This window comes from Pseudophryne corroboree, chromosome 8, assembly GCF_028390025.1.
Source record: "Pseudophryne corroboree isolate aPseCor3 chromosome 8, aPseCor3.hap2, whole genome shotgun sequence".
Taxonomy (NCBI): Eukaryota; Metazoa; Chordata; class Amphibia; order Anura; family Myobatrachidae; genus Pseudophryne; species Pseudophryne corroboree.
Window position 1 is genome coordinate 7,305,689 of NC_086451.1, and position 144,179 is coordinate 7,449,867.

At 48.9% G+C, this 144,179-nt stretch overlaps 1 protein-coding gene across 2 annotated transcripts; it reads right to left on the reverse strand.

Annotated features, from left to right (window-relative positions):
• Positions 1–3,671: 3,671 nt before the first annotated feature.
• Positions 3,672–86,207, reverse strand: CAMSAP1 (calmodulin regulated spectrin associated protein 1). 2 transcript variants are annotated; one of them, XM_063935856.1, is made up of 19 exons: positions 85,879–86,207; positions 74,091–74,253; positions 65,925–66,187; positions 61,226–61,387; positions 61,070–61,150; positions 34,703–34,735; positions 33,059–33,200; positions 32,823–32,962; positions 32,635–32,731; positions 20,515–20,683; positions 20,152–20,243; positions 19,664–19,748; positions 16,546–18,907; positions 7,788–7,924; positions 7,131–7,345; positions 6,825–6,927; positions 6,601–6,716; positions 5,791–5,909; positions 3,672–5,695 (listed from the first exon to the last, which is right to left on the reverse strand). In XM_063935856.1, exons 2-19 carry the CDS (start codon positions 74,251–74,253, stop codon positions 5,393–5,395), a joined length of 4,782 nt encoding a protein of 1,593 aa, XP_063791926.1. In that variant the 5' UTR covers positions 85,879–86,207; the 3' UTR covers positions 3,672–5,392. The 2 variants fall into 2 exon arrangements, with proteins under 2 accessions (XP_063791926.1, XP_063791927.1); XM_063935857.1 differs by lacking the exon at positions 34,703–34,735.
• Between the last annotated feature and the right edge of the window lie 57,972 nt (positions 86,208–144,179).

Consider the following 144,179-nt stretch of genomic DNA (forward strand, 5'->3'; position numbering starts at 1 on the left):
CCTTGATGTCCAGGGAGACCATGTAATCCCCCTCGTCCAGGCTCGCAATAACCGCCCTGAGCGATTCCATCTTGAACTTGAACCTTTTGATATAAGTGTTCAAGGATTTTAAATTTAAGATGGGTCTCACCGAACTGTCCGGTTTCAGGTACCACAAACATTGTGGAATAGTAACCCTTCCCTTGCTGAAGGAGGGGTACCTTGACAATCACTTGCTGTGAATACAGTTTTTGGATAGCCACCAACACTGCCTCCCTGGAAGAGGGGAGTTGGTGGTAAGGCAGATTTTAGAAAACGGCGGGGGGGGGGGGGGGGGGGGGGGGAACGTCTCGAATTCCAGCCTGTACCCCTGAGATACTACTTGAAGGGCCCAGGGATCCACCTGTGAGAGAGCCCACTGTGTGCTGAAAATTCTGAGACGGGCCCCCACCGTACCCGGATCCGCCTGTGAAGCCCCAGCGTCATGCTGTGGACTTACCGGACGCGGGGGAGGACTTTTGCTCTTGGGAATTGGCTGTATGCTGCAGCTTTTTCCCTCTACCTTTGCCTCTCGGCAGAAAGGATGCGCCTCGCGCCCTCTTGTGTTTATGGGGCCGAAAGGACTGTACTTGATAATACGGTGCCTTCTTTTGCTGTGGGGTAGCCTGTGGCAAAAAATGTTGATTTCCCAGCCGTAGCTGTGGAAACGAGGTCTGAAAGACCATCCCCAAACAGTTCCACCCCCTTATAAGGCAAAACTTCCATGTGCCTTTTTGAATCGGCATCACCTGACCACTGCCGAGTCCATAACCCCCTTCTGGCGGCAATGGACATTGCGCTTATTTTTGATGCCAGCCGGCAAATATCTCTCTGTGCATCACGCATGTATAAGACAGCGTCTTTTATATGCTCAATCGTCAGCAAAATATTGTCCCTATCCAGGGTATCAATATTATCCGACAGGGAATCTGACCACGCAGCAGCAGCACTGCACATCCATGCTGATACAATCGCTGGTCGCAATATAATGCCCGTGTGTGTATATATAGCTTTTAGGGTAGCCTCCTGCTTTCTATCAGCAGGATCCTTTAGGGCGGCCGTATCCGGAGACGGTAGTGCCACCTGTTTTGATAAACGTGTAAGCGCTTTATCTACCCTAGGGGACGTTTCCCAACGTGACCTATCCTCTGGCGGCAAAGGGTACGCTGCCAATAACCGTTTAGAAATTATCAATTTCTTATTGGGGGAAGTCCAGGCTTCCTCACACACCTCATTTAATTCCTCAGATGCAGGAAAAACTACTGGTAGTTTTTTTCTCACCGAACATAATACCCTTTTTTGTGGTACCTGGGGTACTATCAGAAATGTGTAATACATTTTTCATTGCCTCAATCATGTAACGGGTGGACCTATTGGAGGGTACACTAGTCTCATCGTCGTCGACACTGGAGTCGGTATCCGTGTCGACATCTGTGTCTGCCATCTGAGGTAGCGGGCGTTTTAAAGCCCCTGATGACATTTGAGACGCTGGAACAGTCACAAGCTGAGTAGCCGGCTGTCCTATGTCGTCAAACCTTTTATGTAAGGAGCTGACACTGTCACGTAATTCCTTCCATAAGTCCATCCACACAGGTGTCAACCCCTCAGGGGGTGACAACACATTTACAGGCATTTGCTCTGCCTCCACATCATTTTCCTCATCATACATGTCGACACAGCGGGTACCGACACACAGCACACACACAGGGAATGCTCTGACAGAGGACAGGACCCCACAAAGCCCTTTGGGGAGACAGAGGGAGAGTATGCCAGCACACACCAGAGCGCTATATACCACAGGGATATCACCTATAAAGAGTGTTTTCCCTTATAGCTGCATATATATATTATACTGCGCCTAAATTTGTGCCCCCCCTCTCTTTTTTACCCTTTCTGTAGTGCAGGACTGCAGGGGGAGAGCCAGGGAGCGATCCTTCCAGCGGAGCTGTGAGGGAAAATGGCGCCAGTGTGCTGAGGGAGATGGCTCCGCTCCTTTTTCGGCGGGCTTTCTCCCGCTTTTTGTGTTATTCTGGCAGGGGTGATATACACCTATATAGCCTCTGGGGCTATATATGGTGTCAGTTTTGCCAGCCAAGGTGTTAATATTGCTGCTCAGGGCGCCCCCCCCCAGCGCCCTGCACCCATCAGTGACCGAAGTGTGTGGTGTGCATGAGGAGCAATGGCGCACAGCTGCAGTGCTGTGCGCTACCTTGGAGAAGACAGAAGTCTTCAGCCGCCGATTTTCCGGACCTTCTTGCTTCTGGCTCTGTAAGGGGGACGGCGGCGCGGCTCCGGGAACGGACGACGAGGTCGGATCCTGTGTGCGATCCCTCTGGAGCTAATGGTGTCCAGTAGCCTAAGAAGCCCAAGCTACCACCACTTAGGTAGGTTCGCTTCTTCTCCCCTTAGTCCCTCGCTGCAGTGAGCCTGTTGCCAGCAGGTCTCACTGTAAAATAAAAAACCTAAACTATACTTTCTTTCTAGGAGCTCAGGAGAGCCCCTAGTGTGCATCCAGCTCGGCCGGGCACAGAAATCTAACTGAGGCTTGGAGGAGGGTCATAGGGGGAGGAGCCAGTGCACACCAGATAGACCTAAATCTTTCTTTAGATGTGCCCAGTCTCCTGCGGAGCCGTCTATTCCCCATGGTCCTTACGGAGTCCCCAGCATCCACTAGGACGTCAGAGAAACACTCGGTCTCAATTACTGAATCGGTCAGACTTGCTGGACAAGGCCCTGCATCGCGCATTCTCCATAATCTCCCCAGATTTCCTAGGGTTTATCCTCATCACCCTTATGTGGGCGGGCATATACAAATTCAGTGTGGTGCAGAAGAAAACAAACCGCTCATTGTATAGCACCAATATCGGGACCTTCCACGGGGAGGGAAGCTGTTTTCGGGCACGTGGAGAAGTCCGGGGAGCGATAGTTACATGTAGGGAGGACAAAAAGGTTGGGCTGCACTCTGCTTGTTCCAGTATTTCTGTCAGACTGCTGGAGATCTTACACCTTAAATTATGATGGGACCCAGGAAGGTGGGAGGTAGGACATCAAATTTTACCGACTTCCGCTGCCCTACATGACCAGGGCCCTAGGTACCTGACGCAGCTTTTGATTCCATACTTCCCCACTCTCTTACTGCCACCTGTAGATGAAGAACTACTAGCAGTACTTAGAATCTCCTGCAAATTAATTTGGGGGTGGGGCTTTCCGCCATGCGGCTCCGACTCTAAGGAACTCGCTTCCCCGCACAGTGCGAGAGACCCCAACTATAGAACCCCACAAGCACAGACTCAAGACTGTCCTGTTACCTCGGCATTCCCTTAATTATTCCTTTAGTATCTCCATGCTCTCGGTATTTTATGAAAAGCTTTTCTGTACTTCATTGTTCCTGTACTGAATGGTGTTCAATTTTGAGTGCAATTGGAGAAAGAGCGCTATACAAATAAAATTATTATTATTATAATAATACCCCCACAGTGAAAGAAAAATACAAACCTTCACTCAAAAGACACAGACATAGAACAGATGTGACGGGTTAACCCACAAGATTACATTAATGGGAGTAAGAGAGAGAGAGAGAAAAAACACACAAATATGAAGACATACAATGTAGACAGAAATATATTAAAAAAAAAAAAAATGGAAAAACTAGATACATTATTTCATTTTATTTAATTTCAGTGCTTTCATAAAATAAATATGGAATTAAATATCCACAGTGAGGGGTGGGGAACACAAGGCATGGGAAAAGCATGATAACAAAATGTATTCTGCACTGTATACTTATAAAGCTTCCGGTTATATACATAAACATCAACAAGTATATACAGAACTGCAGCAATCGCTAGTCACGCGGAAGGAGGAGCCAGTCAGCGGAGCCAACCTGCTCTCTGCCCGGACAGTACAATATAATATAACCATTTAGCATCCTAGCAGGCCGCTTCAGCCGTTGGCTTGCAGCGCTTGTGGAACTACATGTCCCAGCACACCCTACCAGCCACAAGCCGCTGAAGCCTGCTTTATAGTAATAGTGTCTTTCCTCAGTACCAGCGTAATTCAAGTAATACAACCCAAAAACGTAATACTCTCAAAAAAATATATTAAATATTTCTGGTGTGAGCTTTAATTTAAAGTGTAACGTAACAATGGAATTCACATCATGTTTAGTGAAATTGTACAGAAAAAAAAGAGACTGTCCAAAGTGCATTAAATAAAAATAATGTAACGTAGCATTTAGTGTTTGCTCGGATGTAAAGACGCAACTCATCCTGATTGTAAGCATGAAAAACGATCAGTTTAAAATTTCAACGCAAAATTCCATTATTTGACCGAGAACCAGATTTCCTTCTGAAAGAGAGAAAGCAAAATAATTCCTTTCTGATTTACAATATAAGTAGTCATCCCCCCCTCCCCACAAAAAGCTAAGCTGATCAGCACACACTCTCTCTTCTACAGTGTGCTTCTTGTCGAGAACACGGCAACAAATAAGAATACATTAGAACATCATAAAACCATTAAAAAGGACAGATTTGTTTCTCTCTCTTCTTTTTAGTGCACCACCATACTGTACACAGGTCGGAGTACCGTGCTCAGACTGAAACGCGTCTAATTCTATACCGTAGTTTGCAGGGTGTCAATGTCAGATGAAATACTTCTGAAAGCCGTATACCACAGTACCGTTGGGGTGAATAAAAAAATAGGAAGATTAAATAAAAGTGGCGTTCAGGTCAATAGTCCTGGTTTTTAAGCAGTATATCCTTCTGATGTGCAGATTACCAGGCAGCCGTTTGTTGTAGTGAATGCGATCCCAAAGAATCAGTCAGACTTGTTCCGGGGACAATCCCCCCCCCCCCCCCCCAACAGCAGCTACAAGGCCAGCGGTAAATACAAGAGAATTGCGGTTGTCCTAAGAGTTCCTATAGGTTGTGTCCCCAATCCCTGGCTGCTGGGTGTTAGTTTGGGAGACTCGCGGGTTTATTACACATTTAGGAGCACTTCAAGTAAAAGGAAATCCACTTGGTAGAAGTTTGCAGCATGCAGCGTATCCCCTTCTGTAGGGGGATTGAAGTCAGATTTAATTTCACGGCAGACATCACTCATTCACTTTTGGGGGGAGATGGAGAAAACAGAAAAACAAAAGGAAAAAAATGAGCACTTCCACTGAGCAAACGGTTGTGGTGCGTGAGTAGTAGGGATCTACGACAGCTATCATTATTACTTCCTATTGTCCGTGTAAAACGCTCATTAAAATTCCCTTTGGACGAAGGAAAACAAAAAACAAAATTAAACATTCAAAGTGCTGCACTGTGTGTGTCCACGGGGGAAAAGGCGCGCTCTCTAACCCTGGCGGAATAATCGGTGGCATCGCCGAGCGTCACTTGCACATTGGGGTCTTCTTTGGCAATGCAGGTCGCTTGGCTTGCCACAAGTGGTTATGGATGGTCACGGCGTCAACGCTGACCGACATGGTTTTGGCAGGGATCACGGTAAACTGCTTCCGGTCTGAGCTGTACTTGTAAAGTTTGTCAATCATTTTCTTGGTGATGCTTTTAGGGCCGGTTCCGGTCAGTTTGATGATCTCTTCAGATTCCGGGTAATAGGAATAAAGTGCACGAAACTGGCAGCCGGCGTCCCGGAAGAGGATGATGTAATGGTTGGAGTCGCTCCTTTCTAGCTCCTGTAATTAATGACATAAGACAGGAGATATTATCGCCACTTAGCCGTCTCACACACATACAGATACATATCTGTACAATGATCCATTCCACTTACGTCCAAGGTAGAATTCTTCACCGATTCATTCACCTTCCCAGCGAGGCAGCAGTGGGATATAGCGTTGTGTATTATTGGTTTATTGGACTTGCTGCTGGGCTCCTTGTAAAGTTTGGGACCTGCAAGAAAGTCAGTGACAACACTGTAACACAGCGTGTGTACACACATGGCAGATCACCAACATCTCCTGTACTATACCAAGGGCTTACTGGTCTTGTTTCTTTCATATATTCCTATTTGAAATAAATATCTGTATTTTTTTTGTGGTTAGACAATTTTTTGAGGTCTCTAATGCCTACAGTAGAGAGCAACTATCCTGGCTTAGAAAAAAACCTCAGGGGTGCCCCCATTTGACGCAGGGAGGCACCGGCAGGCAGACTGATAAGCAGGGAGGCACAGGCAGGCAGACAGGGAGGCACAGGCAGACAAACAAGCAGGGAGGCACAGGCAGACAAACAAGCAGGGAGGCACAGGCAGACAAACAAGCAGGGAGGCACAGGCAGACAAACAAGCAGGGAGGGGCAGACAAACAAGCAGGGAGGCGCAGACAAACAAGCAGGGAGGCACAGACAGACAAACAAGCAGGGAGGCACAGACAGACAAACAAGCAGGGAGGCACAGACAGACAAACAAGCAGGGAGGCACAGACAGACAAACAAGCAGGTAGGCACAGGCAGACAAACAAGCTGGGAGGCACAGACAGACAAACAAGCAGGGAGGCAGACAGGGAGGCACAGAGAAGCAAGCAGACAAAACAAATCCCTACCACCAGCATTATATTTTTCTCCAGAAAGCGGAGGATGAACACACCTGAATATTCCGCCACGGATGCGATGGACGATGCAGTGGACGCATTCTCCCAATCTCGGTCGGCATTTCTGCTCTGGTGCCTGCTCGCCACAGACAACGTTTCCACTGAGTTGGCCCTGTCATAGTAGGAGGGTAACAGAAGTCACTTACACTGGCTCAGGGGACCAGAGACGCGCAGCCACCTCAGTATACAGCAACAGAGCGGAGAGAACAGAAGGCAGTACCTGTGTGAGGGTGTTCCTCCAGAATGGACGCTCTCAGCCTCCGTAGTTGCACCGGAGGCCAAAGACAGGCTTGAACCAGACTGTGCACTGCTCAGGTTATCAGCTGCAGGGAGGAGAGAGTAACCCGGATGTAAGACACACAGCGCCAATAACCTCTGCCAGTATACAATCATAATGGATAAGCAGAACAACAAGACATAATAAATCAATCTGAGAAATACCGATACAACAGATCTGCTGGCTAATAATGGAATATTACAATTCCCCATCTACAACATACTTGGAGCACGGGATATGAGAACATACGTGTAGAGGAGTATTTAGTGCCTGAGTCGCTGTACGATTCCTCTCGATGGACGGATTTTGGCCGAGATTTCTTGGGTTTGGGTTTGGGCTTGGGCCGCCCTACTCCCTGCTCTTCTAAGATCTCTTGTTGCTTCCTTCTGAGATATTCCTGTTTAATGAGCTCCCGTCTGGCCTTTTCCTCGTCCTTCCGTATCCGGTCCTCCTCGGCTTTCCGTCTAAACAAGAAACCGCGGACATAAGATGAACAGAAACCAGGATTGGGGCCTGTATATCAGCCAGATGAAGCAGATGGTCTGTGTCTCCACAGTGTAAATGTGACCTGTGCATTTCACACAACGCACCCACGGAGCCAGGGCCAGAACCCCGGCTGATGGAAGGTAGGAAGCTACCGGCAAGGTTCTTAATGAACATTACAGCAACTTAATAGAAGTAATCTGGGAGCAGCAAATCGCATGAATATCTAAATCAACCAATCGTGAGCCAAGGATAACACCACCTCCCGAACACCATACTGTACTGTGCTTGGAGCTGCTTAGGTAAATTATATATAATCAGGGAACTTTACAGCGAGTGGTTTATTTTTTTGCAAGCCGATAATGGCGCAGTCATATTATAGTCTTATAGATATAAGGTATATGGTTTAGACGCCGTAGTTACCGAGCTTCGTCTCTCTTCATTTCAACCTCGGCCTCCAGCTGCTGCTTCCGGAGTCGGGCTTCCTCCGCTTTCTTCTGTTGCTTCAGCAGGAAGGCGGCGCGTTTCTTAGCCAGCTCATCCTCCGCTTTCTGTTCATCCTGGAAGCGATTCAGCAGACAGCGGGGGAACAATTAGGAAAAAGGTTGCATAAAGAAGTTTTGCTCCACATTGAAAATAAAAAAATAAGATTTTAAACCTGCCTCTCCTAGTCCGTAGAGGATGCTGGGGACTCCGTAAGGACCGTGGGGGTATAGACGGGCTCCGTAGGAGACATGGGCACTTAAAGACCTTTAATGGGTGTGAACTGGCTCCTCCCTCTATGCCCCTCCTCCAGACTCCAGCTATAGGAACTGTGCCCAGAGGAGACGGACATTTCGAGGAAATGGATTTTGTTAATCAAGGGTGAGACACATAACAGCTCACACCACAAACACACCGTATAACATGGTATATAAGTAAACCAGTTAACAGTATGAACAACAGAAAACAGCAACAGCCTGATTTTAACAGTAACACAACCTGTGTGTAATCTTATCAATAACTATATACAAGTCTTGCAGAATGTTGTCCGCACTGGGACGGGCGCCCAGCATCCTCTACGGACTAGGAGAAAAAGATTTACCGGTAGGTTTAAAATCTTATTTTCTCTTAGTCCTAGAGGATGCTGGGGACTCCGTAAGGACCATGGGGTTTATACCAAAGCTCCAGACCGGGCGGGAGAGTGCGGATGACTCTGCAGCACCGATTGAGCAAACCTGAGGTCCTCATCAGCCAGGGTATCAAACTTATAGAATTTTGCAAAAGTGTTTGAACCCGACCAAGTAGCCGCTCGGCAAAGCTGTAACGCTGAGACACCACGGGCAGCCGCCCAAGAAGAACCCACCTTCCTAGTGGAATGGGCCTTTACCGATGTTGGTAACGGCAATCCAGTCGTAGAATGAGCCTGCTGAATCGTGTTACAGATCCAGCGTGCAATAGTCTGCTTGGAAGCAGGCGCGCCAATCTTGTTGGCCGCATACAGGACAAACAGTGCCTCTATTTTCCTAATACGAGCCGTTCTGGCTACATAGATTTTTAAAGCCCTGACCACATCAAGGGACTTGGAATCCTCCAAGACATCCGTAGCCACCGGCACCACAATAGGTTGGTTCATGTGAAACGACGAAACCACCTTGGGTAGAAATTGAGGACGAGTTCTCAATTCCGCTTTATCTACATGGAAACTCAGATAGGGGCTCTTGTGAGACAAAGCCGCCAATTCTGACACCCGCGTTGCCGAAGCCAAGGCCAATAACATGACCACTTTCCAAGTGAGAAAATTCAAGTCAACAGTTTGAAGAGGTTCAAACCAATGTGATTTAAGGAACTGTAACACCACGTTATGGTCCCACGGTGCCACTGGGGGCACAACAGGAGGTTGGATGTGCAGCACTCCCTTCACAAAAGTCTGGACTTCTGGAAGAGAAGCCAATTCCTTCTGAAAGAATATTGATAAGGCCGAAATCTGCACCTTAATGGAGCCTAACTTCAGGCCCATATCCACTCCTGTCTGCAGAAAATGGAGAAAACGACCCAGCTGGAAATCCTCCGTAGGAGCATTCTTGGATTCAAACCAAGACACATACTTCCTCCATATACGGTGATAGTGCTTCGCCGTTACCTCCTTCCTAGCTTTAAGTAGAGTAGGGATGACTTCCCCTGGAATACCTTTCCTAGCTAGGATCTGGTGTTCAACCGCCATGCCGTCAAACGTAATCGCGGTAAGTCCTGGAACACAAAGGGCCCCTGTTGAGAGGAAGAGGCCAAGGATCTTCCGTGAGCATTTCCTGAAGATCTGGATACCAGGCCCTTCGAGGCCAATCTGGAACAATGAGTATCTTCTGAACTTTTGTTCTGCTTATGATTCTCAATATTTTTTAAATGAGTGGAAACGGAGGGAACACATACACCGCCTGATACACTCATGGTGTTACCAGCGCGTCCACCGCTATCGCCTGAGGGTCCCTTGACCTCGAACAATACGTCCGAAGTTTCTTGTTGAGGCGTGACGCCATCATGTCTATTTGAGGGAGTCCCCAGCAACTTGTCACTTCTGCAAAGACCTCTTGATGAAGTCCCCACTAACCTGGATGGAGATCGTGTCTGCTGAGGAAGTCTGCTTCCTAGTTGTCCACTCCCGGAATGAATACTGCTGACAGGGCGCTCACGTGATTTTCCACCCAGCGAAGAATCCTGGTGGCCTCTACCATTGCTGCTCTGCTCCTTGTTCCGCACTGTTGGTTTACATGCGCCACGGCTGTGACGTTGTCCGACTGGATCAGAACCGGTAGGCTGCGAAGAAGGTGCTCCGCCTGCCTCAGGCCGTTGTATATGGCCCTTAATTCCAGCACATTTATGTGCAGACAAGCCTCCTGGCTTGACCATAGTCCCTGAAAGTTTATTCCGTGTGACCGCTCCCCATCCTCGGAGGCTCGCGTCCGTGGTCACAAGAACCCAATCCTGAATCCCGAACCTGCGACCCTCTAGAACAGTGATTTTCAACCTTTCTCGACTCGTGGCACGCCTAACAAGACTTTAAAATTCTCAAGGCACGCTATCAGTTACCCTTGGGGGGGGAAAACAACATATGTCCCCACAGATATCAAATACATTGGCCTCAACATTTATCAAACACACTGGCCGCCACAATAAATCCACACTGCCCCCCGCCACACACACACAGTAATTGCACACACGCTGCCCCCTCACAGCCCCCACAGTAATGGCACACACTGCCCCCTCCTCCTCTGTAATAGTATAGTACTCACAGACCACACTGTAATGTCAGCCCAAAGTCCTGTATATCTGAGCTGTAGTAGGATTATGATGAGCACGGCAGTGTAGGGCAGTCCGCTCCCTGCAGCATACACCAGCACCAAGCGCGGGCGGGAATGAGACATAGCATAAGTGACCTTTCAGCACGCCACCATAAGTCACAGACTGGGCAGCAGGAGAGCTGACTGTGCTGCCCGTGCACGACGGCAGGAGAAGGATCCATGTATCACTGGCGGGCGACGGTGGAGCACTGTCGGCGGGCAACGGAGCACTGTGCAGGGCATCTCTGGTGGCCGGTGAGCTGTGTGAGCGGCAGGCTGCGGCACACCTGACAACCGCTGGCGGCACACTAGTGTGCCGCGGCACAGCGGTTGAAAAATGCTGCTCTAGAAGGTGAGCCCCCTGGAGCCACCACAGCAGAGAGATCCTGGCCCTGGGGGACAGGCATATCAACCGATGCATTTGGAGATGGGACCCTGACCACTTGTTCAGTAGGTCCCACTGAAAAGCTCTTGCATAAAACCTGCCAAACGGAATGGCCTCGTAGGCCGCCACCATCTTTCCCAACACTCGAGTGCATTGATGAATCGATACTCTTTTTGGTTTTAGCAGATCCTTGACCATGTTCTGGAGTTCCTGAGCTTTTTCCACTGGGAGAAAAACCCTCTGTCTTTCTGTATCCAGAATCATGCCCAAGAACGACAGCCGAGTTGTGGGAACCAACTGCGACTTTTGCAAATTTAGAAGCCAGCCGTGTTGTTATAGCACCCTCAGAGAGAGCTCCACATTTTTCAGTAATTGTTCTCTTGATCTTGCTTTTATCAGGAGATCGTCCAAGTACGGGATAATTGTGACCCCCTGCTTGCGCAGGAGCACCATCATTTCTGCCATTACCTTGGTGAAAATCCTTGGGGCCGTGGAAAGCCCAAACGGCAACGTCTGAAATTGGTAATGACAATCCTGCACAGCGAATCTCAGGAATGCCTGATGAGGAGGGTATATGGGGACATGAAGGTATGCATCCCTTATGTCCATGGAACCCCCCCCCCCCCTCCCTGTCTAGACTGGAGATCACCGCTCGGAGAGATTCCATCTTGAATTTGAATCTCCTCAAATACAGGTTTAGGGCTTTTAGGTTTAGAATCGGTCTGACCGAGCCGTACGGCTTAGGGACCACGAATAGAGTTGAATAAAACCCCTTCCCCTGTTGTAACCAGGGAACCATGATAATCACTTGCTGTTGACACAGCTTTTGTATTGCCGCTGCAACTATTGTTCTCTCTGGGAGAGAAGCTGGTAAGGCAGATTTGAAAAATCGGTGTGGAGGCACATCTTCGAACTCCAGTTTGTACCCCTGGGTTAATTTCCTAGCACCCAAGGATCCAGGTCCGACTGAACTCAGACCTGGCTGAAGAGCCGAAGACGTGCCCCCACCGGTGCGGACTCCCGCAGGGGAGCCCCAGCGTCATGCGGTGGATTTGGCAGAAGCCGGAGAGGACTTTTGCTCCTGGGAACTAGCCGTAGCTGGTGTTCTTTTCCCTCTTCCTCTACCTCTGGCGAGGAAAGACGATCCACGCCCCTTTCTGAATTTATGAGACCGAAAGGACTGCATCTGTTACTGAGGTGTTTTCTTTTGCTGTGGGGGAACAAAAGGCAAAAAAGAAGACTTACCCGCGGTAGCTGTGGAAACCAGGTCCGCGAGGCCCTCTCCAAACAACACTTCACCTTTGTAAGGCAGAGCCTCCATAAGTCTCTTGGAGTCAGCATCACCAGTCCATTGACGGGTCCACAGCGATCTCCTAGCTGAAATTGCCATTGCATTGGCCCTTGATCCCAAGAGGCCAATATCCCTCGCAGCCTCCCTTAGGTATAACGCTGCGTCTTTTATGTGACCCAAAGTTAACAGAACAGTATCCCTGTCGAGGGTGTCCACGTCAGATGACAAGTTATCTGCCCAAGCTGCAATAGCGCTACTCACCCATGCCGACGCAACTGTCGGTCTGAGGAGGGCTCCCGTTGTCGCATAAATTGATTTTAAAGTGGTTTCCTGCTTGCGGTCCGCAGGATCCTTTAGTGTCGCCGTGTCCGGGGATGGTAGGGCCACTTTTTTGGATAACCGCGTCAAGGCTTTATCCACCGAGGGAGAGGATTCCCACCGTAACCTGTCCTGTGAGGGGAAAGGATACGCCATAATAATTCTCTTGGGAACCTGCAGCTTCTTGTCTGGAGTTTCCCAAGCCTTTTCAAATAGAGAGTTCAGTTCATGAGATGGGGGAAACGTTACCTCATGTTTCTTCTTTTTAAACATACAGACCCTTGTGTCAGGGACAGAAGGGTCCTCTGTGATATGTAATACATCCCTTATTGCTACAATCATGTACTGAATACTCTTGGCCACCCGTGGGTGTAATCTCGCCTCATCATAGTCGACACTGGAGTCGGAATCAGTGTCTGTATCAGTGTCTGCTATCTGGGTAAAGGGACGTTTCTGGGACCCTGATGGGTTCTGAGACACAGCAATATCCATGGATTGACTCCATGCTTGGTTCTAAGACTCAGCTTTGTCCAATCTTTTATGCAATAAAGCCACACTTGCATTCAAAACATTCCACGTCTACCTAGTCAGCAGTTAGCGGTGCCGACGCAGTCACTATCACATTTTGCTCCTCTTCCTCCCTCGAATAGCCTTCCGCCTCAGACATGTCAACATACACGTACTGACACCCCCACACACACTGAATTACAGGGGACAGATCCACAAGGAGGTCCTTTGGAGAGACAGAGAGGAAGTTTGCCAGCTCACACACAACGTCGCCACAGTCTGAAATATAACAAAACCCCAGACCTGTATAGCGCGTTTTATATATAATGTATATATATATATATATATATATATATATATCAAATCAGCACCAAATATTGTGCCACCCCCCCCCCCCCCCCCCTTGTTTTGCACCCTGTTACTTGTATATAACAGGGCAGGGTCCGGGAGGAGCATCTCTGCAGAAAAGCTGTGGAGAAAATGGCGCTGGCTAGAGCTGAGGGACTAAGCCCCGCCCCCTTGACGGCGGGCTTCGGTCCCACTAACATTTATACTGGCGGGGGTTTTAAATATCCTGTAATGCAGTGTATATAGCTTGCCAGTCGTTTTTATAAGGTAATCTTTGCTGGCCAGGGCGCCCCCCCTGCGCCCTGCACCCTTGCAGTGCCTCATGTGTGTGTGGGAGCAATGGCGTGCAGCGCGACCGCTGCGCGGTACCTTCCGAAGCTCTGATGTCTTATGCCGCCTGTGAAGTCTTCTTTCTTCCTATACTCACCCGGCTTCTATCTTCCGGCTCTGTGAGGAGGACGGCGGCGCGGCTCCGGGAACGAACAGCTAGATGACACCAGTGTTCAGACCCTCTGGAGCTAATGGTGTCCAGTAGCCTAAGAAGCAGAGCCTATCAGTCCAGGAAAATGGGTCTACTTCTCTCCCCTCAGTCCCACGAAGCAGGGAGTCTGTTGCCAGCAGTTCTCCCTGAACATAAAAAACCTAACAAAGTCTATTTTCTAGAGAAACTCAGTAGAGCTCCCCTAGTGTGTGACCAGTCTCCTCTGGGCACAGAATCTAGCTGAAGTCTGGAGGAGGGGCATAGAGGGAGGAGCCAGTTCACGCCCATTAAAGGTCTTAAAGTGCCCATGTCTCCTGCGGAGCCCGTCAATACCCCCATGGTCCTTACGGAGTCCCCAGCATCCTCTAGGACGTAAGAGAAATTACTGTTTGTGTAAATGGTTACTACATTAATACTAGCAAAGGCTGCTGTCGTAAGGGAGCCTCTGTCGTGTTTACATCACTGCCAAGTACTTATTACATTTCCCGAATCAGCAACGTCTCACTGACGCACTATTCTACCATTTTTTGGATATGCCCTTTGAGGAGAATGTGATGCAAACTAACTAAAAAAACAACAGCAGTAAAACACACATTATTAAGTTATTTCACGTATTTTTCTCTCTTTATGGGATATTCAATTTGCCCCGAAGAGACATCGAGAGTAGAAACCCCCGATGTCTCTTCGGCCGCTGCGGTCCAGCTATTTGATTAGCTCGGCCGGTAACAAGTGCATTTACACCCGTAAACACACAGGTCCCGGCAGCATGCCCAAGACAGGTACATCCCAGCCGTATGGATGGACATGGGACAGCTGAAAGTGGGTCAGTATAGCATTATATATACCCATTAGCGCAACTGCCAGCCAGATGACTGAGGGGGAACCCAAATATGCAAAAACAAACCCTTTAGGGAAGTGCTGCGTAATTATCTAACACTGTTTAGTGAAGTCCTGAAGGCCGCACACAAATTACTCTGTATGTACTAGAACTATGAATAGAAGTGCGTTTGTTGGGGTCACCTCACATCCAGACCTCATGAAGTGCGGGAAGTTACATATAGAGAATCTCCTCCTATCTGGCATTCCTGACAAACACCTCTCTCCTCTCCAATCTATCCTCAATGCTGCTGCCCGGCTCATCTTCCTCACCAAACGCACTACGTCCACCTCTCCTCTCTTACTAGACCTTCACTGGCTTCCCTTCCCCTTCAGAACCCATTTCAAGCTTCTCACACTCACTTACAAAGCCCTCACCCTCTCCTCTCCCATCTACATCTCTGACCTTATCTCCCTTTACACTCCCACCCGTCCTCTTCGCTCTGCTAATGCACGCCGACTCTCCTGCCTACGGATTACTTCCTCCCACTCCTACCTCCAAGATTTTTCACGCGCTGCACCACTTCTCTGGAATTCTCTACCTCTGCCCCTCAGACTCTCCACCTCTCTACAAAACTTCAGACGGGCTCTCAAGACCCACTTCTTCACCAAACCCAACCAGATCTCATCCTAACCCTCTGTTCTACGCTCTCTATGTACCCCATCTGTGTCACCCCTGTCTGTCTACCCCTCCCCTTTGGAATGTAAGCTCTCACGAGCAGGGCCCTCTTCCCTCATGTGCTTATACTTTTCTTACTTTAATAATCTTCAACTGCACCACATCCAGCAGTCTTCTGCCACCTGATACTTATTCCAGTGTCATCTGCTGATGTAACTATGTTTATTTACCCTGTACTTGTCCGATATTGTCGTCAACTGTAAGTTGCTATTTTCCTGTTTGATTATTTGTTTATGTACTCTGTAATTGGGCGCTGCGGAACCCTTGTGGCGCCATATAAATAAAGGATAATAATAATAATCACTGCGCAGGAGGGAAATAGGCTCACGGAACATTAGCACCAACTGTACTACCCGGTCTGTAAACAGCCAACGCCAATCTGGTGTAATGACCAAAAAGGGTCTCTGTGACGTGTAGTGGGATGCGTACGTATAAGATGATTCTGGGAGGGCACAGATCGCATGTAATAGGGGCGTTCCCAGGCGCTACGGATTATTAGTATACCTTCACGGCGCATTGCAAAGTACATGCTGTGTCGCATACAGGTTGTGAGTACAGAGAGGCACCGGACCAGACACAACTGGCTTGCCCACTGTAGCTTCAGGAAGTGGACAAGCGCTGCCAGGAAGAGAACTACACTTGTTACTCAGTGACTGAGGCTTTTCTAGGAGCCACGTAGTAATGTGTGTGTAGGTTTCTGAGGACCACATTGTGGGGACGCTGCACAGCTAGTCATCATCAGTGCCAAGGGCCTGGTCGGTTTCTGTATAGCTGCTGGACCAGACAGAACCATTCCTAGGGCAGATAAACCATAGTCATATGGTCACTTTAGATTAAGCCAGTTTTAAGAAGCAGTTGTCAGTCTGTAATATAAATGCAATTCTTTATCTCAAACAGATTAATGCAGTCTTAGTAGCGCATGAAGAACTACTGACAACGAATTACTTGCTGAGCTGAGTAATTAATAAGAGTTACTTGCCTTAAAGAAAAAGCCAAGACCAGACTTCTGATCTTCGCCTATAATGTCCGTAGATTTCTCCGCATGGTCAACTTCTTCATCGGGATCTTTCAGCTCAGACAGATCCACCTCAATAAGACTAGTTTTGCTCTTAAGCTGCTCATCCACTGGGACGTTTTCCTTCCCCGTCTCCGAGGACCCCACGCCAGCCGCACGCAAACTGTTCAACGCATCTCTGTGCATCTGCTCAGAAATAATATTGGCATCCTTAGAGGTGGACAGAACAAACGTCCTCTGGTTATTCTCCTCGTGCAGTCGGAAACCGCCTGCAGATTTATCCTGACCAAGGCCATCTCCTTGCTCTGCGCCGTTATCTACGACAAGATCTTCGGTGGGGACGGTAGGCGATTTCAGAGCATGAACCGTTTTTAAATGGGGTAAAGTTTCTATACTTTGGGCCGGTGTAATAATACGAGAGGTTTTATCTTTAGAGGATTTATGATCGAAAGTCCGCGACGATCGGGAGTTTCGGCCCTGACCGAATCGTTGGGTTTTGCGAGGCCCTGTTGCAACGCTTGTTGGGGACAAAGGTTCCACGAAATGAATGGGAGGCTTTAACTTATGGTCTTGTTGAGTGTTATTCTTAAGGGCTGGCACCGCAGAGGCTGGGGTCTTCATCAGCATCTCTTGCTGTTGGGAGATTTTCAGTATAGCCTGCTGTAAGGTGCTGATGGTTTCATTCAGCTTCTCAATGGACAGGTCACACTCGCTGGCATCTATCTCAGAGTCGATGTCCTCAGGACTACCATCGGCGATGACGCCGCAGACACCGCCTTCTTCTAAATCCAGCCCTTTTGGTTTCTGATCAAAAAAGTCTTGAAACTTAGGTTCTTTGGACACCTCGCTTGCCAGGTCCGATTTCTCAAGGTACTGCTCTGCCTTGAAGTTCATGGTGACGGGATCGCACGCCTCCGCGCTCTGCTTGGCATAGTCCTTGGGGCAATGTTCTGGCTTCAGTGGATGAGAAGTTCCTTCATGTTTGCCTTTCTTCACAACATTCAAGAAGGCCTCTTTCCCCAGCTTTAAGCGCTGCCGGGCAGACAGCGACTCCATCTTCTTCTTCTGCGCCTCGATGGCCCTCCTCTTCTCCTCTAGCTGCATGTGCAGTTGCACAAGTTCAGACGCCAGGACGTTCGTGTGGTCTTTGTTTTGCCTCCCGGGGCTCTGCTCTCTCCGCTGCTTCCAGGTGGTCAGGGGAGGGAGGCAGCACTCGGAGCCGTCCGGCGTGGTCTTCTGTGAACTGCTCGTACTAGACTTTGTTTCGTAGCTGTTCAGTCTCTGAAACTTCCTCTCGGCAAAGCTAGTCATCCGCACGTTTCCACTGGCCATAGAGACGCTGCTCACCTGGGAGATGGTACTCAGACAGGGGCTGGAGCGCCCACTTCCATCGTCTTTGTCATCATGCTCCTTCACTTTCATGTCTTCCTGCAGCTTGGCAGACTCTTCTTCCCCTATGTATTTACACAAAGGTCGGGAAGGCAGGTGTTCCGGTTCGCACTCTTCCAGATCTAGGTTATCAGAATCAGAATCGTTTCGTAATACTGTCCACGTGCTTTCCGGATCGGGGAGCGTGTCCACTATATAATGTAGCGGTATTTCTTCATCTGCACAATCCGCTTTAGAGTCATGGAGAAAAAAGCCGCCGCCTGGCTGCTCGGACGGGTCGATGCTGCTAGTTGCAAGGGGCCTGAACGTGCTACCGCCGGTTTCCGTGGCCTGTAGAGCATCTACTCTAGGACAGTCTGTGGCAGATAATTCTGTACTGCTAACAGGGGTGAAAGTTCTATTTAAATCATGCGTCGTGTGATTAGTGGTGACTTTCTTCCTAGGAAACGACTGGGTCCCCTCATTGTGACGTCTAGAAGCAAACCCTCTGGGCTTGCCGTCCCCATACTCGTCTCTCTTGTGAACAATTTGCTTTTCTTTTGCCGGTTTGAGAACAGCCGGCATTAGGGGCTCCAGGTAGAAACTCTCCGGCTTGCTCTCCACATCACCTTCTGGTGGTCTTCTTGGCGACCTTGCTGTGACCTGCTGACTGGAGGCCCGGGAGGAGATGCTCTGTAACTCCAGGTCTCCTTGGCTTGAGGTCTCATCTGATCTTATAAATGCAACAAGCTCTTCCTCATCATCGTCCATATCTACATTTCCCATCAGGTTCCTGACGGGCGCAGATGGCGTCGGTAGGTGGTGTTTCGGCGTTGCATTGATGATGTTGGAAGCTAGGCTGTCCTTACTGATTGACCTCGCAAGGCTGATGCTATCACCAGATGCTGCATCGATGTCATCTGAACAGTGGAGGGCAAACGGCGGCTGGGACAGGGGTCTGTATGGAAATGAGAAACAGACTGTGGTGACCATCAACGGCAAAAGAAACCTTTCTGCAAATACATTATATAGTAAAACAACAGACATAAGATGGATCATAGGCACAGCAACCACGAAAAGCTAATTGACTGTTCCTAATACAGGATTATGGGGTCTATGTACTAAGCCTTGGATGTAGGTAAAGTGGACGGAGATAATGTACCAGTCAACCAGCTCCTGTCATTTTTCAAACCCATGACATGGCAGTTATTAGCTGATTGGGTGGTACTTTATCTCCGTCCACTTTACCTCCATTCTGTACAGGTGCAGAGCATATCCAGTCCTCCCACCATCTGAGTTGTACACAAACCATTGTGTTAGAATATTGTGAATCAGGTCCTATGTGCCCACCTCAATGAGTCAACCCAGGTACTGAACTATTATGAGAGGTTTAATAAAGAAAGCAAAGGACTCTGGGACAGAAGGAAAAAGCCATAGTAATGCCATTATAGAAGGTAGGAGAAGCCCGGCAACTACGATACTAAACATGTAACGGTTTCTCAAGATAGAAAGTAAATGGCCCTTTAATTCATCTTTAGTCCAATCACTTGCTGAGAGTATAACTATTAAATCACTTTACTATTTCCGTATTTATCTCCTAAATGTGCTTCAGACTTTTCATGTGTCTTATAGCCTTTGCTGTGTGATACAGGGCTACACTACATTCCCAGCCCATTCGCCTAAGACAGTAATAAATATTGGAGAGGTTACCAACCTCGGCCGTTTCTCTGCCCAGGCCATCACAGACGATCGAGGAGAGGCGTCAGACCGCGTCAAGGAATTGGAACGATCTCGGTGATCTATAAGTGAATATGGGGACATAGTAACCCGGTGAGGCAGAAACAAAATGACAGGCTTTATATATCAGAATATGCACACATCATAAATGACCTGATGAAAGGATATATATGGGGACCATCAGTGGGTTCCTAAATAGTTATATCCGCACCGTAAGGTGCTATATAAAAACAGCAATCACTGTGACCAGTCAAGATTATTATGGGTTTAGGGTTTATTCAATATCATATTATGTGTCGTGTGTCACTTCCAAACGTAGCCAGACGCAGGTCTCCTGACACACTTATGTGATCAGATGTGCAGACCTTGCCGTGCAGCAAAGTAACCCTTTATTGGTATTGTTTACAAAAGAAGAATAAAATGAGTTTACAGATTCACCAGATTACTCATCAATGAGATACTTACTAGGGCTGTCTTCCGACTGAACCGTCTTCTGCTGCTTTTGTCTTAAGGGCAGTAGCGAATGGGACGGACCGAACGCTGCGCCTCCTTTCCCGCTAAACAGTGGTAAACACAACATGTAAATCTGAGACAAAGCTTAGTGACACAGGAAAGTACATTGTGGTGACATATTATTACTAGAAAAGTATTTTTATGAAATAAGCCCAATTTTCTGATTCATCGGTGGTCACACAAAGCAGGAAGGGGAATCGCCCTACATCGTATCCCAACATATAGCGGAACAAGAGGACCATAGCCAGACCCTACAGCTGCAACATATTCCTCTCGCAGCTTGTATTACACAAAACAGAAAAGAGGAACACTGACTTCTCTGCATCCTCAGGCTGTACGTAGCTTCTGCTGCTGGCTTCACATATAGTTTGAGCTGCCGAAGGGGAATCAGATGTGCTGGCTGGACTGGCCATGAAACTCCGCTTTGTCGCATTGGATATAGGAATCTGGGGTCTGCTGCTTTTATGCGGCAATACCGCTTTAGCTAAGGAAAGTAAATAAAAAAAAAATAAGATTTTACTCATCGGTAAATCTATTTCTCGTAGTCCGTAGAGGATGCTGGGGACTCCGTAAGGACCATGGAATAGACGGGCTCCGGAGGAGACATGGGCACTAAAAAGAACTTTAGATATGGGTGTGCACTGGCTCCTCCCTCTATGCCCCTCCTCCAGACCTCAGTTAGAGAATTGTGCCCAGAGGAGACAGACAGTATGAGGAAAGGATTTTGTTAATCCAAGGGCAAGATTCATACCAGCCACACCAATCACACCGTATAACATGGAATATACGAACCAGTCAACAGTATGAAACAAACAGCATCAGTCAAAGACTGATCAAAACTGTAACATAACCCTTATGTAAGCAATAACTATATACAAGTCATGCAGAATGTTGTCCGCACTGGGACGGGCGCCCAGCATCCTCTACGACTGGCCTGGCCAACCTGTGGCTCTCCAGCTGTTGTGAAACTACACATCCCAGCATGCCCTGCCAAAGTTTTAGCAGTCCCTAATAGCAAAAGTGTGGCAGGGCATGATGGGACTTGTAGTTTCACAACAGCTGGAGAGCCACAGGTTGGCCAGGCCTGCTCTACGGACTAGTAGAAAAAGATTTACCGGTAGGTTTAAAATCTTATTTTCGCTTACATCCTAGAGGATGCTGGGGACTCCGTAAGGACCATGGGGATTATACCAAAGCTCCAAAACGGGCGGGAGAGTGCGGATGACTCTACAGCACCGATTGAGCAAACATGAGGTCCTCATCAGCCAGGGTATCAAACTTGTAGAACTTTACAAAGGTGTTTGAACCCGACCAAGTCGCCGCTCAGCAAAGCTGTAATGCCGAGACGCCTCGGGCAGCCAACCAAGAAGAGCCCACCTTCCTAGTGGAATGGGCCTTTACCGAATTTGGTAACGGCAATCCCGCCGTAGAATGAGCCTGCTGAATCGTGTTACAGATCCAGCGAGCAATAGTTTGCTTAGAAGCAGGAGAGCCTTGTTGGCTGCATACAGGACAAACAGTGCCTCTGTTTTCCTAACCCGAGCCGTTCTGGCTACATAAATTTTCAATGCACTGACCACATCAAGTGACTCGGAATCCTCCAAGTCCCGCGTAGCCACAGGCACCACAATAGGTTGGTTCATATGAAAAGAAGAAACCACCTTAGGCAAAAATTGAGGACGAGTCCGCAACTCCGCTCTATCCACATGGAAAATCAGATAGGGGCTTTTGTGAGATAAAGCCGCCAACTCAGACACTCGCCTTGCCGATGACAAGGCCAACAACATGACCACTTTCCAAGTGAGATATTTCAATTCCACCGTTTGAAGAGGCTCAAACCAGTGAGACTTGAGGAACCGTAACACCACGTTAAGGTCCCATGGTGCCACTGGAGGCACAAAAGGAAGCTGAATATGCAGCACTCCCTTCACAAAAGTCTGAACTTCTGGGAGAGAAGCCAATTCCTTCTGAAAGAAAATGGATAGGGCCGAAATCTGAACCTTAATGGAGCCTAATTTTAGGCCCAAATTCACTCCAGTCTGTAGGAAGTGAAGGAAACGGCCCAGATGGAATTCTTCCGGAGGAGCATTCCTGGACTCACACCAAGACACATACTTCCTCCATATACGGTGATAATGCTTTGCTGTCACGTCCTTCCTAGCCTTTATCAGCGTAGGAATGACCTCATCCGGAATGCCCTTATCCGCTAGGATCCGGCGTTCAACTGCCATGCCGTCAAACGCAGCCGCGGTAAGTCCTGGAACAGACAGGGCCCCTGTTGCAACAGGTCCTCTCTGAGAGGAAGAGGCCACGGATCTTCTGTGAGCATTTCCTGCAGATGCGGATACCAGGCCCTTCGAGGCCAATCTGGAACAATGAGAATTGTCTGCACTCCTCTTCGTCTTATGATTCTCAATATCTTGGAGATGAAAGGAAGAGGAGGAAACACATAGACCGACTGGAACACCCACGGTGTCACCAGGGCGTCCACTGCTACCGCCTGAGGGTCCCTTGACCTGGCGCAATACCTCGGAAGTTTCTTGTTGAGGCGTGACGCCATCATGTCTATCTGAGGCAGTCCCCACTGACTTGCAATCTCCGCAAAGAGTTCCTGATGAAGTCCCCACTCTCCTGGATGTAGATCGTGTCTGCTGAGAAAGTCTGCTTCCCAGTTGTCCACTCCCGGAATGAAGACTGCTGTCAGAGCGCCCAGCTTAGAATCCTGGTGGATTCTGCCATTGCCACTCTGCTCTTTGTTCCGCCTTGGCGGTTTACATGAGCCACTGCGGTGATGTTGTCTGACTGAATCAGAACCGGTAGGTCGCGAAGCAAATTCTCCGCTTGTCGTAGGCCGTTGTATATGGCCCTTAATTCCAGTACGTTGATGTGTAGACACGCCTCCTGGCTTGACCATAGACCCTGGAAGTTTCTTCCCTGTGTAACTGCTTCCCATCCTCTGAGGCTTGCGTCCGTGGTTACCAGAACCCAGTCCTGAATGCCGAACCTGCGACCCTCTAGAAGGTGAGCACTCTGCAGCCACCACAGGAGAGACACCCTGGCCCTGGTGGACAAGCTGATCCTCTGATGAATCTGTAGATGTGACCCGGACCAGTTGTCCAGAAGGTCCCACTGAAAAGTCCTTGCATGGAACCTGCCGAATGGAATGGCCTCGTAAGACGACACCATCTTTCCCAGAACTCGAGTGCAGTGATGCACCGACACCCTTTTTGGCTTCAAGAGGTCCCTGACCAAGTTCAGGAGTTCCTGGGCCTTTTCCATCGGGAGAAAAACCCTTTTCTGGTCTGTATCCAGAATCATGCCTAAGAAAGTCAAACGGGTCGTTGGAACCAACTGTGACTTCGGGAGATTGAGAATCCAGCCGTGCTGCTGCAACACCCTCAGGGAGAGTGATACGCTGTTCAGCAACTGCTCTCTTGATCTCGCTTTTATTAGGAGATCGTCTAAGTACGGGATAATTGTGACTCCCTGCTTGCGTAGGAGCACCATCATTTCCGCCATTACCTTGGTGAAAATCCTCGGGGCCGTGGAAAGCCCAAACTGCAACGTCTGAAATTGGTAATGACAATCCTGTACAGCGAATCTCAGGAACGCCTGATGAGGCGGATATATGGGGACATGAAGGTATGCATCCTTTATGTCCAGGGACACCATATAATCCCCCCCTTCCAGGATGGCGATGACCGCTCTGAGCGATTCCATATTGAACCTTTTCAAGTATAGGTTTAAGGATTTTAAATTCAGAATGGGTCTGACCGAACCGTCCGGTTTCGGGACCACAAACAGGGTTGAGTAATACCCCATCCCCTGCTGAAGCAGGGGAACCTTGACCACCACTTGTTGAAGACACAATTTTTGAATTGCTGCTAAAACTACCTCCCTCTCTAGGGAAGAAGCCGGCAGGGCGATTTGAAAAACCGGCGTGGAGGCACCTCTTCGAATTCCAGCTTGTAACCCTGGGAAACAATGTCTATTGCCCAGGGGTCCACCTGTGGTTGAACCCAGACGTGGCTGAAAAGTCGAAGACGTGCCCCCACTGGGGAGGACTCCCTCAGCGGAGCCCCAGCGTCATGCGGTGGATTTTGTAGAAGCCGGGGAGGACTTCTGCTCCTGGGAACTAGCTGTAGTTGGCAGCTTTTTCCCCCTGCCCTTACCTCTGGCAAGAAAGGAAGATCCCCGTACTCTCTTGGATTTATGCGATCGAAAGGACTGCATCTGATAATGTGGCGTTTTCTTAGGCTCTGAGGAAACATAAGGCAAAAAAGCTGATTTACCTGCAGTAGCTGTGGAAACCAGGTCCGTGAGACCTTCCCCAAATAAGTCCTCACCCTTGTAAGGCAAAACCTCCATATGCCTCTTCGAGTCGGCATCACCCGTCCATTGTCGGGTCCATAGGGCTCGCCTAGCAGAAATCGACATAGCGTTGGCCCTGGAACCCAGTAGGCCAATGACTCTCTGAGCATCTCTCATATACAGAACAGCATCCTTAATATGACCTGAGGTCAACAAAATGGTTTCCTTATCCAGCGTATCAATATCAGCAGATAAGGCATCTGTCCATGCTGCTACAGCGCTACAAACCCAAGCCGACGCTATCGCCGGTCTGAGTAATGTACCAGTATGTGTGTAAATTGACTTCAAGGTAGTCTCCTGCCTGCGATCAGCAGGATCCTTGAGGGCTGCGGTATCTTGAGATGGCAGCGCTACCTTTTTGGATAAGCGTGTCAACGCTTTGTCCACCCTTGGGGAGCATTCCCACCGTATCCTGTCCTCAGCCGGGAAAGGATACGCCATAAGAATCCTTTTGGGAATCTGCAGTTTCTTGTCAGGAGTTTCCCAAGCCCCTTCAAACAACTCATTTAGCTCATGTGAAGGGGGGAAAGTAACCTGAGGCTTCTTTTCTTTAAACATGTGGACCCTCGTATCAGGAACCGAGGGGTCATCTGTTATATGCAACACATCTTTTATTGCAATAATCATATAATGAATACTTTTTGCCAATTTTGGCTGCAATATGGCATCATCATAGTCGACACTGGAGTCAGAATCCGTGTCGGTATCAGTGTCTACTACTTGGGATAGTGGGCGCTTCTGAGACCCAGAAGGTCCCTGCGTCATAGTGAAAGGCAGGGCTTGACTCCCTGTACTTCCCTGGACTCCGCTTTGTCCAACCTCTTGTGTAATAAATTCACATTTGCATTTAAAACATTCCACATATCCAACCAGTCAGGTGTCGGCGTTGCCGACAGAGACACCACACTCATTTGCTCCACCTCCTCCCTAGAAGAGCCTTCCGCTTCAGACATGCCGACACACGCGTACCGACACCGCACACACTCAGGGAATTCTCTATCTGGAGACAGTTCCCCCACAAGGCCCTTTGGAGAGACAGAGAGAGAGTATGCCAGCACACACCCAGCGCCAATGACCCTGGAAAAAATACCCAGATAGCGCTTTTATTATATATATATATTCACTGCGCCAATTAAAACCCTCTGTCACCGTGTTCAGCAGGGGAGAGTCCGGGGAGCCAGCTTCTCAGCGGTATGCTGTGGAGAAAATGGCGCTGGTGAGTGCTGAGGGATCAAGCTCCGCCCCCTCATCGGCGGGCTTCGGTCCCGCTCGATTCCTTTTAAAAACTGGAGGGGGATCTCCAATATACAGTGCAGAGCCTATATATATATATATATACTTTTTTTGCCAGTCCCAGAGGTTTAAATTGCTGCCCAGGGTGCCCCCCCCCCCCCCTGCGCCCTGCACCCATCAGTGCCTGTCATGTGTGTTATGTGTGGGAGCAATGGCGCGCAGCGTTACCTCAAGAAGATCTGAAGTCTTCTGCCGCCTCTGAAGTCTTCTATCTTCTCATACTCACCCGGCTTCTATCTTCTGGCTCTGTGAGGAGGACGGCGGCGCGGCTCCGGGACGAACTGTGAGGGGAGACCTGCGTTCCGACTCCCTCTGGAGCTAATGGTGTCCAGTAGCCTAAGAAGCAGAGCCTAGCATTTAAGTAGGTCTGCTTCTCTCCCCTCAGTCCCACGATGCAGGGAGCCTGTTGCCAGCAGGCTCCCTGAAAATAAAAAACCTAACAAATATCTTTCTTTCAGAGAACTCAGTAGAGCTCCCTGTAATGCACCCAGTCTCCTCTGGGCACAGTATCAAACTGAGGTCTGGAGGAGGGGCATAGAGGGAGGAGCCAGTGCACACCCATATCTAAAGTTCTTTTTAGTGCCCATGTCTCCTGCGGAGCCCGTCTATCCCATGGTCCTTACGGAGTCACAGCATCCTCTAGGACGTAAGAGAAATACAGCCAAACTGTGCAAGATATACAATTCATGCAAAATCAATCACTTCTATAGATTGGTCACTTGATAAGTTTTAAACAAACAATTGTTTCTACTCTCCGCTGTAAGATAAGCAGAAATGTGCAGAGCAATCTACGTGGCTGCAGATGAGAAATCTATGTCAATGGCTCTAAAACTCAGTCCTCAGAACCCCTCACAGGTCACCTTTTCCAGGTCACCCGGCAGTTGCTCTGTGTATCACCAACTTACACATTTTAAAAAACTACAGGTGACCTGGAAAACATGAACTGTGTGGGGTCCTGAGGACAAAGTTTGAGAACCTGTGGTCAATACTGTACTGCCCTCTAGTGGCAAAGGCTATATATATATATATATATATATATATATATATATATATATATATAATAAGATTTTACTTACCGATAAATCTATTTCTCGTAGTCCGTAGTGGATGCTGGGACTCCGTAAGGACCATGGGGAATAGCGGCTCCGCAGGAGACAGGGCACAAAATAAAAGCTTGAGATATCAGGTGGTGTGCACTGGCTCCTCCCCCTATGACCCTCCTCCAAGCCAGTTAGGATACTGTGCCCGGACGAGCGTACATAATAAGGAAGGATATTGAATCCCGGGTAAGACTCATACCAGCCACACCAATCACACCGTACAACTCGTGATCTGAACCCAGTTAACAGTATGATAAATTTAAAGGAGCCTCTGAAAAGATGGCTCAACAATAATAACCCGAATTTTTTGTAACAATAACTATATACAAGTATTGCAGACAATCCGCACTAGGGATGGGCGCCCAGCATCCACTACGGACTACGAGAAATAGATTTATCGGTAAGTAAAATCTTATTATATATATATATATATATATATATATATATATATATATATATAGCCTTTGCCACTAGAGGGCAGTACAGTATTGACCACAGGTTCTCAAACTTTGTCCTCAGGACCCCACACAGTTCATGTTTTCCAGGTCACCTGTAGTTGGGTGCATACAGGATAAACAGCGAGTCAGTTTTCCTGACTCCAGCCGTCCTGGAAACATATATTTTCAAGGCCCTGACAACGTCCAGCAACTTAGAGTCCTCTAAGTCCCTAGTAGCCGCAGGTACCACAATAGGTTGGTTCATGTGAAATGCAGAAACCACCTTAGGTAGAAATTCCGCCCTGTCAGAATGAAAATTTAGGTAAGGGCTTTTACATGATAAAGCCGCCAATTCTGACACACGCCTAGCTGAAGCCAAGGCCAACAGCATCGACACCTTCCACGTGAGATATTTTAAATCTACCGTAGACAATGGTTCAAACCAGTGTGATTTTAGAAATCTCAACACAACATTGAGATCCCAAGGTACCACTGGAGGCACAAAAGGAGGCTGTATGTGCAGCACCCCTTTCACAAATGTCTGAACTTCAGGTACTGAAGCCAGTTCTTTCTGGAAGAATATCGACAGGGCCGAAATTTGAACCTTAATGGACCCTAATTTTAGGCCCATAGACAGTCCTGTTTGCAGGAAATGCAAGAAACGACCCAGTTGAAATTCCTGTGTAGGGGCCTTCTTGGCCTCACACCACGCAACATATTTACGCCAAATGCGGTGATAATGTTTTGCGGTTACTTCCTTTCTGGCTTTTACCAGAGTAGGGATGACTTCTTCTGGAATGCCCTTGTCCTTCAGGATCCGGCGTTCAACCGCCATGCCGTCAAACGCAGCCGCGGTAAGTCTTGGAACAGACAAGGCCCCTGCAGTAGCAGGTCCTGTCTTAGAGGTAGAGGCCACGGTTCGTCCGTGAGCATCTCTTGAAGTTCCGGGTACCAAGACCTTCTTGGCCAATCCGGAACCACGAGTATAGTTCTTACTCCTCTCCTTCTTATGATTCTCAATACTTTCGGTATGAGGGGCAGAGGAGGGAATACATACACTGACTGGTACACCCACGGCGTTACCAGAGCGTCCACTGCTATTGCCTGAGGGTCCCTTGACCTGGCGCAATATCTGTCCAGTTTTTTGTTTAGACGTGACGCCATCATGTCCACCTTTGGTCTTTCCCAACGGTTTACAATTTGGTGGAAGACTTCTGGGTGAAGTCCCCACTCTCCCGGGTGAAGGTCGTGTCTGCTGAGGAAGTCTGCTTCCCAGTTGTCCACTCCCGGAATGAACACTGCTGACAGTGCTATCACATGATTTTCCGCCCAGCGAAGAATCCTTGCAGTTTCTGCCATTGCCCTCCTGCTTCTCGTGCCGCCCTGTCTGTTTATGTGGGCGACTGACGTGATGTTGTCCGACTGGATCAACACCGCCTGACCCTGAAGCAGAGGTTTTGCTTGAATTAAGGCATTGTAAATGGCCCTTAGTTCTAGAATGTTTATATGAAGAGATGTTTCCATGCTTGACCACAAGCCCTGGAAATTCCTTCCCTGTGTGACTGCTCCCCAGCCTCTCAGGCTGGCATCCGTGGTTACCAGGATCCAATCCTGAATGCCAAATCTGCGGCCCTCTAGTAGATGAGCCCTCTGAAGCCACCACAGGAGAGACACCCTTGTCCTTGGCGACAGGGTTATCCGTTGATGCATCTGAAGATGCGATCCGGACCATTTTCCCAGTAGATCCCACTGAAAAGTTCTTGCATGGAATCTTCCGAATGGAATCGCTTCGTAAGAAGCCACCATTTTTCCCAGGACCCTTGTGCACTGATGCACTGAGACCTGTCCTGGTTTTAGGAGGTTCCTGACTAGCTCGGATAACTCCCTGGCCTTCTCCTCCGGGAGAAACACCTTCTTCTGGACTGTGTCCAGAATCATTCCTAAGAACAGTAGACGTGTCGTTGGAATCAGCTGCGATTTTGGAATATTTAGAATCCATCCGTGCTGACTTAGCACTACCTGAGATAGTGCCACTCCGACTTCTAACTGTTCCTTGGTTCTTGCCCTTATCAGGAGATCGTCCAAGAAAGGGATAATTAAGATGCCTTTTCTTCGTAGAAGAATCATCATTTCGGCCATTACCTTGGTAAAGACCCGAGGCGCCGTGGACAATCCAAACGGCAGCGTCTGAAACTGATAATGACAGTTTTGTACTACAAACCTGAGGTACCCTTGGTGAGAAGGATATATTGGGACGTGGAGATAAGCATCCTTGATGTCCAGCGACACCATATAGTCCCCCTCTTCCAGGTTCGCTATCACCGCTCTGAGTGACTCCATCTTGAATTTGAACCTTTTTATGTAAGTGTTCAAAGATTTTAGATTTAATATTGGTCTCACCGAGCCGTCCGGCTTCGGTACCACAAATAGTGTGGAATAATACCCCTTCCCCTGTTGTAAGAGGGGTACCTTGATTATCACCTGCTGGGAGTACAGCTTGTGAATGGCTTCCAGAACTGCCTCCCTGTCGGAGGGAGACTTTGGTAAAGCAGACTTCAGGAACCGATGAGGAGGAAACGCCTCGAATTCCAGTTTGTACCCCTGTGATACTACCTGTAGAATCCAGGGATCCACTTGCGAGTGAGCCCACTGCGCGTTGAAATTCTTGAGACGGGCCCCCACCGTGTCTGAGTCTGCTTGTAAAGCCCCAGCGTCATGCTGAAGACTTGGCAGAAGCAGGGGAGGGCTTCTGCTCCTGGGAAGCGGCTGCATGGTGCTGCCTTTTTCCTCTTCCTCTGCCCTTGGGCAGAAAAGAGTGACCTTTTGCTCGCTTGTACTTATGGGAACGAAAGGACTGAGTTTGAAAAGACTGTGTCTTTTTCTGTTGATGTGAAGTAACCTGGGGTAAAAAGGTGGATTTTCCAGCCGTTGCCGTGGCCACCAGGTCTGTTAGACCAGCCCCAAATAACTCCTCCCCCTTATACGGCAATACTTCCATGTGCCGTTTGGAATCTGCGTCCCCTGACCACTGTCTGGTCCATAATGCTCTTCTGGCAGAGATGGACATTGCGCTTACTCTTGATGCCAGGGTACAAATATCCCTCTGCGCATCACGCATATATAGCAATGCATCCTTTAAATGTTCTATAGTTAACAGAATATTGTCCCTATCCAGGGTATCAATATTCTCAGTCAGGGAATCCGCCCATGCGACTCCAGCACTGCACAACCAGGCTGATGCGATTGCTGGTCGCAGTATAACACCAGTATGTGTGTATATACTTTTCAGGATATTTTCCAGCCTCCTATCAGCTGGTTCTTTGAGGGTGGCCGTATCAGGGGACGGTAACGCTACTTGTTTAGATAAACGTGTGAGCGCCTTATCTACCCTAGGGGGTGTTTCCCACCGTGCCCTAACCTCTGGCGGGAAAGGGTATAGTGCTAATAACTTATTAGAAATTAGCTGTTTTTTATCGGGGGAAACCCACGCTTTATCACACACCTCATTTATTTCCTCAGACTCAGGAAAAACTATTGGCAGTTTTTTCACACCCCACATAATACCCGCCTTTGAGGTATTTGTAGTGTCAGAAAGGTTCAATGCCTCTTTCATTGCCGTGATCATGTAACGTGTGGCCCTACTGGACATTACGTTTGTCTCGTCACCGTCGACACTAGATTCAGTATCTGTATCTGGATCCGTGTCGACCCACTGAGGTAGCGGCCGTTTTAGGGCCCCTGAGGGTGTCTGAGACGCCTGAACAGGCACTAATTGATTTGCCGGCTTTCTCATGTCGTCAACAGTTTTTTGTAAATTGCTGACATTATCACTTAATTGCTTAAACACAATCATCCAGTCAGGTGTCGACTCCCTAGGGGGTGACATCACTAACACAGGCAACTGCTCCGCCTCCACCTCATTTTCCTCCTCATACATGTCGACACACGCGTACCGACACACAGCACACACACCAGGAATGCTCTGATAGAGGACAGGACCCTACTTAGCCCTTTGGAGAGACAGAGGGAGAGTCTGCCAGCACACACCCAGCGCTATATATATACAGGGATAACCTTATATAAGTGTTAATCCCTTATAGCTGCTGTTAATCTAGTTATTTGCTGCCAAAATGCCCCCCCTTCTCTTTTTTACCCTGAATCAGATGCAGTACTGCAGGGGAGAATCAGGGAGCCGTCCTTCCAGCGGAGCTGTGAGGGAATAATGGCGCCAGTGTGCTGAGGAGATAGGCCCCGCCCCTTCACGACGTCCTTAACTCCCGCTTTTTTGTGTAAAATGGCAGGGGAAAAAATACATCCATATAGCCCTGGAGCTATATGTGATGTATTCCTTTTGCCAGCTAAGGTATATGTGTGTTATATTGCGTCTCAGGGCGCTCCCCCCCAGCGCCCTGCACCCTCAGTGACCGGAGTGTGAAGTGTGCTGAGAGCAATGGCGCACAGCTGCGGTGCTGTGCGCTACCTTAGTCTTGAAGACAGGATGTCTTCTGCCGCCGCTTTCACCGGACCTTCGTCTCTTCTGGCTCTGTAAGGGGGACGGCGGCGCGGCTCCGGTGACCCATCCAGGCTGAACCTGTGATCGTCCCTCTGGAGCTAACGTCCAGTAGCCTAAGAAGCCCAATCCACTCTGCACTCAGGTGAGTTCGCTTCTTCTCCCCTTAGTCCCACGATGCAGTGAGCCTGTTGCCAGCAGGACTCACTGAAAATAAAAAAAAACCTAACTAAACTTTTATTCTAAGCAGCTCTGGAGAGCTACCTAGTTTGCACCCTTCTCGGCCGGGCACAAAAATCTAACTGGCTTGGAGGAGGGTCATAGGGGGAGGAGCCAGTGCACACCACCTGATATCTCAAGCTTTTATTTTGTGCCCTGTCTCCTGCGGAGCCGCTATTCCCCATGGTCCTTACGGAGTCCCAGCATCCACTTAGGACGTTAGAGAAATATATATATAGGCGGGCGGAATGCCCAATCTCCCACCTAAAGTGATGGGAGATCGGGGCTCAGTATTCATATTATTATTATTTTTTTATTGATCATTATTGATCTGAAACGTGTCCCCCCGCGGCTAATTGCGCACGGAGCAACAACTGAATTGCTCCGTCAGGTGCCATCTAGTGGCAGCTGCGGGGAAAACAACGGAATCCCTCCCAGCCCTGGACTGTGCGCCTTGAGGACGGCGTCTGAGAAGCGCTGATGTAGCCGATGATATCAGACGTACCTTCTTTTGATTCTTGCACGTCTCTGGGTTGAACAAAGTCAGGTTTTACGTTCTCAAACCACCAGAAAAGCTCTGCGATGAAAACCATGATATTGGGCTGAAGACAAAAAGAAGGGAAACAGAATATAAAGCGACTGTCGGCTGGGTAACACCGCTGAAGAACGCTCACCCTTGTCCTAGCGTCCTACCTTCAGTACTAATGGGGAATACAGCATATCTTCTAGGGTCAGGTAAAAGCATCTGTTTAAGTATTCGCTGGAGAATTCCTTCAGAAGCTGGATGTTATACAGGCTGTCGCCCATTGACGGGACTTCCTTTAGACAGATGTCTGTGGGAGAAAGACGTAACCAGCTCGTTAGGGGAGGGGACGATTGTTTTACTAAACAGAGAACACACATTTCAGACAACGCTCTTTCCTGCATACCATCCAACTTCATCTGCTCCGGGCAGTAGTAGTGTATGACGGTCAGGAGGGCCGCACCATCGCTAATATCCTTCATCAGGTCTTCAAGTAATGGAAAGTAAGGAAGCTGCCTATTGGAGGGGTGATCGCGTCGGTAGCGTACCTAGAACAGGAAAACGTCACGCGTCGTTTATCATCATCGTGCAGAGGATTTACAGACACCAAACCCTAAGAGGAATAGTCAAAACTTCACACTATTACACGACTAAGCTAACAGCTCTAGAAGCGGGAGGACGGTGCGGCTCGCTGCTCGAGGGGGAAGAGTAAAAATATCCACACTGCAAGAACGCTACGGTAATAACCACTCTCTAACACAACAAAGGGGCATAAACCAGTCACTATACAGGATCTCACAGAACGGAGAGGTAACATCCGGCTGAAACGTGTTGCGGTGATCGTTAAATACATCCCTTCCGCTGACCTTTATAAGGAGTACATTGGAGGAATAGAACGTGATGGTAATCGCATGGAAAAGGTTGTGCTCCAAATACCATTATTACAGGTGGAGCCACGCTCATCTGGGCTTCTCTGCTGCACCTAGGTGCACCAAGGTTTATTAGCATAAGCCTTTCATCTATTGTTCTCAGCTGCAGTACAATACAGAGAGAACAATACAGCAGGGGATTACGTCCGACTGCCCTGGCTCAATTATTCCTATTAAAGACAAAGATCTGTATATCTCAGGTCTGTCAGAATCTTTGTGACGTTACCAAATATCTCCCAAATAAGGCGGTTACCGCCAAGTATCCGAGCGTCCTGAGAGAACATCACTCCTGCCCGCGGCTTGTATTGCTGGGGCACATAGCGGTCACGGAGGTTTGTAAGAGGTGTTCCCATATATTCAGGAAGCTCTGACCAGATGTTGCAAGGCGTGACTATAGGAGACTATTATAACCATATAAAGGCCAACTGCAAAGATATTACTTTAACATACCCACAACATGTTTCAAAGAATGTTTCCTGATAGTTTTCTTATTACACAAATAACAGATGTTAGAGGATTATAGTAATAAGTGATAGGATATGGAATTAGGCACAAATGGCGATTATGTCACAGGAACGGAGCTAGCACGGATGGCGTAGGGAGGAGGGAGACGCTGAAAATGTCTACGCAGGCCAAACATTTTCAGGTTACATGAGAAGGAGACCCCGCTTGTCCTTCCCCCGTGGCCGGAGAGCTATGCTTTGGTGACCCCAGACTCCGCAGCTCTACCCGCCCCCACAAGCCAGGTCTGCTACGGACAGGAAGGTTGTATATACAGATACCGTACCACTCGTGCATACTCAGCGGGCTCCAGCATGCAGTGGGCTAGGGCATGCATTAGATCAGGCTTAGAGAGACAGATGGAGCAGAGATACACAGAGAAACCATGGTTAGATGGGACACAATGAGAAGCACAGACAAGAGCACACAGCAATGGATTTCTCTTCTCTTTGTGTGGATATTAAGTACATCTAGAATTACGCATTACGTGAGATGGCGGGAGAGAGAGTGAGTTCTGTCTCCCGCTATCTGGCGGCAGATGTATGAGGAAGCTGACTGCGCTACGATGAGTGTGTGCCATGGGCGGATGGATGAATGTTACAGAGAGGGACTTCACTTACAGGTACTAACTTCCAATACCATTTTGAGGGAGACTTTAGGAAGCAAGGGAGAGAGATTAGGCAGGAGAAAGGAGAAGGGTTTCAGTTCCGTACAGATATACAACAGTGCATTCAATATAACCTTCATTACCACTTCCAGAGTCCTTCATCTGGGTACACACTGCACAATGGGGGTCATTCCGACCTGATCGCACGCTAGGTTTTTTTCGCTGCGATCAGGTCATAACTGCGCATGCGTGTGCACCGCAATGCGCAGGCGCGTCGTACGCATACAAAGCAGATTGTTGCTGAGCGATGGTTTTAACCAAGAATCCATTCGCACAGCTGATTGCAAGGAGAGTGACAGGAAGAGGGCGCTTGTGGGTGTCAACTGACCATTTTCAAGGAGTGTTTGGGAAAACGCAGGCGTGTCAAAGCGTTTGCAGGACGGGTGTCTGACATCAATTCCAGAACAGGCTGAAGTGATCGCAGCGGCTGAGTAAGTTCTGGGCTACTCAGAAACTGCACAAATTTTTTTTGTAGTACTCGGCTGCACATGCGATCGCACACTTGCACAGCTAAAATACACTCCCCTATAGGTGGCGACTATCTGATCGCAGCGCTGCAAAAAGTAGCTAGCGAGCGATCAGGTCTGAATGAGGCCCAATGTGTGACCCAGCCAGTACTACGATGTGATACATTGTACACACTGCACAATGTGTGACCCAGCAAGTACTACGATGTGATACATTGTATACATTGGGGGTAATTCCAAATTGATCGCAGCAGGATTTTTGTTAGCAATTGGGCAAAACCATGTGCACTGCAGGGGAGGCAGATGTAACATGTGCAGAGAGAGTTAGATTTGGGTGGGGTGTGTTCAATCTGCAATCTAATTTGCTGTGTAAAAATAAAGCAGCCAGTATTTACCCTGCACAGAAACAAAATAACCCACCCAAATCTAACTCTCTCGACACATGTTACATCTGCCTCCCCTGCAGTGCACATGGTTTTGCCCAATTGCTATTAAAAATCCTGATGTGATCAACTTGGAATTACCCCCATTGACCGATGTGTGACCCAGCCGATACTATGATGTGATACAATGTGCGCACCGCACAAACTGCACAATGTGTGACCCAGCCAATACTGCGAGGCGGTACACTGCGCACCGTACACACTGCACAATCCAGTGCACGAGGGAGCGATGTATCATTACAGCATGCATGTAACAGCACATCGCTCGTTCATTTCATCGTCCCATCTGACGTGCGCAATTCGATGTACACATTACGCGCTGCATGCTATATACCGTCCCAAACTGCGTCAGAACAATATATTGCACAATGGGCCTGATTCATGTTTGTAAGCAAAGCAAAAAAAGGAAGCAACTGGACAAAACCATGTTGCACTGCAGGAGGGGCAGATGTAATGTGCAAAGAGATTTCAATTTGGGTGGTGTGTATTTTTCTGTGCATGGTAAATACTAACTGCTTTTGCATGTAGCCCACAAATGTAAGACAGCTTTGTTTTTACTCTGCAATTTAGATTTCAGTTTGAAGACACCGCAATTAAATCTGATCTCTCTGCACATGTTACATCTGCCCCCCACTGTAGTGCACATGGTTTTACCCAGTTACTTGCTTTTATGCTTTGCTTACAAACATGAATCAAGCCAAAAATTTAATATAGTGTGTAACCACCAAAACAAACCACTTTCTACAAAGATGATAAAGCACTGCCAGAGCACTCTATTACAGGTACCCCGAGCACTCTCTGTATAGACACCTACACGGGGAATACGCACTGTCAGAGCACTCTATTATAGGTAGCGCGCTCCCTCTCTGTACAGACACTTATATGGAGGAAACGCACTGTCAGAGCACTCTATTACAGGTACCCCGAGCACTCTCTGTATAGACACCTACCCGGGAAAACGCACTGCCAGAGCACTCTATTATAGGTACCGCGCTCCCTCTCTGTACAGACACCTACACGGGGATACACACTGTCAGAGCACTCTATTATAGGTATCTCACACTCTCTCTGTACAGACCTACACGGGGATACACACTGTCAGAGCACTCTATTATAGGTATCTCACACTCTCTCTGTACAGACCTACACGGAGGAGACGCACTGTCAGAGCACTCTATTATAGGTACTGCGCTCCCTCTCTGTACAGACACCTACACAGGGAATATGCACTGTCAGAGCACTCTATTATAGGTACCCCGCTCCCTCTCTGTACAGACACCTACACGGGGGACACGCACTATCAGAGCACTCTATTATAGGTACCGCGCTCCCTCTCTGTACAGACACCTACACGGAGGATACACACTGTCAGAGCACTCTATTATAGGTACCGCGCTCCCTCTCTGTACAGACACCTACATGGAGGATACGCACTGTCAGAGCACTCTATTATAGGTACCCGGCGCCCTCTCCGTACAGACACCTACACTGGGGATACGCACTGTCAGAAAACTCTATTATAGGTATCCCGCGCCCTCTCTGTATAGACACCTACACGGAGGACACGCACTGTCAGAGCACTCTATTATAGGTACCGCGCTCCCTCTCTGTACAGACACCTACACGGGGAATACGCACTGTCAGAGCACTCTATTACAGGTACCCCGAGCACACTCTGTACAGACACCTACACTGGGGATACACACTGTCAGAAAACTCTATTATAGGTATCTCACACTCTCTCTGTACAGACACCTACACGGAGGAGACGCACTGTCAAGAGCACTATTATAGGTAACGCGCTCCCTCTCTGTACAGACACCTACACGGGGGATACACACTGTCAGAGCACTCTATTATAGGTATCTCACACTCTCTCTGTACAGACACCTACACGGAGGAGACGCAATGTCAGAGCACTCTATTATAGGTACCGCGCTCCCTCTCTGTATAGACACCTACATGGAGCATACGTACTGTCAGAGCACTCTATAATAGGTATCTCACACCCTCTCTGTACAGACACCTACATGGAGGAAATGCACTGTCAGAGCACTCTATTATAGGTACCGCGCTCCCTCTCTGTACAGACACCTACATGGAGGACACGCACTGTCAGAACACTATTATAGGTATCTCACACCCTCTCTGTATAGACACCTACACGGAGGAAACGCACTGTCAGAGCACTCTATTACAGGTACCCCGCGCCCTCTCTGTACAGACACCTACACGGGGGAGACGCACTGTCAGAGCACTCTATTATAGGTAGCCCGCTCCCTCTCTATACAGACACCTACACGGGGGACACGCACTATCAGAGCACTCTATTATAGGTACCGCGCTCCCTCTCTGTACAGACACCTACACGGAGGATACACACTGTCAGAGCACTCTATTATAGGTACCCCGCGCCCTCTCTGTACAGACACCTACACGGGGATACACGCACTGTCAGAGCACTCTGTTATAGGTACCGCGCTCCCTCTCTGTACAGACACCTACATGGAGGATACGCAATGTCAGAGCACTCTATTATAGGTATATCATACCCTCTCTGTATAGACACCTACATGGAGGATACGTACTGTCAGAGCACTCTATTACAGGTACCGCACTCCCTCTCTGTACAGACACCTACACAGGGGATACTCGCTGTCAGAGCACTCTATTATAGGTACCCCGCTCCCTCTCTGTACAGACACCTACATGGAGGAAATGCACTGTCAGAGCACTCCATTATAGGTATCTCACACTCTCTCTGTACAGACACCTACATGGAGAATACGCACTGTCAGAGCACTCTATTATAGGTATCTCATACTCTTTCTGTACAGACACCTACACGGAGGGTACAGACACCTACACGGAGGGTACGCACTGTCAGAGCACTCTATTACAGGTACCTCACTCCCTCTCTGTATAGACACCTACACGGAGGACACGCACTGTCAGAGCACTCTATTACAGGTACCTCACTCCCTCTCTGTAGAGACACCTACACGGGGAAGACGCACTGTCAGAGCACTCTATTACAGGTACCGCTCTCCCTCTCTGTACAGACACCTACACGGAGGACACGCACTGTCAGAGCACTCTATTATAGGTACCGCGCTCCCTCTCTGTACAGACACCTACACGGGGAACACGCACTGTCAGAGCACTCTATTACAGGTACCCCGAGCACTCTCTGTACAGACACCTACACTGGGGATACGCACTGTCAGAAAACTCTATTATAGGTATCTCACACTCTCTCTGTACAGACACCTACACGGAGGAGACGCAATGTCAGAGCACTCTATTATAGGTACTGCGCTCCCTCTCTGTATAGATACCTACATGGAGCATACGTACTGTCAGAGCACTCTATAATAGGTATCTCACACCCTCTCTGTACAGACACCTACATGGAGGAAATGCACTGTCAGAGCACTCTATTATAGGTACCGCGCTCCCTCTCTGTACAGACACCTACATGGAGGACACGCACTGTCAGAACACTATTATAGGTATCTCACACCCTCTCTGTATAGACACCTACACGGAGGAAACGTACTGTCAGAGCACTCTATTACAGGTACCCCGCGCACTCTCTGTACAGACACCTACACGGGGGAGACGCACTGTCAGAGCAATCTATTACAGGTACCGCTCTCCCTCTCTGTACAGACACCTACACGGAGGATACGCACTGTCAGAGCACTCTATTATAGGTAGCCCGCTCCCTCTCTATACAGACACCTACACGGGACACACGCACTATCAGAGCACTCTATTATAGGTACCGCGCTCCCTCTCTGTACAGACACCTACACGGAGGATACACACTGTCAGAGCACTCTATTATAGGTACCCCGCGCCCTCTCTGTACAGACACCTACACGGGGATACACGCACTGTCAGAGCACTGTTATAGGTACAGCGCTCCCTCTCTGTACAGACACCTACATGGAGGAGACGCAATGTCAGAGCACTCTATTATAGGTATATCATACCCTCTCTGTATAGACACCTACATGGAGGATACGTACTGTCAGAGCACTCTATTACAGGTACCGCACTCCCTCTCTGTACAGACACCTACACAGGGGATACTCGCTGTCAGAGCACTCTATTATAGGTACCCCGCTCCCTCTCTGTACAGACACCTACATGGAGGAAACGCACTGTCAGAGCACTCCATTATAGGTATCTCACACTCTCTCTGTACAGACACCTACATGGAGAATACGCACTGTCAGAGCACTCTATTATAGGTATCTCATACTCTTTCTGTACAGACACCTACACGGAGGGTACAGACACCTACACGGAGGGCACGCACTGTCAGAGCACTCTATTACAGGTACCTCACTCCCTCTCTGTACAGACACCTACACGGAGGACACGCACTGTCAGAGCACTCTATTACAGGTACCTCACTCCCTCTCTGTAGAGACACCTACACGGGGAAGACGCACTGTCAGAGCACTCTATTACAGGTACCGCTCTCCCTCTCTGTACAGACACCTACACGGAGGATAAGCACTGTCAGAGCACTCTATTATAGGTACCGCGCTCCCTCTCTGTACAGACACCTACACGGGGAACACGCACTGTCAGAGCACTCTATTATAGGTATCTCACACCCTCTGTATAGACACCTACATGGAGGATACGCACTGTCAGAGCACTCTATTATAGGTACAGCGATCCCTCTCTGTACAGACACCTACACGGAGGATACGCACTGTCAGAGCACTCTATTATAGGTACCCCGCTCTATCTCTGTACAGACACCTACACGGAGGATACGCACTGTCAGAGCACTCTATTATAGGTACCCCGCTCCCTCTCTGTACAGGCACCTACACGGAGGATACGCACTGTCAGAGCACTCTATTATAGGTATCTCACAATCTCTCTGTATAGACACCTACACGGGGGACACGCACTGTCAGAGCACTCTATTACAGGTACCCCGAGCACTCTCTGTACAGACGCCTACACGGGGAATACGCACTGTCAGAGCACTCTATTACAGGTATCTCACTCCCTCTCTGTAGAGACACCTACATGGGGAATACGCACTGTCAGAGCATTCTATTACAGGTACCGCTCTCCCTCTCTGTACACACACCTACATGGAGGATACGCACTGTCAGAGCACTCTATTATAAGTATCTCACACCCTCTCTGTATAGACACCTACATGGAGGACACGCACTGTCAGAGCACTCTATTATAGGTACCCCGCTCCCTCTCTGTACAGACACCTACACGGAGGATACACAGTCAGAGCACTCTATTATAGGTATCTCACAATCTCTCTGTATAGACACCTACATGGAGGAAACGCACTGTCAGAGCACTCTATTACAGGTACCGCTCTCCCTCTCTATACAGACACCTACACGGGGGACACGCACTGTCAGAGCACTCTATTATAGGTACCCCGCTCTCTCTGTACAGACACCTACACGGAGGATACGCACTGTCAGAGCACTCTATTATAGGTAGCCCGCTCCATCTCTATACAGACACCTACACGGGGGACACGCACTATCAGAGCACTCTATTATAGGTACAGCGCTCCCTATCTGTACAGACACATACACGGAGGATACACACTGTCAGAGCACTCTATTATAGGTACCCCGCGCCCTCTCTGTACAGACACCTACACGGGGATACACGCACTGTCAGAGCACTCTGTTATAGGTACCGCGCTCCCTCTCTGTACAGACACCTACATGGAGGATACGCAATGTCAGAGAACTCTATTATAGGTACCCCGCGCCCTCTCTGTACAGACACCTACATGGGGATACACGCACTGTCAGAGCACTGTTATAGGTACAGCGCTCCCTCTCTGTACAGACACCTACATGGAGGATACGCAATGTCAGAGCACTCTATTATAGGTATCTCACACTCTCTCTGTACAGACACCTACATGGAGAATACGCACTGTCAGAGCACTCTATTATAGGTATCTCATACTCTTTCAGTACAGACACCTACACGGAGGGTACAGACACCTACACGGAGGGTACGCACTGTCAGAGCACTCTATTACAGGTACCTCACTCCCTCTCTGTATAGACACCTACACGGAGGACACGCACTGTCAGAGCACTCTATTACAGGTACCTCACTCCCTCTCTGTAGAGACACCTACACGGGGAAGACGCACTGTCAGAGCACTCTATTATAGGTACCGCGCTCCCTCTCTGTACAGGCACCTACACGGAGGATACGCACTGTCAGAGCACTCTATTATAGGTATCTCACAATCTCTCTGTATAGACACCTACATGGAGGAAACGCACTGTCAGAGCACTCTATTACAGGTACCTCACTCCCTCTCTGTAGAGACACCTACACGGGGAAGACGCACTGTCAGAGCACTCTATTACAGGTACCGCTCTCCCTCTCTGTACAGACACCTACACGGGGGACACGCACTGTCAGAGCACTCTATTATAGGTATCTCATGCCCTCTCTGTATAGACACCTACATGGAGGATACGCACTGTCAGAGCACTCTATTACAGGTACCTCACTCCCTCTCTGTAGAGACACCTACATGGAGGACACGCACTGTCAGAGCACTCTATTATAGGTATCTCACGCCCTCTCTGTATAGACACCTACATGGAGGATACGCACTGTCAGAGCACTCTATTACAGGTACCTCACTCCCTCTCTGTACAGGCAGCTTAGAGCATACTGTAGTCTACAACGGCAATGTCTGGATCATACAAAGCGTAACAGCGAAATTAGTAAAATGTTAACACTTGTTAATAGAGTAGGACTGCTGGTGAGACTTGCCATTTGCAGGAGCATATTAAAGAGTGCACAGTCCAATGCTTACAGAGGAGACTGAAGAGACACAGACTGACACACCGCAATGTGCTAAATAGACTGGAAAACTCCGCTAAATACCCAGCATAATACTGGGAGCAGCCGGGGTATTCCGCACAATAATGGGAGCAGCCAGCCGGGGTATTCCACACAATACTGGGAGCAGCCAGCCGGGGTATTCCGCACAATACTGGGAGCAGCCAGCCGGGGTATTCCGCACAATACTGGGAGCAGCCAGCCGGGTTATTCCACACAATACTGGGAGCAGCCAGCCGGGGTATTCCACACAATACTGGGAGCAGCCGGGGTATTCCACACAATACTGGGAGCAGCCAGCCGGGGTATTCCGCACAATACTGGGAGCAGCCGGGGTATTCCACACAATACTGGGAGCAGCCAGCAGGGGTATTCCACACAATACTGGGAGCAGCCGGGATATTCTGCACAATACTGGGAGCAGCCAGCCGGGATATTCCACACAATACTGGGAGCAGCCAGCCGGGGTATTCCGCACAATACTGGGAGCAGCCAGCCGGGGTATTCCACACAATACTGGGAGCAGCCAGCCGGGGTATTCCGCACAATACTGGGAGCAGCCAGCCGGGGTATTCCACACAATACTGGGAGCAGCCAGCCGGGGTATTCCGCACAATACTGGGAGCAGCCGGGGTATTCCACACAATACTGGGAGCAGCCAGCCGGGGTATTCCACACAATACTGGGAGAAGCCGGGGTATTCCACACAATACTGGGAGCAGCCAGCCGGGGTATTCCACACAATACTGGGAGCAGCCAGCCGGGGTATTCCGCACAATACTGGGAGCAGCCGGGGTATTCCGCACAATACTGGGAGCAGCCAGCCGGGGTATTCCACACAATACTGGGAGCAGCCAGCCGGGGTATTCCGCACAATACTGGGAGCAGCCGGGGTATTCCACACAATACTGGGAGCAGCCAGCCGGGGTATTCCACACAATACTGGGAGAAGCCGGGGTATTCCACACAATACTGGGAGCAGCCAGCCGGGGTATTCCACACAATACTGGGAGCAGCCAGCCGGGGTATTCCACACAATACTGGGAGCAGCCGGGATATTCTGCACAATACTGGGAGCAGCCAGCCGGGATATTCCACACAATACTGGGAGCAGCAAGCCGGGGTATTCCGCACAATACTGGGAGCAGCCAGCCGGGGTATTCCACACAATACTGGGAGCAGCCGGGATATTCTGCACAATACTGGGAGCAGCCAGCAGGGGTATTCCGCACAATACTGGGAGCAGCCAGCCGGGGTATTCCACACAATACTGGGAGCAGCCAGCCGGGGTATTCCACACAATACTGGGAGCAGCCGGGGTATTCCACACAATACTGGGAGCAGCCAGCCGGGGTATTCCGCACAATACTGGGAGCAGCCAGCCGGGGTATTCCACACAATACTGGGAGCAGCCGGGATATTCTGCACAATACTGGGAGCAGCCAGCAGGGGTATTCCGCACAATACTGGGAGCAGCCAGCCGGGGTATTCCACACAATACTGGGAGCAGCCAGCCGGGGTATTCCAGACAATACTGGGAGCAGCCGGGGTATTCCACACAATACTGGGAGCAGCCAGCCGGGGTATTCCACACAATACTGGGAGCAGCCAGCCGGGGTATTCCGCACAATACTGGGAGCAGCCAGCCGGGGTATTCCACACAATACTGGGAGCAGCCAGCCGGGGTATTCAGCACAATACTGGGAACAGCCAGCCGGGGTATTCCACACAATACTGGGAGCAGCCAGCCGGGGTATTCCACACAATACAGGGAGAAGCCGGGGTATTCCACACAATACTGGGAGCAGCCAGCCGGGGTATTCCGCACAATACTGGGAGCAGCCGGGGTATTCCACACAATACTGGGAGCAGCCAGCCGGGGTATTCCACACAATACTGGGAGCAGCCGGGATATTCTGCACAATACTGGGAGCAGCCAGCCGGGATATTCCACACAATACTGGGAGCAGCCAGCCGGGGTATTCCGCACAATACTGGGAGCAGCCAGCCGGGGTATTCCACACAATACTGGGAGCAGCCGGGGTATTCCACACAATACTGGGAGCAGCCGGGATATTCTGCACAATACTGGGAGCAGCCAGCCGGGGTATTCCGCACAATACTGGGAGCAGCCAGCCGGGGTATTCCACACAATACTGGGAGCAGCCGGGGTATTCCACACAATACTGGGAGCAGCCAGCCGGGGTATTCCACACAATACTGGGAGCAGCCAGCCGGGGTATTCCGCACAATACTGGGAGCAGCCAGCCGGGGTATTCCACACAATACTGGGAGCAGCCAGCCGGGGTATTCCACACAATACTGGGAGCAGCTGGGATATTCTGCACAATACTGGGAGCAGCCAGCCGGGGTATTCCACACAATACTGGGAGCAGCCAGCCGGGGTATTCCACACAATACTGGGAGCAGCCAGCCGGGGTATTCCGCACAATACTGGGAGCAGCCAGCCGGGGTATTCCACACAATACTGGGAGCAGCCAGCCGGGGTATTCCACACAATACTGGGAGCAGCCAGCCGGGGTATTCCACACAATACTGGGAGAAGCCAGCCGGGGTATTCCGCACAATACTGGGAGCAGCCGGGATATTCTGCACAATACTGGGAGCAGCCAGCCGGGATATTCCACACAATACTGGGAGCAGCCAGCCGGGGTATTCCGCACAATACTGGGAGCAGCCAGCCGGGGTATTCCACACAATACTGGGAGCAGCCGGGGTATTCCACACAATACTGGGAGCAGCCGGGATATTCTGCACAATACTGGGAGCAGCCAGCCGGGGTATTCCGCACAATACTGGGAGCAGCCAGCCGGGGTATTCCACACAATACTGGGAGCAGCCAGCCGGGGTATTCCACACAATACTGGGAGCAGCCGGGGTATTCCACACAATACTGGGAGCAGCCAGCCGGGGTATTCCACACAATACTGGGAGCAGCCAGCCGGGGTATTCCACACAATACTGGGAGCAGCCGGGATATTCTGCACAATACTGGGAGCAGCCAGCCGGGGTATTCCACACAATACTGGGAGCAGCCAGCCGGGGTATTCCGCACAATACTGGGAGCAGCCGGGGTATTCCACACAATACTGGGAGCAGCCGGGGTATTCCACACAATACTGGGAGCAGCCAGCCGGGGTATTCCACACAATACTGGGAGCAGCCGGGATATTCTGCACAATACTGGGAGCAGCCAGCCGGGATATTCCACACAATACTGGGAGCAGCCAGCCGGGGTATTCCGCACAATACTGGGAGCAGCCAGCCGGGGTATTCCACACAATACTGGGAGCAGCCAGCCGGGGTATTCCACACAATACTGGGAGCAGCCAGCCGGGGTATTCCACACAATACTGGGAGCAGCCAGCCGGGGTATTCCGCACAATACTGGGAGCAGCCAGCCGGGGTATTCCACACAATACTGGGAGCAGCCAGCCGGGGTATTCCACACAATACTGGGAGAAGCCGGGGTATTCCACACAATACTGGGAGCAGCCAGCCGGGGTATTCCACACAATACTGGGAGCAGCCAGCCGGGGTATTCCACACAATACTGGGAGCAGCCAGCCGGGGTATTCCGCACAATACTGGGAGCAGCCGGGGTATTCCGCACAATACTGGGAGCAGCCAGCCGGGGTATTCCACACAATACTGGGAGCAGCTGGGATATTCTGCACAATACTGGGAGCAGCCAGCCGGGATATTCCACACAATACTGGGAGCAGCCAGCCGGGGTATTCCGCACAATACTGGGAGCAGCCAGCCGGGGTATTCCACACAATACTGGGAGCAGCCGGGGTATTCCACACAATACTGGGAGCAGCCGGGTTATTCCACACAATACTGGGAGCAGCCGGGATATTCCACACAATACTGGGAGCAGCCAGCCGGGGTATTCCACACAATACTGGGAGCAGCCAGCCGGGGTATTCCACACAATACTGGGAGCAGCCGGGATATTCTGCACAATACTGGGAGCAGCCAGCCGGGGTATTCCGCACAATACTGGGAGCAGCCAGCCGGGGTATTCCGCACAATACTGGGAGCAGCCAGCCGGGGTATTCCGCACAATACTGGGAGCAGCCAGCCGGGGTATTCCGCACAATACTGGGAGCAGCCAGCCGGGGTATTCCACACAATACTGGGAGCAGCCAGCCGGGGTATTCCGCACAATACTGGGAGCAGCCGGGGTATTCCACACAATACTGGGAGCAGCCAGCCGGGGTATTCCACACAATACTGGGAGCAGCCAGCCGGGGTATTCCACACAATACTGGGAGCAGCCAGCCGGGGTATTCCACACAATACTGGGAGAAGCCGGGGTATTCCACACAATACTGGGAGCAGCCAGCCGGGGTATTCCGCACAATACTGGGAGCAGCCGGGGTATTCCACACAATACTGGGAGCAGCCAGCCGGGGTATTCCACACAATACTGGGAGCAGCCGGGATATTCCGCACAATACTGGGAGCAGCCAGCCGGGATATTCCACACAATACTGGGAGCAGCCAGCCGGGGTATTCCGCACAATACTGGGAGCAGCCAGACGGGGTATTCCGCACAATACTGGGAGCAGCCAGACGGGGTATTCCACACAATACTGGGAGCAGCCAGCCGGGGTATTCCGCACAATACTGGGAGCAGCCAGCCGGGGTATTCCGCACAATACTGGGAGCAGCCAGCCGGGGTATTCCGCACAATACTGGGAGCAGCCAGCCGGGGTATTCCACACAATACTTGGAGCAGCCAGCCGGGGTATTCCGCACAATACTGGGAGCAGCCGGGATATTCTGCACAATACTGGGAGCAGCCAGCCGGGATATTCCACACAATACTGGGAGCAGCCAGCCGGGGTATTCCGCACAATACTGGGAGCAGCCAGACGGGGTATTCCACACAATACTGGGAGCAGCCAGCCGGGGTATTCCGCACAATACTGGGAGCAGCCAGCCGGGGTATTCCGCACAATACTGGGAGCAGCCAGCCGGGGTATTCCGCACAATACTGGGAGCAGCCAGCCGGGGTATTCCACACAATACTTGGAGCAGCCAGCCGGGGTATTCCGCACAATACTGGGAGCAGCCGGGGTATTCCACACAATACTGGGAGCAGCCAGCCGGGGTATTCCACACAATACTGGGAGCAGCCGGGATATTCTGCACAATACTGGGAGCAGCCAGCCGGGATATTCCACACAATACTGGGAGCAGCCAGCCGGGGTATTCCGCACAATACTGGGAGCAGCAAGCCGGGGTATTCCACACAATACTGGGAGCAGCCAGCCGGGGTATTCCGCACAATACTGGGAGCAGCCGGGGTATTCCACACAATACTGGGAGCAGCCAGCCGGGGTATTCCGCACAATACTGGGAGCAGCCAGCCGGGGTATTCCGCACAATACTGGGAGCAGCCGGGGTATTCCACACAATACTGGGAGCAGCCAGCCGGGGTATTCCACACAATACTGGGAGCAGCCAGCCGGGGTATTCCACACAATACTGGGAGCAGCCAGCCGGGGTATTCCACACAATACTGGGAGCAGCCAGCCGGGGTATTCCACACAATACTGGGAGAAGCCGGGGTATTCCACACAATACTGGGAGCAGCCAGCCGGGGTATTCCGCACAATACTGGGAGCAGCCGGGGTATTCCACACAATACTGGGAGCAGCCAGCCGGGGTATTCCACACAATACTGGGAGCAGCCAGCCGGGGTATTCCACACAATACTGGGAGCAGCCAGCCGGGGTATTCCACACAATACTGGGAGCAGCCAGCCGGGGTATTCCACACAATACTGGGAGAAGCCGGGGTATTCCACACAATACTGGGAGCAGCCAGCCGGGGTATTCCGCACAATACTGGGAGCAGCCGGGGTATTCCACACAATACTGGGAGCAGCTAGCCGGGGTATTCCACACAATACTGGGAGCAGCCGGGATATTCTGCACAATACTGGGAGCAGCCAGCCGGGATATTCCACACAATACTGGGAGCAGCCAGCCGGGGTATTCCGCACAATACTGGGAGCAGCCAGCCGGGGTATTCCACACAATACTGGGAGCAGCCAGCCGGGGTATTCCGCACAATACTGGGAGCAGCCGGGGTATTCCACACAATACTGGGAGCAGCCAGCCGGGGTATTCCGCACAATACTGGGAGCAGCCAGCCGGGGTATTCCGCACAATACTGGGAGCAGCCGGGGTATTCCACACAATACTGGGAGCAGCCAGCCGGGGTATTCCACACAATACTGGGAGCAGCCAGCCAGGGTATTCCACACAATACTGGGAGCAGCCAGCCGGGGTATTCCACACAATACTGGGAGAAGCCGGGGTATTCCACACAATACTGGGAGAAGCCGGGGTATTCCACACAATACTGGGAGCAGCCAGCCGGGGTATTCCGCACAATACTGGGAGCAGCCGGGGTATTCCACACAATACTGGGAGCAGCCAGCCGGGGTATTCCACACAATACTGGGAGCAGCCGGGATATTCTGCACAATACTGGGAGCAGCCAGCCGGGATATTCCACACAATACTGGGAGCAGCCAGCCGGGGTATTCCGCACAATACTGAGAGCAGCCAGCCGGGGTATTCCACACAATACTGGGAGCAGCCAGCCGGGGTATTCCGCACAATACTGGGAGCAGCCGGAGTATTCCACACAATACTGGGAGCAGCCAGCCGGGGTATTCCGCACAATACTGGGAGCAGCCGGGGTATTCCACACAATACTGGGAGCAGCCAGCCGGGGTATTCCACACAATACTGGGAGCAGCCGGGATATTCTGCACAATACTGGGAGCAGCCAGCCGGGGTATTCCACACAATACTGGGAGCAGCCAGCCGGGGTATTCCGCACAATACTGGGAGCAGCCAGCAGGGGTATTCTGCACAATACTGGGAGCAGCCGGGGTATTCCGCACAATACTGGGAGCAGCCAGCCGGGGTATTCCGCACAATACTGGGAGCAGCCAGCCCGGGTATTCCACACAATACTGGGAGCAGCCGGGGAATTCCGCACAATACTGGGAGCAGCCGGGGTATTCCGCACAATACTGGGAGCAGCCGGGGTATTCCGCACAATACTGGGAGCAGCCAGCCGGGGTATTCCGCACAATACTGGGAGCAGCAAGCCGGGGTATTCCGCACAATACTGGGAGCAGCCAGCCGGGGTATTCCGCACAATACTGGGAGCAGCCAGCCAGGGTATTCCGCACAATACTGGGAGCAGCCAGCCAGGGTATTCCGCACAATACTGGGAGCAGCCAGCCAGGGTATTCCGCACAATACTGGGAGCAGCCAGCCGGGGTATTCCGCACAATACTGGGAGCAGCCGGGGTATTCCGCACAATACTGGGAGCAGCCAGCCGGGGTATTCCGCACAATACTGGGAGCAGCCGGGGTATTCCACACAATACTGGGAGCAGCCAGCCGGGGTATTCCGCACAATACTGGGAGCAGCCAGCCGGGGTATTCCGCACAATACTGGGAGCAGCCGGGGTATTCCACACAATACTGGGAGCAGCCAGCCGGGGTATTCCACACAATACTGGGAGCAGCCAGCCGGGGTATTCCACACAATACTGGGAGCAGCCAGCCGGGGTATTCCACACAATACTGGGAGAAGCCGGGGTATTCCACACAATACTGGGAGCAGCCAGCCGGGGTATTCCGCACAATACTGGGAGCAGCCGGGGTATTCCACACAATACTGGGAGCAGCCAGCCGGGGAATTCCACACAATACTGGGAGCAGCCAGCCGGGGTATTCCGCACAATACTGGGAGCAGCCAGCCGGGGTATTCCACACAATACTGGGAGCAGCCAGCCGGGGTATTCCACACAATACTGGGAGAAGCCGGGGTATTCCACACAATACTGGGAGCAGCCAGCCGGGGTATTCCGCACAATACTGGGAGCAGCCGGGGTATTCCACACAATACTGGGAGCAGCCAGCCGGGGTATTCCACACAATACTGGGAGCAGCGGGATATTCTGCACAATACTGGGAGCAGCCAGCCGGGATATTCCACACAATACTGGGAGCAGCCAGCCGGGGTATTCCGCACAATACTGGGAGCAGCCAGCCGGGGTATTCCGCACAATACTGGGAGCAGCCAGCCGGGGTATTCCACACAATACTGGGAGCAGCCAGCCGGGGTATTCCACACAATACTGGGAGCAGCCGGGGTATTCCACACAATACTGGGAGCAGCCAGCCGGGGTATTCCACACAATACTGGGAGCAGCCAGCCGGGGTATTCCACACAATACTGGGAGCAGCCAGCCGGGGTATTCCACACAATACTGGGAGCAGCCAGCCGGGGTATTCCACACAATACTGGGAGCAGCCAGCCGGGGTATTCCGCACAATACTGGGTACAGCCAGCCGGGGTATTCCACACAATACTGGGAGCAGCCAGCCGGGGTATTCCACACAATACTGGGAGCAGCCAGCCGGGGTATTCCGCACAATACTGGGAGCAGCCAGCCGGGGTATTCCACACAATACTGGGAGCAGCCAGCCGGGGTATTCCACACAATACTGGGAGAAGCCGGGGTATTCCACACAATACTGGGAGCAGCCAGCCGGGGTATTCCACACAATACTGGGAGCAGCCAGCCGGGGTATTCCGCACAATACTGGGAGCAGCCGGGGTATTCCGCACAATACTGGGAGCAGCCAGCCGGGGTATTCCACACAATACTGGGAGCAGCCGGGATATTCTGCACAATACTGGGAGCAGCCAGCCGGGATATTCCACACAATACTGGGAGCAGCCAGCCGGGGTATTCCGCACAATACTGGGAGCAGCCAGCCGGTGTATTCCACACAATACTGGGAGCAGCCGGGGTATTCCACACAATACTGGGAGCAGCCGGGATATTCTGCACAATACTGGGAGCAGCCAGCCGGGGTATTCCACACAATACTGGGAGCAGCCAGCCGGGGTATTCCGCACAATACTGGGAGCAGCCGGGGTATTCCACACAATACTGGGAGCAGCCGGGGTATTCCACACAATACTGGGAGCAGCCAGCCGGGGTATTCCACACAATACTGGGAGCAGCCGGGATATTCTGCACAATACTGGGAGCAGCCAGCCGGGATATTCCACACAATACTGGGAGCAGCCAGCCGGGGTATTCCGCACAATACTGGGAGCAGCCAGCCGGGGTATTCCACACAATACTGGGAGCAGCCAGCCGGGGTATTCCACACAATACTGGGAGCAGCCAGCCGGGGTATTCCACACAATACTGGGAGCAGCCAGCCGGGGTATTCCGCACAATACTGGGAGCAGCCAGCCGGGGTATTCCACACAATACTGGGAGCAGCCAGCCGGGGTATTCCACACAATACTGGGAGAAGCCGGGGTATTCCACACAATACTGGGAGCAGCCAGCCGGGGTATTCCACACAATACTGGGAGCAGCCAGCCGGGGTATTCCACACAATACTGGGAGCAGCCAGCCGGGGTATTCCGCACAATACTGGGAGCAGCCGGGGTATTCCGCACAATACTGGGAGCAGCCAGCCGGGGTATTCCACACAATACAGGGAGCAGCTGGGATATTCTGCACAATACTGGGAGCAGCCAGCCGGGATATTCCACACAATACTGGGAGCAGCCAGCCGGGGTATTCCGCACAATACTGGGAGCAGCCAGCCGGGGTATTCCACACAATACTGGGAGCAGCCGGGGTATTCCACACAATACTGGGAGCAGCCGGGGTATTCCACACAATACTGGGAGCAGCCGGGTTATTCCACACAATACTGGGAGCAGCCGGGATATTCCACACAATACTGGGAGCAGCCAGCCGGGGTATTCCACACAATACTGGGAGCAGCCAGCCGGGGTATTCCACACAATACTGGGAGCAGCCGGGATATTCTGCACAATACTGGGAGCAGCCAGCCGGGGTATTCCGCACAATACTGGGAGCAGCCAGCCGGGGTATTCCGCACAATACTGGGAGCAGCCAGCCGGGGTATTCCACACAATACTGGGAGCAGCCAGCCGGGGTATTCCACACAATACTGGGAGCAGCCAGCCGGGGTATTCCACACAATACTGGGAGCAGCCAGCCGGGGTATTCCACACAATACTGGGAGCAGCCAGCCGGGGTATTCCACACAATACTGGGAGCAGCCAGCCGGGGTATTCCACACAATACTGGGAGCAGCCAGCCGGGGTATTCCACACAATACTGGGAGAAGCCGGGGTATTCCACACAATACTGGGAGCAGCCAGCCGGGGTATTCCGCACAATACTGGGAGCAGCCGGGGTATTCCACACAATACTGGGAGCAGCCAGCCGGGGTATTCCGCACAATACTGGGAGCAGCCGGGATATTCTGCACAATACTGGGAGCAGCCAGCCGGGATATTCCACACAATACTGGGAGCAGCCAGCCGGGGTATTCCGCACAATACTGGGAGCAGCCAGACGGGGTATTCCACACAATACTGGGAGCAGCCAGCCGGGGTATTCCGCACAATACTGGGAGCAGCCAGCCGGGGTATTCCGCACAATACTGGGAGCAGCCAGCCGGGGTATTCCGCACAATACTGGGAGCAGCCAGCCGGGGTATTCCGCACAATACTGGGAGCAGCCGGGGTATTCCACACAATACTGGGAGCAGCCAGCCGGGGTATTCCACACAATACTGGGAGCAGCCGGGATATTCTGCACAATACTGGGAGCAGCCAGCCGGGATATTCCACACAATACTGGGAGCAGCCAGCCGGGGTATTCCGCACAATACTGGGAGCAGCAAGCCGGGGTATTCCACACAATACTGGGAGCAGCCAGCCGGGGTATTCCGCACAATACTGGGAGCAGCCGGGGTATTCCACACAATACTGGGAGCAGCCAGCCGGGGTATTCCGCACAATACTGGGAGCAGCCAGCCGGGGTATTCCACACAATACTGGGAGCAGCCGGGGTATTCCACACAATACTGGGAGCAGCCAGCCGGGGTATTCCACACAATACTGGGAGCAGCCAGCCGGGGTATTCCACACAATACTGGGAGCAGCCAGCCGGGGTATTCCACACAATACTGGGAGCAGCCAGCCGGGGTATTCCACACAATACTGGGAGAAGCCGGGGTATTCCACACAATACTGGGAGCAGCCAGCCGGGGTATTCCGCACAATACTGGGAGCAGCCGGGGTATTCCACACAATACTGGGAGCAGCCAGCCGGGGTATTCCACACAATACTGGGAGCAGCCAGCCGGGGTATTCCACACAATACTGGGAGCAGCCAGCCGGGGTATTCCACACAATACTGGGAGCAGCCAGCCGGGGTATTCCACACAATACTGGGAGCAGCCAGCCGGGGTATTCCACACAATACTGGGAGAAGCCGGGGTATTCCACACAATACTGGGAGCAGCCAGCCGGGGTATTCCGCACAATACTGGGAGCAGCCGGGGTATTCCACACAATACTGGGAGCAGCTAGCCGGGGTATTCCACACAATACTGGGAGCAGCCGGGATATTCTGCACAATACTGGGAGCAGCCAGCCGGGATATTCCACACAATACTGGGAGCAGCCAGCCGGGGTATTCCGCACAATACTGGGAGCAGCCAGCCGGGGTATTCCACACAATACTGGGAGCAGCCAGCCGGGGTATTCCGCACAATACTGGGAGCAGCCGGGGTATTCCACACAATACTGGGAGCAGCCAGCCGGGGTATTCCGCACAATACTGGGAGCAGCCAGCCGGGGTATTCCGCACAATACTGGGAGCAGCCGGGGTATTCCACACAATACTGGGAGCAGCCAGCCGGGGTATTCCACACAATACTGGGAGCAGCCAGCCAGGGTATTCCACACAATACTGGGAGCAGCCAGCCGGGGTATTCCACACAATACTGGGAGAAGCCGGGGTATTCCACACAATACTGGGAGAAGCCGGGGTATTCCACACAATACTGGGAGCAGCCAGCCGGGGTATTCCGCACAATACTGGGAGCAGCCGGGGTATTCCACACAATACTGGGAGCAGCCAGCCGGGGTATTCCACACAATACTGGGAGCAGCCGGGATATTCTGCACAATACTGGGAGCAGCCAGCCGGGATATTCCACACAATACTGGGAGCAGCCAGCCGGGGTATTCCGCACAATACTGAGAGCAGCCAGCCGGGGTATTCCACACAATACTGGGAGCAGCCAGCCGGGGTATTCCGCACAATACTGGGAGCAGCCGGAGTATTCCACACAATACTGGGAGCAGCCAGCCGGGGTATTCCGCACAATACTGGGAGCAGCCGGGGTATTCCACACAATACTGGGAGCAGCCAGCCGGGGTATTCCACACAATACTGGGAGCAGCCGGGATATTCTGCACAATACTGGGAGCAGCCAGCCGGGGTATTCCACACAATACTGGGAGCAGCCAGCCGGGGTATTCCGCACAATACTGGGAGCAGCCAGCAGGGGTATTCTGCACAATACTGGGAGCAGCCGGGGTATTCCGCACAATACTGGGAGCAGCCAGCCGGGGTATTCCGCACAATACTGGGAGCAGCCAGCCCGGGTATTCCACACAATACTGGGAGCAGCCGGGGAATTCCGCACAATACTGGGAGCAGCCGGGGTATTCCGCACAATACTGGGAGCAGCCGGGGTATTCCGCACAATACTGGGAGCAGCCAGCCGGGGTATTCCGCACAATACTGGGAGCAGCAAGCCGGGGTATTCCGCACAATACTGGGAGCAGCCAGCCGGGGTATTCCGCACAATACTGGGAGCAGCCAGCCAGGGTATTCCGCACAATACTGGGAGCAGCCAGCCAGGGTATTCCGCACAATACTGGGAGCAGCCAGCCAGGGTATTCCGCACAATACTGGGAGCAGCCAGCCGGGGTATTCCGCACAATACTGGGAGCAGCCGGGGTATTCCGCACAATACTGGGAGCAGCCAGCCGGGGTATTCCGCACAATACTGGGAGCAGCCGGGGTATTCCACACAATACTGGGAGCAGCCAGCCGGGGTATTCCGCACAATACTGGGAGCAGCCAGCCGGGGTATTCCACACAATACTGGGAGCAGCCAGCCGGGGTATTCCACACAATACTGGGAGCAGCCAGCCGGGGTATTCCACACAATACTGGGAGCAGCCAGCCGGGGTATTCCACACAATACTGGGAGAAGCCGGGGTATTCCACACAATACTGGGAGCAGCCAGCCGGGGTATTCCGCACAATACTGGGAGCAGCCGGGGTATTCCACACAATACTGGGAGCAGCCAGCCGGGGAATTCCACACAATACTGGGAGCAGCCAGCCGGGGTATTCCGCACAATACTGGGAGCAGCCAGCCGGGGTATTCCACACAATACTGGGAGCAGCCAGCCGGGGTATTCCACACAATACTGGGAGAAGCCGGGGTATTCCACACAATACTGGGAGCAGCCAGCCGGGGTATTCCGCACAATACTGGGAGCAGCCGGGGTATTCCACACAATACTGGGAGCAGCCAGCCGGGGTATTCCACACAATACTGGGAGCAGCGGGATATTCTGCACAATACTGGGAGCAGCCAGCCGGGATATTCCACACAATACTGGGAGCAGCCAGCCGGGGTATTCCGCACAATACTGGGAGCAGCCAGCCGGGGTATTCCGCACAATACTGGGAGCAGCCAGCCGGGGTATTCCACACAATACTGGGAGCAGCCAGCCGGGGTATTCCGCACAATACTGGGAGCAGCCGGGGTATTCCACACAATACTGGGAGCAGCCAGCCGGGGTATTCCGCACAATACTGGGAGCAGCCAGCCGGGGTATTCCGCACAATACTGGGAGCAGCCGGGGTATTCCACACAATACTGGGAGCAGCCAGCCGGGGTATTCCACACAATACTGGGAGCAGCCAGCCGGGGTATTCCACACAATACTGGGAGCAGCCAGCCGGGGTATTCCACACAATACTGGGAGAAGCCGGGGTATTCCACACAATACTGGGAGAAGCCGGGGTATTCCACACAATACTGGGAGCAGCCAGCCGGGGTATTCCGCACAATACTGGGAGCAGCCGGGGTATTCCACACAATACTGGGAGCAGCCAGCCGGGGTATTCCACACAATACTGGGAGCAGCCGGGATATTCTGCACAATACTGGGAGCAGCCAGCCGGGATATTCCACACAATACTGGGAGCAGCCAGCCGGGGTATTCCGCACAATACTGGGAGCAGCCAGCCGGGGTATTCCACACAATACTGGGAGCAGCCAGCCGGGGTATTCCGCACAATACTGGGAGCAGCCGGGGTATTCCACACAATACTGGGAGCAGCCAGCCGGGGTATTCCGCACAATACTGGGAGCAGCCGGGGTATTCCGCACAATACTGGGAGCAGCCAGCCGGGGTATTCCACACAATACTGGGAGCAGCCGGGATATTCTGCACAATACTGGGAGCAGCCAGCCGGGGTATTCCACACAATACTGGGAGCAGCCAGCCGGGGTATTCCGCACAATACTGGGAGCAGCCAGCAGGGGTATTCTGCACAATACTGGGAGCAGCCGGGGTATTCCACACAATACTGGGAGCAGCCAGCCGGGGTATTCCGCACAATACTGGGAGCAGCCAGCCGGGGTATTCCGCACAATACTGGGAGCAGCCAGCCGGGGCATTCCACACAATACTGGGAGCAGCCAGCCGGGGTATTCCGCACAATACTGGGAGCAGCCGGGGTATTCCACACAATACTGGGAGCAGCCAGCCGGGGTATTCCGCACAATACTGGGAGCAGCCGGGGTATTCCACACAATACTGGGAGCAGCCAGCCGGGGTATTCCACACAATACTGGGAGCAGCCGGGATATTCTGCACAATACTGGGAGCAGCCAGCCGGGGTATTCCACACAATACTGGGAGCAGCCAGCCGGGGTATTCCGCACAATACTGGGAGCAGCCAGCAGGGGTATTCTGCACAATACTGGGAGCAGCCGGGGTATTCCGCACAATACTGGGAGCAGCCAGCCGGGGTATTCCGCACAATACTGGGAGCAGCCAGCCCGAGTATTCCACACAATACTGGGAGCAGCCGGGGAATTCCGCACAATACTGGGAGCAGCCGGGGTATTCCGCACAATACTGGGAGCAGCCGGGGTATTCCGCACAATACTGGGAGCAGCCAGCCGGGGTATTCCGCACAATACTGGGAGCAGCAAGCCGGGGTATTCCGCACAATACTGGGAGCAGCCAGCCAGGGTATTCCGCACAATACTGGGAGCAGCCAGCCAGGGTATTCCGCACAATACTGGGAGCAGCCAGCCAGGGTATTCCGCACAATACTGGGAGCAGCCAGCCAGGGTATTCCGCACAATACTGGGAGCAGCCAGCCGGGGTATTCCGCACAATACTGGGAGCAGCCGGGGTATTCCGCACAATACTGGGAGCAGCCAGCCGGGGTATTCCACACAATACTGGGAGCAGCCAGCCGGGGTATTCCACACAATACTGGGAGCAGCCCGGCGGGGTATTCCGCACAATACTGGAAGCAGCCAGCCGGGGTATTCCGCACAATACTGGGAGCAGCCGGGGTATTCCGCACAATACTGGGAGCAGCCGGGGTATTCCACACAATACTGGGAGTAGCCAGCCGGGGTATTCCGCACAATACTGGGAGCAGCCGGGATATTCTGCACAATACTGGTAGCAGCCAGCCGGGGTATTCCACACAATACTGGGAGCAGCCAGCCGGGGTATTCCACACAATACTGGGAGCAGCCGGGGTATTCCGCACAATACTGGGAGCAGCCAGCCGGGGTATTCCGCACAATACTGGGAGCAGCCAGCCAGGGGTATTCCGCACAATACTGGGAGCAGCCAGCCGGGGTATTCCGCACAATACTGGGAGCAGCCAGCCGGGGTATTCCGCACAATACTGGGAGCAGCCGGGGTATTCTGCACAATACTGGGAGCAGCCAGCCGGGGTATTCTGCACAATACTGGGAGCAGCCAGCCGGGGTATTCCGCACAATACTGGGAGCAGCCAGCCGGGGTATTCCGCACAATACTGGGAGCAGCCAGCCGGGGTATTCCGCACAATACTGGGAGCAGCCGGGGCATTCGGCACAATACTGGGAGCAGCCAGCCGGGGTATTCCGCACAATACTGGGAGCAGCCAGCCGGGGTATTCCGCACAATACTGGGAGCAGCCAGCCGGGGTATTCCGCACAATACTGGGAGCAGCCAGCCGGGATATTCCGCACAATGCTGGGAGCAGCCAGCCGGGGTATTCCGCACAATACTGGGAGCAGCCAGCCGGGGTATTCCGCACAATGCTGGGAGCAGCCAGCCGGGGTATTCCGCACAATACTGGGAGCAGCCGGGGCATTCGGCACAATACTGGGAGCAGCCAGCCGGGGCATTCGGCACAATACAGGGAGCAGCCAGCCGGGGTATTCCGCACAATACTGGGAGCAGCCGGGGCATTCGGCACAATACTGGGAGCAGCCAGCCGGGGCATTCGGCACAATACTGGGAGCAGCCAGCCGGGGCATTCCGCACAATACTGGGAGCAGCCAGCAGGGGCATTCGGCACAATACTGGGAGCAGCCAGCCGGGGCATTCGGCACAATACTGGGAGCAGCCAGCCGGGATATTCCGCACAATACTGGGAGCAGCCAGCCGGGGTATTCCGCACAATACTGGGAGCAGCCGGGGCATTCGGCACAATACTGGGAGCAGCCAGCCGGGGTATTCCGCACAATACTGGGAGCAGCCAGCCGGGGTATTCCGCACAATACTGGGAGCAGCCAGCCGGGGTATTCCGCACAATACTGGGAGCAGCCAGCCGGGATATTCCGCACAATGCTGGGAGCAGCCAGCCGGGGTATTCCGCACAATACTGGGAGCAGCCAGCCGGGGTATTCCGCACAATGCTGGGAGCAGCCAGCCGGGGTATTCCGCACAATACTGGGAGCAGCCGGGGCATTCGGCACAATACTGGGAGCAGCCAGCCGGGGCATTCGGCACAATACAGGGAGCAGCCAGCCGGGGTATTCCGCACAATACTGGGAGCAGCCAGCCGGGGTATTCCGCACAATACTGGGAGCAGCCAGCCGGGGTATTCCGCACAATGCTGGGAGCAGCCAGCCGGGTATTCCGCACAATACTGGGAGCAGCCGGGGCATTCGGCACAATACTGGGAGCAGCCAGCCGGGGCATTCGGCACAATACTGGGAGCAGCCAGCCGGGGTATTCCGCACAATACTGGGAGCAGCCAGCAGGGGCATTCGGCACAATACTGGGAGCAGCCAGCCGGGTATTCCGCACAATACTGGGAGCAGCCGAGGCATTCGGCACAATACTGGGAGCAGCCAGCCGGGGCATTCGGCACAATACTGGGAGCAGCCAGCCGGGGTATTCCGCACAATACTGGGAGCAGCCAGCAGGGGCATTCGGCACAATACTGGGAGCAGCCGGCCGGGGTATTCCGCACAATACTGGGAGCAGCCAGCCGGGATATTCCGCAAAATGCTGAGAGCAGCCTGCCGGGGTATTCCGCACAATACTGGGAGCAGCCGGGGCATTCGGCACAATACTGGGAGCAGCCAGCCGGGGCATTCGGCACAATACTGGGAGCAGCCAGGTGGGGTATTCCGCACAATACTGGGAGCAGCCAGCAGGGGCATTCGGCACAATACTGGGAGCAGCCAGCAGGGGCATTCGGCACAAGCTTACATGGTTTAGTAAGGATTTATTTTGAGTTCAATGTCTCAAAATAACAACCCGCCCCCACCCCCTGGGACCAAACCCCCCTTACTGCCAGGTACCCCCTAGCAGGCGGTAGAGAACTTTACATTAGTAGCTGACTATGGAACGGCCACCCCAGCCTTCAGGTATAATCTGTATTTCTGCTGCATGACACAACCTGATTACTCTTTACACAAAGCAACATATTCACAGATTGGAAACTGCCGTACAGGGCCCTCAAATCTCTATGTCTGTCTTTGTTCTGTTACTGTTGTTCCAATTGTAAAGCGCAACGGAATATGCTGCGCTATAGAAATTCATAGAAGTGTCATGTACATGCTAAGTAAGATTATCTGTGTAATCCAATGTCCAGCAACAAAAGACTTAATAAAAGCATAAAGTTGAAGTTAGTCTGACGAAATCTCTTCAACAGATTTAGGGGAGTGATGTGATGCCGCCCGAAATGGCCGAATGTGACGGTGACCGGGCGAACTCTGGCGTTTTTTAGAGTTTGCCCGGCATCCTGCACCTCCGGCGGCATTACAGCCCGCCCCAGATCCTTTGCTAATCTGACAATTAACCGCAGACCTGACTGCATGAGAAAGGCTGAAACAATGTCCCTGTCATGAGCTGCAATCACAGCATCGAGTCCCACCATCTTCCACTAGGGAGGAGCTGCCCTCACCTGATCTGGACCATCTGCTAATAATCTCCCACTGACATGACTGCTGGATGTCAGGGTATGAACACCGCAGGTAACACGCCTACCTTCTGATGACTGGGGCTCTCGATTATCTGCTGCTTTAACCTCTGCTCTTTCTCCAGAATCTCCCTCATTTTTAAGTTCACCTGGAAGAAACACATTGCACACATTAATGGTTTTTCTCCCATGTCTGCACAAGGTTTGCAGGTCAGATTCCATACCTTATTGATCCAGAAAACCATGGCGTCCTCTAGATCGTAGGGCAGCTCTTTGGAGGCGCTGAACGTAGAGAATCGCTTGACGCTCGCCACCACCTTCTCAATACTGATCATTTCCACAGTGTACACCATCATTAGAGCGTCGATCATGGACATGTGTGCACTCTGAGAGACATGAAACGTACAGGATACAGGTTCATGGGCTGTCTGCAGCGGTGACTTATTGCGCTGCGCTGTGCGGACATTATATAATAATCTACGCAGTCTCCTAAGTGTCCTCACACTGTGGTGTAACGGCGTAATGCCGCTTCTGGTGTAACGGCGTAATGCCGCTTCTGGTGTAACGGCGTAATGCCGCCTCTGGTGTAACGGCGTAATGCCGCCTCTGGTGTAATGGCGTAATGCCGCCTCTGGTGTAATGGCGTAATACCGCTTCTGGTGTAATGCCGCTTCTGCTGTAATGGCGTAATGCCGCTTCTGGTGTAATGGCGTAATGCCGCTTCTGGTGTAACGGCGTAATGCCGCTTCTGGTGTAACGGCGTAATGCCGCTTCTGGTGTAACGGCGTAATGCCGCTTCTGGTGTAACGGCGTAATGCCGCCTCTGGTGTAACGGCGTAATGCCGCCTCTGGTGTAACGGCGTAATGCCGCTTCTGGTGTAACGGCGTAATGCAGCTTCTGGTGTAACGGCGTAATGCCGCTTCTGGTGTAACGGCGTAATGCAGCTTCTGGTGTAACGGCGTAATGCAGCTTCTGGTGTAACGGCGTAATGCCGCTTCTGGTTTAACGGCGTAATGCCGCTTCTGGTGTATTGGCGTAATGCCGCTTCTGGTGTATTGGCGTAATGCCGCTTCTGGTGTATTGGCGTAATGCCGCTTCTGGTGTAATGGCGTAATGCCGCTTCTGGTGTAATGGCGTAATGCCGCTTCTGGTGTAACGGCGTAATGCCGCTTCTGGTGTAACGGCGTAATGCCGCTTCTGGTGTAACGGCGTAATGCCGCTTCTGGTGTAACGGCGTAATGCCGCTTCTGGTGTATTGGCGTAATGCCGCTTCTGGTGTATTGGCGTAATGCCGCTTCTGGTGTAACGGGGTAATGCCGCTTCTGGTGTAACGGCGTAATGCCGCTTCTGGTGTATTGGCGTAATGCCGCTTCTGGTGTAATGGCGTAATGCCGCTTCTGGTGTAATGGCGTAATGCCGCTTCTGGTGTAATGGCGTAATGCCGCTTCTGGTGTAATGGCGTAATGCCGCTTCTGGTGTAATGCCACTTCTGGTGTAACGGCGTAATGCCGCTTCTGGTGTAATGGCGTAATGCCGCTTCTGGTGTATTGGCGTAATGCCGCTTCTGGTGTATTGGCGTAATGCCGCTTCTGGTGTAATGGCGTAATGCCGCTTCTGGTGTAATGGCGTAATGCCGCTTCTGGTGTAATGGCTTAATGCCGCTTCTGGTGTAATGGCGTAATGCCGCTTCTGGTGTATTGGCGTAATGCCGCTTCTGGTGTAACGGCGTAATGCCGCTTCTGGTGTATTGGCGTAATGCCGCTTCTGGTGTAATGGCGTAATGCCGCTTCTGGTGTAATGGCGTAATGCCGCTTCTGGTGTAATGGCGTAATGCCGCTTCTGGTGTAATGGCGTAATGCCGCTTCTGGTGTAATGGCGTAATGCCGCTTCTGGTGTAATGGCGTAATGCCGCTTCTGGTGTAATGCCGCTTCTGGTGTAACGGCGTAATGCCGCTTCTGGTGTAATGGCGTAATGCCGCTTCTGGTGTATTGGCGTAATGCCGCTTCTGGTGTATTGGCGTAATGCCGCTTCTGGTGTATTGGCGTAATGCCGGTTCTGGTGTAATGGCGTAATGCCGCTTCTGGTGTAATGGCGTAATGCCGCTTCTGGTGTAATGGCGTAATGCCGCTTCTGGTGTAATGGCGTAATGCCGCTTCTGGTGTATTGGCGTAATGCCGCTTCTGGTGTAACGGCGTAATGCCGCTTCTGGTGTAACGGCGTAATGCAGCTTCTGGTGTAATGGCGTAATGCCGCTTCTGGTGTAACGGCGTAATGCCGCTTCTGGTGTAATGGCGTAATGCCGCTTCTGGTGTAACGGCGTAATGCTGCTTTTGGTGTAATGGCGTAATGCCGCTTCTCAGTCAGTAGTCACTGGGAGCTATAGATATTCATGCGGCTGGAGGGCGTCCTAAATTACATGTATGTGACAAGACAGCCATACAAAGAACAATGTAATTATGAACTTACACACACACACACACACACATATATATATGGATGAACACATTGAACAGCGCGCGCCATGGCACGTCATTATTATGTAGTATCGCTTTCATCGCAGGTTTAAATAAATATGAATATTTTAGCAAATGCCGGATATCCAACTAATAGCCACATCTGATCCCTCAATCTGCTGCAGCAGACGTAGCACAGGACAGGGAGGCTGCATATAGATGTGTCATAGAGAGGGAAGCTGATAGTGTGTACGTAGGTGTACATCTTCCACTCTGGGTGGGACAATGCAATCCCGGTGATCCCCTGGGGAGTTTGGGATACACCCACATCAGGAACAAAGGGCGCAGGATGGGCCTAGGGCTCAGCAGAGAGAGGGACATTGCTGCGGCTGCTTTTCTCCTGGGAACAAATTCCCTGTAATACTACATTAGAAAGGCTGCAGCAACGTGGGCACTGTGCAAGAAATGTGTGGGGAGAAGGAAAGGAGGGGGGGAGGGGGGTGCATGATATTACGGTCGCAGTTATCTGAGTCTCCTATTAATGTATTTTATTCACACAAATAACGTTACCACTGGAAGCAGGTGAGGTACTGCTGCTATTACCGGACAAGGCAGGGAGACATGACGTCGCTTTAGCCGACATTAATCCTGTTCATACAATACTGCTGAGCTTAGTGATATAACTGGATGAAGAGACGCAATACCGCGCGTAGTATCCACGGTGCAGTTATTACACACACATAGATGGCAAGCCGCAGCCCATTGTGCCGTCATACGCCGCGAGGCATGAGACGCCTGGCACCATTCCTATGATGTGCACTTTTTCCTCAATCTTACATCTTTTTTGGAATATAGGGCCTAATTCAGAGTTGATCGCAGCAGCAAATTTATTAACAGTTGGGCAAAACCACGTGCACTGCAGGGGGGGCAGATGTAACATGTGCAGAGAGAGTTAGATTTGGATGGGGTGTGTTCAAACTGAAATCTAAATTGCAGTGTAAAAATAAAGCAGGCAGTATTTACCCTGCACAGAAACAATATACCCCACCCAAATCTAACGCTCTCTGCACATGTTACATCTGCCCCACCTGCAGTGCACATGGTTTTGCCCAAATGCTAACAAACTTGCTGCTGCGATCAACTCAGAATTACCCCCATAGTTACTAGCACTTAGCATTGCAGCAAAGGGATTAGTATAACGCTGCCGATAAAGCATCGCTATGTGTACAGATGCAGCCATGCTCAGGCTGGTCTGTGACTAATTGCAGCCGGCCATCGCTCCATGAAGTCTATTAGGAATAAATGGAGAGATAGCCGGCTGCAAATAGTCACGGCCCGTCATGCCACGCAGCAAGCCGTGTCGCAGCATGTCGCATCGCAGCACAGAGGAGCATGGCTACATCTCTATGTCACTCATATCGGATCTGTCCGACGCCTTCTTACGCTTTTTCCTCTATACTTCATCTTAGTTGGCTTACAACGTACTATGGGGGTCATTCCTAGTTGATCGCTCGCTAGCAGTTTTTAGCAGCCGTGCAAACACTATGCCGCCTCCCGCTGGGGAGTGTATTTTAGCTTAGCAGAAGTGCGAACGCTTGTGCAGCCGAGCTCTGCAAAAACAGTTTGTGCAGTTTCTGAGTAGCTCTGAACCAACTCAGCGCTTGCGATCACTTCAGCCAATTCCTGTCCAGATTTGACGTCATACACCCACCCAGTGAATGCCCAGCCACGCCTGCGTTTTTTCAGACACTCCCTGAAAACGGTCAGTTGACATCCAGAAACGTCCACTTCCTGTCAATCTTCTCTTCTTTTCACCTGATCGCTGCGCTGCGAAAATCGGCAGCGAGCGATCAACTCGGAATGACCCCCTAGGTACTTAGAATCAGTGTCTTGGCTAAGTCACAGAGTCTGCGGCGAGATAAACGGGGCTATTTGAGGATAGATGTGGACACATCTGTACACAACAGGCAGGCACTAGCCGCAGGGAGCTGGGAGACACGGAAGGTGGTCTGTGGGCACATTGTACAAACATGTACAAACACAGAGAGACCGATGCGTTCCCTCCTATTTTCTGACTTCACTTATTTTTTTAATGCCGGGAGAGAAATGAGGAATCAAATTTCAAGTGGATCTAATTGTAACTGACGAGCACCCAGCAATTAGTGCCCGTTATGTGCGCATCCTTTGCCCTGACCTAGCATGGCACAGAGGGGAATGCCCTGGTGACATGCACAGACAACCACCTAGATGATGGCTCCAATCCGGCATACCCTACTAGTAAGGGGGAACTCCGATCTGACAGCCACAGACGGAGGCTCGTCTATTAAGTGTAACGGACCGCTCAGATAACACATTCAGTGTAGGAAAATGGGATTATAAAAACAAATGCACATGACGCAGACGGTGTCACACACAACACAACACAGGCGCTATGCACATCACACTGACAACAGTCCCATCATACAGACCATCTTGATGGGAGCGAAGCTGAGGTCGGCGTCGGACACGGGTGCCTCGTCGCTCTCCATGACGTAAATCCCCTTCTGGGAGAGGGCCTCAATGACGGGCTGGTGCCCCTGCAGTCCTGCCACCTGGTCCCCTTTCAGGATCAGGCTGCAGACGCGGCAGTACAGCTCGCTGGAGAGAAGCAGCTTGATGACAGGTGGCTTGATGTGCTCCTGCTCATACTGGTCTACGTAGAAGGGATCCTTCAGCTCATCCGGAACATTGTCTGGAACAGAGAGGAGGCAGAGATAATTAATATAGATCTAACCAGCCGGACAAATAGAGCGGAAATCACGCTGTCGCTGCAAGAGGAATTATCACAGCGAAATCAACTGGCACCCACATATTTATTAGAAATGCCCCCAAATTAGAGGGAGATGAAAGAGAATACACAAAGGGTAGCGCCAGGGTCAGGAGCCCCGTCTTATACACCTGCCGTTACTAATGTGACTATATACAGGTAAATGTGTCAGGTGATACAGCTGCTCCAGAGACCGTGGTAGGCCTGCGGGTCTCCGTAAGGTACGCGGCTACATAGGGGGAACCCTAATATAATAACAGAGGGGGGCAGATCCATGTTTACACCAAACCACTATTATTTATATAGCACACACATATTCCGCAGAGCCGTACAGAGAATATTCAGCCATTCACATCAGTCCCTGCCCCAGTGGAGCTTACACTCTATGGGGGTAGTTCACAGTTGATCGCAGCAGCAAATTTGTTAGCAGTTGGGCAAAACCATGTGCAGTGCAGGTGGGGCAGATATAACATGTGCAGTGCAGGTGGGGCAGATGTAACATGTGCAGAGAGAGTTAGATTTGGGTGGGGTGTGTTCAAACTGAAATCTAAATTGCAGTGTAAATATAAAGCAGCCAGTATTTACCCTGCACAGAAACAATATAACCCGCCCAAATCTAACTCTCTCTGCACATATTACATCTGCCCCACCTGCAGTGCACATGGTTTTGGTCAATTGCTAACAAATCTGAATAACCCCCAATGTCCCTCTTGTGAGGAGGCCGTAATCCAGTTAATTTTAAGTGCAAAATACCACAACCTTTCCTTAGGCAGGGAAGTCAGTATTACATGCATATCCAGTTACCCACTACAGCCAACTGAGAGAGTGTAAAGAGATCATCTATAATGTTTCCCCTGCCTCCAAAACCTTAATAATCCCAAAGACAGGGAAATAAGAGGCTTGCATTGGAGGACATTTTACACGCTGGGATGCAGCAATCGTTATCAGGGCAAGGGTCACCAGGTAGCCTCAGTAAAAAATCCTGTATACCAGCTCTACTTGGTAAGTGTTAAACCAATAGGGATTGCACAAATATAACTTGGGTCTGTACTTTGAACTACAAAGCAGTCAACTGTATACATGGCGGTCATCAGGGTGGGACTGACGGGAGTGGGGTCCCGTGCCCAGCCAGAGAGGGAGCCTGCCCTTAACTCCTGCAGGTGATACCTGGAGTGCCTGCATTAAAGCTCCACTATAATGATACCTTCACTGTCCCTAACATAGGCAAAAACGCTTAAATTACACATACTTTAGGTTAAATTCCACAAATAGCTGGGCTGTCCACAGATACGATGGGAGAGCCCCACAGGAGAAGCAGTGACAGGACACTAGTGGGAGCATTCAGACATCACGTTACCAGGAGTCACAGAGCCTCACACAAATGACAGATACATCATAAAACAAAGAGACACATTCAGGTCATATGATACATATAATAAGACTGTTCTGGGAGATTACACAGTAACAGCAGTAATTTAGCTGCATGACTGAAACGTGCAGGAATTCTGCTACAGGTGGAGTCTCCCGTATCCTAAATTCCCAAATACGGAACTATTGAGCGCGAATGAGATAGTGACACCTTTGCTCTCTGACGGCTCAGTGGACACAGACTTTGTTATATTTATTTACCCTGTACTTGTCCTATATTGTCATCAACTGTAAGTTGCTGTTTTCCTGTTTGATTATTTGTTTATGTACTCTGTAATTGGGCGCTGCGGAACCCTTGTGGCGCCATATAAATGAAAGATAATAATAATTTTAAAAAATTGTATAACATGACCATCACGTTGTGTATAAGGTGCGTATGACACATACATGCATTCTGTGCTTACACTTGTGTCCCATCCCCGACATATCTCATTATGGTACGCAGATATTCCAAACTACGGAAACATCCAATAGCCAAAATTCCTGTGGTCCCAAGCATTTTCCATATGGGAGCCTCAACCTGTAATAATAATTTTACTGCTTCTACTATTACTTCTTAGTTAGTGTTCATACTAGTATCCAGCACCTGTCACAATCGTGCAGTTCCTCTTTCCTGCCTGGGATGTTGCTCTCTGTTCAGGTGCTTCTAGCACACTCTGCTTCTACTGCTACTACTGCTTCTACTATTACTTCTATTACTATACAGAAATTGCATTTTAGATTTTAAGAGTGGCCTTCAATCTCTTCTCACGCATATAGCTCCCGTCTAAAGTGACCAGATGCTATGAAATTGTGACGGTTTCTCATCACTTATCATAAGATTTGTGCTCACAGACTCCTGAGGTGCCAGCAGAAATCCGCCCGTGCAGGGATTTTGGGCACCTTATATGAAGCGAGCCCAGATTTTGGCAGCTACAGGCACAAGGATCAAGTGACTCGCCCTGTGGCGGTCTGTCAGTGACTGCAGCTGAGGTAAAACACACTGCTATAGTAATACAACTCCAGGTACACACTGCAAACTGGAGGATTGTAACACGCACTGGCTACAAGTTGCAACATGACGATGCCCTGTGTGATGCAGACGGTGGATGGTGAGCCACACGGTCAGATCCCATATATATATATATATATATATATATATATATATATATATATATATATATATATATATATATATATATATATATATATATATATATATATATACTAGGTGCTTCATCGCGCCCTACGGGCGCTCTTCACACCGTCGCAAGGGGCTACGCCCCCTTAACCCTTGCATGCCTTTCTGGGGTTTAATATTTGTATTATATGGAGTATTACCTGCATTCCTTTGTTAGTTGTTAAATATTGCACAATGAAAGGGCGTGCGATGGTGAAGGAGGCGCAGCCCCTTGCGACGGCGTGAACAGCAGCTGCAGGGCACGATGTACAGAATGTAGCGGGTGCGGGGGGGACTGCGGATCGTGTCTGTAGATGCTGCAGGTGGAGGGAGGCAGAAGTGGGGGTGGGGCCCGGATGGGGAAGGTTCGGGAGGTGCTGCGCGTGGGGGAGGGTCAGAGGAGTGGGGGATGCAGATGGGGGAGGGGTCCGGAGGCACTGAAGGTGGGGGAGGGGCAGGGGTGCCACGGGTGGGAGAGGGGCAGGTGTGGGGATGTTGTGGATGGATGAAGGGTTCCGGAGGTGCTGTTGGATGGGAAGGGACGGGAGTGCCGGGGGTGGGGTAGGGGACCGCAGGCACCATGGGTAGGGTAGGGGCAGGTACGGGTGTTGCGGCGGATGGGAAAGGAGGTCCGGAGGTGCTGCAGGTGGTGGAGGGGCAGGTGCGGGGGTGCCATTGGTGGGGGAGGGGTGGGGGAGAGGGGGACCGCTGATGGAGGAGGGTGTCTGCAGATGCTGAGGGTGGAGGGGGGCAGGTGTGGTGGGAGACATATAAGGGGGGTGAATGGTGGAAGGGGCCTGGAGGTGCTGTGGGTGGTGAAGGGGTGGAGGAGTGGGAGCCACGGGTGGTGTAGGGGGTTTGGAGGCACAGCATGTGGGGGAGGGGTGGAGTGCCGCATGTGGTGGAGGGGAAGGTGCGGAGGTGTGGTGCATTGGGGAGAGGTCTGGAGGCGCTGCGGGTACTGTACATGCCATAAAAGGTAGTTGGAGGGTATGCAGTAACAGAGCCAGGACAGGGGTGACAGGGTCAGTACAGGGTTGACGTGGCCAGGACAGGGGTGACAGGGTCAGAACAGGGGTGACGGTGCCAGGACAGGGGTGACGGGGCCAGGACAGAAATGATAGGGACAGGATAAGGGTGACAGGGCCAGGATAAGGGTGAAAGGGCCAGGATAAGGGTGGCAGGGCAAGGCCAGGGGTGACAGGGACATGACAGAACACAGGGCACGGGAGAGATTGGTATTAGGGACAAAACAGTGGTGACAGACAGATGTGTCTTACCGGAGTCACTGCTGCTGGCTGCTGCTGTTCCACTCCAACCTGTTGGGATCTGCGGCTGCTGGAGACTTGGCATGGCTGACTCTCTCAGGCTGGAGTCCTGCTTTCTCTGTCAGTCCGCATCCCTCCCCCCCTCCTCAGTCACACACCGCAGACCTCGCGCAGCTGCCGGGCACTGTGGTAAGGTGAGACTGGAAATGACTGGTTAGCCCCCAGGAGATGCTGCGGCTGGAGGGAGGAGGGGGTCATAGCATGCACGTGGCGCGGACCTCACGGCTTCCGGGCACTGTGGTAAGGGGAGACTGGGAGTGACTGGTTAGCTCCCAGGAGACGCTGCGGCTGGAGGGAGGAGTGGGTCAGAGCCTGCAAGCAGCTCGGATTTCTGCAGCGCTACCCGCCAGCTAAAGTGTGTGAATGAGCTGGGCGCACTCCACTGCGGGTGGCAGCGCTGCAGCTAGCGGTGGGGTTGCCGGGGCTGGAGATAACAGAGGCAGTATGGAACCTGCACAGCGGCTGGTGCCCCACTAAACTGAAGCTAAGAAGCGTGGAGTGTGCCAGAAAGTGATGCTCCTCCGCACCAGAGAGACCCTGCTGAGTATGCTGATGTGGGGGGTCAAGCACACAGTGAGCCGGTGCCCGTCTGTCTGTATGACATACCCCTCACACACCCCCATACCTCCCAAATGTCCCAATTTTCGCGGGACAGTCCCATTTTTTGGGGCCTGTCCCGCTGTCCCACCCGCGGGTCGCAGTGTCCGGCGGTGGGGGGGGCAGTTGGAAAGCTCCTGTACTCGCTGTTCTGCTTAGCAGAGCAGCGGTGAATAGTGGAGACAGAGGGAGAGGGGGCATCAGGGGGTACGGATTAATGGGGGGGGTTCCAGCAGCAGAGCCGGATTAAGGTGGGGGGGGGGGGGGGGGGGGCAGGGGATACGTACCGCTGGCCCCACAGTTTTAGGGGACCCCCGGCTGGAGTAGCTCTGTCCCAGCTCAGAAGCTCCCCCGTCCTGCCAGCAACAGCGGCAGCATTGTGGTACAGTCAGCACACGCTGCTGCATATTGGCAGGTCTGTGGTGTTGCAGGGAGGCAGCAGTCTCCCTGCTTTCTTCTCCCTGTGCGGGTGTGTAGGGGGAGCGACCACCTCCTCTGGATTTAGCCCTAGCTGAGGGGTCAAAATCCCATTAAAAAAATAAAAATAAAAATCGGAATTTGCATAAGGGGGCGTGGCCACGCCCCCAACCCACAGCAGGCACAGCAATGAGATAGGGCTCCCCTGTCTCAAGTGCCCTGTGCCCCCCGGACTCATAATCAGCCCCTGGGGGCATGCCAGCAGCTCACAGAGCGCTGGGCATGCCCCCTCACTGACGAAAACGGGGGCCCTCCCGTGAAGCCACGCCCCCTTTTCGCCGAGTGTGTGTCCCTCCTTCTGCCTGAAGAAAGCTCCTGCAGAAAGCTGGGAGGTCTGCACCCCTGCCTGTGACATGGCCAATGCCCATGCTATCTGCTTCTGCTCCTAGTCTCCTGCAGATTTGGCCAGATCTCTGTGACTCATTTGAATAACTCCGCCCACTGTTGTGACTCCGCCCAGCATTAGCAAATGAATCACAAGGTCACAGAATAGGGCTATTATATAGGAGATATATATACACACACACATATACATACATATATATATACACATACATACACACACACACACGTTCACATTTATACATACGATGGATTATACCAGGGTAGTGTCATTGCACTGCTCTTGTAATGAAGTGGAGAAGCCGAATGCTGGGGATGAAGGAGGGGGGAGGGGGGGGGGCACCTGCCAGTCACCATATGTAGGACTATACCCTTCTTCCTGAATAGCGGCTAATCATGACTGAAGTTCTGGTTAGTGCTCCCTAAAATACAGACTTTGTGCACATTTCTCCTCGTTGTCTCAGGAGGCAAGAAGAAGAAATGTATCTCCCATGGCCAATGGGCACCCGAACAGAGCAACAATTTAATTACTCCGTTTGGCACCACCCAGGTGGTATTACATTGGCAGCATCCACAGAGAAGCTCAGAAAAGAGGTTGATGAGACTGAGGGATGAGGACGATATGCTAAACTTTGAAGTGTAAGAGCATAATAAGAGTTAATAGACCGCCAACCACTGCTCTGACCTGGACTGTGAATGTTTGCTAGGTCAAGGCCTCGATGCATGACACTGTGATTTCACAATGACACTATATAGATGTAATAGGTTAGAGAATGATTGTGTGATGCGAGACTGGTCCTCAGCAGGGACATTCCAGGAACTGTTCCCGCACTTATACCAGTACAGATGGAGCCCTGCTCATCTATCCCTTTACTAGGAGTAACTGAGACAGGGCAGTCAGACGTAATCCCCTGCTGTATTGTTCTCTCTGTATTGTATTGCAGCTGAGAAAAATAGATGAAAGGATTATGCTAATAAGCCTTGGTGCACCTAGGTGCAGCAGAGAAGGTTAGATAAGTGAGGCTCCATCATGCTCTTTGGAAGACACTGACAAAGAGCCACACGACGGCCACAAACACTGCAGACGTCTCACAGTGCATTGGTTGAGGCTGTATAAATCCCAGACATCTGCCCATGTATGAGCTGCCCCTATCACTCTCTATTCCAGACCTGTATTTGCCACTCTGCAAACTTCTACTATAATCTCGCTGCAACGCATGATACACAAGGAAGATCAGGAACACGGCAGAAATGAGTCTCCAAACACAGAACCGCCGGGGGCAAATTAACATTTTTGTGAAAATATTGAAATTAATTTACAGCTGCCAGAAAATAAGGAAACATTCCCCCCGATATAGAAGAAGCAACGAATAGAGTAATAATTATGTAAAGGAGAATAACCACTTCTTGCGTTTCCTGTAGTTACTTAAAAGTTTGTTTTTGTTAGAAAGTCTGACAGCGGCTTTCCCCAGACTACCGGAATTCAGGACGTTTATGGGCGCATCACCATGGCTCCAGCATTCACCCAATCAGGAATCTCCGCTCATTTCAACCAGCGCATCAGATCTAGCGAGCTGTGCCAAATGTGTCTGTACTGGGGACAGCCCCCACCAGACCCTGCACTGTCCGTGGAACAAGCGAATACAAGATCTCTCCAAAAAAGAGGGAAACACCTCTAAGAATGCTGATATGGTCATTCAATATAGTGTTCACGCTAGGCTGATTTAGCAGGGCGCCGCACCCTGCCCGATTTTTTAAGGGCAAAACCCGCCCTGTCCTTTCTGCGGTGCCCTGCTAAAACAGCCGCCCGCTTTCTGCCCTCCCAGCGTGTAAAGATGCCGTGCGCATGCGCGCGGCATCCACTCACGTTGTGAGAGCGCTTGGGGGAAGCCCAGCACCTCCGTAGGTGCTGGGCACGCCCCCAACAAAGACGCAGCCGCCCGCCCACTCACCCAGTCTGTGGGCTGAACCGCCCACTTGTAGTACGTAGATTGGCCACACCCCCTATTTGCATGGTCACGCTTCCTTTTGGCGTGCGCGCGGCGCACTTGTGCCCCTCACAGTCCGGCGCCCTGCCCTGCCCCACTGCTAGAGTGAACACTACAATATATTGGACTAAACCAGACATTAAATATATAGGTCAGTGATTCTGAAACGGTTCACGTTTCCTAGGTCACCTGACAGGTGCACAGGTGCACTCATTACTTACTGACACATCTTACAAGATTACACAGGTGAAGCTGATGATTTAATTTGTGATTATGGAAAACATGAACTTTTTGGAGGTCCTGAGCACCGAGTTTGACAACATACAATACAGGTAATCTGGTGCAGAAGCCAGACACTACACTACACATGTACATAACGAAATCATTTTCCAAATAAGAAAAAAAAAAAAAAAAAAAAAGACAGCTCCGAGGGGCCACACGGAAAAGGGAGGTTTTTATTTCGCTCTCATTTACACCCCCATTAACAGAAATAAAAATCATTATCTTACCAATTCCATAGGCTTTAGCACAAATCCAATGTAGGTTAGCAGCAATTTTAGCCCTGAAGGAGTCGTACATGTCCAGCGGTACAACCTCCACCGGACACTCCGCAAAATAATCCATCTTCCTTCTGCTGCCGTCTCCAGAAGCACAAATGCCGATATCCACCATCTAAAAATACAAAATAATAGTAAGTAAAGACACAAAACATGAAACTGCATTAGCCAGAAAGTGTAATGACATTCATTTTCTGCAGAAAGCATTTATCTTGGGCATTAGGGAATCACCACATTAAGTACCAGCGCCTTGAGTGTAAGCTTGCGAGCAGGGCCCTCCTTCTTCTATGGCTGTCTTAGTGTTCATTCTAGCACCCTGCACCTTTCAAAATCCGTGCAGTTCCTCTTTCCTGCCTGGGGTGTCGTTCTCTGCTGTGGTGCTTCTCAGCACACTCTGATCTGTTACTCAGTGCTGTGATAAAGACCTGTGTGTGCTAAGAAGCACCAGAGCAGAGAGCGACACCTCAGGCAGGAAAGAGGAACTGCACAAGATTTGAAAGGTGCAGGGTGCTAGAATGAACACTACTGTCTGTTATTACCTAGTTTTGTTCTATCACTACCGTTTCCAATTGTAAAGTGCAACAAAATTGCAGCGCTATATAAGAGACTGTTAATAAATAAATATATATATATATATATATATATATATATATATATATATATATATATATATATATATATATAATATTCTAGCTGGAGTACCCGGCGTTGCCCGGGATGTTAAGAATGTTTCTTTACAAAAATGAATGTAAATATTAAACACACAGTATAAATAACATAGTATAAAAAAGCATGTAAAATGTTATACACATCAATACACTGAAAACCCAATGTGCTGCTGGGGACCCTGCTCCTCCCACTATATAACTCTGTGTGTGGCTTCCTGCTGTCTCCATTCCCCTCCTCACATCATGTCACTGCCCCTGTCACATGCAGCCCTGTCCTCACTGACACATCACTCATCTCCTGATATACTCTGTGCTGCTGGGGACCCTGCTCCTTCCACTATATAACTCTCAGTGTGTGGCTTCCTGCTGCCTCCATTCCCCTCCTCACATCATGTCACTGTTCCTGTCACATGCAGCCCTGTCCTCACTGACACATCACTCATCTCCTGATATACTCTGTGCTGCTGGGGACCCTGCTCCTCCCACTATATAACTCTCAGTGTGTGGCTTCCTGCTGCCTCCATTCCCCTCCTCACATCATGTCACAGCCCCTGTCATCACTGACATATCATGCATGTCCTGATATACTCTGTGCTGCTGCCTCACCCCTAGGGGTGCTAGTGGTGTGTTACCCCCACAGTGTTTGTTCCCAGAGTGTAAGTAATATGTGTAGCAAGTTTGGTGTAAATTGCTCCAGGCATTCCAGAGTTATGCTGTCTGCTGAAAAACTCTGGGCTGCTGCCTCAACCCTAGGGGTGTCTTACCCCCACAGTGTTTGCTCCAAGCTTGTAAGTCATATGTGTAGCAAGTTTGTTGTAAATCGGTCTGAAATGCTCTGTGCTGCTTTCCCCCCCCGTTGGGGTGGTAGGGGTGTATAACCCCCACCGAGTTTGTTCCCAGATTGTAAGTCAGATGTGTACCAAGTTTGATGTAAATTGCTGCAGGCCTTCTGCAGTAATGCTGTCTGCTGACGTACTCTGTGCAGCTGTCCCACCCCTAGGGGTGCTAGGGGTGTCTGACCCCCACATTGTTTGTTTCCCGAGTGTAAGTCATATGTGTACACAGTTTGTTGTAAATTGGTCTAACCATTCGGGAGTTATGCTGTCGCCTTAAATACACTGTGCCGCTGTCCCACCCCTAGGGGTGGTAGGGGTGTTTTCAAGGTTGTAAGTCAAATGTGTACCAAGTTTGTTGTAAATTGCTCCAGGCCTTCCACAGTTATGTTGTCTGCTGACATACTCTGTGCTGCTGTCCCACCCCTAGGGGTGCTAGCGGTGTTTGACCCCCACATTGTTTTTTCCCCTATTGTAAAGTCATATGTGTACCCAGTTTGTTGTAAATTGGTCTAGGCATTCGGGATGTATGCTGTATCCTGAAATACTCTGTGCCGCTGTGCCACCCCTAGGGGTGCTAGGGTTGTCTAACCCCCACAGAGTTTGTTCCCAGATTGTAAGTGAGATGTGTACCAAGTTTGGTGTAAATTGCTCCAGGCCTTCCATAGTTTTGCTGTATCCTGAAATACTCTGTGCTGCTGTCCCACCCTTAGGGGGGCTTGGGGAGTCTGACCCCCATAGTGTTTGTTTCCAGAGTGTAAGTCATATGTGTACCATGTTTGGTGTAAATTGCTGCATGCAAACCAGAGTTATGCTGTCTGCTGAAATACTACACCGTACTACAAAAAGGATATCCTGGAGCTTGAAAAGGTACAGAGGAGGGCGACCAAACTAATTAAGGGCATGGAGACGATGGAATACAAGGAAAGACTTGAAAGACTAGGCATGTTTACATTGGAAAAGCGGAGACTAAGAGGGGATATGATCAACATCTACAAATATATAAGGGGACAATACACAGAGCTTGCGCGGGACCTGTTTTTGGTTAGATCAACACAGAGGACTCGTGGACACTCGCTCAGGTTAGAGGAGAGGAGATTCCGCACAATACGGCGTAAAGGCTTTTTCACGGTAAGGACAATACGTGTTTGGAATTCCCTGCCCGAGGGAGTTGTAATGGCGGAATCTGTCAACACCTTTAAGAATGGGTTAGATAAATTCCTAATGGATAAGGATATCCAGGGGTATGGTGCATAGTCATGCATTATAGTTACTATAAATAGGGATAAAATGCAACGGCTGACAGCAGCATCAGTCAGAAATTTTAGTCAAATCATCATGCATAGGACACCACAAATAGGTTGAACTCGATGGACAATTGTCTTTTTTCAACCTCAGATACTATTGTTACTATGTTACTATGTTACTCTGTGCTGCTGCCTCACCCCTAGGGGTGCTCGGGGTGTCTGACCCCCATAGTGTTTGTTTACAGAGTGTAAGTCATATGTGTACCAAGTTTGTTGTAAATTGCTGCAGGCATTCCAGAGTTATGCTGTCTGCTGAAATACTCAGTGCTGCTGCCTCACCCCTAAGGGTGCTGGGGTGTCTTCCTCCCACAGTGTTTGTTGGCAGATTGGAAGGCATATGTGTACCAATTTTTGAGTACATGGGTCCAGCAATTCCGGAGTTATGATGTCCCCTGATATACTCTGTGCTGCTGTCTGCCCCCCCTAGGGGTGCTAGGGATTTCAAATTGTTTTAGTTGTGTCCGCCATGTTTTAATACACTTGTATGTGAAATTTCACGATGTTCCCTTGTAAACTGTGGATTTGTATAGAAATACAGACAGGAGGACAGATTTTCATTTTTATATACTGTAGTAGATTATGGCACCCCTGCTCCCTGCCCTGTCCTGCCCTGTCCTAACCCTAAAGGGAACATCAAATCAATGAACTAAATAACCGAGTGGGAAGATAAAGAATGTTGTGCACCCAAAAGCCTTGAATAACAACATTGTTAACGGAAGGAAAACGTTACAACCCATCTCACAATGAAAAAGTGATTATAAAACTGAACAGAAAGAAAAGCTGGGGATCAGGGCTACTGGCGACACCCCAAAAACAAAAACGACACTGCACAACTATCTCATGGGTGTGTTGGGAGTGCTACTAAGCTACTAATTATTTTTTAATTTGTTGACAGTTACATCCAACTCATTGATAAATAACTACTGGTAAATGTAAACCCGGGCAACGCCAGATACTTCAGATAGTAAATAAATACATAAAGGCTAATTGAGGACAACAAGAAATATTTACATTCGGGTGCTTAATGGAAGGAAATGCGTGTAATGGTGTGTGGAGGAGAACTGCTAAGCCCCCCGGCCCGACAGGACCTCCAGCTTAGACCCTCACATTGGGGCGCTCACTGAGTGTCTGTCTGTAGTGCTCAGTATTTTATTTTAGGCAACTAGAAGCTTTATTTAGGGCACAAAGATCAGTGTTTCCCATTAACGGTGTACAGTGAATGAATCGCTCCACACTGAGTGTATGGCCGGGCACAGCCAGTGGGAACCATCAGTGATCAGGCTGCAGCTGCACTGGCATTACATTACACAAAGCAGGACACCGGGATCACGAGACAATAGGGAGGAGTACAGAACGTGGCAGAGGAGGCGTGCATTGTTGTTAGGGGCTTGCGGTGTGAGGTAATTGGGTGATTTGGGAACTAAGAGCGGATTTGCCGGCATCAAACGTACAAAGGCAGCTGCTGACAGGGCCAAACCAGAGCATTCCCACCCTGTGTACCACCGTCTCCAGCTTCCACATGGCTCTGCCGAATACCCCTCCTTACAGCCAGCTGAATAGCCCGTATTACACAGAATATTACCCCAAATGCTCTGCTGCCTGCTTCACGTCATACCCGTCTTACTAAACCTCACTGCCTCACATATCACATTCATTACATAGGCAGACTGGCCAGGTCATCTATGTGACAGTATATGAATTGCAGCAAACAGTAAGCTACTGTACAGCGTCACGGTTCCCGTATATCAGTCACAGCATATGCACAATAATCACTAACACCTCTGCTTCCCCCTGCACTGCCATGCACAGCCTCCCCCCTGACACACTGCCCCATGCCCCGCACCTGGCCACACCCTCCATTCATTCCCTCTGCAGGCTCCTCGTGTGCCAGTCACCCCCACGTCACTCATTTTATATAAATACATCAGTCTTTGCTAATACACCCTCCTGAAACAAGACCCCTATTAATATATATTTTTCTTCCATGCAGCCCTCTTATAATGCATACTGTTATTAAATGAAACACCTGCCCCTAGTATTGGTAACTAAGTCCCCCAATATTATATATATAGGATGATAGGCCAGCCCCCCAATAATACATGCGGACATTACATATCATACCTTCCCCCCCCCCCCCCCCCCATATAATATACATAGGGCCCAATCCAGAGCTGTACACTATTGCACCGGTAGCAGCGATCATGCTCGCTATTTATGTGCAAAAACAAGCCGATGCCTCCCTACTGTCACCCCAACAGTGTGCGACGGACTGAGCAATGTTCCCTATCCGCACTGCGTGCAGATCTGCCAGGGGCTGAGAACACCCGTCAGACACACATGGACTCCTGGAGTAAGACCTGCGCAGATTCCAGGTCAGCTTCCTGCCTCTGTGACTGTCGTTCAGACACACCTTGTCACCCCAATAACACCCCACAGAGCGGTCTCTTCTTGCAAACCATTTCAATCACCTCCCTGTCTCCACCCAGAAACGCCCACGGTGCGCAGAGATCTTCTCAGGACCCTGAGTTCACGGGGACATTGTGTATGCGCAGTAAGACTTTCCTCAGTGTCTCATCCATGTGCAATAGCAAATAATCAGGCCCATACTTATCACATGACCCCCCCCCCCCCCCCCGTTATCCCATCCCCATGTAGAATATACACTGCTCAAAAAAATAAAGGGAACACTAAAATAACACATCCTAGATCTGAATGAATGAAATATTCTTATTAAATACTTTGTTCTTTACATAGTTGAATGTGCTGACAACAAAATCACACAAAAATGATCAATGGAAATCAAATTTATTAACCCGTGGAGGTCTGGATTTGGAGTCAGCCTCAAAATGAAAGTGGAAAAACACACTACAGGCTGATCCAACTTTGATGTAATGTCCTTAAAACAAGTCAAAATGAGGCTCAGTAGTGTGTGTGGCCTCCACGTGCCTGTATGACCTCCCTACAACGCCTGGGCATGCTCCTGATGAGGTGGTGGATGGTCTCCTGAGGGATCTCCTCCCAGACCTGGACTAAAGCATCCGCCAACTCCTGGACAGTCTGTGGTGCAACGTGGCGTTGGTGGATGGAGCGAGACATGATGTCCCAGATGTGCTCAATTGGATTCAGGTCTGGGGAACGGGCAGCCAGTCCATAGCATCAATGCCTTCGTCTTGCAGGAACTGCTGACACACTCCAGCCACATGAGGTCTAGCATTGTCTTGCATTAGGAGGAACCCAGGGCCAACCGCACCAGCATATGGTCTCACAAGGGTTCTGAGGATCTCATCTCGGTACCTAATGGCAGTCAGGCTACCTCTGGCGAGCACATGGAGGGCTGTGCGGCGCCCCCCCAAAGAAATGCCACCCCACACCATTATTGACCCACTGCCAAACCGGTCATGCTGGAGGATGTTGCAGGCAGCAGAACGTTCTCCTTGGCGTCTCCAGACTCTGTCACGTCTGTCACATGTGCTCAGTGAGAACCTGCTTTCATCTGTGAAGAGAACAGGGCGCCAGTGGCGAATTTGCCAATCTTGGTGTTCTCTGGCAAATGCCAAACGTCCTGCACAGTGTTGGGCTGTAAGCACAACCCCCACCTGTGGACGTCGGGCCCTCATACCACCATCATGGAGTCGGTTTCTGATCGTTTGAGTAGACACATGCACATTTGTGGCCTGCTGGAGGTCATTTTGCAGGGCTCTGGCAGTGCTCCTCCTGTCCCTCCTTGCACAAAGGCGGAGGTAGCGGTCCTGCTGCTGGGTTGTTGCCCTCCTACAGCCTCCTCCACGTCTCCTGATGTACTGGCCTGTCTCCTGGTAGCGCCTCCATGCTCTGGACACTACGCTGACAGACACAGCAAACCTTCTTGCCACAGCTCGCATTGATATGCCATCCTGGATGAGCTGCACTACCTGAGCCACTTGTGTGGGTTGTAGACTCCGTCTCATGCTACCACTAGAGTGAAAACACCGCCAGCTTTCAAAAGTGACCAAAACATCAGCCAGAAAGCATAGGAGCTGAGAAGGGGTCTGTGGTCACCACCTGCAGAACAACTCCTTTATTGGGGGTATCTTGCTAATTGCCTATAATTTCCACCTGTTGTCTATTCCATTTGCACAACAGCATGTGAAATTGATTGTCAATCAGTGTTGCTTTTTAAGTGGACAGTTTGATTTCACAGAAGTGTGATTGACTTGAAGTTACATTGTGTTGTTTAAGTGTTCCCTTTATTTTTTTGAGCAGTGTATATGAATATTATATGACACATCTGTCCCCCCCTGTAAAATATACATTAATATAACATGACACACCTGTCTCCCCCCTGTAGAACATACAGGAATATAACATGACACACCTGTCTCCCCCCTGTAGAATATAACATGACACACCTGTCCCCCTCCCCCTGTAAAATATACATTAATATAACATGACACACCTGTCTCCCCCCTGTAGAACATACAGGAATATAACATGACACACCTGTCTCCCCCCTGTAGAATATAACATGACACACCTGTCCCCCTCCCCTGTAAAATATACAGGAATATAACATGACACACCTGTCTCCCCCCTGTAGAACATACAGGAATATAACATGACACACCTGTCTCCCCCCTGTAGAATATAACATGACACACCTGTCCCCCTCCCCTGTAAAATATACAGGAATATAACATGACACACCTGTCTCCCCCCTGTAGAATATAACATGACACACCTGTCTCCCCCCTGTAGAACATACAGGAATATAACATGACACACCTGTCTCCCCCTGTAGAACATACAGGAATATAACATGACACACCTGTCTCCCCCTGTAGAATATAACATGACACACCTGTCTCCCCCCTGTAGAACATACAGGAATATAACATGACACACCTGTCTCCCCCCTGTAGAATATAACATGACACACCTGTCCCCCTCCCCTGTAAAATATACAGGAATATAACATGACACACCTGTCTCCCCCCTGTAGAATATAACATGACACACCTGTCTCCCCCCTGTGGAATATACAGGAATATAACATGATACACCTGTCTCCCCCCTGTAGAATATAACATGACACACCTGTCCCCCTCCCCTGTAAAATATACAGGAATATAACATGACACACCTGTCTCCCCCCTGTAGAATATAACATGACACACCTGTCCCCCTCCCCTGTAAAATATACAGGAATATAACATGACACACCTGTCTCCCCCCTGTAGAATATAACATGACACACCTGTCTCCCCCCTGTGGAATATACAGGAATATAACATGATACACCTGTCTCCCCCCTGTAAAATATACAGGAATATAACATGACACACCTGTCTCCCCTCTATAGAATATACAGGAATATAACACGACACACCTGTATCCCCCCTGTAGAATATACAGGAATATAACATGACACACCTGTCTCCCCCCTGAAAAATATACATGATACACCATTCCCGTCTCCTCCCCCTGTAGAATATAGGTGGATAATACATGACACATCTGCCTCTCCACCCCCCCCCCCCGTATAATATCCATGAATATTTCATGACATACATTTCCCCTCCACCTCCAATACATTTGGTTATCATATGACATACCTGACCCCCTCTGTATTATACAGTTATTATATGACACACCTGACCCCCCCCCCCCCCCCGTGTATAATATACATGGATAATTCATGACACAACTGTCCCCCCTAGCACCCTGTACAATACATTTGGTTATTTTAGGACACACGTGACCCCCTCTGTATAATAAACTTATTAGTTATTAAATGACACATCTGTCCTCCCCGTGTATAATATACATGGATATTTCATGACACACCTGACCCCCCCCCCCCCCTCATAATACATGGGGTTGTTACAGGTCATACCTGTGCCCCCCCCCCACCGTATAATATACACCACGGATATTACATCCCCCCTGTATAATACATATGGTTATACATAATTACATGACACACCTGACCCTCCCCCCATCTAATATACATGACTATTACATGACACACCCATCCCCCTCTGTATAATACATAGGGTTATTACATGATGCATCTGACCCCCCCCTATAAAGTATACATATTACATGACACGCCTAATACCCCCCATGTATAATACATAGGGTTGTTACATGACGCACCTGAGCTCCCCTATATAATATACATATATATTACATGACACACCTATCCCCCCTCCCCTGTATAATACATGGGGTTATTACATGACACGCCTGTCCTCCCCTGTGTAATACATATGGTTATTACATGGCACAACTGTCTCCCACACTGTAGAATAAACATGATACACCTTCCCCTCTCCTGTAGAATATAGATGGATATTACATGACACATCTGACGCCCACCTCCCCCCCCTTTATAATATACATGGATATTTAATGACACACACCCCGTCCCCCCATATTATACAATTGGTAATTATATGACACACCTGTCCCCCTCTGTATTATACAGAAATTAGTTATTACATAACACACGTCCCCCCATGTATAATATACATGTATATTTCATGACACACCTGACACCCCACGTATAATACATGCAGTTATTACATGACATACCTGTGTCATCACCTGCCCCCCTAAAATATATACTGATATTACATGACACACCTGTCTTCCCTGTATATTACATACAGATATTGCATGACACACCTGTCCCCCCTATATAATATACATGAATATTACATGACACACCTGTCTCTCCTGTATATTACATACAGATACTGCATGACACACCTGTCCCCCATATATAATATACATGAATATTACATGACACACGTCCCCCCCTGTATAATACATAGGGTTATTACATGACACACCTGTCCCCCCCACCACCCTGTATAATACATAGTTATTACATGACACACCTGCCCCCCCGTATAAAACACATGGTTATTACATGACACACCTGTGTGTCCCCCCCCCCCCCCGTATAATACGTAGGGTTGTTACATGACAAACCTGACCCCCCCTATATAATACGTAGGGCTATTACATGACACACCTGCCCCCCCCCCCTGCATATTACATGACACACCTGCACCCCCCCCCCCCGTATAATACGTAGGGTTATTACATGACACAGCTGTCCCCCCCTGCATATTACATGACACACCTGCACCCCCCCCCCCCGTATAATACGTAGGGTTATTACATGACACACCTGTCTCCCCCCCCCCCCCCCCCCCCGTATAATACATAGTTATTACTTGACACACTTCTCTCCCCCCTGTATAATACATAGGGTTATTACATGACACACCTCTCTCCCCCCCTCCCCCCCTGTGTAATACTTAGGGTTGTTACATGACAAACCTGTCTCCCCCCTTCCCCCAGTATATTACATAGGGCTATTACATGACACACCTGTACCCACCTCCCCCCCATATAATACACAGGGTTATTACATAACACAGCTGTCCCCCTGTATAATACATAGGGTTGTTACATGACACAGCTGTCCCCCTGTATAATACATAGGGTTATTACATGACACACGTGTTTCCCCCCACACGTATAATACATAGGGTTATTACATGACACACCTGTCCCCCCCTATATAATACATAGGGATATTACATGACACACCTGTCCCCCCCCTGTATAACATGTAGGGTTATTACATGACACACACACACACCCCACCTGCACCCCCCCTCCCCCCCGTATGATACATAGGGTTATTACATGACACACTTGTCTCCCCCCTGTATAATACATAGGGTTATTACATGACACACCTGCACCCCCCCCCCCCCCCCCATATAATACATAGGGTTATTACATGACACACTTGTCTCCCCTCTGTATAAGACATAGGGTTATTACATGACACACCTCTCCCCCCCTGTATAATACATAGGGTTATTACATGACACGCCTCTCCCCCCTGTATAATACATAGGGTTATTACATGACACACCTGTCCCCCCCCCCCCCCCCTATATAATACATAGGGTTATTACATTACACACCTCTCCCCCCTCCCCCCTGTATAATACATAGGGTTATTACATGACACACCAGTCCCCCTCGGTATAATACATAGATGTATTACATGACACACCTGTCCCCCCCTGTATAATACATAGGGTTATTACATGACACACCTGTCGTCCCCCTGTATAATACATAGGGTTATTACACGACACACCTGTCGTCGTCCCCCTATATAATACATAGGGTTATTACACGACACACCTGTCGTCGTCCCCCTATATAATACATAGGGTTATTACATGACATACCTGTCCCCCCCTGTATAATACATAGGGTTATTACATGACACACCTGTCCCCCCCCTGTATAATACATAGGGTTATTACATGACACACCTCTCCCCCCCTGTATAATACATAGGGTTATTACATGACACACCTGTCCCCCCCTGTATAATACATAGGGTTATTACATGACACACCTGTCCCCCTCGGTATAATACATAGGGTTATTACATGACACACCTGTCCCCCTCAGTATAATACATAGATGTATTACAAGACACACCTGTCCCCCCCTGTATAAATCATAGGGTTATTACATGACACACCTGTCACCCCCCCCCGTATAATACATAGGGTTATTACATGACACACCTGTCCCCCCCTGTATAAATCATAGGGTTATTACATGACACACCTGTCACCCCCCCCCTCCCCCCCGTATAATACATAGGGTTATTACATGACACACCTGTCCCCCATTATATAATACATAGGGATATTACATGACACACCTATCCCCCTTATATAATACATAGGGTTATTACATGACATACCTGTCCCCCCCTGTATGATACATAGGGTTATTACATGACACACCTGTCCCCCCCCCCTGTATAATACATAGGGTTATTACATGACACACCTGTCCCCCCCTGTATATTACATGACAGGACCACCCGGGAGGCCGCTCTTACCTCTCTGGGCCCGGGGTAATGAGCAGACACCGGCGGAGCCCTCTTACATGCCGGCACCGGGACTCGGACTGCCTCCAGGGCCTACATGTCACCGGGCCGGGGTCTGACGCTGAGAAGGCGGCGCCGGTGACCCCTCCCTCCTGTCACCATACAGCCGCACCGTCCCGCTGCCTCCCCGTTACCGGGGCTTCCCTTCTGGATCCCGGCAGCGTTCTCCGCCCTCCTATGCGCCGGCCACGGACACTGACAGGGAGTCAGGGACCCGTTGGTTGCCCGGGATCCGCCTGCGCATGCGTGGAAGGGGGACCAAGCGACGGCTGTGCTGCGCATGCGCGTGCTGTTACTGTTGCTGGAGACGGCAGGCTTCCCCTGGTTCTGCGCATGCGCGGGCGGCTGCTGTGGCTGGAGACGGCAGGGCAGGCTGCGCCTGGGTCTGCGCATGAGCGGCGGGTTGCTAGCGAGACGCCTCAGAATGCGCCGGGCCGGCTGCGCCTGCGCAGTACTGCACAGTCCATTGTCATCATTGTGTATGTCTATTGTGCTGTGTAATGGGTGCAGCCCCAGCTCAGTCACATCTGTGTGTGCTTCCCCCTCTCCATCACTCTCACCAAAGGGGGATACTAAACAATGACACTCAATTCTTATATGGTGTCATATAGGCAGGGAGTCCCCTATGCAGCCGCCGGCAGCGCTCTGTACCCCGAGTGACATCAGATATCCGCGTTTAGGGCCTGATTCTCAGTTGGGAGCAAAGCAAAAAAAGTAACGTTGCGTTTAGATAAACCACGCTGCCCTGCAAGAGGGCAAACACGATATTTATTATTGCATGCAGGGTAAATACGGTCTGATTTTGCATGTAGCCCATATATGCAGGGCAGCTTACATTTATGTTTAGGCACACCCCTCACAAATCTGAGGCCCGGTACACGCTTGTACGATATCAACACGATGCCTCGTTTCTGGGCAAACGGGATGACATATTGTGCGGATCATACAGTGTGTACGGGTAATTGTGCGCTCTCACGGGTGGTATACGATATCATCTGGTTGGCCGTTCTGCACACGGTATAGCGTGTACGATGTGCTGCAGTTGAAAGAAGGACAGAATGAGATACCATTCATAGAATTACACCGTGAATCCCCGTTAGGGCTCTCAGCTCCTAGCAGGCGGAACAATATCATTGAGCCCCTTTACCCCAGGGTCGCAAAGCAGGTGCATGTGCTGCGCTGGAGGTAGTGACGCCACTGGGTGAGAATTCTGTATATATGAAGACATTAGTTGAGTGAAAAGTGCCGTAAGGCCTCTTAGGCCGCAAATAGATTGTAACGCAAAAATAAGAATTTACTTACCGATAATTCTATTTCTCGGAGTCCGTAGTGGATGCTGGGGTTCCTGAAAGGACCATGGGGAATAGCGGCTCCGCAGGAGACAGGGCACAAAAAAGTAAAGCTTTTACCAGATCAGGTGGTGTGCACTGGCTCCTCCCCCCATGACCCTCCTCCAGACTCCAGTTAGGTACTGTGCCCGGACGAGCGTACACAATAAGGGAGGCAATTTGAATCCCGGGTAAGACTCATACCAGCCACACCAATCACACCGTACAACTTGTGATCTAAACCCAGTTAACAGTATGATAACAGAAAAAGCCTCTTAAAGATGGCTCCTTAACAATATAACCCGAATTTGTTAACAATAACTATGTACAGTATTGCAGATAATCCGCACTTGGGATGGGCGCCCAGCATCCACTACGGACTCCGAGAAATAGAATTATCGGTAAGTAAATTCTTATTTTCTCTATCGTCCTAGTGGATGCTGGGGTTCCTGAAAGGACCATGGGGATTATACCAAAGCTCCCAAACGGGCGGGAGAGTGCGGATGACTCTGCAGCACCGAATGAGAGAATTCCAAGTCCTCTTTTGCCAGGGTATCAAATTTGTAGAATTTTACAAACGTGTTTTCCCCCGACCACGTAGCTGCTCGGCAGAATTGTAATGCCGAGACCCCTCGGGCAGCCGCCCAAGATGAGCCCACCTTCCTTGTGGAATGGGCCTTAACAGATTTAGGCTGTGGCAGGCCTGCCACAGAATGAGCAAGTTGAATTGTGTTACAAATCCAACGAGCAATCGTCTGCTTAGAAGCAGGGGCACCCAACTTGTTGGGTGCATATAGTATCAACAGCGAGTCAGATTTTCTGACTTCAGCCGTCCTTGAAATGTATATTTTTAAGGCTCTGACAACGTCCAACAACTTGGAGTCCTCCAAGTCGCCAGTGGCCGCAGGCACCACAATAGGTTGGTTCAGGTGAAACGCTGATACCACCTTAGGGAGAAAATGCGGACGAGTCCTCAGTTCTGCCCTATCCGAATGGAAGATTAGATAAGGGCTTTTATAAGATAAAGCCGCCAATTCAGATACTCTCCTGGCGGAAGCCAGGGCCAGTAACATAGTCACTTTCCATGTGAGATATTTAAAATCCACATTTTTCAATGGTTCAAACCAATGGGATTTGAGGAAATCTAAAACTACATTTAGATCCCACGGTGCCACCGGAGGCAACACAGGAGGCTGTATATGCAGTACTCCTTTAACAAAAGTCTGTACCTCAGGAACTGAGGCCAATTCTTTTTGGAAGAATATTGACAGGGCCGAAATTTGAACCTTAATAGATCTCAATTTGAGACCCATAGACAATCCTGATTGTAGGAAATGTAGGAAACGACCCAGTTGAAATTCCTCCGTCGGAACACTCCGATCCTCGCACCACGCGACATATTTTCGCCAAATGCGGTGATAATGTTTCGCGGTGACTTCCTTCCTTGCCTTAAGCAAGGTAGGAATGACTTCTTCTGGAATGCCTTTCCCTTTTAGGATCTGGCGTTCAACCGCCATGCCGTCAAACGCAGCCGCGGTAAGTCTTGAAAGAGACAGGGACCCTGTTGTAGCAGGTCCCTTCTCAGAAGTAGAGGGCACGGGTCGTCCGTGACCAACTCTTGAAGTTCCGGGTACCAAGTCCTTCTTGGCCAATCCGGAGCCACTAGTATTGTTCTTACTCCTCTTCACCGTATAATCTTCAATACCTTTGGTATGAGAGGCAGAGGAGGAAACACATATACTGATTTGTACACCCAAGGTGTTACCAGTGCGTCCACAGCTATTGCCTGTGGATCTCTTGACCTGGCGCAATACTTGTCCAGTTTCTTGTTGAGGCGAGACGCCATCATGTCTACCATTGGTCTTTCCCAACAGTTTATTAGCATGTGGAAGACTTCTGGATGAAGACCCCACTCTCCCGGGTGAATATCGTGTCTGCTGAGGAAGTCTGCTTCCCAGTTGTCCACGCCCGGGAAGAACACTGCTGACAGTGCTATTACGTGATTTTCCGCCCAGCGAAGAATCTTGGCAGCTTCTGCCATTGCACTCCTGCTTCTTGTGCCGCCCTGTCTGTTTACATGGGCGACCGCCGTGATGTTGTCCGACTGAATCAACACCGGTTTTCCTTGCAGGAGTGGTTCCGCCTGGCTTAGAGCATTTTAGATTGCTCTTAGTACCAGAATGTTTATGTGAAGAGACTTTTCCAGGTTCGTCCATACCCCCTGGAAGTTTCTTCCTTGTGTGACTGCTCCCCAGCCTCTCAGGCTGGCGTCCGTGGTCACCAGGATCAAATCCTGTATGCCGAATCTGCGGCCCTCCAATAGATGAGCCTTTTGCAACCACCACAGAAGATATACCCTTGTCCTTGGCGACAGGGTTATTCGCAGGTGCATCTGAGGATGCGACCCTGACCATTTGTCCAACAGATCCCTTTGGAAAATTCTTGCATGGAATCTGCCGAATGGAATTGCTTCGTAAAAAGCCACCATTTTTCCCAGGACTCTTGTGCATTGATGTACAGACACCTTTCCTGGTTTTAGGAGGTTCCTGACAGGTCGGATAACTCCTTGGCTTTTTCCTCGGGAAGAAAAACCTTTTTCTGAACCGTGTCCAGAATCATCCCTAGGAACAGCAGACGTATCGTCGGAAAACAGCTGCGATTCTTGGAATATTTAGAATCCAGTCGTGCCGTCGAAGAACTACTTTAGATAGTGCTCTTCCGACCTCCAACTGTTCTCTGGAACTTGCCCTTTTTAGGTCGTGCAAGTAAGGGATAATTTAGATGCCTTTTTTCTTTGAAGAAACATCTTTTCGGCCATTACCTTGGTAAAAAGGCCCGGGGTGCCGTGGATAATTCAAACGGCATCGTCTGAAACTGATATTGACAGTTCTGTACCACGAACCAGATGAGAAGGACAAAATTTGGACATGGAGGTAATCCTTGATGTCCAGGGACACCATATAGTCCCCTTTTTTCCGGTTCGCTATCACTGCTCTGAGTGACTTTATCTCGATTTGAACCTTTTATGTAAGTGTTCAAAACATTTTAGATTTAGACTATGTGTCACCAAGCCGTCTGGCTTCAGTACCACCATATAGTGTGGAAAAATAATACCCTTTTCCTTGTCGTAGGAGGGGTACTTTGATTATCACCTGCTGGATATACAGCTTGTGAATTGTTTCCAATGCTGCCTCCCTGTCGGAGGGAGCCGTTGGTAAAGCAGACTTCAGGAACCTGCGAGGAGAAGATGTCTCGACTCTCCAATCTTTACCCCTGGGATAATACTCGTACGATCTAGGGGTCAACTTGCGAGTGATCCCACTGCGCCCTGAGACTCTTGAGACTACCCCCCCACCTTGAGTCCGCTTGCACGGCCCCAGCGTCATGCTGAGGACTTGGCAGACGCGGTGGAGGGCTTCTTTTCCTGGGAAAGGGCTGCCTGCTGCAGTCTACTTCCCTTACCTCTATGTCTGGGCAGATATGACTGGCCTTTTGCCTGCATGCCCTCATGGGAAAGGAAAGATTGAGGCTGAAAAGACGGTGTCTTTTTTAGCTGAGATGTAACTTGGGGTAAAAAAGGTTGGATTTCCCAGCTGTTGCTGTGGTCCCCAGGTCCGATGGACCGACCCCCAAATAACTCCTTCCCTTTATACAGCAATACTTCCATCTGCCGTATGGGATCTGTATCACCTGACCACTGTCGTGTCCCTGACATCTTCTGGGAGATATGGACAACGCACTTATCTTGATGCCAGAGAGCAAATATCCCTCTGTGCATCTCACATACATATATATAGAATGCATCCTATTAAATGCTCTACATGAATAAAATATTTTCAGTCAGGGAATCCGACCAAGCCAACCCAGCACTGCATCTCCAGGCTGATGGCGATCGCTGGTCGCAGTATAACCACCGTATGTGTGTATATACTTTTTAGGATATTTTTCCAGCTTCCTATCAGCTGGCTCCTTGAGGGCGGCCGTATCTGGAGACGGTAACGCCACTTGATAAGCGTGTGAGCGCCTTATCACCCTAAGGGGTGTTTCCCAACGTACCCTAATTTCTGGCGGGAAAGGGTATAACGCCAATATTTGCTATCGGGGTAACCCTACGCATCATCACACACTTCATTTTATTTTATCTGATTCAGGAAAAACTACAGGTAGTTTTTTCCACTCCCACATAATACCCTTTCTTGTGGTACTTGTAGTATCAGAAACACGTAACACCTCCTTCATTGCCCTTAACGTGTGGCCCTAATGAGAAATACGTTTGTTTATTCACCGTCGACACTGTATTCAGTGTCCGTGTCTGTGTCTGTGTCGACCGACTGAGGTAAATGGGCGTTTTTAAAACCCCTGACGGTGTTTCTGAGACGCCTGGACCGGTCCTAATAGATTGTCGGCCGTCTCATGTCGTCAACCGACCTTGCAGCGTGTTGACATTCTCACGTAATTCTCTAAATAAGCCATCCATTCCGGTGTCGACTCCCTAGAGAGTGACATCACCATTACAGGCAATTTCTCCGCCTCCTCACCAACATCGTCCTCATACATGTCGACACACACGTGCCGACACACAGCACACACACCGGGAATGCTCTGACAGAGGACAGGACCCACTAGCCCTTTGGGGAGACAGAGGGAGAGTCTGCCAGCACACACCAAAAACGCTATAATTATATAGGGACAACCTTATATAAGTGTTTCTCCCTTATAGCATCTTTTATATATATACAATATCGCCAAAATCAGTGCCCCCCCTCTCTGTTTTAACCCTGTTTCTGTAGTGCAGTGCAGGGGAGAGCCTGGGAGCCTTCTCTCCAGCTTTTCTGTGAGAGAAAATGGCGCTGTGTGCTGAGGAGATAGGCCCCGCCCCTTTTACGGCGGGCTCGTCTCCCGCTATTTTTGAAGTTAGGCAGGGGTTAAATATCTCCATATAGCCTCTGTGGGCTATATGTGAGGTATTTTTTGCCTCTAATAAGGTTTTTATTTGCCTCTCAGAGCGCCCCCCCCAGCGCTCTGCACCCTCAGTGACTGTTGTGTGAAGTGTGCTGAGAGGAAAATGGCGCACAGCTGCAGTGCTGTGCGCTACCTTTATGAAGACTCAGGAGTCTTCAGCCGCCGATTTTGGACCTCTTCTCTCTTCAGCGTCTGCAAGGGGGCCGGCGGCGCGGCTCCGGTGACCATCCAGGCTGTACCTGTGATCGTCCCTCTGGAGCTAGTGTCCAGTAGCCAAGCAGCAAATCCACTCTGCACGCAGGTGAGTTCACTACTTCTCCCCTAAGTCCCTCGTTGCAGTGATCCTGTTGCCAGCAGGACTCACTGTAAAGTAAAAAACCTAAGCTAAACTTTCTCTAAGCAGCTCTTTAGGAGAGCCACCTAGATTGCACCCTTCTCGTTCGGGCACAAAATCTAACTGGAGTCTGGAGGAGGGTCATGGGGGGAGGAGCCAGTGCACACCACCTGATCTGGTAAAAGCTTTACTTTTTTGTGCCCTGTCTCCTGCGGAGCCGCTATTCCCCATGGTCCTTTCAGGAACCCCAGCATCCACTAGGACGATAGAGAAAAGTAACACTGGATGCCGCGCAGCTTATGAGTGATTCAGTCAGAACTGGCAGCTATATAATGCCAAGTGCGCCAGCGCTGACAGGAAGCTTATGTGTTACGCTTTCACGTGTTAAACTATCAACCAAAGTAGCGTGAAATAATCTGCGCTTCAGGGGTAAAACAAGCATGGTAAAATGGAGGAGGGGGTGGTGGCATTTTTACTGTTCCAGGTGATGTGCAGGGAAAGAAATGCACCTTGTTGTCGCATTTCATGGGCATTCCGCAGCACTCCAGAGCAGGTGACTGTGAGTAATGCAACAGCATAAGCCTCTGACATTAAGAAGTTCATCTGCCCTGTTGCACCCCTTGATCCCGAAAGAGTAGATGGGATTTCGAACGATGTCCTCTTACCTAATGAAGTCAGCAATTCGCGTCTTTATAACCCCACGTCCACTGCAGGATGACGCAAACCGTCACAACTTCTGTACTTGTCCCGTCACTCCCTGCTATGAGATCTTCTGGAAAGAAAGTCCAAAAAGTATGGTTGCATTGCAGGATGGATGGTCCAGGCTCAGATTTGCTGGATTTGGTCCATACTTGCCTCTTATCCTGGAGTGTCCAAGAGAATAATGTATTTTGGGGGAACACTCCCTGGCTTCCAGGAGTGTAGAGAAATCCCTGGGATACCAGCCCCTTTCCCAGGGAAGTGGGCTTATCGGGTGCTTATGGAATGGTTTGTGGTGAATCTCATCAAGGTGACACAGCCAGCAAATCGCCTGCACCTCCCACCGTGACGTCACCCTCTGGGGTCTCCTGAAGGGAGCGGTAAAAAGAATTCCCAACTATGATGTGATCGGTATCTGGATGATAGGTCGACAGTCAAAAGGTCAACAAGCAATAGGTCGGCACCAAATAGTCGACATGCATTGGCCGACGTGATCAAAATGTCGACATGAAAATGGACGGCACATGCAAACGTCAGCGTGGCTTTTTTTACATTTTCTTTTTGGTTTTTTTACTTTTTCATACTTTATCATCCACGTGGGCTACAATTCAGAACGGTAAGCCTGATATTCTGAGAAATGAAGAGTTCATCCAAAATCATTATTACATTTACAGGGTCTGTCATTTGGGAATTATCGCAGTAATGCATTTAGGCGTAATAGCAGGAAACATGGGAGACCTCCGCTGCATCAGAGGGAGTCTGCACTGACGTCATCCAGCAAATGCCAGTAAGGTTTGTCCATGATCCACGTCTGAATACCTGGATACATCCACTTCCCGCCGACATCCACTTCCCGCCGACATCCACTGACTGCCACTTACTGATAGATCAGAAAGATTATCTCCAAAATAAAAACAATAGAAAGTTTTTGGTAAAGTGTTGCTTCTAGCTCAGTGATCGATAATTACACCGGTCGGGTCTGTTCCTGATTATTATAATTGTAGTTAGACGTACAGGCACCAGCTGCGCCAGCGATTGTCACTGTCAGCTGTATAAGCCGTCAGCCTTATGATATGAATTCTCTGATTGATAAAGTGCCAACATATTCTGCAGAGCGGTATAATGGAGAGATAACGGCACAGCATGTGCTGGAGACGGCTCACTATGCAATCTGATCTTCTTATGGAACACATTGGGAACGCTAAACACGCATCATCACAGCGGCCATTCCTTTTCTTTTTTTTCTTCTACATTTTTTGCCTTTTGGGCAGCCCCACCATTCCGGCGCCTGTCAGCTACATTGTGCAGGTAGCGGGACCTGGCCGGTGGCAGGGAGGGGCGGCAGGGACAGCGTCAGCCCCCTCCGCCGCTGGGCTGTACTCACTTTATAACACACTGCCAGTTGTATATCCCCTGCTCTGCAGTGCAGAACCCCTGTGGCACCTTATAACTAAACAATAATAATAACAACCAGTCTTATGACTTAACACATGCAAACTGACAAAATGCTTCACAGCCTGCCGTGTTTATCCAGTCACTTTATTTATTTATTACCAGTTATTTATATAGCGCACACATATTCCGCAGCGCTGTATAGAGTATATTTGGCCATTCGCATCAGTCTCTGTTCCAGTGGAGCTTACACTCTGTGGGCGTTATTCCGAGTTGATCGTAGCTGTGCTAAATTTAGCACAGCTATGATCATCTTCCCTGACATGCGGGGGGGGGGGGGGCAGCACAGGGCTATCCCGCACCGCATATCAGTGCTAGCCCCTTCCCCGCAGAAGTGCAAAGGCATCGCACTGCGGTGATGCCTTTGCACTTCAAGAGTAGCTCCCGACTAGCGCAGCTTTAGCGTGCTGACCGGGAGCTACTCGTCGCTCCCCGGCCCGCAGCGTCTGCGTGTGATGTCACGCAGCCACTGCGGCCCGCCCCCTGTTCGGTCCGGCCAACGCGCCGGACCGCACCCACGAAACGGCGTCCAAACACCTCCGTTCTACCCATCCCGCCCAGTGATCACCTCTGCCTGTCAATAAGGCAGAGGCGATCGCATCCCTGCTACGGCCTTCGGCCGTCTGCCATGCGCCGGCGCAGTAGGGACCCATTCGCTCTGCTGCGTTAAAAAGCAGCAAGCGAACGGGTCAGAATGACCCCCAATATTCACTACCACATGTACACACACACATTCACGCTGAGGTTAATTTGTTGGGATCCAATTATCCTACCAGTATATTTTTGGATTGTGGGAGGAAACCAGAGTACCCTGAGGAAACCCACGCAAGTACGGGGAGAACATACAAACTCCACACAGTTAGGGCCATGGTGGTAATAAAATCCATGACCTCAGTGCTGTGAGGCAGTAATGCTAACCATTACACCGTCTGTGCTGCATTTTTCCCCCCAAATAACTCTCAGAAATTGTTATTTTGAAATTATTTAATAAAGTTTAAAAAGTATTTTTAAGATATAGATAGTTTATTTAAAAAATAAAATATATCTAGGGGGTGTTTTGCCCCCCCCCCCCCCCCACCTTTCTCTACGTTCATAGGTCCTCATTATAAAATAACTTCCCGCTCTCCATTGGCAATAGACCTCCCACTGCTCCCAGGGGTCTTACATTCTAATGATAGGACCCCGCCACACCTCTTTTGTACTTAAAAATAATAATCCATATTTATAAACAAGTGGGATAGGGTTAGGCTATTGTGGTGGAAAGTTAAGGATAGGCTGTGGGATTAGTCACTATGGGGAGGGACAGGGTTAGGCTGGGGGGGGGGGGTTGGGCTACGGGAGAGGAGGGTTAGGCACTAGGGGCAGGGTTAGGCTGTGGGATTAGTCACTATGGGGAGGGACAGGGTTAGGCTGGGGGGGGGGGGTGGAGGGTTGGGCTACGGGAGAGGAGGGTTAGGCACTAGGGGTAGGGTTAGGCTGTGGGATTAGTCACTATGGGGAGGGACAGGGTTAGGCTGGGGGGGGGGGTAGTAAGGCTACGGGAGAGGAGGGTTAGGCACTAGGGGCAGGGTTAGGCTGTGGGATTAGTCACTATGGGGAGGGACAGGGTTAGGCTGGGGGGGGGTGGAGGGTTGGGCTACGGGAGAGGAGGGTTAGGCACTAGGGGCAGGGTTAGGCTGTGGGATTAGTCACTATGGGGAGGGACAGGGTTAGGCTGGGGGGGGTGGAGGGTTGGGCTACGGGAGAGGAGGGTTAGGCACTAGGGGCAGGGTTAGGCTGTGGGGTTAGTCACTATGGGGAGGGACAGGGTTAGGCTGGGGGGGGTGGAGGGTTGGGCTACGGGAGAGGAGGGTTAGGCACTAGGGGCAGGGTTAGGCTGTGGGATTAGTTACTATGGGGAGGGACAGGGTTGGGCTGGGGGGGGGGGGGGGGGTGGAGGGTTGGGCTACGGGAGAGGAGGGTTAGGCACTAGGGGCAGGGTTAGGCTGTGGGATTAGTCACTATGGGGAGGGACAGGGTTAGGCTGGGGGGGGGGGGTGGAGGGTTGGGCTACGGGAGAGGAGGGTTAGGCACTAGGGGCAGGGTTAGGCTGTTGGAGGATTAGGCACACTAGGGGGAGGGATAGGGTTAGGCTGTGGCTGTGGGGGGGGTTAGGCTACGGAAATATTAGACACTAGGAGAGGGATAGGGTTAGGCTACTCGGGTGGAGGGATAGGCACTAGGGATAGGGTTAGGTTAGGCTGTGGGAGGGGAGGTTGGGGTTAGGCACTAGGAGAGGGATAGGGTTAGGCTGTGGGGGGTGGAGGGTTAGGGTTAGGCTGTGGGAGGGGAGGTTGGGGTTAGGCACTAGGGAGGGATAGGGTTAGGCTGTGGTGGGAGGAGGGGGTTAGGCTACAATTAGGATTAGACAGTAGGAGAGGGATATGTTAGGCTACTCGGGTGGAGGGATAGGCACTATGGGGAGGGTTAGGGTTAGGCTGTGGGAGGGGAGGTTGGGGTTAGGCACTAGGGGGAGGGTTAGGGTTAGGCTGTGGGAGGGGAGGTTGGGGTTAGGCACTAGGGGGAGGGTTAGGCTGTGGGAGGGGAGGTTGGGGTTAGGCACTAGGGGGAGGGTTAGGGTTAGGCTGTGGGAGGGGAGGTTGGGGTTAGGCACTATGGGGAGGGTTAGGCTGCGGGAGGGGAGGTTGGGGTTAGGCACTAGGGGAGGGTTAGAGTACCAGTTAGGGACCATTCTATACACTGGTAATAATTATTTGCTGTCCACTGGACCCATCTTACTGGGTAAGCTGCTGCTATATCACCAGGGAAGTTTTGTCGATATTCTAATCATGTTGACATTTCATCAGTGTCGGCATAAAAATGTTGGCCTGGTCAATGTCAATTGTAAGTTTATATTATGACCATACCGTCCACACCTCTCCCACCTGTCCCCATTTCTCCTGTAACAGTGCTGTACAAACGCCCTTACTGTACTACGCCTATGTCAGCAGTGCCCCGTCCCGTTTACCCCGGAGCAAGCAGGCGAATCACCCAAATCTGCGCAGATGTGAGGCCTCTTCCTAGGCGATATAATGTCACTGACGCTACGCAAACGGACGTAGGTCTCACTGTGCATCAGGCCCATAAAGCTATTGACAGTACATGAGACGCACAGGCCTATAGGTATAATATGCCACCTCACAGCCTTTTCTGACATTCTCCGACCTCAGTAATGATGGCCGTCAGCCTCTGCCAGCTTGTGCCACGTGTCTGCCTCGGGCAGAATTCTATGACAGGCTTCATAGTAATAAAGGCACAGCGCGGCTAGACGTTGCCAGGGTCTGTTACCGGCATGTTAGTCGTGGATAATCTAAGTAACACTTACCTGAGGAACCCTCACAGTACACATTCACTCTCCTAATAAAAAATGTATAGGGCTTTCTCCTCTCAAATCCGTTTGTATCACCAAGAGAGCTATCATTTCCTAGTCATAACATTTCCTATCCCCCGTCCTTCTTTATTCCGTGTGTGGATCATTTGTGCTTTTATATTGCATTATGGTCCTGATGAAGAGTTCAGTTGGACGTAAGTCAACTTGATCCAAGTAAAAATGCTGATGGACTATTGAAGGATCGTTTGGCATTGTGACTGTAGGCATGGTGTCTCCCACCATATCACGCTACACTGTAAAAACAAGATGCTTCTTTCACATGCTCAAAAGAAATCTCGACGGCCATCTTGGCATATGACCTGTAGCCTCTCTCGGGGACAGGAAGACTAGAGTCTGCGCAGTAGTGAACTCCTCTTTAAACAACTCAGAAAAAGATATAGAAACAAGACAGCTGGGTTGGATGGCAGCAGATTGAGGACTGGATGTTAATTAAGACTTGATTGGATTAATTGATTAATCTTTTACCCACACACACATTTATTTATTTATCTTCTCCACCTGCTGGTGGGCGCAAAATCTTCTTCTTGCTTGTGTGTCCTCTTTAAACAACGACAGCGAGTCTTTTAAGACACACATTTAGGAGGTGTTTCCTTTTGAGTTTATGACAATGAGGAGGGCCGCACCTTTGCGCCGGACATATATATCTATACACCATATTCACAGTTGCGCGTATCATTAGATGCGTACAACTGAAAATACATCTGCAGAAATGTAAGTGTAGAAATATATCTTTGCATGTACGCAGAGGTCACATTTTTACATTTAATGCTAAATCAGGTTCTGTATTATTTCCTGATACAGTCTCTTCTCGCATGTGACAGAACGCTGCTGAGCACGTTCACGGTGACTTCATCATTCAGCTGTGAGGGAGCTACTGAGAGCCGAGGAACATGGCTCCCGTCTCCATAGCAACCCACACCATGAAACATTATGGCTGCCCGATGATGTGATGTCATCAGCTGAGAGGGTGGGGGCAGAGGTCACAAAAAGGGGAGACAACGCCCCCGGGGCCAAAACAGACACAAAGCCTCCCTAATAGAATATTGATTTGAGTAACAAAAAAAGGCAAATTTAGGCATAAGCTTTATCTTTCAAATTTGTTTACCGGTTAATTTTATTTATTTTATTTATTTAATTTTATATATATATATATATATATATATATATATATACATACATACACACACACTGTATATATATATATATATATATATATATATACTGTTTTGCATACATGTTATTTCCTTTGTGCATTGATGTGGGTAGTTGCATTGTAGCAATCTGCTTCATTTATGGGAAATCCATGAGCGGCTCCCCCGGGAGAGAGTAATGCATCTCCACCGGTGACGTGCCAGCTGCATGCTGCATCCTCATCTCCGCTGGTGCCATACTGAGCGTTTACCAGCTCTGTTCAGCTCCGGTAACTGCGGTGGGGCATGATCTATGAGAGAGAACTGGCATCCCCGCTCACCAGAGCCGCAGGGGGACCATGCCCTCTGATTAGACAACACAAGCAGCCATCTGTCCTGGGCAGGCATAGCCCATCTAACAGCTTGCTCCTCAGCTGGGGGAGTGGAACCAATAAATCATGAGGCCTACTCACCAGAGACAGATTACTGATACGTTCCAGTGAGATACAGATATTATATATATATATATATATATATATATATATATATATATACATACACAAATATTGCAGGTGACACTGAATATAAAGCAGGCATATACGTTACAATTGTCCCTATTTCACATGTACGGGGACACTGGTTACAAGGGGCTTTTTGCAATCCGGCTTCTATATAGTTGTTTCCCAGCTGTGCTGCGTAGGCCTGGTCCCGCACGGAGGCTGCATCGTGACTGGATGAGAGGTGACAGATCTCGGTGACAATGACTGAGCCTGTGTGTCAGCTGAGGGTCTGATGCTGCAGAATACGCACACAATGGTACAGAGCAATGCCGCGCTGGCGCCACAGCACATACACACGGACATACATCGTGTTACTTGCACTCAGCCAGTCAGTAAATAAGTAATGAGTCAGCATTACTCCACAACAACCCCCCCCCCCCCACCACCACCCCCCTCCGTACATGTGCAGGGAGCAGGGAAGGGGGGGGGGGGGATTAGAGGAGAATTGTCCCCGTGGGGTAGGATGGGACCAGGGGCCAATATGGAGGAATTACTATCGGAGACCAGAGGACTGATATTTTTACATAGACCGTCTGCACAGTACTACTTCCTTACATCTGTTTTACAGGGAGCATTTCACACGATCTGCAAAATCTAGTCTGAGTTAAGGCATGGCTTTCTGTTTATTCCTTAATAAATGGGACACCACTCAGGCACTGTTTGCTGTAGAATTTATTGCTAGCTTGTGGTGGGTATTGGGGGTGGGGTGCAATCATTCAGCACACGTCTGAGCCATTATTCATTACTGCATCGGCTGCTGTGTTTTTTATTTTCGAAGTGTTATTACATTTAAAACATTATTTAGAGTTATACAGGAGTTAGACAGGAGGAGAACACCCCTTTCAGACTGCCAGTTATGAACGCGGGTTATTGGCACATGAGCGCGCATAACCCGTGTTCATGTACGGTCTGAAAGTTGCCAGGGTTGAAATACCAGCTCATGCGACCAGGTATTCCAACTCCATCCCGGCTCGCTGTGCGGTGTGAACGGTAGCCGGGTCGATGTGACCCATTTCCCGTTCACTGTGTGTGGACGGGCGGCGTTGGAGATCATGTGATCTCCAAGCTCTGCCCCCGCTGCGTCACTGCTGATGTCCCCAACCCGTCAATATGCCGGGTTGCAGTCAGCATTAGCGGAGCGCCTGAGGTGGTCTGAAAGAGGTATAATAGTCATTCTCAAATCTCTACTACTGCAAAACTACTTTGAAGAAAGTCCATCCAATTCAAACACCTGCTTTCCCCATATCCTGGACACGGCTTGCTGGGCACCCAGCTTCTACACTGCGAGGAGATAACATGTGCCACACTTCTGATTGCTTCAGGTCATTCCCCTATGGCTGGTACACTCCATCCAAGACACTCCCCAGATGGTCCTCACTGCCCGTCACTCACCTTCAGTGCCCCCCCCCCCCCCCCCCCCCCTCCTCCCGCCCTCCACTGACACACACAGCATCAGACCTCAGGCTGTATGGTGAAATCACACTGCTGGGGAGGATATACCACGTATGATAGCGTTATAGCATGGGAGGGTATACCATGTATGATACAGTTATAGCATGGGAGGGTATACCACGTATGATACAGTTATAGCATGGGAGGGAATACCACGTATGATACAGTTATAGCATGGGAGGATATATCACGTATGATACAGTTATAGCATGGGAGGATATACCACATATGATACAGTTATAGCATGGGAGGGTATACCACGTATGATACAGTTATAGCATGGGAGATTATACCACGTATGATAGTTATAGCATGGGAGGAAATACCGCATATGATACAGTTATAACATGGGAGGATATACCACGTACAATAGAGTTATAGCATGGGAGGATATACCACGTATGATACAGTTATAGCATGGGAGGATATACCACGTATGATAGAGTTTTAGCATGGGAGGATATACCACGTATGATACAGTTATAGCATGGGAGGGTATACCACGTATGATACAGTTATAGCATGTTAGATTATACCACGTATGATACAGTTATAACATGGGAGGATATACCACGTATGATACAGTTATAGCATGGGAGGATATACCACGTATGATACAGTTATAACATGGGAAAATATACCACGTATGATACAGTTATAGCATGGGAGGATATACCACGTATGATACAGTTATAGCATGGGAGCATATACCACATATGATACAGTTATAACATGGGAGGATATACCACGTACAATAGAGCTATAGCATGGGAGGATATACCACGTATGATACAGTTATAGCATGGGAGGATATACCACGTATGATACAGTTATAGCATGGGAGGATATACCACGTATGATACAGTTATAGCATGGGAGGGTATACCACGTATGATACAGTTATAGCATGGGAGGGTATACCACGTATGATACAGTTATAGCATGGGAGGATATACCACGTATGATACAGTTATAGCATGGGAGGGAATACCACGTATGATACAGTTATAGCATGGGAGGGAATACCACGTATGATACAGTTATAGCATGGGAGGATATATCACGTATGATACAGTTATAGCATGGGAGGATATACCCCATATTATAGTTATAGCATGGGAGGATATATCACGTATGATACAGTTATAGCATGGGAGATTATACCACGTATGATACAGTTATAGCATGGGAGGATATACCACGTATGATACAGTTATAGCATGGGAGGATATACCACATATGATACAGTTATAACATGGGAGGATATATCACGTACAATAGAGTTATAGCATGGGAGGATATATCACGTACAATAGAGTTATAGCATGGGAGGATATACCACGTACTATACAGTTATAGCATGTCAGGATATACTATGTACGATACAGTTATAGCATGGGAGGGTATACCACGTATGATACAGTTATAGCATGGGAGGATATACCACGTATGATAGAGTTATAGCATGGGAGGATATACCACGTATGATACAGTTATAGCATGGGAGGGTATACCACGTATGATACAGTTATAGCATGGGAGGATATACCACGTATGATACAGTTATAGCATGGGAGGATATACCACGTATAAGATACAGTTATAGCATGGGAGGATATACCACGTATGATAGAGTTATAGCATGGGAGGTTATACCACGTCTGATACAAATATAGCATGGGAGGATATACCACGTATAACAGAGTTATAGCATGGGTGGATATACTGGGACAATGTGGTCTCCATCATCAGGGGATTCACCCACACAGATAAACACTGGGACAATGTGGTCTCCATCATCGGGGGATTCACCCGCACAGATAAACACTGGGACAATGTGGTCCTCATCATCGGGGGATTCACCCACACAGATAAACACTGGGACAATGTGGTCTCCATCATCGGGGGATTCACCCGCACAGATAAACACTGGGACAATGTGGTCTCCATCATCGGGGGATTCACCCACACAGATAAACACTGGGACAATGTGGTCTCCATCATCGGGGGATTCACCCGCACAGATAAACACTGGGACAATGTGGTCTCCATCATCGGGGGATTCACCCGCACAGATAAACACTGGGACAATGTGGTCCTCATCATCGGGGGATTCACCCACACAGATAAACACTGGGACAATGTGGTCTCCATCATCGGGGGATTCACCCACACAGATAAACACTGGGAAAATGTGGTCCTCATCATCGGGGGATTCACCCACACAGATAAACACTGGGACGGGTGGTCTTCAGTATGCCGAATGTCGGGATCCCGGCGCACAGTATACCGGCGCCGGAATCCCGACACCCGGCATACCGACATATATTCTCCCTCGTGGGGTCCACGACCCCCCTGGAGGGAGAATAAAATAGCGTAGCGCGCCACCGTGCCCGTAGCGTGGCAAGCGCAGTGAGCCCGCAAGGGGCTCCTTTGCATGGGAGGATATACCACGTATGATACAGTTATAGCATGGGAGGATATACTACATATGATACAGTTATAACATGGGAGGATATATCACGTACAATAGAGTTATAGCATGGGAGGATATATCACGTACAATAGAGTTATAGCATGGGAGGATATACCACGTACTATACAGTTATAGCATGGCAGGATATACTACGTACGATACAGTTATAGCATGGGAGGGTATACCACGTATGATACAGTTATAGCATGGGAGGATATACCACGTATGATACAGTTATAGCATGGGAGGATATACCACGTCTGATACAGTTATAGCATGGGAGGATATACCACGTCTGATACAGTTATAGCATGGGAGGATATACCACGTATAACAGAGTTATAGCATGGGTGGATATACTGGGACAATGTGGTCTCCATCATCAGGGGATTCACCCACACAGATAAACACTGGGACAATGTGGTCTCCATCATCGGGGGATTCACCCGCACAGATAAACACTGGGACAATGTGGTCCTCATCATCGGGGGTTTCACCCACACAGATAAACACTGGGACAATGTGGTCTCTATCATCGGGGGATTCACCCACACAGATAAACACTGGGACAATGTGGTCCTCATCATCGGGGGATTCACCCGCACAGATAAACACTGGGACAATGTGGTCTCCATCATCGGGGGATTCACCCGCACAGATAAACACTGGGACAATGTGGTCTCCATCATCGGGGGATTCACCCGCACAGATAAACACTGGGACAATGTGGTCTCCATCATCGGGGGATTCACCCGCACAGATAAACACTGGGACAATGTGGTCTCCATCATCAGTGGATTCACCCACACAGATAAACACTGGGACAATGTGGTCCTCATCATCGGGGGATTCACCCACACAGATAAACACTGGGAAGGGTGGTCTTCAGTATGCCGAATGTCGGGATCCCGGCGCACAGTATACCGGCGCCGGAATCCCGACACCCGGCATACCGACATATATTCTCCCTCGTGGGGGTCCACGACCCCCCTGGAGGGAGAATAAAATAGCGTAGCGCGCCACCGTGCCCGTAGCGTGGCAAGCGCAGTGAGCCCGCAAGGGGCTCCTTTGCGCTCGCCACGGTGTCGGTATGCCGGCGGTCGGGCTCCCGGCGCCGGTATGCTGGTCGCCGGCATACCATACTACACCCCACTGGGACAATGACACAAGTAATTTGGACAAAAACTGTTTTTTATATTCTTGAAAAGACAAAAGAGACAGAAGGATGTGAGCAATCCTACATCTAGTTCTCCAAGATGTCTGGAACAACCTCCCTGCCGAGTTCCTTCAACAACTGTGTGCAAGTGTACCTAGAAGAATTGATGCTGTTTTGAAGGTAAAGTGCGGTCACACCAAATACTGATGTGATTTTAGATTCCTCTTCTGTTCAGTCACTTTGCATTTTGTTAATTGATACAAATAAACTATTAACAATTCTACTTGTGACAGCATTCTTACTGTGCAGAATTTTTTCCCACTCCTGCCTAAAACTTTTGCACAGTGCTGTATATACAGTATATTTATTTGTGTAGATATTTGTGTGTATATGTAAAGTGACCTTCCCGGCAGAATTCAGGTTCTGTTACTGCTGTCACCCGCACGTCCCTCAGGAACCGGTTGAGTGTGTTACAGATAAGAAAAGGGAAATTGATTCAGGTAAATCCGGTGTCCGATCATCTCCAACATGACATTACTGGGTGACTGTGCACCTGCAGGCAGAGGTGTATCCAGCTGCCTGGGAAGAGCTGAAGCCTCCCCTGCTGCATAGTGCTGCCAGGACATATGATGCTTACGTCACCGCTGTGACATCCTTCAGCGCTGTCTATAGGAGGCGAGGACGAATGTTATGCAATAACCTGTAGCAGTGCCAAACCTGCGCCAACACCCAGACACTTATCCCCACTGGTCCGGAGCTGGGAACCTTCCCTGGGTTTCATGATTGCAACCAGCCTGGAAACTCCCAGCTCTCTGCAACAAGTAACAGTCATGGGGGTAATTCCAAGTTGATCGCAGCAGGATTTTTGTTAGCAGTTGGCCAAAACCATGTGCACTGCAGGGGAGGCAGATGTAACATGTGCAGAGAGAGTTAGATTTGGGTGGGTTATATTGTTTCTGTGCAGGGTAAATACTGGCTGCTTTATTTTTACACTGCAATTTAGATTGCAGATTGAACACCCACCACCCAAATCTAACTCTCTCTGCACATGTTACATCTGCCTCCCCTGCAGTGCACATGGTTTTGCCCAACTGCTAACAAAGTTCCTGCTGCGATCAACTCAGAATTACCCCCCATGTGCACTGCAGGGGAGGCAGATGTAACATGTGCAGAGAGAGTTAGATTTCGGTGTGGTGTGTTCAATCTGCAATCTAAATTGCAGTGTAAAAATAAAGCAGGCAGTATTTACCCTGCACAGAAACAATATAACCCACCCAAATCTAACTCTCTCTACACATGTTATATCTGCCCCACCTGCAGTGCACATGGTTTTGCCCAACTGCTAACAAAATTCCTGCTGCGATCAACTCAGAATTACCCCCAATGTTCTGCTTTCATTGTTCCACAGAGACGTTTGTATGTATTCAATGTATAGGACCTGAACGAAGCCAGTTCAGAGGCCACATACTGTCGTCTGAAGAGGTACAGACATACAGTAAGAATAAAATAGCACAACAATAAATATCTATTATATCACAAATGTAAAAAAAGAAATAATCTACAATTGATTTAGCAATAATCTCCTATGTGCAAGACGCACAGCCAGGTACAAGGGCGACCTGTAAGGAGCATTGCATTGCATCAGACAGGCGCATGGGGCGAATAATCACCCAAAATGTACGATAGCTGAGTCCCGGGAATGAGTGCCACATATATAATGGGTACGGGGTGCACTTGGGCCCAGGGCCATCTTAACGTATTGACACACTGGGCAGCTGCCAGGGGCACCACTATTCTAGGGGCCGGCTGGTGCCCCCAGCGCTACTGTACTTGGGAAGCAGGAAGAGAACGCTGCCTGGTTACTCTGATTGTGAAACGAACCCAATCAGAGTGCAGCATTCTCTACCAGCCTGCAGCCAGACAGTGAATGGCTGTCAGCATGCGTATTGGTGGATGGCTGGAGCAATCCACCAATCACAGTGCTGGCAGCCATCCACTGTAAGGAAGAATGTGGAAAGATGTGGCGGAACCACAGGAGGGGTAAATTAGGGTTTTATTTGATTTTTTTCCATGAAACAGTGGGTAGGGGCCCTAATGCACTGCTTTGCCCAGGGCCGTTAAGATGGGCCTATGAGTCAAGGAGGACCCATAACATGTCAGTAAAATGTCAGCAAATATTAAATATCATGTCAGTACAATCGTTTTTCAAGAGTTTAAAATGTAATCAAGTCAAAGTAGGAACATGGCGTGTATGCGGGCTGTAGTCCGCTTCTGGGGGTGCCCAGATTGCACAGCTGGGACGTAATTAGGAGGACAGACCAGGGAGGAACCAGAGTATTTCCAGAACGAAGAGACAGAGCAATAACTACAGATCGCTCCGTCCTCTGGAAACACTAACATCGAAGGCGACGCAGGCTATCCGAACACAAGGCAAAATAAAAATACATATATTCGCATGGGGTATAAAAAGAAATCAAGTTAAAAAGTACCACACACTTCATTATAACACGTGTACCTCACACCTATAATACACTACAGTACATATATTTGATCATTTTGTAAACATTAGAGCAGCGGTTCCCAAACTCTATTGACTCACGGCGCCCTGGAGAACCAGCGCGGCTTCCCCGGCACCCCTAGGCCCGAAGTTCTTTACAATAGTTTTTGTTTGTTGTTCCATTTTAATGATCAGAACTTAATATATAACTTATTAAATGGTGGGACCTAAAGGAGGCGTGAAGAACAGACTGAGGCCACCTGAGCAGCAATATCAGCACACACCACTGAGACATGCAATGCCTGCTCTCAGCAGCGCGCAGTGAGCAACCTCTGGTTAATCAGAGGTGCCTCAACCTGATGGAGGAATTAGACAATGTAACAGGATTATTTCTTTTGGGGGAGGGGCAGCATTGCTTTACCATAAAATAGGTTTATAAATTCTGTACTTTAATAATAAATTCCAGTTCTTTGGAAGAGGATTTACCCTGTAGCAATGTTATTAGAATGTGGAAAATGTGTGTATATACCTGCAGACCTATGCTTAGCATAAGCAAATGCAGAGGATGGGGGAGGAGGGAGGGGTTCCAGTTGCTCGGAAATCCAATTTGCCCAACGTCTTGTCAACGGCCACTACATGCAGTATATGGGGCCCAATTCAGACCTGGACGCAGCCGCGTGGTTGCTTGTAGTGGCAGCATTCAGGTGGTTTGCACACGCACCGGTCTGAAGGATGCGTCCGCAATGTGATTGACCGTTGCCGGGGCGGAGTTACGGCGTAGTAGGGGCGGCGCTGGGAAAATGGGGGAGGACAAGGACCATTTTCAGGGCGGCTACATCGTGTCACATGCAGCCGCTCGGCAAAAAAAAAGTTTGCTGACCACGACAGTGCGCCACGGGTCAACCTTAGATCCAATGTCTCCGCAATCTAATTTCAGACGCATTGGGGGACAACCTCACACATGCTGGGCTGCCTTGCCCTGTGCTGGGCAGTGTGTGTCTGCGGATCTGAGTGCTCAATCACTGCGCCAGAGGCAGAACCTGTACGTGGCTTAGCCTGATCACTGGGCCTGTATATGTCTGATGTCCTGTATTACATACACTGCACTGTGATCACTGGCCTGTATATGTCTGATGTCCTGTATTACATACACTGCACTGTGATCACTGGGCCTGTATATGTCTGACATACTGTATTACATACACTGCACTGTGATCACTGGGCCTGTATATGTCTGACATACTGTATTACATACACTGCACTGTGATCGCTGGCCTGTATATGTCTGACATACTGTATTACATACACTGCACTGTGATCACTGGGCCTGTATATGTCTGACATCCTGTATTACATACACTGCACTGTGATCACTGGGCCTGTATATGTCTGACATCCTGTATTACATACACTGCACTGTGATCACTGGACCTGTATATGTCTGACATACTGTATTACATACACTGCACTGTGATCACTGGGCCTGTATATGTCTGACATACTGTATTACATACACTGCACTGTGATCACTGGGCCTGTATATGTCTGACGTCCTGTATTACATACACTGCACTGTGATCACTGGGCCTGTATATGTCTGACGTCCTGTATTACATACACTGCACTGTGATCACTGGGCCTGTATATGTCTGACATACTGTATTACATACACTGCACTGTGATCACTGGGCCTGTATATGTCTGACATACTGTATTACATACACTGCACTGTGATCACTGGGCCTGTATATGTCTGACGTCCTGTATTACATACACTGCACTGTGATCACTGGGCCTGTATATGTCTGACATCCTGTATTACATACACTGCACTGTGATCACTGGGCCTGTATATGTCTGACATCCTGTATTACATACACTGCACTGTGATCACTGGGCCTGTATATGTCTGACATCCTGTATTACATACACTGCACTGTGATCACTGGGCCTGTATATGTCTGATGTCCTGTATTACATACACTGCACTGTAATCACTGGCCTGTATATGCCTGACATACTGTATTACATACACTGCACTGTGATCACTGGCCTGTATATGTCTGATGTCCTGTATTACATACACTGCACTGTGATCACTGGGCCTGTATATGTCTGACATCCTGTATTACATACACTGCACTGTGATCACTGGCCTGTATATGTCTGATGTCCTGTATTACATACACTGCACTGTGATCACTGGGCCTGTATATGTCTGACATCCTGTATTACATACACTGCACTGTGATCACTGGCCTGTATATGTCTGATATACTGTATTACATACACTGCACTGTGATCACTGGCCTGTATATGTCTGACGTCCTGTATTACATACACTGCACTGTGATCACTGGCCTGTATATGCCTGACGTCCTGTATTACATACACTGCACTCTGATCACTGGCCTGTATATGTCTGACATACTGTATTACATACACTGCACTGTGATCACTGGGCCTGTATATGTCTGACATACTGTATTACATACTCTGCACTGTGATCACTGGGCCTGTATATGCCTGACATACTGTATTACATACACTGCACTGTGATCACTGGGCCTGTATATGCCTGACATACTGTATTACATACACTGCACTGTGATCACTGGCCTGTATATGTCTGACATACTGTATTACATACACTGCACTGTGATCACTGGCCTGTATATGTCTGACATCCTGTATTACATACACTGCACTGTGATCACTGGGCCTGTATATGCCTGACATACTGTATTACATACACTGCACTGTGATCACTGGGCCTGTATATGCCTGACATACTGTATTACATACACTGCACTGTGATCACTGGACCTGTATATGTCTGACATACTGTATTACATACACTGCACTGTGATCACTGGACCTGTATATGTCTGACATACTGTATTACATACACTGCACTGTGATCACTGGGCCTGTATATGCCTGACATACTGTATTACATACACTGCACTGTGATCACTGGGCCTGTATATGCCTGACATACTGTATTACATACACTGCACTGTGATCACTGGACCTGTATATGTCTGACATACTGTATTACATACACTGCACTGTGATCACTGGCCTGTATATGCCTGACATCCTGTATTACATACACTGCACTGTGATCACTGGGCCTGTATATGTCTGACATACTGTATTACATACACTGCACTGTGATCACTGGGCCTGTATATGTCTGACATACTGTATTACATACACTGCACTGTGATCACTGGGCCTGTATATGCCTGACATACTGTATTACATACACTGCACTGTGATCACTGGCCTGTATATGTCTGACATCCTGTATTACATACACTGCACTGTGATCACTGGACCTGTATATGTCTGACATCCTGTATTACATACACTGCACTGTGATCACTGGGCCTGTATATGTCTGACATCCTGTATTACATACACTGCACTGTGATCACTGGGCCTGTATATGTCTGACATCCTGTATTACATACACTGCACTGTGATCACTGGGCCTGTATATGTCTGATGTCCTGTATTACATACACTGCACTCTGATCACTGGCCTGTATATGTCTGACATCCTGTATTACATACACTGCACTGTGATCACTGGACCTGTATATGCCTGACATCCTGTATTACATACACTGCACTGTGATCACTGGCCTGTATATGTCTGACATACTGTATTACATACACTGCACTGTGATCACTGGGCCTGTATATGCCTGACATACTGTATTACACACACTGCACTGTGATCACTGGCCTGTATATGTCTGACGTCCTGTATTACATACACTGCACTGTGATCACTGGCCTGTATATGTCTGACATACTGTATTACATACACTGCACTGTGATCACTGGGCCTGTATATGTCTGACATACTGTATTACATACACTGCACTGTGATCACTGGGCCTGTATATGTCTGACATCCTGTATTACATACACTGCACTGTGATCACTGGGCCTGTATATGTCTGACGTCCTGTATTACATACACTGTGATCACTGGCCTGTATATGTCTGTCATACTGTATTACATACACTGCACTGTGATCACTGGCCTGTATATGTCCGATGTCCTGTATTACATACACTGCACTGTGATCACTGGCCTGTATATGTCTGACGTCCTGTATTACATACACTGCACTGTGATCACTGGGCCTGTATATGTCTGACATACTGTATTACATACACTGCACTGTGATCACTGGACCTGTATATGCCTGACGTCCTGTATTACATACACTGCACTGTGATCACTGGCCTGTATATGTCTGATATACTGTATTACATACACTGCACTGTGATCACTGGGCCTGTATATGTCTGACATCCTGTATTACATACACTGCACTGTGATCACTGGGCCTGTATATGTCTGACATCCTGTATTACATACACTGCACTGTGATCACTGGACCTGTATATGGCTGACATACTGTATTACATACACTGCACTGTGATCACTGGACCTGTATATGTCTGACATACTGTATTACATACACTGCACTGTGATCACTGGGCCTGTATATGTCTGACATCCTGTATTACATACACTGCACTGTGATCACTGGGCCTGTATATGTCTGATGTCCTGTATTACATACACTGCACTGTGATCACTGGCCTGTATATGTCTGACATACTGTATTACATACACTGCACTGTGATCACTGGGCCTGTATATGTCTGACATACTGTATTACATACACTGCACTGTGATCACTGGGCCTGTATATGTCTGACGTCCTGTATTACATACACTGCACTGTGATCACTGGGCCTGTATATGTCTGACATCCTGTATTACATACACTGCACTGTGATCACTGGGCCTGTATATGTCTGATGTCCTGTATTACATACACTGCACTGTGATCACTGGCCTGTATATGTCTGACATACTGTATTACATACACTGCACTGTGATCACTGGGCCTGTATATGTCTGACATACTGTATTACATACACTGCACTGTGATCACTGGGCCTGTATATGTCTGACGTCCTGTATTACATACACTGCACTGTGATCACTGGGCCTGTATATGTCTGACATCCTGTATTACATACACTGCACTGTGATCACTGGCCTGTATATGTCTGACATACTGTATTACATACACTGCACTGTGATCACTGGGCCTGTATATGTCTGATGTCCTGTATTACATACACTGCACTGTGATCACTGGGCCTGTATATGTCTGACATACTGTATTACATACACTGCACTGTGATCACTGGCCTGTATATGTCTGACATACTGTATTACATACACTGCACTGTGATCACTGGGCCTGTATATGTCTGACATACTGTATTACATACACTGCACTGTGATCGCTGGGCCTGTATATGTCTGACATACTGTATTACATACACTGCACTGTGATCACTGGGCCTGTATATGTCTGACGTCCTGTATTACATACACTGCACTGTGATCACTGGGCCTGTATATGTCTGACATCCTGTATTACATACACTGCACTGTGATCACTGGCCTGTATATGTCTGACATACTGTATTACATACACTGCACTGTGATCACTGGGCCTGTATATGTCTGATGTCCTGTATTACATACACTGCACTGTGATCACTGGGCCTGTATATGTCTGACATACTGTATTACATACACTGCACTGTGATCACTGGCCTGTATATGTCTGACATACTGTATTACATACACTGCACTGTGATCACTGGGCCTGTATATGTCTGACATACTGTATTACATACACTGCACTGTGATCGCTGGGCCTGTATATGTCTGACATCCTGTATTACATACACTGCACTGTGATCACTGGGCCTGTATATGTCTGACATACTGTATTACATACACTGCACTGTGATCGCTGGGCCTGTATATGTCTGACATCCTGTATTACATACACTGCACTGTGATCGCTGGCCTGTATATGTCTGATATACTGTATTACATACACTGCACTGTGATCACTGGGCCTGTATATGTCTGATATACTGTATTACATACACTGCACTGTGATCACTGGCCTGTATATGTCTGATATACTGTATTACATACACTGCACTGTGATCACTGGGCCTGTATATGCCTGACGTCCTGTATTACATACACTGCACTGTAATCACTGGGCCTGTATATGTCTGATATACTGTATTACATACACTGCACTGTGATCACTGGGCCTGTATATGCCTGACGTCCTGTATTACATACACTGCACTGTGATCACAGGGCCTGTATATGTCTGATATACTGTATTACATACACTGCACTGTGATCACTGGACCTGTATATGTCTGACGTCCTGTATTACATACACTGCACTGTAATCACTGGCCTGTATATGTCTGACATACTGTATTACATACACTGCACTGTGATCACTGGGCCTGTATATGTCTGACATACTGTATTACATACACTGCACTGTGATCACTGGCCTGTATATGTCTGACGTCCTGTATTACATACACTGCACTGTGATCACTGGCCTGTATATGTCTGACATACTGTATTACATACACTGCACTGTGATCACTGGCCTGTATATGTCTGACATCCTGTATTACATACACTGCACTGTGATCACTGGCCTGTATATGTCTGACGTCCTGTATTACATACACTGCACTGTGATCACTGGGCCTGTATATGTCTGACATCCTGTATTACATACACTGCACTGTGATCACTGGGCCTGTATATGTCTGATGTCCTGTATTACATACACTGCACTGTGATCACTGGACCTGTATATGTCTGACGTCCTGTATTACATACACTGCACTGTGATCACTGGCCTGTATATGTCTGACATCCTGTATTACATACACTGCACTGTGATCACTGGGCCTGTATATGTCTGACGTCCTGTATTACATACACTGCACTGTGATCACTGGGCCTGTATATGTCTGACATCCTGTATTACATACACTGCACTGTGATCACTGGGCCTGTATATGTCTGATATACTGTATTACATACACTGCACTGTGATCACTGGGCCTGTATATGCCTGACGTCCTGTATTACATACACTGCACTGTGATCACAGGGCCTGTATATGTCTGACATCCTGTATTACATACACTGCACTGTGATCACTGGGCCTGTATATGCCTGACGTCCTGTATTACATACACTGCACTGTAATCACTGGGCCTGTATATGTCTGATATACTGTATTACATACACTGCACTGTGATCACTGGGCCTGTATATGTCTGACATCCTGTATTACATACACTGCACTGTGATCACTGGGCCTGTATATGTCTGACATCCTGTATTACATACACTGCACTGTGATCACTGGGCCTGTATATGTCTGATGTCCTGTATTACATACACTGCACTGTGATCACTGGACCTGTATATGCCTGACATCCTGTATTACATACACTGCACTGTGATCACTGGCCTGTATATGTCTGACATACTGTATTACATACACTGCACTGTGATCACTGGGCCTGTATATGCCTGACATACTGTATTACACACACTGCACTGTGATCACTGGCCTGTATATGTCTGACGTCCTGTATTACATACACTGCACTGTGATCACTGGCCTGTATATGTCTGACATACTGTATTACATACACTGCACTGTGATCACTGGGCCTGTATATGTCTGACATCCTGTATTACATACACTGCACTGTGATCACTGGGCCTGTATATGTCTGACGTCCTGTATTACATACACTGTGATCACTGGCCTGTATATGTCTGTCATACTGTATTACATACACTGCACTGTGATCACTGGCCTGTATATGTCCGATGTCCTGTATTACATACACTGCACTGTGATCACTGGACCTGTATATGTCTGACGTCCTGTATTACATACACTGCACTGTGATCACTGGCCTGTATATGTCTGACATCCTGTATTACATACACTGCACTGTGATCACTGGGCCTGTATATGTCTGACGTCCTGTATTACATACACTGCACTGTGATCACTGGGCCTGTATATGTCTGACGTCCTGTATTACATACACTGCACTGTGATCACTGGCCTGTATATGTCTGACATACTGTATTACATACACTGCACTGTGATCACTGGGCCTGTATATGTCTGACATCCTGTATTACATACACTGCACTGTGATCACTGGGCCTGTATATGTCTGACGTCCTGTATTACATACACTGTGATCACTGGCCTGTATATGTCTGTCATACTGTATTACATACACTGCACTGTGATCACTGGGCCTGTATATGTCTGATGTCCTGTATTACATACACTGCACTGTGATCACTGGACCTGTATATGTCTGACGTCCTGTATTACATACACTGCACTGTGATCACTGGCCTGTATATGTCTGACATCCTGTATTACATACACTGCACTGTGATCACTGGGCCTGTATATGTCTGACGTCCTGTATTACATACACTGCACTGTGATCACTGGGCCTGTATATGTCTGACATCCTGTATTACATACACTGCACTGTGATCACTGGGCCTGTATATGTCTGATATACTGTATTACATACACTGCACTGTGATCACTGGGCCTGTATATGCCTGACGTCCTGTATTACATACACTGCACTGTAATCACTGGGCCTGTATATGTCTGATATACTGTATTACATACACTGCACTGTGATCACTGGGCCTGTATATGCCTGACGTCCTGTATTACATACACTGCACTGTGATCACAGGGCCTGTATATGTCTGATATACTGTATTACATACACTGCACTGTGATCACTGGACCTGTATATGTCTGACGTCCTGTATTACATACACTGCACTGTGATCACTGGGCCTGTATATGTCTGACATCCTGTATTACATACACTGCACTGTGATCACTGGGCCTGTATATGTCTGACATCCTGTATTACATACACTGCACTGTGATCACTGGGCCTGTATATGTCTGACATCCTGTATTACATACACTGCACTGTGATCACTGGGCCTGTATATGTCTGATGTCCTGTATTACATACACTGCACTGTGATCACTGGACCTGTATATGCCTGACATCCTGTATTACATACACTGCACTGTGATCACTGGCCTGTATATGTCTGACATACTGTATTACATACACTGCACTGTGATCACTGGGCCTGTATATGCCTGACATACTGTATTACACACACTGCACTGTGATCACTGGCCTGTATATGTCTGACGTCCTGTATTACATACACTGCACTGTGATCACTGGCCTGTATATGTCTGACATACTGTATTACATACACTGCACTGTGATCACTGGGCCTGTATATGTCTGACATCCTGTATTACATACACTGCACTGTGATCACTGGGCCTGTATATGTCTGACGTCCTGTATTACATACACTGTGATCACTGGCCTGTATATGTCTGTCATACTGTATTACATACACTGCACTGTGATCACTGGCCTGTATATGTCCGATGTCCTGTATTACATACACTGCACTGTGATCACTGGCCTGTATATGTCTGACGTCCTGTATTACATACACTGCACTGTGATCACTGGGCCTGTATATGTCTGACATACTGTATTACATACACTGCACTGTGATCACTGGACCTGTATATGCCTGACGTCCTGTATTACATACACTGCACTGTGATCACTGGCCTGTATATGTCTGATATACTGTATTACATACACTGCACTGTGATCACTGGGCCTGTATATGTCTGACATCCTGTATTACATACACTGCACTGTGATCACTGGGCCTGTATATGTCTGACATCCTGTATTACATACACTGCACTGTGATCACTGGACCTGTATATGGCTGACATACTGTATTACATACACTGCACTGTGATCACTGGACCTGTATATGTCTGACATACTGTATTACATACACTGCACTGTGATCACTGGGCCTGTATATGTCTGACATCCTGTATTACATACACTGCACTGTGATCACTGGGCCTGTATATGTCTGATGTCCTGTATTACATACACTGCACTGTGATCACTGGGCCTGTATATGTCTGACATACTGTATTACATACACTGCACTGTGATCACTGGGCCTGTATATGTCTGACGTCCTGTATTACATACACTGCACTGTGATCACTGGGCCTGTATATGTCTGACATCCTGTATTACATACACTGCACTGTGATCACTGGCCTGTATATGTCTGACATACTGTATTACATACACTGCACTGTGATCACTGGGCCTGTATATGTCTGATGTCCTGTATTACATACACTGCACTGTGATCACTGGGCCTGTATATGTCTGACATACTGTATTACATACACTGCACTGTGATCACTGGCCTGTATATGTCTGACATACTGTATTACATACACTGCACTGTGATCACTGGGCCTGTATATGTCTGACATACTGTATTACATACACTGCACTGTGATCGCTGGGCCTGTATATGTCTGACATCCTGTATTACATACACTGCACTGTGATCACTGGGCCTGTATATGTCTGACATACTGTATTACATACACTGCACTGTGATCGCTGGGCCTGTATATGTCTGACATCCTGTATTACATACACTGCACTGTGATCGCTGGCCTGTATATGTCTGATATACTGTATTACATACACTGCACTGTGATCACTGGGCCTGTATATGTCTGATATACTGTATTACATACACTGCACTGTGATCACTGGCCTGTATATGTCTGATATACTGTATTACATACACTGCACTGTGATCACTGGGCCTGTATATGCCTGACGTCCTGTATTACATACACTGCACTGTAATCACTGGGCCTGTATATGTCTGATATACTGTATTACATACACTGCACTGTGATCACTGGGCCTGTATATGCCTGACGTCCTGTATTACATACACTGCACTGTGATCACAGGGCCTGTATATGTCTGATATACTGTATTACATACACTGCACTGTGATCACTGGACCTGTATATGTCTGACGTCCTGTATTACATACACTGCACTGTAATCACTGGCCTGTATATGTCTGACATACTGTATTACATACACTGCACTGTGATCACTGGGCCTGTATATGTCTGACATACTGTATTACATACACTGCACTGTGATCACTGGCCTGTATATGTCTGACGTCCTGTATTACATACACTGCACTGTGATCACTGGCCTGTATATGTCTGACATACTGTATTACATACACTGCACTGTGATCACTGGCCTGTATATGTCTGACATCCTGTATTACATACACTGCACTGTGATCACTGGCCTGTATATGTCTGACGTCCTGTATTACATACACTGCACTGTGATCACTGGGCCTGTATATGCCTGACGTCCTGTATTACATACACTGCACTGTAATCACTGGGCCTGTATATGTCTGATATACTGTATTACATACACTGCACTGTGATCACTGGGCCTGTATATGCCTGACGTCCTGTATTACATACACTGCACTGTGATCACAGGGCCTGTATATGTCTGATATACTGTATTACATACACTGCACTGTGATCACTGGACCTGTATATGTCTGACGTCCTGTATTACATACACTGCACTGTAATCACTGGCCTGTATATGCCTGACGTCCTGTATTACATACACTGCACTGTGATCACTGGGCCTGTATATGTCTGACATACTGTATTACATACACTGCACTGTGATCACTGGGCCTGTATATGTCTGACATACTGTATTACATACACTGCACTGTGATCACTGGCCTGTATATGTCTGACGTCCTGTATTACATACACTGCACTGTGATCACTGGCCTGTATATGTCTGACATACTGTATTACATACACTGCACTGTGATCACTGGCCTGTATATGTCTGACATCCTGTATTACATACACTGCACTGTGATCACTGGCCTGTATATGTCTGACGTCCTGTATTACATACACTGCACTGTGATCACTGGGCCTGTATATGTCTGACATCCTGTATTACATACACTGCACTGTGATCACTGGGCCTGTATATGTCTGATGTCCTGTATTACATACACTGCACTGTGATCACTGGACCTGTATATGTCTGACGTCCTGTATTACATACACTGCACTGTGATCACTGGCCTGTATATGTCTGACATCCTGTATTACATACACTGCACTGTGATCACTGGGCCTGTATATGTCTGACGTCCTGTATTACATACACTGCACTGTGATCACTGGGCCTGTATATGTCTGACATCCTGTATTACATACACTGCACTGTGATCACTGGGCCTGTATATGTCTGATATACTGTATTACATACACTGCACTGTGATCACTGGCCTGTATATGTCTGATATACTGTATTACATACACTGCACTGTGATCACTGGGCCTGTATATGTCTGACGTACTGTATTACATGCACTGCACTGTGATCACTGGGCCTGTATATGTCTGACATACTGTATTACATACACTGCACTGTGATCACTGGGCCTGTATATGTCTGACATACTGTATTACATACACTGCACTGTGATCACTGGGCCTGTATATGTCTGACATCCTGTATTACATACACTGCACTGTGATCACTGGGCCTGTATATGTCTGACATACTGTATTACATACACTGCACTGTGATCACTGGGCCTGTATATGTCTGACATCCTGTATTACATACACTGCACTGTGATCACTGGCCTGTATATGTCTGACATACTGTATTACATACACTGCACTGTGATCACTGGGCCTGTATATGTCTGACATCCTGTATTACATACACTGCGATCACTGGCCTGTATATGTCTGACATACTGTATTACATACACTGCACTGTGATCACTGGCCTGTATATGTCTGATATACTGTATTACATACACTGCACTGTGATCACTGGGCCTGTATATGTCTGACATACTGTATTACATACACTGCACTGTGATCACTGGGCCTGTATATGTCTGACATACTGTATTACATACACTGCACTGTGATCACTGGACCTGTATATGTCTGACATCCTGTATTACATACACTGCATTGTGTTCACTGGGCCTGTATATGTCTGACATACTGTATTACATACACTGCACTGTGATCACTGGCCTGTATATGTCTGACATACTGTATTACATACACTGCACTGTGATCACTGGGCCTGTATATGTCTGACATACTGTATTACATACACTGCACTGTGATCACTGGGCCTGTATATGTCTGACGTCCTGTATTACATACACTGCACTGTGATCACTGGGCCTGTATATGTCTGACATCCTGTATTACATACACTGCACTGTGATCACTGGGCCTGTATATGTCTGACGTCCTGTATTACATACACTGTGATCACTGGCCTGTATATGTCTGACATCCTGTATTACATACACTGCACTGTGATCACTGGGCCTGTATATGTCTGATGTCCTGTATTACATACACTGCACTGTGATCACTGGCCTGTATATGTCTGACATACTGTATTACATACACTGCACTGTGATCACTGGGCCTGTATATGTCTGATATACTGTATTACATACACTGCACTGTGATCACTGGCCTGTATATGTCTGACATCCTGTATTACATACACTGCACTGTGATCACTGGGCCTGTATATGTCTGACATCCTGTATTACATACACTGCACTGTGATCGCTGGCCTGTATATGTCTGACATCCTGTATTACATACACTGCACTGTGATCGCTGGCCTGTATATGTCTGATATACTGTATTACATACACTGCACTGTGATCACTGGCCTGTATATGTCTGACATCCTGTATTACATACACTGCACTGTGATCACTGGCCTGTATATGTCTGACATCCTGTATTACATACACTGCACTGTGATCACTGGGCCTGTATATGTCTGATATACTGTATTACATACACTGCACTGTGATCACTGGCCTGTATATGTCTGATATACTGTATTACATACACTGCACTGTGATCACTGGGCCTGTATATGTCTGATATACTGTATTACATACACTGCACTGTGATCACTGGGCCTGTATATGCCTGACGTCCTGTATTACATACACTGCACTGTAATCACTGGGCCTGTATATGTCTGATATACTGTATTACATACACTGCACTGTGATCACTGGGCCTGTATATGCCTGACGTCCTGTATTACATACACTGCACTGTGATCACAGGGCCTGTATATGTCTGATATACTGTATTACATACACTGCACTGTGATCACTGGCCTGTATATGTCTGACATCCTGTATTACATACACTGCACTGTGATCACTGGCCTGTATATGTCTGACATCCTGTATTACATACACTGCACTGTGATCACTGGGCCTGTATATGTCTGATATACTGTATTACATACACTGCACTGTGATCACTGGCCTGTATATGTCTGATATACTGTATTACATACACTGCACTGTGATCACTGGGCCTGTATATGTCTGATATACTGTATTACATACACTGCACTGTGATCACTGGGCCTGTATATGCCTGACGTCCTGTATTACATACACTGCACTGTAATCACTGGGCCTGTATATGTCTGATATACTGTATTACATACTCTGCACTGTGATCACTGGGCCTGTATATGCCTGACATACTGTATTACATACACTGCACTGTGATCACTGGCCTGTATATGTCTGACATCCTGTATTACATACACTGCACTGTGATCACTGGGCCTGTATATGTCTGACATACTGTATTATATACACTGCACTGTGATCACTGGGCCTGTATATGTCTGACATCCTGTATTACATACACTGCACTGTGATCACTGGGCCTGTATATGTCTGACATACTGTATTATATACACTGCACTGTGATCACTGGGCCTGTATATGTCTGACATCCTGTATTACACACACTGCACTGTGATCACTGGACCTGTATATGCCTGACATACTGTATTACATACACTGCACTGTGATCACTGGGCCTGTATATGTCTGACATACGGTATTACATACACTGCACTGTGATCACTGGCCTGTATATGTCTGACATACTGTATTACATACACTGCACTGTGATCACTGGCCTGTATATGTCTGACATCCTGTATTACACACACTGCACTGTGATCACTGGACCTGTATATGCCTGACATACTGTATTACATACACTGCACTGTGATCACTGGCCTGTATATGTCTGACATCCTGTATTACATACACTGCACTGTGATCACTGGCCTGTATATGTCTGACATACTGTATTACATACACTGCACTGTGATCACTGGCCTGTATATGTCTGACGTCCTGTATTACATACACTGCACTGTGATCACTGGGCCTGTATATGTCTGACATCCTGTATTACACACACTGCACTGTGATCACTGGGCCTGTATATGTCTGACATCCTGTATTACATACACTGCACTGTGATCACTGGGCCTGTATATGTCTGACATACTGTATTACATACACTGCACTGTGATCACTGGACCTGTATATGTCTGACATACTGTATTACATACACTGCACTGTGATCACTGGGCCTGTATATGTCTGACATCCTGTATTACACACACTGCACTGTGATCACTGGACCTGTATATGCCTGACATCCTGTATTACATACAATGCACTGTGATCACTGGACCTGTATATGTCTGACATACTGTATTACATACACTGCACTGTGATCACTGGGCCTGTATATGTCTGATATACTGTATTACATACACTGCACTGTGATCACTGGGCCTGTATATGTCTGATATATTGTATTACATACACTGCACTGTGATCACTGGCCTGTATATGTCTGACATCCTGTATTACATACACTGCACTGTGATCACTGGGCCTGTATATGTCTGACATACTGTATTACATACACTGCACTGTGATCACTGGGCCTGTATATGTCTGATATACTGTATTACATACACTGCACTGTGATCACTGGGCCTGTATATGTCTGATATACTGTATTACATACACTGCACTGTGATCACTGGGCCCGCACATGTCTGATATACTGTATTACATACACTGCACTGTGATCACTGGCCTGTATATGTCTGATATACTGTATTACACACACTGCACTGTGATCACTGGGCCTGTATATGTCTGACATCCTGTATTACATACACTGCACTGTGATCACTGGGCCTGTATATGTCTGATGTCCTGTATTACATACACTGCACTGTGATCACTGGGCCTGTATATGTCTGACATACTGTATTACATACACTGCACTGTGATCACTGGGCCTGTATATGTATGACATACTGTATTACATACACTGCACTGTGATCACTGGGCCTGTATATGTCTGACATACTGTATTACATACACTGTGATCACTGGGCCTGTATATGTCTGACGTACTGTATTACATGCACTGTGATCACTGGGCCTGTATATGTCTGATGTCCTGTATTACATACACCGCACTGTAATCACTGGCCTGTATATGTCTGACATCCTGTATTACACACACAGCACTGTGATCACTGGCCTGTATATGTCTGACATCCTGTATTACATACACTGCACTGTGATCACTGGGCCTGTATATGTCTGACATACTGTATTACATACACTGCACTGTGATCACTGGGCCTGTATATGTCTGACATACTGTATTACATACACTGCACTGTGATCACTGGGCCTGTATATGCCTGACATCCTGTATTACATACACTGCACTGTGATCACTGGGCCTGTATATGTCTGACATCCTGTATTACATACACTGCACTGTGACCACTGGGCCTGTATATGTCTGACATACTGTATTACATACACTGCACTGTGATCACTGGACCTGTATATGCCTGACATCCTGTATTACATACACTGCACTGTGATCACTGGGCCTGTATATGTCTGACATACTGTATTACATACACTGCACTGTGATCACTGGGCCTGTATATGTCTGACATCCTGTATTACATACACTGCACTGTGATCACTGGACCTGTATATGTCTGACATCCTGTATTACATACACTGCACTGTGATCACTGGGCCTGTATATGTCTGACATCCTGTATTACATACACTGCACTGTGATCACTGGACCTGTATATGCCTGACATCCTGTATTACATACACTGCACTGTGATCACTGGGCCTGTATATGTCTGACATACTGTATTACATACACTGCACTGTGATCACTGGGCCTGTATATGTCTGACATCCTGTATTACATACACTGCACTGTGATCACTGGACCTGTATATGTCTGACATACTGTATTACATACACTGCACTGTGATCACTGGACCTGTATATGTCTGACATCCTGTATTACATACACTGCACTGTAATCACTGGCCTGTATATGTCTGACGTCCTGTATTACATACACTGCACTGTGATCACTGGCCTGTATATGTCTGACGTCCTGTATTACATACACTGCACTGTGATCACTGGGCCTGTATATGTCTGACATCCTGTATTACATACACTGCACTGTGATCACTGGACCTGTATATGCCTGACATCCTGTATTACATACACTGCACTGTGATCACTGGGCCTGTATATGTCTGACATACTGTATTACATACACTGCACTGTGATCACTGGCCTGTATATGTCTGACGTACTGTATTACATACACTGCACTGTGATCACTGGGCCTGTATATGTCTGACTTACTGTATTACATACACTGCACTGTGATCACTGGGCCTGTATATGTCTGACATCCTGTATTACATACACTGCACTGTGATCACTGGGCCTGTATATGTCTGATATACTGTATTACATACACTGCACTGTGATCACTGGGCCTGTATATGTATGATATACTGTATTACATACACTGCACTGTGATCACTGGGCCTGTATATGTTGACATCCTGTATTACATACACTGCACTGTGATCACTGGGCCTGTATATGTCTGACATCCTGTATTACATACACTGCACTGTGATCACTGGCCTGTATATGTCTGATATACTGTATTACATACACTGCACTGTGATCACTGGCCTGTATATGTCTGACATACTGTATTACATACACTGCACTGTGATCACTGGGCCTGTATATGTCTGACATCCTGTATTACATACACTGCGATCACTGGCCTGTATATGTCTGACATACTGTATTACATACACTGCACTGTGATCACTGGCCTGTATATGTCTGATATACTGTATTACATACACTGCACTGTGATCACTGGGCCTGTATATGTCTGACATACTGTATTACATACACTGCACTGTGATCACTGGGCCTGTATATGTCTGACATACTGTATTACATACACTGCACTGTGATCACTGGACCTGTATATGTCTGACATCCTGTATTACATACACTGCATTGTGTTCACTGGGCCTGTATATGTCTGACATCCTGTATTACACACACTGCACTGTGATCACTGGGCCTGTATATGTCTGATATACTGTATTACATACACTGCACTGTGATCACTGGCCTGTATATGTCTGACATACTGTATTACATACACTGCACTGTGATCACTGGGCCTGTATATGTCTGACATACTGTATTACATACACTGCACTGTGATCACTGGGCCTGTATATGCCTGACATACTGTATTACATACTCTGCACTGTGATCACTGGGCCTGTATATGTCTGACATACTGTATTACATACACTGCACTGTGATCACTGGGCCTGTATATGTCCGACATCCTGTATTACATACACTGCACTGTGATCACTGGACCTGTATATGCCTGACATCCTGTATTACATACACTGCACTGTGATCACTGGACCTGTATATGCCTGACATCCTGTATTACATACACCGCACTGTGATCACTGGGCCTGTATATGTCTGATATACTGTATTACATACACTGCACCGTGATCACTGGGCCTGTATATGCCTGACATACTGTATTACATACTCTGCACTGTGATCACTGGGCCTGTATATGCCTGACATACTGTATTACATACACTGCACTGTGATCACTGGCCTGTATATGTCTGACATCCTGTATTACATACACTGCACTGTGATCACTGGGCCTGTATATGTCTGACATACTGTATTATATACACTGCACTGTGATCACTGGGCCTGTATATGTCTGACATCCTGTATTACACACACTGCACTGTGATCACTGGACCTGTATATGCCTGACATACTGTATTACATACACTGCACTGTGATCACTGGGCCTGTATATGTCTGACATACGGTATTACATACACTGCACTGTGATCACTGGCCTGTATATGTCTGACATACTGTATTACATACACTGCACTGTGATCACTGGCCTGTATATGTCTGACATCCTGTATTACACACACTGCACTGTGATCACTGGACCTGTATATGCCTGACATACTGTATTACACACACTGCACTGTGATCACTGGACCTGTATATGCCTGACATACTGTATTACATACACTGCACTGTGATCACTGGCCTGTATATGTCTGACATCCTGTATTACATACACTGCACTGTGATCACTGGCCTGTATATGTCTGACATACTGTATTACACACACTGCACTGTGATCACTGGCCTGTATATGTCTGACGTCCTGTATTACACACACTGCACTGTGATCACTGGGCCTGTATATGCCTGACATCCTGTATTACATACACTGCACTGTGATCACTGGGCCTGTATATGTCTGACATACTGTATTACATACACTGCACTGTGATCACTGGACCTGTATATGCCTGACATCCTGTATTACATACACTGCACTGTGATCACTGGGCCTGTATATGTCTGACATCCTGTATTACATACACTGCACTGTGATCACTGGGCCTGTATATGTCTGACATCCTGTATTACATACACTGCACTGTGATCACTGGACCTGTATATGTCTGACATCCTGTATTACATACACTGCACTGTGATCACTGGACCTGTATATGTCTGACATCCTGTATTACATACACTGCACTGTGATCACTGGGCCTGTATATGTCTGACATCCTGTATTACATACATTGCACTGTGATCACTGGACCTGTATATGCCTGACATCCTGTATTACATACACTGCACTGTGATCACTGGGCCTGTATATGTCTGACATCCTGTATTACATACACTGCACTGTGATCACTGGACCTGTATATGTCTGACATCCTGTATTACATACACTGCACTGTGATCACTGGACCTGTATATGTCTGACATACTGTATTACATACACTGCACTGTGATCACTGGACCTGTATATGTCTGACATACTGTATTACATACACTGCACTGTGATCACTGGACCTGTATATGTCTGACATCCTGTATTACATACACTGCACTGTGATCACTGGCCTGTATATGTCTGACGTCCTGTATTACATACACTGCACTGTGATCACTGGGCCTGTATATGTCTGACGTCCTGTATTACATACACTGCACTGTGATCACTGGCCTGTATATGTCTGACATCCTGTATTACATACACTGCACTGTGATCACTGGACCTGTATATGCCTGACATCCTGTATTACATACACTGCACTGTGATCACTGGGCCTGTATATGTCTGACATACTGTATTACATACACTGCACTGTGATCACTGGCCTGTATATGTCTGACGTACTGTATTACATACACTGCACTGTGATCACTGGGCCTGTATATGTCTGACATACTGTATTACATACACTGCACTGTGATCACTGGGCCTGTATATGCCTGACATACTGTATTACATACTCTGCACTGTGATCACTGGGCCTGTATATGTCTGACATCCTGTATTACATACACTGCACTGTGATCACTGGGCCTGTATATGTCTGACATACTGTATTACATACACTGCACTGTGATCACTGGGCCTGTATATGTCTGACGTACTGTATTACATGCACTGCACTGTGATCACTGGGCCTGTATATGCCTGACATACTGTATTACATACACTGCACTGTGATCACTGGGCCTGTATATGTCTGACGTCCTGTATTACATACACTGCACTGTGATCACTGGGCCTGTATATGTCTGACGTCCTGTATTACATACACTGCACTGTGATCACTGGGCCTGTATATGTCTGACATCCTGTATTACATACACTGCACTGTGATCACTGGGCCTGTATATGTCTGATGTCCTGTATTACATACACTGCACTGTGATCACTGGGCCTGTATATGTCTGATATACTGTATTACATACACTGCACTGTGATCACTGGGCCTGTATATGTCTGACGTCCTGTATTACATACACTGCACTGTGATCACTGGCCTGTATATGTCTGACATACTGTATTACATACACTGCACTGTGATCACTGGGCCTGTATATGTCTGACGTCCTGTATTACATACACTGCACTGTGATCACTGGCCTGTATATGTCTGACATCCTGTATTACATACACTGCACTGTGATCACTGGGCCTGTATATGTCTGACATCCTGTATTACATACACTGCACTGTGATCACTGGCCTGTATATGTCTGATGTCCTGTATTACATACACTGCACTGTGATCACTGGGCCTGTATATGTCTGACATCCTGTATTACATACACTGCACTGTGATCACTGGGCCTGTATATGCCTGACGTCCTGTATTACATACACTGCACTGTGATCACTGGGCCTGTATATGTCTGACATCCTGTATTACATACACTGCACTGTGATCACTGGGCCTGTATATGTCTGACATCCTGTATTACATACACTGCACTGTGATCACTGGGCCTGTATATGTCTGACATCCTGTATTACATACACTGCACTGTGATCACTGGCCTGTATATGTCTGACATCCTGTATTACATACACTGCACTGTGATCACTGGGCCTGTATATGTCTGACATACTGTATTACATACTCTGCACTGTGATCACTGGGCCTATATATGTCTGACGTCCTGTATTACATACACTGCACTGTGATCACTGGGCCTGTATATGTCTGACATACTGTATTACATACACTGCACTGTGATCACTGGACCTGTATATGTCTGACATCCTGTATTACATACACTGCACTGTGATCACTGGGCCTGTATATGTCTGACATCCTGTATTACATACACTGCACTGTGATCACTGGGCCTGTATATGTCTGACATACTGTATTACATACACTGCACTGTGATCACTGGGCCTGTATATGTCTGACGTCCTGTATTACATACACTGCACTGTGATCACTGGACCTGTATATGTCTGATATACTGTATTACATACACTGCACTGTGATCACTGGGCCTGTATATGTCTGACATCCTGTATTACATACACTGCACTGCGATCACTGGACCTGTATATGTCTGACGTCCTGTATTACATACACTGCACTGTAATCACTGGCCTGTATATGCCTGACATCCTGTATTACATACACTGCACTGTGATCACTGGGCCTGTATATGTCTGACATCCTGTATTACATACACTGCACTGTGATCACTGGCCTGTATATGTCTGACGTCCTGTATTACATACACTGCACTGTAATCACTGGCCTGTATATGCCTGACATCCTGTATTACATACACTGCACTGTGATCACTGGGCCTGTATATGTCTGACATCCTGTATTACATACACTGCACGGTGATAACTGGACCTGTATATGTCTGACATACTGTATTACATACACTGCACTGTGATCACTGGACCTGTATATGTCTGACATCCTGTATTACATACACTGCACTGTGATCACTGGGCCTGTATATGTCTGACGTACTGTATTACATGCAGTGCACTGTGATCACTGGACCTGTATATGTCTGACATACTGTATTACATACACTGCACTGTGATCACTGGCCTGTATATGTCTGACGTCCTGTATTACATACACTGCACTGTGATCACTGGCCTGTATATGTCTGACGTCCTGTATTACATACACTGCACTGTGATCACTGGGCCTGTATATGTCGGACGTCCTGTATTACATACACTGCACTGTGATCACTGGCCTGTATATGTCTGACACACTGTATTACATACACTGCACTGTGATCACTGGCCTGTATATGTCTGACATCCTGTATTACATACACTGCACTGTGATCACTGGGCCTGTATATGTCTGACGTACTGTATTACATGCACTGCACTGTGATCACTGGACCTGTATATGTCTGACATACTGTATTACATACACTGCACTGTGATCACTGGCCTGTATATGTCTGACGTCCTGTATTACATACACTGCACTGTGATCACTGGCCTGTATATGTCTGACGTACTGTATTACATACACTGCACTGTGATCACTGGGCTGTATATGTCTGATATACTGTATTACATACACTGCACTGTGATCACTGGCCTGTATATGTCTGACGTCCTGTATTACATACACTGCACTGTGATCACTGGGCCTGTATATGTCTGACATCCTGTATTACATACACTGCACTGTGATCACTGGACCTGTATATGCCTGACATCCTGTATTACATACACTGCACTGTGATCACTGGGCCTGTATATGTCTGACATACTGTATTACATACACTGCACTGTGATCACTGGCCTGTATATGTCTGATATACTGTATTACATACACTGCACTGTGATCACTGGACCTGTATATGTCTGACATCCTGTATTACATACACTGCACTGTGATCACTGGGCCTGTATATGTCTGACATCCTGTATTACATACACTGCACTGTGATCACTGGGCCTGTATATGTCTGACATACTGTATTACATACACTGCACTGTGATCACTGGGCCTGTATATGTCTGACGTACTGTATTACATGCACTGCACTGTGATCACTGGGCTGTATATGTCTGATATACTGTATTACATACACTGCACTGTGATCACTGGGCCTGTATATGTCTGACGTCCTGTATTACATACACTGCACTGTGATCACTGGGCCTGTATATGTCTGACGTCCTGTATTACATACACTGCACTGTGATCACAGGGCCTGTATATGTCTGACATCCTGTATTACATACACTGCACTGTGATCACTGGGCCTGTATATGTCTGACATACTGTATTACATACACTGCACTGTGATCACTGGGCCTGTATATGTCTGACATCCTGTATTACATACACTGCACTGTGATCACTGGCCTGTATATGTCTGATGTCCTGTATTACATACACTGCACTGTGATCACTGGGCCTGTATATGTCTGATATACTGTATTACATACACTGCACTGTGATCACTGGGCCTGTATATGTCTGACATCCTGTATTACATACACTGCACTGTGATCACTGGGCCTGTATATGTCTGACATACTGTATTACATACACTGCACTGTGATCACTGGTCCTGTATATGTCTGATGTCCTGTATTACATACACTGCACTGTGATCACTGGGCCTGTATATGTCTGACATACTGTATTACATACACTGCACTGTGATCACTGGGCCTGTATATGTCTGACATACTGTATTACATGCACTGCACTGTGATCACTGGGCCTGTATATGTCTGACATACTGTATTACATACACTGCACTGTGATCACTGGGCCTGTATATGTCTGACATACTGTATTACATACTCTGCACTGTGATCACTGGGCCTGTATATGTCGGACATCCTGTATTACATACACTGCACTGTGATCACTGGGCCTGTATATGTCTGACATACTGTATTACATACACTGCACTGTGATCACTGGGCCTGTATATGTCTGACATCCTGTATTACATACACTGCACTGTGATCACTGGGCCTGTATATGTCTGACATACTGTATTACATACACTGCACTGTGATCACTGGCCTGTATATGTCTGACATACTGTATTACATACACTGCACTGTGATCACTGGGCCTGTATATGTCTGACATCCTGTATTACATACACTGCACTGTGATCACTGGGCCTGTATATGTCTGACATCCTGTATTACATACACTGCACTGTGATCACTGGGCCTGTATATGTCTGACATACTGTATTACATACACTGCACTGTGATCACTGGGCCTGTATATGTCTGACATACTGTATTACATACTCTGCACTGTGATCACTGGGCCTATATATGTCCGACGTCCTGTATTACATACACTGCACTGTGATCACTGGCCTGTATATGTCTGACATCCTGTATTACATACACTGCACTGTGATCACTGGCCTGTATATGTCTGACGTCCTGTATTACATACACTGCACTGTGATCACTGGCCTGTATATGTCTGATATACTGTATTACATACACTGCACTGTGATCACTGGGCCTGTATATGTCTGACATCCTGTATTACATACACTGCACTGTGATCACTGGGCCTGTATATGTCTGACATACTGTATTACATACACTGCACTGTGATCACTGGGCCTGTATATGGGGTGGTCTTCTGTATACCGGCGGTCGGGCTCCCGGCGCTCAGTATACCGGCGCCGGGAGCCCGACCGCCGGCATACCGACACTTATTTTCCCTCGTGGGGGTCCACGACCCCCATAGAGGGAGAATAAAATAGTGTGGCGCGCGTAGCGCGCCACCGTGCCCGTAGCGTGGCGAGCGCAGCGAGCCCGCAAGGGGCTCATTTGCGCTCGCCACACTGTCGGTCAGCCGGCGGTCGGGCTCCCGGCGCCGGTATGCTGGGCGCCGGGAGCCCGACCGCCGGCCAGCCGTAGTGAACCCCTGTATATGCCTGACATCCTGTATTACATACACTGCACTGTGATCACTGGCCTGTATATGTCTGACATACTGTATTACATACACTGCACTGTGATCACTGGACCTGTATATGTCTGACGTCCTGTATTACATACACTGCACTGTGATCACTGGGCCTGTATATGTCTGACATCCTGTATTACATACACTGCACTGTGATCGCTGGGCCTGTATATGTCTGACATACTGTATTACATACACTGCACTGTGATCACTGGGCCTGTATATGTCTGACATACTGTATTACATACACTGCACTGTGATCACTGGGCCTGTATATGTCTGACATACTGTATTACATACACTGCACTGTGATCACTGGGCCTGTATATGTCTGACATACTGTATTACATGCACTGCACTGTGATCACTGGGCCTGTATATGTCTGACATACTGTATTACATACACTGCACTGTGATCACTGGGCCTGTATATGTCTGACATACTGTATTACATACTCTGCACTGTGATCACTGGGCCTATATATGTCTGACGTCCTGTATTACATACACTGCACTGTGATCACTGGGCCTGTATATGTCTGACATACTGTATTACATACTCTGCACTGTGATCACTGGGCCTATATATGTCTGACGTCCTGCATTACATACTCTGCACTGTGATCACTGGGCCTATATATGTCTGACGTCCTGTATTACATACACTGCACTGTGATCACTGGGCCTGTATATGTCTGACATCCTGTATTACATACACTGCACTGTGATCACTGGGCCTGTATATGTCTGACATACTGTATTACATGCACTGCACTGTGATCACTGGGCCTGTATATGTCTGACATACTGTATTACATACACTGCACTGTGATCACTGGGCCTGTATATGTCTGACATCCTGTATTACATACACTGCACTGTGATCACTGGGTCTGTATATGTCTGACATACTGTATTACATACACTGCACTGTGATCACTGGGCCTGTATATGTCTGACATACTGTATTACATGCACTGCACTGTGATCACTGGGCCTGTATATGTCTGACATACTGTATTACATACACTGCACTGTGATCACTGGGCCTGTATATGTCTGACATACTGTATTACATACTCTGCACTGTGATCACTGGGCCTATATATGTCTGACGTCCTGTATTACATACACTGCACTGTGATCACTGGGCCTGTATATGTCTGACATCCTGTATTACATACACTGCACTGTGATCACTGGGCCTGTATATGTCTGACATACTGTATTACATACACTGCACTGTGATCACTGGGCCTGTATATGTCTGACATCCTGTATTACATACACTGCACTGTGATCACTGGGCCTGTATATGTCTGACATACTGTATTACATACACTGCACTGTGATCACTGGCCTGTATATGTCTGACATACTGTATTACATACACTGCACTGTGATCACTGGGCCTGTATATGTCTGACATCCTGTATTACATACACTGCACTGTGATCACTGGGCCTGTATATGTCTGACATACTGTATTACATACTCTGCACTGTGATCACTGGGCCTGTATATGTCCGACGTCCTGTATTACATACACTGCACTGTGATCACTGGCCTGTATATGTCTGACATCCTGTATTACATACACTGCACTGTGATCACTGGGCCTGTATATGTCTGACATACTGTATTACATACACTGCACTGTGATCACTGGGCCTGTATATGTCTGACATACTGTATTACATACACTGCACTGTGATCACTGGCCTGTATATGTCTGATATACTGTATTACATACACTGCACTGTGATCGCTGGCCTGTATATGTCTGACATCCTGTATTACATACACTGCACTGTGATCACTGGACCTGTATATGTCTGACATACTGTATTACATACACTGCACTGTGATCACTGGGCCTGTATATGTCTGACATACTGTATTACATACACTGCACTGTGATCACTGGCCTGTATATGTCTGATATACTGTATTACATACACTGCACTGTGATCGCTGGCCTGTATATGTCTGACATCCTGTATTACATACACTGCACTGTGATCACTGGACCTGTATATGTCTGACATACTGTATTACATACACTGCACTGTGATCACTGGGCCTGTATATGGGGTGGTCTTCTGTATACCGGCGGTCGGGCTCCCGGCGCTCAGTATACCGGCGCCGGGAGCCCGACCGCCGGCATACCGACACTTATTTTCCCTCGTGGGGGTCCACGACCCCCATAGAGGGAGAATAAAATAGTGTGGCGCGCGTAGCGCGCCACCGTGCCCGTAGCGTGGCGAGCGCAGCGAGCCCGCAAGGGGCTCATTTGCGCTCGCCACACTGTCGGTCAGCCGGCGGTCGGGCTCCCGGCGCCGGTATGCTGGGCGCCGGGAGCCCGACCGCCGGCCAGCCGTAGTGAACCCCTGTATATGCCTGACATCCTGTATTACATACACTGCACTGTGATCACTGGCCTGTATATGTCTGACATACTGTATTACATACACTGCACTGTGATCACTGGACCTGTATATGTCTGACGTCCTGTATTACATACACTGCACTGTGATCACTGGGCCTGTATATGTCTGACATCCTGTATTACATACACTGCACTGTGATCGCTGGGCCTGTATATGTCTGACATACTGTATTACATACACTGCACTGTGATCACTGGCCTGTATATGTCTGACGTCCTGTATTACATACACTGCACTGTGATCACTGGGCCTGTATATGTCTGACATCCTGTATTACATACACTGCACTGTGATCACTGGGCCTGTATATGTCTGACGTCCTGTATTACATACACTGCACTGTGATCACTGGCCTGTATATGTCTGACGTCCTGTATTACATACACTGCACTGTGATCACTGGGCCTGTATATGTCTGACATACTGTATTACATACACTGCACTGTGATCACTGGCCTGTATATGTCTGACATCCTGTATTACATACACTGCACTGTGATCACTGGACCTGTATATGCCTGACATCCTGTATTACATACACTGCACTGTGATCACTGGGCCTGTATATGTCTGACATCCTGTATTACATACACTGCACTGTGATCACTGGGCCTGTATATGTCTGACATCCTGTATTACATACAATGCACTGTGATCACTGGGCCTGTATATGTCTGACGTCCTGTATTACATACACTGCACTGTGATCACTGGCCTGTATATGTCTGATGTCCTGTATTACATACACTGCACTGTGATCACTGGGCCTGTATATGTCTGACATACTGTATTACATACACTGCACTGTGATCACTGGGCCTGTATATGTCTGACATACTGTATTACATACACTGCACTGTGATCACTGGGCCTGTATATGTCTGACATCCTGTATTACATACACTGCACTGTGATCACTGGACCTGTATATGTCTGACATACTGTATTACATACACTGCACTGTGATCACTGGGCCTGTATATGTCTGACATACTGTATTACATACACTGCACTGTGATCACTGGCCTGTATATGTCTGACGTCCTGTATTACATACACTGCACTGTGATCACTGGCCTGTATATGTCTGACATACTGTATTACATACACTGCACTGTGATCACTGGGCCTGTATATGTCTGACGTCCTGTATTACATACACTGCACTGTGATCACTGGGCCTGTATATGTCTGACGTCCTGTATTACATACACTGCACTGTGTTTGGGGCAGGCTGTACCTTCTTACATGCTAGATATGCATCCTTCATTGCACTAAAATCAAACGTTTGGAAACCCCCCTCCAGGAATCCTGCATTTGCCCCGGCATAGGACAAGGAAAACCTGAAATGATGCAAGTCATATTCCTTATAAGTAGTGTATGTAAACCATACAGTAGAATACATCTGGAAGGAGCGCGGTTATTTGCACCTGTGCGCAGCCGGTTCTGCGTTTCCATGCGCAAGGGGATAACAATACAAGAAACATTCAGCTGAAGAAAATAAACAGATGCAACAAATAAAACGCAAGATGCTTTTTACACGTGGTTCTTAGGTTTTCTTTCTTGCAGGGGCTACTTTATGCTTCAAGATGCGGAACCTCATATTCCAGTCCTGGGAGAACGCTCCGTTTTGTGCTGCAGCTGATTATTTGTGCAGTACATTTATTACCTATTAGCATTACTTCTATAGCGCCAGCTTATTCCGTTGTATCTTCCAAATGGAGTTTTATATCCTGCCTCAATCCAGACCTGTGCCCCTACATATCGGCCTCAAACGTATGTCTGTACGCCCGGCCGCGAAGCTTATTTCTGCGCTTACTTTGCCCGTGTAACAATGTGTACAGAGGAAATAATCTCTCCCGCAGACTGCCAGGAAGAGGGAGGCTTTATATGGGGGCGTTATATTGTGACTTGGCTCAGGATGGGCAGGCGTGGGCGCGCTGACCCTGGCAGAGTAAATGGTTTATCACAGATCTCATTACATCACACGTTGCAGGATATACTGTACCCTCCTGCGGTGCAGCAGATCTCCGCACTCAGCAGTCCTGGCTGGTATATATATAGCAGGAGACAGGACAGGCAGCTCATCCTCTGGGAGCTCGTCTAGCAGCAGAACTTTGGTCGTGGACTGTGGGCCGACCTCTACAGAATTACACTGCGCCCGTCTTGCAGATCTACGCATCTATGGTAGGGCCACCCCTTCCAGTACCGCCATTATCACACAAGCCCTTTAGTAAGTGCAGAAGATGCATCTGAAAAGAGATGTTATTAGACGTTCCAACCCAGCTTCCTTAGTTATACTTGACACAAGAGCTGACACTCTCTCATAGAGGGTCATTCAGATGTGGATAGAGTGGGTATCACTTCCTTGGAAGCAGCAGTGACAGCGCTGAATGTTGACGCCGCAGGAGGAGTCTATTACACGCAGACGCCTCCTGCCGCAGTAGTGATCGCACCTGCATCCTAAGACGCAGCATCGAATCAGTCACCCACCATCGGCCGGCTTGCAGAACCCATGGGGAAACGCAGGCCGTGCGTCACAGAGGCCAGGAAATCTCCGTGCAACGATGGAATTCCCTGACCTCTTCCCTCCCTCTAAACAGCAGCGACACACCTCCGTTTTAAAAAAATGGAGGCCGTCGCCGCCCCCATGCGGCTTCAGACTGTCAATCGGTGACTGCTGATGCCGTCCCTGCATCCTATGTCGCAGGATATATACGCACACGCGCAGAACGTGTACCTGTCGACCTAATGCCACTGGTAACCTTCAGTGGTCGACCTAATGACTGTCGACCTAAATTGGGTCGTCACAACGACCCATACCCACTGCTACAAATATTATACCCACGATGCACCAGGATGAGCCACACTTTATAAACATTTGAGGCTCACGCTTTGGAATCACTGACAGCTGTCAGCGCACATTCACGTTTAGAGGAATATTTACTAGAGTGCGGGGTTACAGAAGTGGAGACGTTGCCCATAGCAACCGGATTCTAACGATGATCTTCTAGAACAGTGTTTCCCAATCACAGGACGTCTCTTCCCTCTGCCTTGTACAGAACAGTAACGCCTACAGGCAACGTCTATAGCAACAGAGAGAGAGGACGCCGACCAGCGACCGGCTCGTACAGCAAACGGTATTTACTCTCCACCAGTCATTCCCAGAAGATAATAATGCCAGTCTCCTGTGTCACTGAGTGCCTTATGCAGACATTGCTGTATGTGGTATATAATGGTATATAGTGACGTACAAGGACTCATTAGGATGTAGGAGCACAGGAAGGGTGGAAGCAAAGGCACACCAAACAATACCGCATTTTGTATTCAGGAATTGAGGGGCAAATTCAGGTTGGACCGCAAATCGCGATCCGGACGGAATTTTTGCAGGGGTGACGCAGGTGCATGCACAGCAGGCCCTACTGCGGGCGGCGGCAGAGGCGGTCGCGGGGCGGCAACGCTCCGTTTTCAGGGAGGAAATGGAGCGTTGCGGGGCAACCCAAACGGTGGGCTGTGCGGCGCGAACGGGGGCGTCAGGGGCACGGTCACAGCGGCTGCGTGACATCACACGCAGCCGCCGCGACAGGTAAGATGGTGCTGGGACTCCTGCGGCTGCAGCTAAGCTGTGCCAGCACGAGTCAAACTTAGTTTCTGCTGTCAAACAGAAATTGCGAGGCGATCGTAATTTCTGCTTGTAGCAGGGGGAGGGGGGCGCAAGTCAGCATGTGTGGCAAAGGATAGCAAATTCTGCTGATTAGCAGCATCCGCTATCCTTACTGATTTGGCCCCCGAATCTGTTATTGAGACAGTACTAGCAAATAGGCTTCCCTGTACTAGAGGGGGATAACGCTGGAAGTAACCTTCTGATGTATAGATAATACCCAATTACCGGCAGAGACTGGTGTATTCATCAGCTAGGGGCACGGTCTGTCCTAAGATCTGCATTTTCCTACAAACATTAGGTGTCCCAGATAGACGTCAGGAAAGGACGGAGGATCTACTGTATCTGCAGTCCTGTACAAATGCCTCATCAGCCCCTCTTACTCCTGTTTATTGCACATTTGGCGCTCTCTGGTTTACAGATGTCTGGATAGAAGATTCTGAGATACAGAAGGCGAGAAGATACAGAGAGGATCGGCCGGAAAGATGCGCAGAACAGAACACCACAATCGCTTTCACCTAACTCTCCCAGAAAAGGTGACGCCAGGCCAATGAAAGCAGCTCTGTATCCTAGTACACAGTACACACAGCATATTGGGGGTCATTCCAAGTTGATCGCTCGATAGCAGTTTTTAGCAGCCGTGCAAACGCTATGCCGCCGCCCACTGGGAGTGTATTTTAGCTTAGCAGAAGTGCGAACGAAAGGATCGCAGAGCACCTGCAAAGTTTTTTTGTGCAGTTTCAGAGTAGCTCAATACCTACTCAGCGCTTGCGATCACTTCAGACTATTCAGTTCCTGATTTGACGTCACAAACCCGCCCCGCGTTCGCCCAGCCACGCCTGCGTTTTCCCTGGCACACCTGCGTTTTTCCGAACACTCCCTGAAAACGGTCAGTTGCCACCCAGAAACGCCCACTTCCTGTCAATCCCTCTGCGGCCAGCAGTGCGACTGAAATGAATCGCTAGACCCTGTGCAAAACTGCATAGTTCTTTGTGCCCGTACGTTGCGCGTGCGCATTGCATACGCATGCGCAGAATTGCCGTTTTTTAGCCTGATCGTTGCGCTGCAAACAAATGCAGCTAGCGATCAACTCGGAATGACCCCCATTATCCTTTATTAATATGGAGACACAAGGGGTCTGCAGCGCCTTACAAAGTACATAAACAGCATGAACACAACGAGAAAACTTGGGATTGCAGGACATGGCTTATAAACACTTCAGCAGCAGCAGTCATAATACCCAAATGAGTGAGCGAGGAGCATAGAGCGGTGGGTTAGGATGAGAGCTTACACTCCATTTTGAAGAGAGGTGGAGAGTATTATAGGGAGAGAGATCCAGAGGTAAGGAGCAGCACTGTCAAAACCTTGGAAGTATGAGAAAATATTTAATTGAATGCAATGGAGGCGTGCATTAGCAGAGCGAAGAGGACGGGTGGGAGAGTAAAGGGAGATAAGGTCAGAGATGTAAATGGGAGAGGAGTGGGTGAGGGCTTTGGAATTGAGTGTGAGAGGTTTGCATTGAGAGCTGAAGGGGAAGGGGAGCCAGTGTAGGGCCTGTACGAGAGGGGAGCCGTATGGAGGACAGACTGGAGAGAGGTGGGAGACAGGGAGGAGGTTACAGTAGTCCAGTCTGGAGATAACCGGTGAGTGGATGAGGGGGGATTACAGACAAAAGACCCCTTTCCACTTCCTTTCTGCTGAGTAAATCAGTGCTGAGCCGGGTGACGGACTCATTGGTCAGGAAAAAACTGCATCTCTTTAATTATTCATCTTAATGACAGGCCAAGCATGCAGCGTCTGAGCCATAGCCCCAGCTAGAGAGAGAAAACACCGCCAAGTGCGTCACACATCTGCGCCATTTATGTGCTTGTTACAGGACGGTTACATTTCCAGGTGTACGGGTAATGACAGCACACTGCTCATAGTCTGACACACAACCCATGTGCACAACATATAAATACCTATATATATATATATATATACAAACAGCGCAAAACCGTTTCCTCAGGGTAACCAGCTGGCTGCTCACTGCCGAGAAGGCCAATTTAATGGATTCTCCACCTTCAGATATCTTTACATGTATTGGTGCATGCGCCCTCATGCGACTCTTTATTTGTTTCTCTCTCCGAGTACCATATACGTATATTATCCACACAGTTGCTTATATACACATACAGTTTTATCCAAAGCACAACTTATATAACGCAGGAGATGGACAAAGTGATTTAATAAAAGATGAAGGACGGCATATGTATATAAACCGTATAAACGAAAGCAGCATGAAGGTAAAATGTTCCTTTGGCATCATCAGCAGCATAAAGCCCTATTATATAACCTGTAGCAGGGAACATAGAACCCCAATGAATCTGCCTACATAAAAATACTGGAATTAGCAACCAGCCAATTCCTGTGACTGTCCTACAGCGTAGAGAGCACATCACGGTGCTGTACCAAGAGGCAGAAGTGGCAATACAGGCTGTCCCCAGGAGGAGGCGCTGCAGGCCATTTCTGCGCATTTCTCCAGTTACACAGAAGTGAGGCAATCAGTTCATGGCGGGAGACGCACGGTAACTGGCCATGAACTGGGGGGAGGGGCGACCAGGAAGCGTCTGACTCCCCACCGCTGACATCAACTAATCCTGGCGCCTTATGATCCCTAAAGCCTAGCGCTGGAGCACCTGTGGTGATGGCACGCCAGCTACTGTTTGGTAGTCTCCTCCCAAAACAGTGCGGCTGTGTCCGTATTCCCCTTCTAAGCGGAACCGATGCCTTACCTTCTCCCCGTGCTCCAGCCACAGCCTGGTAACGTCTGCTGGACCTGCTAGTATATCCGACACAGACGCCCGTCGAGACAGCACTTGTACCGTGGGTAAGCGTTGTTGCGACCCGGCGGAGAGTTGTTGGAGCGACTCTTTCCAATATGCGTGTAAGACGCTGTTAGGAAAGATCACTCAAAAACAATGTGGTAAGACTATAAAAATAACTCAAATAAAGCTTAGGGCTGCTCTGTGACCATAGGTCGGATCCTGCCGCACCAAACAAAAAACTGATTTGACTGAGTCAGTGGGCGGGATTATATGGACGAGCCTGGTGAATTCTGGGAGGCCAGAAAGCTTGTGATCGTTTGGTGCCAATCCGCTGTCGTTCCATCATATCCCAATGTTATCCTGTGGATAACCTGTGGACCCTGACGGAGAAATATCCCATACTGTATATAGCAGTGATGTGCAGGCAGGTATGCAGAGCCTCACCTGTAATAATCCAGTATTCTCCAGAGTTGCCACTATCATTTATATAGTCAAAACTCACCAAATATTTGGCATTACACTTTTTATAATGCCCACATGAACCATCGGGTTCATATACGTGAGTGTAAGTATGGCTCTAATACTAGCCAGTGCCTCCGCAGCCACTGACTTCACCGCACCTCACTGCCATATATGTGAGTGTAACTCTGGCTCGGATAGCAGCCAGCGCCTCCCAAGCTATTGACCTCACCACACGCCACTGGAATAGAGAGAATATCCTGCCACAATGAATGTTCCCAACTCTCGGAGCCATCTTGTGGCTATGATGAGAACTGCAGCTGGGCAACCTGGTCACGCATTACAGATCTGCCCTTTTGTTATTATCTTTTATTTATATGGCGCCACAAGGAAACCGCGGCGCCCATTACAGAGTACATAAACAAATGAGCAAAATAAGAAAAAAACACTTCCTGTTTGACACAATATAGGAATAGTACAAGCTATATACAGAAAACCAGGGGTTTGGTGCCTTCAAAGGGAATAGAAGACTGTGTAAGTAAGAGAAGGACAGGCACATGAGGGGAGAAGGCCCTGCTCTTGTGAGCTTACAATGTAAAAGGGCTGACAGACCGGGGTGACACAGAAGGGGTAGACCATAAGCGTGAACAAGAGGGTTAGGAGGACAGTTGGCTGGGTTTGGTGAAGAAGTATGCCTGAGAACCTGTTAGACGTTTTGTAGAGAGTTGGATGGGGACAGATAATAAGAATTTACTTACCGATAATTCTATTTCTCGGAGTCCGTAGTGGATGCTGGGGTTCCTGAAAGGACCATGGGGAATAGCGGCTCCGCAGGAGACAGGGCACAAAAAGTAAAGCTTTCCGATCAGGTGGTGTGCACTGGCTCCTCCCCCTATGACCCTCCTCCAGACTCCAGTTAGGTACTGTGCCCGGACGAGCGTACACAATAAGGGAGGAATTTTGAATCCCGGGTAAGACTCATACCAGCCACACCAATCACACTGTACAACCTGTGATCTGAACCCAGTTAACAGTATGATAACAGCGGAGCCTCTGAAAAGATGGCTCACAACAACAATAACCCGATTTAGTTAGCAATAACTATGTACAAGTATTGCAGATAATCCGCACTTTGGATGGGCGCCCAGCATCCACTACGGACTCCGAGAAATAGAATTATCGGTAAGTAAATTCTTATTTTCTCTATCGTCCTTGTGGATGCTGGGGTTCCTGAAAGGACCATGGGGATTATACCAAAGCTCCCAAACGGGCGGGAGAGTGCGGATGACTCTGCAGCACCGAATGAGAGAACTCCAGGTCCTCTTTTGCCAGGGTATCAAATTTGTAGAATTTTACAAACGTGTTCTCCCCCGACCACGTAGCTGCTCGGCAAAGTTGTAATGCCGAGACCCCTCGGGCAGCCGCCCAAGATGAGCCCACCTTCCTTGTGGAATGGGCCTTAACAGATTTAGACTGTGGCAGGCCTGCCACAGAATGTGCAAGTTGAATTGTGCTACCAATCCCACGAGCAATCGACTGCTTAGAAGCAGAAGCACCCAGCATTGTTGGGTGCATACAGGATAAACAGCAAGTCAGATTTCCTGACTCCAGCCAACCTGGAAACTATATTTTCAGGGCCCTGATAACATCCAGCAACTTGGAGTCCTCCAAGTCCCTAGTAGCCGCAGGTACCACAATAAGCTGGTTCAGGTGAAACGCTGACACCACCTTAAGGAGAAACTGGGGACGAGTCCGCAGCTTTGCTCTGTCC

Coding starts and splice junctions, on each gene's coding strand:
- CAMSAP1 (XM_063935856.1), bottom strand. CDS start 74,253: ATGGTGGATATCGGCATTTGTGCTTCTGGAGACGGCAGCAGAAGGAAG. Junction 61,151..61,225: donor TGGTTTTCTGGATCAATAAG/GTATGGAATCTG, acceptor TGTTTCTTCCAG/GTGAACTTAAAAATGAGGGA. Junction 34,736..61,069: donor AGAGCCCCAGTCATCAGAAG/GTAGGCGTGTTA, acceptor TGCTTCCTAAAG/TCTCCCTCAAAATGGTATTG.